This window comes from Elephas maximus, chromosome X (assembly GCF_024166365.1).
Source record: "Elephas maximus indicus isolate mEleMax1 chromosome X, mEleMax1 primary haplotype, whole genome shotgun sequence".
NCBI classification, from domain to species: domain Eukaryota; kingdom Metazoa; phylum Chordata; class Mammalia; order Proboscidea; family Elephantidae; genus Elephas; species Elephas maximus.
Genome location: NC_064846.1, coordinates 165,882,637 through 166,002,090, shown reverse-complemented (window position 1 = coordinate 166,002,090; position 119,454 = coordinate 165,882,637). Strand labels below are relative to the sequence as shown.

General features: G+C 42.6%; 5 protein-coding genes across 14 annotated transcripts; 3 read left to right on the top strand and 2 right to left on the bottom strand.

Annotated features, from left to right (window-relative positions):
• The first annotated feature begins 9,961 nt into the window (after positions 1 to 9,961).
• TCEANC (transcription elongation factor A N-terminal and central domain containing) lies at positions 9,962 to 24,526 on the top strand. 3 transcript variants are annotated; one of them, XM_049872436.1, is made up of 3 exons: positions 10,041 to 10,102; positions 10,263 to 10,406; positions 23,356 to 24,526. In XM_049872436.1, the coding sequence occupies exon 3, from the start codon at positions 23,364 to 23,366 to the stop codon at positions 24,423 to 24,425; it is 1,062 nt and encodes a 353-aa protein (XP_049728393.1). In that variant the 5' UTR covers positions 10,041 to 10,102; positions 10,263 to 10,406; positions 23,356 to 23,363; the 3' UTR covers positions 24,426 to 24,526. The 3 variants fall into 3 exon arrangements, with proteins under 3 accessions (XP_049728394.1, XP_049728393.1, XP_049728391.1); XM_049872437.1 differs by lacking the exon at positions 10,263 to 10,406 and having other exon boundaries at positions 9,962 to 10,102; XM_049872434.1 differs by lacking the exon at positions 10,041 to 10,102 and having other exon boundaries at positions 10,190 to 10,406.
• A 14,653-nt stretch (positions 24,527 to 39,179) lies between these two features.
• On the bottom strand, positions 39,180 to 39,948 carry LOC126069041 (60S ribosomal protein L7-like). Its single transcript, XM_049871948.1, has one exon. The coding sequence runs from the start codon at positions 39,941 to 39,943 to the stop codon at positions 39,197 to 39,199; it is 747 nt and encodes a 248-aa protein (XP_049727905.1). The 5' UTR covers positions 39,944 to 39,948; the 3' UTR covers positions 39,180 to 39,196.
• A 1,919-nt stretch (positions 39,949 to 41,867) lies between these two features.
• RAB9A (RAB9A, member RAS oncogene family) lies at positions 41,868 to 61,270 on the top strand. 4 transcript variants are annotated; one of them, XM_049872141.1, is made up of 6 exons: positions 41,868 to 42,038; positions 42,307 to 42,562; positions 55,735 to 55,830; positions 56,273 to 56,361; positions 56,856 to 56,885; positions 60,150 to 61,270. In XM_049872141.1, the coding sequence occupies exon 6, from the start codon at positions 60,181 to 60,183 to the stop codon at positions 60,784 to 60,786; it is 606 nt and encodes a 201-aa protein (XP_049728098.1). In that variant the 5' UTR covers positions 41,868 to 42,038; positions 42,307 to 42,562; positions 55,735 to 55,830; positions 56,273 to 56,361; positions 56,856 to 56,885; positions 60,150 to 60,180; the 3' UTR covers positions 60,787 to 61,270. The 4 variants fall into 4 exon arrangements, with proteins under 4 accessions (XP_049728098.1, XP_049728096.1, XP_049728097.1 ...); XM_049872139.1 differs by having other exon boundaries at positions 42,281 to 42,562; XM_049872140.1 differs by lacking the exon at positions 42,307 to 42,562.
• Positions 61,271 to 64,667: 3,397 nt separating this feature from the next.
• On the bottom strand, positions 64,668 to 81,824 carry TRAPPC2 (trafficking protein particle complex subunit 2). 2 transcript variants are annotated; one of them, XM_049872491.1, is made up of 6 exons: positions 81,724 to 81,824; positions 71,105 to 71,157; positions 70,058 to 70,169; positions 67,767 to 67,910; positions 67,260 to 67,346; positions 64,668 to 65,804 (listed from the first exon to the last, which is right to left on the bottom strand). In XM_049872491.1, exons 3-6 carry the CDS (start codon positions 70,148 to 70,150, stop codon positions 65,706 to 65,708), a joined length of 423 nt encoding a protein of 140 aa, XP_049728448.1. In that variant the 5' UTR covers positions 70,151 to 70,169; positions 71,105 to 71,157; positions 81,724 to 81,824; the 3' UTR covers positions 64,668 to 65,705. The 2 variants fall into 2 exon arrangements, with proteins under 2 accessions (XP_049728448.1, XP_049728449.1); XM_049872492.1 differs by lacking the exon at positions 71,105 to 71,157 and having other exon boundaries at positions 81,724 to 81,822.
• A 39-nt stretch (positions 81,825 to 81,863) lies between these two features.
• Positions 81,864 to 118,726, top strand: OFD1 (OFD1 centriole and centriolar satellite protein). Of its 4 annotated transcripts, XM_049873338.1 has the most exons (23): positions 81,887 to 82,290; positions 82,464 to 82,562; positions 83,373 to 83,573; positions 85,696 to 85,764; positions 85,851 to 85,881; positions 90,233 to 90,340; positions 93,506 to 93,642; positions 93,967 to 94,140; positions 96,509 to 96,615; positions 99,870 to 99,989; positions 102,611 to 102,684; positions 103,882 to 103,973; positions 104,931 to 105,120; positions 105,915 to 106,045; positions 106,566 to 106,677; positions 109,225 to 109,833; positions 110,291 to 110,417; positions 111,570 to 111,670; positions 113,249 to 113,368; positions 116,492 to 116,649; positions 117,529 to 117,681; positions 118,220 to 118,290; positions 118,583 to 118,726. In XM_049873338.1, the coding sequence occupies exons 1-23, from the start codon at positions 82,165 to 82,167 to the stop codon at positions 118,623 to 118,625; spliced, it is 3,153 nt and encodes a 1,050-aa protein (XP_049729295.1). In that variant the 5' UTR covers positions 81,887 to 82,164; the 3' UTR covers positions 118,626 to 118,726. The 4 variants fall into 4 exon arrangements, with proteins under 4 accessions (XP_049729296.1, XP_049729297.1, XP_049729294.1 ...); XM_049873339.1 differs by lacking the exon at positions 118,583 to 118,726 and having other exon boundaries at positions 81,864 to 81,957; positions 118,220 to 118,570; XM_049873340.1 differs by lacking the exon at positions 118,583 to 118,726 and having other exon boundaries at positions 81,881 to 81,950; positions 118,220 to 118,570.
• Positions 118,727 to 119,454: the final 728 nt, after the last annotated feature.

The following is a 119,454-nucleotide window of genomic DNA, read 5'->3' as shown; positions in this document are numbered from 1 at the left end:
GGGGGACACAATTTAATCCATAACAGAACCATAACATAAGTTGTTTTCCATTTCTAAGTTGTTCTGTTAGTTTGTTTGCTTGTTATGGTTTCCCCCATCCTGTAGCTGCTTTTCAGAGTGTAAAGAGTGCTGGAATAAAGGTAAGTAGGCAAGGCTTAATTATACTTTCCTGCTCAGTAATTTCTTTGAGAGCCTATATACATACTTCATTGACAATGTTACTCAAAACACAATTGGAATTGGTTTTTCCAGGTACAAAAAAAATCACACGAGAAAATTGGAATCATCAATGCATCATTTATGACCAAAACCATTACTACCATCCGTGAATTCCACTCAGAGTAGAACTGCCCCATAGGGTTTCCAAGGAGCAGCTGATGGAATCAAACCGTCGACCTATTGGTTAGCAACCAAGCTCTTAACCACTGCACCACCAGGGCTCCAATGGAAATGCATAGCAGCACTATTTCTAACAGTCCCAATCGAACAATCCAACTCTTCATTGGAAGTAGAATGGATAAATTGTGGTACATTCCTTCAATGAAATACTATAAAGAAATGAGAAGGAACACACTAATGCTATTCATGACAACAGATAAATTTCAAGAACATCATTAAGCAAAAGAAGCCAGAAAGTATACTGTGGGGTTCCCTTTATATAAGGTTCAAAATCAGGCAAAATTAACCTATGGTGTAGAAGTCAGGATTGTGTTTACTCTGAGCGAGTGGGTGCTGAAGGGAGCCCAAAGGGGGCTTCTGGGGGTGCTGGCGATGTTATTTCTTGATCTGGATGCTTTTTGAATGGGCCTGTTCACTTTGTGAAAATCATCGAGCTGTACACTTATGGTTATGCACTTACTTTTCTATATTTGTTATGCTCCAATAAAAATTTACTTTAAGAAGTATTATCCACCTTTAGGATGAATTGCATCTATGTGACAGTGGGCCAACTGACTTGGGACACCTAGAGTGTATTCAACTCTCAGTGCTAGGCAGGTTGTGACTGAAGTCACACAAGAATCACATATAATCCAGCCACCAATTGACTCCTTTATGTCGAGGATGTCCCCTGGTCTGCCACCCAGGCTACCGATAGCCCCTAGATGTCAGCAGGCTCCTGGGGGTGAATGGTACTGGAGTCTTGGCAGGTACGGAGGCCTGAGAAATAGTCTTCCTGTCTGGAACCTCACCATCCCCACATCTACAGATCTTTCTGGACACTGACAAATTTTTTCTATAACCTTTTCTATTCCTATCACTGTCCTTTTTAAAACCTTTATTTTTCTAAGACATGTCCAAGCTACAGTCACGCAGCTCTCCTGACGAACAGGAGAGACACTTTCCTAACTAGCCTCTTTCATGTTTTATAACCTCTCTACCCTGGTGGTGTAGTGGTTAAGTGCTACAGCTGCCAACCAAAAGGTCAGCAGTTGGAATCCACCAGGTGCTCCTTAGAAACTCTATGGGGCAGTTCTACTCTGTCTTATAGGGTAGCTATGAGTCAGAATCGACTCCATGGCAATGGGTTTGGTTTTGGGGGTTTTTTTGGGGGGCAGTTCTAGCAGCGCCCCCTTGTGGCAGCCAATGCACATGTGTATGGCTGCCTCCAAGCAAACAGCAAAGATGACCGTCTTCAGGATCGCCTGCTCCCTCTTCACTCCTTTTCCCCTCCCCAGAGTCTTGTGCATTCCTATTTCTCAGCACCCAGCACTTTCCAATTCAGCCACCCCTCACACCTTGAAGACTAGAGTTCCAGCCTTAGAATGGACTGGAGGGCTAGAGGCAGAACTATGGGAAAGGATCCATTGCAGGAATGGGCTATTATAAATGAGCCAAAGGTGGCTTCTGTATACTGATTTCAGCCCCATGTTGTTTACCTCTTCACAGCAGGCTGGGATCTGTTAGCTCAACGCCTGCTGCAGATGCCAAACTCAAATTTTTACACATTCAATTACTTTAAAAAATACCCCCAAATAAGTGGTTTTAGCCATTTAGAGCTTGCCTGGAGTCCCTGGGTGGTACAAACTCCTGAAAAGGTTGGAGGTTTGAGAGGCACCATGGAAGAAAGGCCTGGCAATCTACTTCTATTGAAAAATCTATGGAGCACAGTTCTACTCTGACACACATGGGGTAGCCATAAGTTGGAATGGACTCGATGGCAACTGTTTTTTTTTTTTAATGGCACACGTCAAGAAGTGATCAAGCCAGACTTGTTGGTCCTTCATCGTTTCTCTGTTAATCTGTGGCCATAAGCCTATGGTAAAATAAGTCACACTCTAGAGAAACCAGCAAAATAGACAAATGGTGTGGAAAAGGAGAACAAGAGGCACGGAAATGACTGAAAAATTACCACAGGAACAAAAGGATGTTAAAGGACTTTTCCTGACTCAGAGCTTCTTCCATGGCCCCAAAGCTGGGCACGGTATTAACTGCCCACTGGTTCTAAAGACAAGCCAGACTATCTGTGCAAGGCTTACTAAGTGGTGAGTACCAAACTGCTTTGCCACCCATGGCCCCTCACCTGTCTTCAGCAAGAAGAAGCAAGAGTGATCCAAGAAGAGAATCATAAGAGTCCTTGAAGCTTCCTTTCCTCCACTCAACGCAAGTGGGCAGGGATTTTGAGAGAACCACTCAGAGACATTGGCAGGTGTTTCCTGTCGTGAAAGGGCACAGGGAATGGTGTCTGACTCTCCCAAAAATCTCAATAGGCAAGGAGCCTGCTAGAGCTGCCGGTGACGGCAAAGAGAGGGGCTGCTGAGGGAGCGGCCTCTGCTTCTGAGCCTTGCTGGAAAGCAGACTGCTGGCTTGTTCCCATGGGCCAAGAGCACATCAAGCCAGTGGCTGGCCTTGGGTTGTCCTGGAGGGATCCTGTCCAAGAGGCCTGCCTGCAGGTGAGGTGACCCAACAGAAAAAGGCTGTATGAGACATGCCACCAGAAGCAGGTGCTGTGGGGTCAACCAGACAGTGTATCATGCGCACCAGGAAATGGGTGAGTAAGGAGCCCCCACAAAGGAGTCTCCAGGAAAAAAAAGTGGATCCACAAAAAGAACAAGAGAGGCAGCATTTGGACTTTAAGACACGGAAGGCTCCAATATCAGGTAACAACAGTACTAGCCAAATAAGACCTTCTGACCACTCCTTCCTCCTCCTGCCTTGACCCTGCAGAGACCAGAAATAGTAGAGGCAAGGGTCCCACCCCTTCTACTGAACACAAAGAGAGAAGAAAGTGATCCACTTGTCTTTCTCCTTGCCGGTCCCTAGACCAGGGATCACACATGAGCAGAGGGAGGGTCACAGCCTTGCATTAGATGAGTAGTTGACATTTTGATGTTATATTAGACCGGCTTTTTTAACAACCTAACAATAAAATTGTTTCTTTATACCTGAGATGGACTGGAAAAGCCATGGAGTTTGATCAAGTCTCGAACTCCAGTCCAGGAACAGACAAGGGGAGGGGGGAAAAGATCCAACAGAGCTTGTTTCAAGGAAATAGGGAGAAAAAATCAAGTTTCTTCCTGCTGACACCCTACAGAGCCCTGTCAGTTCAACGAACTAAATTTAAAGGTGTCTCTCTTTGTTCTTGTGATAGAAATGATCTTACAGCTAAAGCCTTTTGAGACAAAAATCTATTAGATTCTATTTACATTATATTATAGATCATATCCAATACTATGTGCAATATTCCAACAGTTTTTAAAAACAAGTGAACAAGAAAAGGGAAGGGCACTCCTTGGCCTCATTGGTCTTAACACTGAGGTCTTGGTCCAGAATCAATGAGCCCAAACTGTATCCTTCAATAAATTAAGTTTTGGGCAAAGGATCTGAAAAAACAATTGTCTAAAGAAGATATACAAATGGCCAATAAATACATAAAAAGATGCTCAACACCATCAGTCATCAGAGAAATGCAAATCAAAACCACAATGAGATACCAACTTCATACCCACTGGGATGGCTAGAATGCAAAAGACAGACAATAACAAGTGTTGACAAAGATGTGGAGCAATCAGAGCCTCCATACGCTGCTGGTGGAAATGTAAATTGGTGCAGCCACTGTGGAACACAGTCTGGCAGTTCCTCAAAAAGTTAAACGTAGAGTTACCATCTGTCCCAGCAATTCCACTCTTAGGTCTATACCCAAAAGAACTAAAAACAGGCATTCAAACAAAAATGTGATGTGACATAACGTGAGAAGGCATGGCCACACACACCACTAACAAGGTAGGTTAGGTAATGTTTGCTGGGTAACTTATAGGCAGGGAAGCAACAACACACATGCAATCCTCAGATCTGTCATCATTATCCCAGAGAGGCCCACTTGCACCATGAGCTGGACTCACAAAAGTTCTCCAGCAGAAGACACCTGGCCTGTTCCACCTCATCTATATTTATACATGAGTTGGAAAGGGAGCTTCTGGTTGAGGAAATGGCCTTAGTGGACAGAAGGAGCTTCCAGAGCTCAGTTAGGGGAAGTGGCATAACAAGATCGCTGAGATTGGCGTGCTTTTCCATAGGGCTAATTCAGACCTGCTAAGCCAGCTTCTTGCTAAGGTTCCAAAAGGAGGGGTGGGCATAAGCATCCAGGGCCTTCTGGGTCTGGCTTTCCTCATGTGTCACTGACAGAAACAGAGTTGTTATATAAGAATATGTACCTCATTTTCATTCCCTAAAGAACTTAATGCATTTAATTTACACTGCTAAGGATATGTTAAATCGGTGATTCTCAAAAAAAAAAAAAGTTTGGGGTGAAGTTAAGGATAGTGCCAGATAACATAACACAGTGGCTTTCAGTCTTGGCTGCCCATTGGAAGCACTCAAGGAGCTTTCAAATGTGCTGATACCTGGATCCCAACCCAAGATTCTAATTTAATTGGTCTGGGGCACAGCCTGACCACTAAGAGTTTTGAAAGTTTTCTCATGTGCAGCCAAGGTTGAGACCACTGACCTAGACAGGTCCTCTTAGAATGGCTAAAACCAAAAGGACTGACAACCCACATGCTGGCAAAGGCCTGGGGCAACTGATATCATTCGTTGCTGTTGGGGGCATCAATTAGAACAAACACCTTGGAAAATGGTTTGGAGGTGTCTACTAAAGCTAAACATACACTTACCTGATGGCATACCAATTCCACTCCTGGGTTTATTTTCAAGAGAAATTAGTGCTAAGATAATGTGTACCAAAAGACCTGGGTAAGAATGTTCACAGCAGCTTTGTTCATAATAGCCCCCAAGTGAAAACAACCCAAAGATCCATCAACGGTAAAATGGATAAATCATGGTAGAGGCATACAATGTAATACTACACAGAATGGAAACCCACAACATGGGTGACTTCCACAGACATAAAGTTAAGTGAAGGAAGCTAGGTACAAACGAGTACATATTGTGTTAGTCCATTTTGATGAAATTCAAAAACAGATAAAACTAATCTACAGTGACTGATTTCAAAATAGAGGTTACTCATGGTAGTGGGAGGGGCAGAAGAAAGCCTGCTAAGGGCTGGAAATATTTTATATCTTGTGGTTAAGTGCTCAGCTGCTAATCGAAAGGTCAGAGGTTCAAACCCATCAGCTGCTCCTCAGAAGAAAGATGTGGCAGTCTGCTTCGGTAAAGATTACAGCCTTGGAAACCCTGTGGGGCAGTTCACTTTGTCCTATTGGGTTGATGTGAGTCGAAATCAACTCAAAGGCAATGTTGTTGGTTTTTTTTTTTTAATATCAATGAAGGAAGTCCTTAAGATTTTTTTTTTTTTAAATGACGAATGTCTGGGCTAGGGAAACTTCTTTTTTTTGCAACCAGGAGTCCTGTCTCCCTCTCCACCCTACCCCTATGCTGGCCTGCACGGCTTGGACAAAGGCTGGCTGATTTGTTTGACAAAACTATCCCCTGGCCCTTCTGATACTTCCCCCACTGCCACCCCTGGTTTAATCAACCTGTGCCCCACCAGCCAGACATTGTCTGACATGAACAGGAACCTTCTGGTAGCCCCCAGGGATTTTCAGCTGAGATACTATGTTCACGCCTTCCCTGTCATTTCACCTATGCAAGTGTGAAGTTATGTGGCTCGCAGAACTTAAACACAATGTTTCTGTTTCTGTAACCTGTGCCTTGTTATACACTTCCTGACATTCCTTAACTCCTGAGAGTTGAAGGGAACAGTTCACTGCTTGTACCCCCTGCATTACGTTCTGTGACTTATACAACCAGCCCCAGATCAGCCCTGTGTCTGGCCCTGGTGTTTTATCAGGAAATGAGCATCTGTCAGCACCTCAGAGCCCATGGAAAACAGCCATAAGTGTTGCCTCAGCTGTGTAACATTAACCTTTGGGAAAGAACCATAAAGGACTGTGCTGTTCCTGGGGAATGTGCAGAAAAGGGCTGTGTGTATGAGCTCACCAAAACCAAAGCCAAACCCAGTGCTGTCAAGTCGATTCCAACTCATAGCGACCCTATAGGACAGAGTAGAACTGCCCATAGAGTTTCCAAGGAGCACCTGGTAGATTTGAACTGCTGACCCTTTGGTTAGCAGCCGTAGCACTTAACCACTACGCCACCAGGGTTTCCACAGAGTAAAACTGCCCCCTAGAGTTTCCAAGGAGTGCCTGGTAGGTTCGAACTGCCAACCCTTTGGTTAGCAGCCGTAGCACTTAACCACTACACCACCAGGGTTTTTTGTATGCGCTCAGAATATCTGTATTGCCATTCAGAGACTTCATGAGGATTGAAAAGGGGTTTCCACAGCACTAAAGAAAATTTTATCAAAGAGAATTCCGGAACCTCAAAACAGCTGAAAGATGATTTTTTAAACAAAGGCCTGAAAACTACGTATGATAAATTATCGTAGATAGGAGTACTTCTAGAGATCTTCTATTTAAAAATTGGCCAAAAGAATGAACTTCTTAGCAAGTCTTTCAGTATCCATTGCTATTGTTGTTGCTGTTAGGTGCAGCTGAATTGCCTCCGACTCATGGCAACCCCATGTGACAGAGCAGAACTGCCTCACAGGGTTTTCTATGGGAGGAGATCACCAGATCCTTCTCCCGTCGAGCTGCTGAGTAGGTTTGAACCACCAACCTTTAGGTTAGCCACCAAGTGGGGCTCCTATTGCTATGGTAGGTTAATTCAAATCGAACTCAGCCAGCACTGCCCAATGGAACTTGGACACGTCTGATGGAATACAGCTGCACTGCCCAACACAGGATCCGCTAGCCACACGCGGCTATCGAGAACTTAACATTTGGCTACTGTGACTGAGGAACTGATTTTCAATTATAACTAAATGTCGATAGTCACATGTGATTACAGGCAGTGCCCGGGTTACGAACAAGATCTGTTCCGAAGTCTGTCTTTACGCTGAATTTGTAGGTTAGTCAGAACTGGTACATACAGTTCTTACTTTGCGTCAGTTAGTCAAATGTTTGTCTTAGTATATAGTATGTATTTTATCTTTCTATGCATATAGAACACTTTAAAAACTCTTCCAAACCGCACAATGTTTTCATGAGCATCACAAAGTAGTGGGTACATTCATTATTATGAACCACTGTACATATTTAACTCAAATTTTTAATATAATAGGCTTTATGGCAGTCCACTCTTAGGAGTTGTCCGTAAATCAGATGTTCGTAACCCAAGGATTCCCTGTACTGTGGTAGACAGAGCAGGACTGTACAATAATTACAGTCTGCCTCTTAAATGATTTTTTTTTCCTCCTCACCAGAGGAAAATCTGTTTTTATTTTTTACACTTTTGACTAATTTCTATTTTTTTCATTCAGTGCACAGTCCATGAAAAATAGGTTAAAACACCCCCTCCCCAAGTCTTTAATAAATGGTGTTGGAACAACTGGATTTTCACATAAGAATGAAGCTGGACTCATATACACAAAAATTAACTCAAAATGGATTAAGGACCTAAATGTGAGAAAACCATAAAATCTTAGAAGAAAACATAGGGGTAATGCTTTGGGACCTAGTTTTTAACAATGGATTCTTGCATGACACCAAAAGCATGGGCAGCAAAAGACAAAGTAGGAAAATTGGACAACATACTTTGGGTGCAATTGTTTTGACAAACTTCAGTTATTTTAATAATTAAGTGTTCTAAATTTTATAACCAAGAAAGTATTCCTCCTGGGCCACTGTTTAAAACTAGGGATTGTTGCTATAGACACCTGCAGTACTTCATATTTTTAAGTGGGTGTTCCCAAGAGGGGGCAAGAGTACTCAAAAAAGGAACCACAAAAGTAACAATGGGAAAAGAAGAGAAATACCAGTAAGTGAAAATTACACTGACGTTTACAGTAGCAAACATTTTAACCCTGCAGGATTTTCAAGGATGGGGAGAAAGAGAAAAACAGCCCTGACAGCTATGTGCTGGCTGGGTACTCACAGGACCTTGGCATTGCTACGAACTGGCTGGGTGCTCATAGTTGGGCCTTTGTGTTCTCCTGTTGAAAATAAATAATTTCACAGAACACAAACATCAGAAAAATCCACTCTCTGACTGTGATGGATCAAGACAAAAACAAGACTCTTCTGTAATTGTGCGTGAATACAGAACTAGCATGAACATTGTTCAAATCACAAAAATGACCAAACATCCTCCTATCCTGCCCAATATGACCACTGCTGCTGCTTTACTAGTTACAGTTTTAGTCTTGGTCTACTCTTCCTACTTCTAGTTAAGATTATGTTACTCTTTTTGATATAGGACCCAATAGATGGGTCCTGTTCAAAAGGAAGAAAAGCACAGAACTTCAAACTCAGATGGAAACCAGACTTACTGGATCCATTGAGACTGGAGGATCCCCCAAATCTGCCTGGAAATAATCTTTAAAACTTGATGCAACACTATCCCATGAAGCCATCGTTACAGTGAACAGTTTAGCCCGATTAGTAAAAAGTTTTGCCTCGAGCATAGCACTCTTGTAAAGAATTATCTGAGTGTAAACTGACAAGAGTTAACCTAAAGCACAGATGAGAACTTTAAGGGGCAGAGTCTAAATTAATGGTGATGAAACAATATGAGTAGAGATAGTGAGAATGGTGACACAATGTGAAGTATGTAACCACTAATGCCCTGTTCCTGTAGAAACTGTGAATGTTTGGTTGTGTATGTTGCCACCAAAAATAATTTTTTTTAAATCATTACTCATAGAATCACCCTGCTTCCTGACAGCATCCAATCCAGAGAAAAGCCCTACTTCCTGGAATCTTTCCCCAAATTACCTTATAGGAGGGGATCAGCAGAGGAGGCTGCCGCATTCCCTGCTTCAACCATCACTTTGGTTTTACTCTCCCCTTGCAGGGCAAAAAATCTGCACAGGTGAGGAGTCTGGGATGCACATGGCTACTTAATAAATGTCTACTATTTTCACATTGACTTTTCATGCTGCTGTTCTTGTTAGTTGTCATCGAGTTGGCTCCGACTCAACAGAATGAAAAAGTTGCCTGGTCCTGTACCATCTTCATGGTCATAAGTTTTGCTATCCGTAAGGTTTTCTTTGGCTAATTTTCAAGTCGATTGCCAGGCCTTTCTTCCTAGTCTTAGTCTGGAAGCGCCACTGAAACCAGTCCACCATGGAGACCCTGGTGGTATTTGGAATACCAGTGGCATAGCCTCCAGCATCACAGCAACACACAAGCCACCACAGTACAACAAACTCACAGACGGGTGGTGGCATTCATGCTGGGGTGCAATAAATTCTAGTTGAATTAACCACTGCGTTAAATAAAAAGGTAATTCACAATTATGTCCAAAGTTATACCAACGGCTGAGCACTGTCTTGACTGGAAGGACAAAGGGTAAGTTTTAGGCTACATCAACACATTTGCTGCTAAAAAAAAAAAAAAAATCAGCGTGGCTATTTTCTTAAAATTCGCTGAGCGATGGAACGCCAGCCAGCTGCCGAGAGGCGGCCCCTCTACCTCCCATCCCTCTGCGCAGGCGCCATTTCCTAGCACGCACGCGCGTGTTCCCCGCTCCGCGAGCTTGGAATGGTTGACCCTTTGTTGGTCCCGCCCCGCCCGTAGTGGAGAACGGAAGTTGTTTCGGGACGCCGTGATCTCTGAGTGCCCCCGGGCTTCACCTGCACTTTTTGGTGAGCTGCGCCCCAGGTCCTTGGGGCCTCTTCTCCGCAAAACGGCGAGCCCTGGTTTCCCGTGGAAGCCCACCCTCCCTCCCCGTTCGGGGCGGCTCTTCGGGGCGCCCTGGGTCGGGTAGGCCCAAAGGTGCCCCCTCTCTTGTCCTCTCTCCTCCAGCGGAAGTCGCCGAAGTGGGCAGAACCTTCGAGGCCGCTGCTGCTTGTGCGCCAGTTGCTTGCTGCGAGCGTTCCCTTCGGGCCGCAAGTGTTTAAACGCCACCCACCGGAACCCAAACCGGCGCTTGACCAGGCTCTTGGGCTGGTCAGTTTCCCTCGTTTTGCCTAACTAGTGATCAGCATAAGGTGAAAGGGCCCTAGTGCAGTGTTGAGCGGCTATTCAGAAAGTGCAACGATCCTACCAACAGTTGGCATCATTTCTGTCCTAAGAGGGAGGGGCTTCCTCTACCCCGACTCCCCCAAACCTGAAGAGGTGTGTGGGATAGGGCTAGAAACTTAAAATTGTCTTTAGATCTCAAATTAGGTTACTGCTGATTTTTTCACCAGCTTCTGGAAATGTCTTTCCATTTCATCTTTCCCCCGCTTCTCAGGGTTAGGCAGTTTTAGTGTAGATCTGTGCACCTTGCCCATACAATGTTAGTTGAAATTCGCCAACTTTTTTATGTATTCCTTCAACAAGGGCCTGCTTTTGCTGGCACTATATAAACTTTTTGATATGGAGAAGCTAGGAGTATAGTTGTGTGTCTAATCATCTGTATTAGTATTTGCTCTAGAGCTGTACTGTTCAAAAAGGTAGCCGCTAACAACCATATTGAGCGCTTGAACTGTGGCTAGTCTGAATTGAGATGTGCTGTAAGCAGCGAATTTTAGAGAATTAGTAAGAAAAAAAGAATGCAAAATATCTCAGTAACTTGTTTCTGTTGGTTGCATGTTGAAAGGGCAGTATTTTGGTACAGTTAAGTAAAATGAATTGATTTCACCTGTTTGCTTTTCTTTTTGAATGTGGCTGCTATAAATTTTAAATTCTATACGTGGTTTACGTTATATTGTTTGGGCAGCACTGCTCTAGAAAAGAGTCAGCAAACTATGACTTGTGGGCCTAATCCAGCCTGCCTGTTTTTATAAGTGAAATTTTATTGGAACACAGCCACAGCCATTCCTTTAAGTGTTGTCTGTGGCTGCTGTTCCTGCTACAAGAACAGAGTTGAAGAGTCCCTACAGAGATTGTATGGCCCGCAAAGCCTAAAATTATTCACCAACTGGCCTTATACAAAAAAAATTTGCTGATCCCCTGCTCTAGGACAATGCCTGCTATGTTAGATACTTTTCAACATTATCATCGTAGACCAGTGTACTTGTTAGAAGGAGCCCTGGTCGCGCAGCAGTGAAGTGCTTGGCTGCTAACCGGAAGGCTGGCGGTTCGAATCCACCAGCTACTCTGAGAGAGAAAGATGTGGCAGCCTGCTCCTATAAAGTTTATAACCTTGGAAACCCTACGGGGCAGTTCTGCTCTGTCCTGTAGGGTCGCTATGACTTGGAATTGACTCGACGGCAACAGGGTATGTAGGTTTATAATGTTGTACTTGTCAGTCAGGCTTACTGTGTGACAGGCATAGTTCTAAGCACTTTATAAGGATTTTTTAATTCTCATATTTATCCTAGGACATTGGATTTTTCCCCGTTTTGTAGATAAGGAAATTGAAGTACAGGGTGGCCAAGAAACGTCCCCAAGAAGTGAGGTTGCTCAACACCCCTCACTTCCGAGAACTGTACTTCCCTGACCATCTTTATCCCCAAAGGACTCGACTCCTCTGAGAGCCCACTTGGTCAGCCCTCAATAGGCTGCGTTACTCCATGATCTTTTGCAGTAGAACTGAGATGGAGTCGGTCTCCCATGAAAGAAACGGGTACAGAGCTCAGGTGCAATGAGAACAAGCAAGCTGGCCTGTAGTGAAAGGGAATGAAGCTGGCAAGCAGAGGGGAGAACATCCCAGATGCTTTTTACTCATTTACCAAAAAATATTTGTTGAGGAATAGAAAGCACTGACCAGCTATCTGCCAGGTGTGTATTGGTGATTAAAACAGAGGTGATTTCTTCTCTTATGGTTCCAGCCTTGTGGGGAGGACAGACGCTAAATAATTAAACATGATTAAAGAAAAAAAAAAGTGGCCGTTGAGTCAACTCCGACTCATGGTGACTCCATGTGTATCAGAGTAGAACTGTGCTCCATAGGCTTTTCAATGACTGATTTTTCAGAAGTAGATCACCAGGCCGTTCTGAGGCGCCTCCAGCCTTTCAGTTAGCAGCCAGGCGCATTAACTGAAACAGTGTATCTGTCTTGGAGAGTTATTGTCAGGATTGAGATGACATTATATGAGTGTGTGTGGCACATGGAGTTGCTCAAGAAATGTACATTGCCTTTCATTGTTACCAAAAACCAAACCCGTTGCTGTCAAGTCGATTCCAACTCATCATGACCCTATATAGGACACAATAGAACTACCCCGTAGGGTTTCCAACACTGTAATCTTTACGGGAGCAGACTCCTGCAGAGTAGCTGGTGAGCTCAAACCACCAGCCTTTTGGTTAGCAGCTGAACACTTAACCACTGTGCTACTGTTAAGAGGTAAATTTCTTAAAAGAATGAGTATTGGAAATCGAGTGTACCATTATACTTCAAACAGTTACAATCACCTGTTGTAATTTGTAGAGACAGTTCTGAGGTGAGTTGTACACAGTGGGTGTTGTTCATATTTTCTGAAATCAGAGACTCTCGGTTCAGTCCAGGACCAGGAATGGAGATGTCTTTGGGACTGATGGTGGCCTCATTGGGAGAGGCTTGCTGCAGGAGGGGAGGGGAGGGCTGTGTGTGTGTATGCATGCAGCAATGGTGTCCACTCTGGTTGAAGTTGGAATCACCTAGAGAGCTTGAACACTTGAGTGTTGAACACTCGAGAGCTTGAATATGCAGCCAGGGTTGAGAACCACTGATGGTCAGAGATAGGCCAGGCTCAGGGATCTCCTGGAACTGAGGCACTGAGCTCTGAAATGGATGGCGGCCATCGGGCTCAGAATATCGGGGGAGGCCTTCCATCACACGCCAAGGAGCTTATACTCTAACCTGAGAGTGAGGGGAACCTCCCAAAGGCTTCCAGCAGAGAAATGAGGGAGTATCTTGCTGAGAGTTCTACTAGAGTATGACCCCTCTAACCAAGTGTCATGAATCGGAGTAAAGGCAGCTGGCCAGATGATGGAGAGCCATGATTTAGGGTTCTATGGCCTATGTGTTTACCCTAGCAACCAGGGGTTATCCTTGTGGGAACACCACCTGTGTTGTTGTTGGCCAGTTACTTTTCAGGATTCCTTCCACTAGGCTGTTGGCTCCTGTCTCTGTGCTCAGCCTGTACCCAGTGCCGTCCAGTCGATTCCAACTCATAGCGACCCTAGAGGACAGAGTAGAACTACCCCATAGAGTTTCCAAGGAGCGCCTGGCCAATTCGAACTGCCAACCTTTTGGTTAGCAGCCGTAGCACTTAACCACTACGCCACCAGGGTTTCCGCTCAGCCTGTAGCACATGGTATTGTCCGTTGCTGTGGAGTTGGCTCAAACTCATGGCGACCCCATGTACAACAGATTGAAACATTGCTCAGCCCTGTGTCATCTTCACAATCAGTATGCTCAAGTCCATTGTTGTGGCCGCTGTGCGTTCTGGGTGCCTGCAACCTAGGAGGCCCCATCTTCCTGCACTGTATCACACACTGTTCTGTTGTGATCCATAGGGTTTTCATTGGCTGATTTTTAGAAGTAGATCGCCAAGCCTTTCTTCCTAGTCTTAGTCTGGAAGCTCCCCCTGAAACCTGTCCGCTGTGAGTGACCCTGCTGGTCTCTGAGATACCTGTGGCATAGCTTCCAGCATCATAGCAACATGCAAGCCGCCACAGTACGACACACTGACAGACGGGTGGTGGCCTCTAGCACATACTAAACCAAAACCAAACCAAACCCAGTGCCGTCGAGTTGATTCCGACTCATAGCGACCCTATAGGACAGAGTAGAACCGCCCCATGGAGTTTCCGAGGAGCTCCTGGTGGATTCAAACTGCCGACCCTTTAGTTAGCAGCCGTAGCTGTTAACCATTACACCACCAGGGTTTCCAGCACATACTAGATACATAGTATTTGTTGAATGTACTATTTAGAACTCTAAACTGTATACACAGCTTACATTGTCTTTATGGTCTTTCTCAAAATTTTGCATCCAAGTTGATTATACATCCTACCACCAGGGCTATAAAAAGCTTTATATCCACATCATAATCCCCCAGGGGGAATGGAACATTTGACAGGATTTAAATGCTGTTAAAAATTTGGAGGCGAGAGGAATCAAAGGACATAGGAAGAGCCCAGTGCCTTTTAGTTTCTCCCACATGAATACGTTAACTTCTGTAGATTTATATGAGTAAAGAAAAAGGTTGGCTGGTGCTAGCTTTCACCACATTGAAACCTTGAAGCTACAGTTAAAACAGTTCCCCTTCAGAATCCCCTCGAAATTCTGAGCTGGGTTGAGAAATTCTGACCTGAGTTAAATATTGCTTAACGTCCTAGTGGGCACACTATACCTGTCTTTTATTAACCACCTCTCTAACAGCCAGAAATCCCAATCCTGATGGTAATGTATGTAGAATGAATATAAAATGCAGACAGAATGGATATATATTAATGAGCACGAGCTCAAGGGTTTTGAGCAACTTGAAACGTTACCATTGTGACACAATGGCTCGCCTTCCAACACATCGCAAGCTGACAGTTCTGAGATCAAGGTTGAGCAATTGAGGGTGCTTGTTTACTATTGTTTTTTATTTTCTTCTGTGCTATCTTGCCTGTCCTCTATTTACTGAGCCTTTGATTCTTAGGAAGACCTCTTCTGCTGTTTTCACTCTTTAAAGGTGGATCTTTAAAAAGGGGGAAAGAATCACCTTTAAGTGCTGATTCTGGATAATTAGAAAAACAGCCGCTTAAGATCCTGAATTGATGGGCCCACTGAGTGATTGTTGAACTGACTTAAAAACCCGACTGCCCAGGTTTTCTGCATTCCAGCTCCCCCTGGTGGTCAAAATGCCAGACTCGGAATGGAGAAGGCGCGTACTAGTCTTTCAGCAGGGAAATGCCAATCTGCACCATGCTGTTGTCTTCAGGGCTCCTGAGCTCTGTGTATCTTGAGACAGGGTTTGAGGGGAGATTCCACTGTTTTAGATTCAGCTATAGATTTTTGAGAAAAATGTGAATGCTAATCTCAATGCAAAGCCACAGGTGATGTAGCACCTTGAAGAGACAATCTGCTGATTCCAGACGGAAGATAAAAGATTGATCCTTTTACTGTACCATTTTTCAGTAGGCAAATATTTTAAGTATATGTTTTTTATCATGAAATTATATTAGACTAATAACTTCTGATTCTGCAAATAATATATGCTCGTTGTAGAAAATACAGAAAAGAATAAAAGAGCAAATAAAAATCACCTAACATCTTACCATTCAGAAAATACTACTGTTTATAAAATTCGTGTGTCTCTTTTTAGCCTTATCTCTTTACGTGTAATTTTATATAAAATTCAGATCAGACTTTATATGGTTTTCTTTTAAATAACAGCTTTATTGAGATAATTCACATACAATTCAATTCATCTATTTAAAGTATACAATTCATTTTTTTTTTTTTTTTGGTATTTTCAGATTTTTACCAACCTCCCTCCCCAAAAAAACTTACACACATTAGCAGCCATTCCCTTTTTCTCCCACTTCACTGTCTCCCTCCTCCCCCCAGCATCACTAATCTACTTTCTGTATTAATACCTATTCTAGATGTTTTATGTAACTATGAATGAATAATTTCTTTTATAAGGATCAGCACAAAGCTGGTTCTTTTGAGGCGGAGGTTAAAGATGTCCCAAATGTCTAACTTCTCCAAGCTGCTGTCCCACTCCATCATCTCTAACACCAGCTACTCCCCCTCCCCTCAGTACTCTTCTTGCCTTCTTTGGGTTCCATAATTCGCTGCAACATCTTACAGGACTCACAAACTGTACTAATGATTATGGAGTTTATTAGGGAAGTAACAGGTTACAATTCAGGATCAGGATCAGCTTGCCCTGCTGCCACCGGGCCCTGGTCCTTGCCGCTCCTGCCACTGCCGCTCTCATCACACCTTGTCTCATCATCTTCACTGTTGCAATCCCTTTTTCTCTCTCCATGTCTCTGTCTCAACCCTCTGGGGAGCTGGTTATATAGCAAGCTCCTTATCAATTTCAAGGCATTCCCAGCCCCCTCGCCCAGCAAAACCACAAACTGACCAATCCCCTACAAGGGCTCCATGTACCCTATTTGCATAGTCCCACCCTTGCAAAAAGTTCCATGCACCTTATTAGCATTAGCAAAAACTGCCCAATGCACTTGGTGGGCCACAAGTACCTTATTTGCAGAGTCCCACCCAGTCATTTTCTGGAAGTTACATGACCATGGCTAGACGGGTGATATAAAAGCAATCCATCACACCGCAAAATGGAATCATGCAATATGTGTTCTTGTGTGACTGGCTTCTTTAATTTAGCATCATGTTTTCAGAGTTCACCTATGTTGTAACATGTATCAGTACTTCATTTTTTTATGGGTAAATATTTCATTGCATGGAGAGACCACATTTTGTTTACCCATTCATCCACTGATAGACATCTGGGTGTTTCCATTTTTTGGCTATAATCAATAATGCTGCTGTGAACATTCATGTGGAAGTTTTTTTGTGGACATGTGTTTCCAGTTCTTCTGGGTGTATACTCAGGAGTAGAATTGCTGGGTCATATGGCATCTCTGTGTTAGCCTTTTGTCGATATTGTTTTCCATCCTGCTGCTTTTCACTTAATGTTATGTTCTGACCATTTTCCCATGTTATTAACTATTCTTAAAAAACTTGATTTTAAATGGTTGTATTATTATATCATCCTAAAAGAAGATGGAAGGAATACAGAGTCATTATACCAAAAAACATTAGTCGATATTCAACCATTTCAACAGGTGGCATATGATCAGGAACTGACGGTACTGAAGGAAGAAGTCCAAGCTGCTCTGAAGGCACTGGCGAAAAACAAGGCTCCAGGTATTGATGGAATATCAATTGAGATGTTTCAACAAACAGATTCAGCGCTGGAGGTGCTCGCTCGTCTATGTCAACAAATATGGAAGACAGCTTCCTGGCCAACTGATTGGAAGAGATCCATATTTATGTCCATTCCCAAGAAAGGTGATCCAACCAAATGTGGAAATTATAGAACAATATGATTAATATCACACCCAAGCAAAATTTTGCTGAAGATCATTCAAAAATGGCCGCAGCAGTATATCGACAGGGAACTGCCAGAAATTCAGGCCGATTTCAGAAGAGGACATGGAACCAGGGATATCATTGCTGATGTCAGATGGATCCTGGCTGAAAGCAGAGAATACCACAGGGACGTTTACCTGTGTTTTATTGATTACGCAAAGGCATTTGACTGTGTGGATCATAACAAACTATGGATAACACTGAGAAGAATGGGAATTCCAGAACACTTAATTGTGCTCATGAGGAACCTTTACATAGATCAAGAGGCAGTTGTTCAGACAGAACAAGGGGATACTGATTGGTTTAAAGTCAGGAAAGGTGTGCGTCAGGGTTGTATTCTTTCACCATACCTATTTAATCTGTATGCTGAACAAATAATAAGAGAAGCTGGACTATATGAAAAAGAACAGGGCATCAAGATTGGAGGAAGACTTACTAACAACCTGCATTATGCAGATGACACAACCTTGCTTGCTGAAAGTGAAGAGGACTTGAAGCACTTACTAATGAAGATCAAAGACCACACCCTTGAGTGTGGATTACAGCTCAACATAAAGAAAACAATGAGCAACATCATGATAAATGGAGAAAAGATTGAAGTTGTCAAGGATTTCATTTGACTTGGATCCACAATCAACAGCCATGGAAGCAGCAGTCAAGAAATCAAAAGACACATTGCATTGGGCAAATCTGCTGCAAAGGACCTCTTCAAAGTACTGAAGAGCAAAGATGTCACCCTGAAGACTAAGGGGCGCCTGACCCAAGCCATGGTATTTTCCATCACATCATATGCATGCGAAAGCTGGACAATGATTAAGGAAGACTGAAGAAGAGTTGACGCCTTTGAATTGTGGTGTTGGTGAAGAATATTGAATATACCATGGAGTGCCAAAAGAAGGAATAAATCTGTCTTGGAAGAAGTGCGGCCAGAATGCTCCTTAGAGGCAAGGATGGTGATACTGTGTCTTACATACTTTGGACATGTTGTCAGGAGGGATCAGTCCCTGGAGAAGGACATCATGCTTGGCAGAGCACAGGGTCAGCGGAAAAGAGGAAGACCCTTAACGAGGTGGATCAACACAGTGGCTGTAACAATGAGCTCAAGCATAATAACGATTGTAAGGATGGCATGGGACCGGGCGGTGTTTCATTGTGTTGTGCATAGGGTTGCTATGAGTTGAAACCGACTCGATGGCACCTAACAACAACAACAACAGGAGTGTGCCACAGTTTTTTAATCATTCTCCTGTTTGGGAAACTTTCTATTGTTTCTCAGTTTAAAGAAAATTCTTACATATACAGCTTCTATATCTCTAATCTCTTTAAAGTAAATTCACAGATGTCAGATTACTGTCATAGTTATCTAGAACTGCTATAACAAATACCACAAGTGGGTGGCTTTAACAAACAAAAATTTATTTTCTCACAGTTTAGGAGACTGGAGGTCTGCATTCAGGGTACTGGCTCTAGGTGAAAGTCTCTCTGTTGGCTCTGGAGGAAGGCCCTTGTCTCTTTGAACTTCTGCTCCTGGGCAGTCTCCATGGGGCTTGGCATCTCTCTTCCCCCATCTCTGCTGCTTTCACTTTCTTGCTTAATCTCTTATATGTCAAAATAGATTGATTTAAGACACACCCTACACTAATACCACCTCATTAACATAACAAAGACAACCCATTCCTAAGTGGGATTATAACCATAAGCATGGAGCTTAGGATTTACAACACATATTTTGGGGGGGACACAATTCAACCCATAACATTCCACCCTTCGGCCCCCCCAAATTCATGTCCTTGCCACATGCAAAACACATTCACTCCATCACATTGTGCAAAAGCCAGACACATGGCCGTCGAGTTGATTCCGACTCAGTGATCAACTCCAAGTCCAAATTCCATCCTCGGGCAAAATTCCTCTTCAGCTGTGAACATATAAAATCTAGAATGCAAGTTATCTGCTTCCAAAGTACAGTGATGGAACAGTCACAAGGATTTTCCCTCCAGGGATTTGGACGGAAAAATAGATTGGTTCGAAAAAGTAAATATTTGTCTGCCCAGGGTAAGATTCACACAGATGTAGCCACCCAGCAAATTTTGACAGTTAAGAGTTAATGACACCCTGGATGGTGCCTGGCTACCACTACTGAACATTTTGATCAAAGATTCTAAAGAAGAATCCTAATCAAAGGGGGGGAAATACAGAATAATTTCAAATTCTCCTGGAATCCAGACTTTCTGGAGCCATGGGGGCTGGATAAATTCCTGAAACTATTACCCTGAGATAATCTTTAAACCTTAAACCAAAAATATCCCCTGAAGTATTCTTAGTACCAAACAATAGCTTACGTAGAGCATTGTGCTCTTTTAAAGAAAGAACTATGTATATGGGATCAAATTGACAAGAGCAGCTGGAAAGATTAAATAGGAAACTTAGGGGGCAGTGAGTTTATGTTATTGGGGGAAGAGCAACTCAGAAAAGGAGGGTGAGAATGGTTGCACAGCTCAATGTAATCAATGTCACTGAAATACATGTAGAAATTGTTGAATTTGTGTGTGTTCTGTGTATATCCTCAACAACAACAACAAAAATAAAATTATTATTTTTTAAGTTAATGACACCAAACTCTGGCTTAAGGACCTGTTAGTCCAAAGTTGTAACCTTTTACCATGTGCTTAAAAAAAATTTTTTTTTTTCAGAAGACTGATGTCATCATGCGCTGGCCTGTTGACTTTGGGGCTCAGCACTGTGGATATCATGATACCAGGCTCCACAGATTCTTTTCCAGACTTGGTTCCGGCTGACCCCCAGCCTTGAACCTTCATGCTCCTTGAGACTTTAGTGTCCCCTTTTTGCTCTGTTCCTCATTCTTTCATATTAAGAAAAATACTAGGTAAAGATGATAAAATCAGCAAGTAGTTCAGTTAAGTAGCTGAATGTGGGAAAAATCTGCCCAGCATTGCTCAGCATCACCACATTGATGCTGACACGGCATGACTGTATCCCCATCACGGTCACTAACATCTGTCCACATTAACTGACTCATCTTGATCTAGAAGGATCACTGCTTGGTAACGTTGGAGATGGGAAGCTTATAACCCATCATCCAACAAGCCTCTTCTAAGCCAATGGGAGTACAGAAGCTCTTTGTGGTGCTGCTTTTTGTGTTTTTATTGTGGTAAAAATACATATAACCAAACAGATGGCAATTCCACAATCTTTACATGAACACTTCAGTGACATTGACTCCTTTCGTCATGTTGTGCCGCCACTGCCACTATCCTATTCCAAATTATTCCAGGACCATTAACAAAAACTCAATGCCCCCTAAGCAGTGACTCACCTTTCCCCTTTCCTTCCACCCCTGGTAACCACTAATAAACTTTGGTCTCTATGCCTTTGCCTATTTAGATATTTCTTGTAAGTAGGATGATATAGTATTTGTCCATTTGTGCCTGGCTTATTTCACTCAGCATAATTTTTTTTACTAACTTTTATTGAGCTTCAAGTGAACGTTTACAAATCAAGTCAAACTGTCACATATAAGTTTATATACACCTTACTCTGTACTCCCACTTGCTCTCCCCCTAATGAGCCAGCCCTTCCAGTCTCTCCTTTCATGACAATTTTGCCAGCTTCCAACTCTCTTTATCCTCCCATCCCCCCTTCAGACAGGAGATGCCAACACAGTCTCAAGTGTCCACCTGATACAGATAGCTCACTCTTCATCAGCACCTCTCTGCTACCCACTGTCCAGTCCCTTTCATGTCTGATGAGTTGTCTTCGGGAATGGTTCCTGTCCTGGGCCAACAGAAGGTTTGGGGACCATGACCGCCGGGGTTCCTCTAGTCTCAGTCAGACCATTAAGTCTGGTCTTTTTGTGAGAATTTGGGGTCTGCATCCCACTGATCTCCTGCTCCCTCAGGGGTTCTCTGTTGTGCTCCCTGTCAGGGCAGTCATCGGTTGTGGCCAGGCACCAACTAGTTCTTCTGGTCTCAGGAGGATGTAGGTCTCTGGTTCATGTGGCCCTTTCTGTCTCTTGGGCTCTTAGTTATCGTGTGACCTTGGTGTTCTTCATTCTCCTTTGATCCAGGTGGGTTGAGACCAATTGATGCATCTTAGATGGCCACTTGTTAGCATTTAAGACCCCAGACGCCACATTTCGAAGTGGGATGCAGAATGTTTTCGTAATAGAATTATTTTGCCAATTGACTTAGAAGTCCCCTTAAACCATAGTCCCCAAACCCCCGCCCTTGCTCCGCTGACCTTTGAAGCCTTCAGTTTATCCCAGAAACTTCTTTGCTTTTGGTCCAGTCCAGTTGAGCTGACCTTCCATGTATTGAGTGTTGTCCTTCCCTTCACCTAAAGCAGTTCTTATCTACTAACTAATCAGTAAAAAACCCTCTCTCACCCTCCCTCCCCTCCTCGTAACCACAAAAGTATGTGTTCTCATCCCCGAAGACAACTCATCAGACATGAAAGGGACTGGACAGTGGGTAGGAGAGAGATGCTGATGAAGAGTGAGCTAATTATATCAGGTGGACACTTGAGACTGTGTTGGCATCTCCTGTCAGGAGGGGGGATGGGAGGATAGAGAGAGTTGGAAGCTGGCAAAATTGTCACGAAAGGAGAGACTGGAAGGGCTGACTCATTAGGGGGAGAGCAAGTGGGAGTACGGAGTAAGATGTATATAAACTTATATGTGACAATCTGACTTGATTTGTAAACGTTCACTTGAAGCTCAATAAAAGTTAATTAAAAAAAAAGTATGTGTTCTTCTCAGTTTATACTATTTCTCAAGATCTCGTAATAGTGGTCTTACACAATATTTGTCCTTTTGCCTCTGACTAATTTCACTCAGCATAATGCCTTCCAGGTTCCTCCATGTTATGAAATGTTTCACAGATTCGTCACTGTTCTTTATCGATGCGTAGTATTCCATTGTGTGAATATACCACAATTTATTTATCCATTCATCCGTTGATGGACACCTTGGTTCCTTCCAGCTTTTTGCTATTGTAAACAGAGACTCAACATAATGTTTTAAAGGTTCATCCGTGTTATCACATATATCAGGACTTTTATATATTTTTATGGCTGAGTAATTGCTTTTTTCATTTTTTTACTACCGTTGTAACCGAACTCCACTCGGGTTCTTGTCCTATGTAATTAGCCAGTTGCAATAAGATGGACACTAATTGCAAGGGAAACAAAGTGGCAAGTTTATTGTCTGTGCATACAAGGAGCACATGGGGTCTGGTGACCTTAAGGCCATGTGCTTGCCAGTCTAAGGGACTGGGGAGCTTTTTGTGTCCAGTGGCCTTGGGGGTTGGGCTTGGTACCCGGAACTTTCTGCCTTTAGCCCTCCCATGCCCATATTTGGGGGTCTGGATATTAAATCATCTTCTGTCGGATGTGCGTGTAGTGGGACCCCTCGCTTCAAAAATGGAATCGGGTGAAATCATGGGCTGAGAAGTATCGTTCCTTCCGGTGACAATCGGGTCCGGGGGTCGGTTGAAGGACGTGATCTCTTCAATCTGCGCATGCTTCAAGGTGTAGCTCAGGCTAGTTCAGTGGATGGAGCCACTACCTGCTGCGACTTCCTGAAAAATGTTTCTCAAAATAAGCTTGTGGTTAGCAAGACAAAGAAAGGGCCAGGGGAAGGGGTGTTGATCGGGGTTTTCACTGTGACTGGAACTTTTGCAACTAGGAGCACACCACATTTCAGATTCCATTTTCTAACATGCTGGAACCTTTTATATTATACAACTTTCAGAAAACACTGTGGAGGTAGCAGGCAGAAAGTGCTGTTTTGTTATCAGGAAGCTGGCTGGCCAAAGCAAGCCTCAGAAAACTGAAACTTCTTTTCCCTTTTCTTTGCAGCTGTAAGGATGTCTGCCAAGAACCAGATAGCTGCCAGAGCTGCACTTATTGAGCAACTCATAGCTAAGAGGAATTTTGAGGATATTGGCAACCACCTGACTGAACTAGAAATGATTCATGTGACTAAGGAGCATCTCCAGGAAACAGATGTGGTCAGAGTTGTGTACAGAGTCCTCAAACACTGCCCCACGGTGACTTTGAAGAAGAAAGCCAAGTGTCTGCTGTCAAAGTGGAGAGCACTTTATAGGATGACTCACTGCAAGCCAATAGACAACCCTCAGTTAACTCCCATGAGTGGTAATAAGGAAGAGAACTCAGGACATTCTCATGACCCAAGTCAAGATGAGATCATGGACGTCTCTAGTTCTAATCCTTGGCCATCATTCCAAGATGTTGCGGAAGCCATTGAAATGATCGTGCCAGCAAATAGTGCTGTTCACGTGGTACCTAAGGAAGGGCACTGCAGTGGTTGTGACCTTACACCCACTGGCAAGGAATCCAGTGAGTCGCTGGTTGGTCCCACAACGCCTTTGAGAACCAAAAGCATAGAACTTCTTTACAAAGCTTTAACTAGTTCTTCCACAGATCTGCCAAAAGCTGATTTGTGGCAAAAATTTGCAAGAGAAATTGAAGAGCACATTTTTGCCCTTTATTCGGGAAATCTCAAGAAATATAAAACTTGTATCAGAAGCAAAGTTTCCAATTTGAAGAACCCCAGAAATTCTCATTTGCAACAAAACTTGCTGTCTGGGACCATGTCTCCCAGAGAATTTGCTGCAATGACCGTCCTGGAAATGGCCAACCAGGAGCTGAAGGACCTGAGAGCTGCCTACACAGAATCTTCTATACAGGAACATCGTCTTCCCCAAGAACTCGATGGCACACCAACAAATAAAATCAAATGCAGACGATGTGAGAAATACAACTGCAAGGTCACTGTAATTGCCCGAGGAGCACTTTTCCTTCCAAGTTGGGTGAGGAATTCCAACCCTGATGAACAAATGATGACCTACGTTATTTGTAATGAATGCGGAGAGCAGTGGTACCACAGCAAGTGGGTGTGCTTATAATTGTCAATAAATGTTCTCTTAGCAACACATAACCCAAGTGATGCCTTTTATTTATACAACTCTTTCATGCTTGTTTTTAAAATCTTATACACTAGTCTTAAAACGATCCTAAGAAGAAAGAAAGTAGTTGGCTGATGCTCATACCGCTATTGCCAAAAGTTGATAGTTTGGGGGAAGTGTATGGCAATTTAATTTCCATTGTGTCTTGCAGCCATTTGTTGTTAGCTGCCCTGACCCTTGACTCATGGCATCCCCACGCACAGTGAAACAAAATCCCAACCCATGATGGATTGGGGATTGGATCGTTAGCATCCGTAGGGTTGCAAAGGAAGTGCATTGGCTGGGAATTGAAACCAGGTCTCTGGCTTCTACATGAGAATTCTACCACTGAACCACCAGTGCCCCCAATTTGCAGGCATTTAGTGTCTTTCTATTCAGAGTATGGTGGGGGACCAACAGCTCAACACAGGAGCCTGTTAGAAATGCAGGTTCTCAGCCTGCACACTATTGAATCAAAATCTGCATTTTGGCAGGATCTCCCCCTCCTTCCCCCGCCCCCAGGACCCTGTTCATTCTAGTCGGAGAAGCTCTGCTTGAGCAAGAGGCCTATTGTTTACAGCAATGGCTGCTTATTAGAATCACCTGGGAGCGGCAACAATCCGCAGGCTGATTCCAAGGCCCCACCCTAGAGCAATTATCTGAATCTTCCAGATGGGGCCTAGGTGTCAACTTTTTTTTTTTTAATTCCTTGAGTTATTTTAAGATGCAGCCAGGGTTGAGAAGTACTGATAAATAGGCTCTCACCAGATGCGTTTTACAGCTCTGGAAGGAGGGTGTTATTCTGTACACTTTACAGGTGAGGAAATAAGTCCACAGAGGTGCTGTGACTTGAGCAAGCTAAAAAAAAAAAAAAAACCCAAACCCACACGACCTTAAATAGCCCTCCTCAAACTAATCCCAGAACCTCTTTACAAAGAAGTTTTTTACAAAGCTTTAATGAGTTCTTCCACAGATCTGCCAAAAACTGATTTGTGGCAAAAATTTATGTAGTGAAATGAGTTCCTTTATGTGGCCTTTTGCTTTGGTTCTTTGGAAAAACAGCTTGAGAGGTTTTTCCTCTAAGCCCTGAGGAGTTACCTTTGCCCTAGTTTTCTACCCTAGGTGGTTTGTCACTTTTGTCCTGGTCCATCACAATTTCCTGGGTAAGTTGTAAACAACTTGGTTTGATGCTTTCTGCCTGGCCCTGGGGTGAAGCCTGTCCTATGATTGGTTGGTACCTTGCAGGGATTGGTCAGTAACAATGCAAATGAGGTGAGTTGCAGCCTAGTCCAGCCTACTATGCAAATGAAGTATCTGTGGCCTAGCAAGAGGGGATTGGTCAGTTTGTAGCCCTGGTGGGAGGGCCATGCCTTGAAATTTATGAGGAGGCGTTTGTATATATATACAGCCAACCCCACGGAGGTTTTGTAGACAGAGGCAAGAAGAGAAGCAGAGGGAAGAAAGAAGCAAAGAGAGAGGAGGCAAGGCTCCTCCTAAGAAGAGATGTACTACTGATCAAGGGCTGTAACACTGAAGACAGTGAGAGGCCCAAGAAGGGGCCCAGTGGCAGAGCTGGTGAAGGGGCTCAGAAGGGGCCCAGTGGCAGAGCCAATGGTGACAGAGGGCAGGGCTGAGAGGAGCCTATCTTCAGTGGGCCTAGAAGAACTGGGAGGGCTGTCCTGCACTGAAGAAGGGAGACCCTGCCTACATGCTTCCTGATCCTGATCCTGAGTTGTACCCTGTTCCTTAATAAACCACTTAACTGTAAGTACGGTTCGTGACTTCTATGAGACGTTGCCCTGAATTGCCAAACCCATATGGGGGAGGGAAGAGTCCTGAGGGGAGGGAGAGTGGCCAGTGTCAGAAACGGATGGTACAGCAGCTCGAAGAATGTGGAATTCTGAGGTATATTTGACCTTTGCCTCATAGAAATTGGCTCCGTGCCGATTCTTACATTTGAAGTTACTTGTACAATTTGGGAGATAAATTGAAGAGCACGTTTTTGCCCATTACTCAAGAAATCTCAAAAAATACAAAACTTATAACAGAAACAAAGTTTCCAATTTGAAGAACCCCAGAAATTCTCATTTGCAACAAAACTTGCTCTCTGGGACCATGTCTCCAAGAGAATTTGCTACAGTGACCGTCCTGGAAATGGCCAACCAGGAGCTGAAGAAAGTTAAAGCTGCCTACACAGAATCTTGTATACAGATTGTGTATTTTTCATATTGTATGTTTTCTTCCTCTAAATTCACTGGGATTGCGTCGATATTGACTTCTGAGATCTGTGAGCCTAAATGAAGAGTGTCTTTGAGCGCTAACATCTGGTGACTAGTGTGTCATTCTTTTCCCTTCTCTTTTCTTACGTCACAAGTCTCCCTAGGACCAAGAATGTCACTCCAATACTCATCCCACAGTTAGAATTATGTTTCAAGTCCTTCTTGCTTAGCTCAAGGAGTTGAGTTGGTTTTTTTTTTTGTTGTTGTTGTTGTTGATATTGTTTGTTTTTCTTTGCACATATCGTGCAGGGCATATAAACTCTTTTGACTATGACATTTGGTTTCTCTTCGGATTCTTCATGTCCTAAAGGGCATGTGTGTTTGGCCTGAAGCGCAAAGCCTGCTCATCAAAATGGGTGTCCGTCTCTCAGAAGAGGCCTACCACTGCAGCCTTTGAGACCACGCACATTCATGGAATGAATGGATTGAAGAGAAATGGCTTGTTTAAGGCCTTTGCAAACAGTGTTTCACCAATTTGTATAATTGCTTAAACATAACCCACCTCTGTGATTACAGCTGAGTTTTTCCTTTAAAAAAAATCCTACAATGTTCATGGTTTTTACAATTTTGAAAAATTTACTTTCACGTTATCTAGAAACCTACTCGTTTTCACCAGTTCTTTTCTCCATTTCTCCTAACTTGTTAGGGCTTTGAAGGCCTATCTCTATGTACACTCTACCTGCTCCATGACAGAATTTCCCCAAAGGTGCAGAACACTGAAATATGTTTTTGTTTTCAAATGATTTTGAAGAAATAGGCTTGTGGCGATCAAGTATAAATACTCTTTTGATATTTTTTCTCAGTGTGGTCTTTCAGTGGCTATGCTGCTTATTGTGATACAACACATTGGTTGTTGTTAGTTGCCATCCACTTGACTCCAACTCATGGTGACCTTATGTATAACAGAATGGAATGTTGCCCAGTCCTGCATCATCTTCATGATCGCTGGTGTGTTTGAGTCCATTGTCATGGCTATTGTGCCAGTGTATCTCATGGAGGGTGTCTTAGTTATCTAGTGTTGCTATAACACAAATACCACAAGTGGATGGCTTTAACAAGCAGAAGTTTATTCTCTCACAGTCTGAGAGACTAGAAGTCCAAATTCAGGACACCAGCTCCAGGGAAGGATTTCTCTCTCTGTTGGCTCTCAGGGAAGGCCCTTGCCATCAATCTTCCCCTAGGTCTAGGATTTTCTCAGCATAAGGACCCCAGGTCCAAAAGACATGCTCTGCTCCTGGCACTACTTTTTTGGTGGTATGAGGTCCTTCTGTCTCTCTGCTCACTTCTCTTTTTTATATTTCAAAAGAGATTGACTCAAGATACAACCTAATATTACAGATTGAGTCCTGCCTCATTAACATAACTGCCTGTAATCCTGCCTCGTTAACATTCTAGAGGTAGGATTTACAGCACAGGAAAATCACGTCAGATGACAAAATGGTGGACAATCACACAATACTGGAAATCATGGCTTAGCCAAGTTGACACACATTTTGGGGGGACACAATTCAATCCATAACAGAGGGTTGCCCTCATTTTCACTGACCCTCTACTTCACCAACCATGATGTCCTTTTCTAGCGATTGGTTTTTCCCGATGATGTGTCCAAAGTAAGTGAGGCGAAGTCTTGCCATCCTTGCTTCTAAGGAACATTTTGGTTGTATTTCTTCAAAGACTGATTTATTCGTTGTTCTGACAGCCCACAGTGTTTTCAATATTCTTTGACAACACTACAATTCAAATGCATCAATTCTTTCTCTGTCTTCCTTTTTCATTGTCCAGCTTCCCCACGCCTGTGAGTCAACATGTTAGTCCTTTAAAATACAGGCAGTCCGCAGGTTAGGAACATTGGACTTAATGGACAACTCCAGCTTGCCCTTTAATGTTATGTAAGTTTGTCCTCACTTTGAAAGGATCAAACCAACCCCCGACTCCAACAAATTCTTCCTCACAATCACCTTCACTTGCTTTTAAGTCACTGAGAAGGCTTTGAGCCTTTTCTTGCACTAAGCCAAACCCTTTACCTGTCAAGTCAATTCCAACTCATAGCAACCCTATAAGACAGAGTAAAACTCTCCCATACGGTTTCCAAGGCTGTAATCTTGAAGGAAGTAGATTGCCACATCTTTTTTCCCCGGAGCAGCTGGTGAGTTTGAACCATCAACCTTTCGATTAGCAGCTGAGCACTTAAACACTGTGACACCAGGGCTTTCACTAAAGTAAGTCTACATAAGAACCGTATTAACTTATGTACACATTCTTAAAGACACGTTTGGAAACATATCTTGTCATAACCCAGGGACTGCCTGTAATTCAGAGAATCTTGCAAAGTCATCTACAACCCTCAAGTTTCACAAAGTGTGGTTTCCTATGACTTGGAATGATCTTCAAAACTATTCAATGGTCATGTAAGAACATAGCACATGAAAACCAAATTCAATTAGTTCATGTCAGTATTTGCTGGGTTTTTCTTTTTTGGTAGAAGTTTTTATTTTTACTTGAGTTTTGCAGATGAATAAAAGCACTTGAAATGGAAATTGCTTCTCTCCCCAAATTTTGGAAGTCTGGGTGGTCTTCCTCATTTTGTATCAATTTTGGTGGTGAATTTTGCAACTAGAGTTAGGAAAATAGTAATCTGGGTTTTTTTCATTCAGTGATGAGACAGCACTATACTTTAAAAGTACCCATAACCATTTTTTCACATCCTACCTTTGGTCCCCCAAAAAGAAAGGGTTTTTCTTTAAAATTACACATGGGGCGAGTAACCTTGAAAATATTATATGGAGTGAAATAGGTCAGTCACAAAAGAGCAAATATCGTATGATCCCACCTATGTGAAGTATCAGAATAGGCAAATGTATAGAGATCAAAGTTTATTGATGGTTACCAGAGGTAAGTTCGAGGGAGTGGGGAGAAAGACACAATGCTTAAGGAGCACTAAGAAGGGTCATGGAAAAAATCAGAAACAGTTAATGGTCGAACAATGTAATGAATATAATTTAATGTCACTGAACTGTACGTATGAAGAGTATAGAAATGACAAATGTTTTGTTACCTATGTATTTACCACAATAAAAAGAATTACATGTGGGGTAAAAATTCACTCCTTAAATACTTAATTTAAAACCACTTTTATAGAAACAGCAAGTGCAAAGGCCCTGAGACAGGAAGGTGCTTGATACAGTCAAGGCAGGGCAAGCGCTCACCAGAGCTAAGGTGCATTGAGCAGGAGGAAGGAGGAGAATGAAGTCAGAAGGGCTGTCGGGTCCACGAGAGGCCTTGTTGGTCATGGTAAGGACTTTAGATTTTTTTCTAAGTATGTCGGGAAGCCACTGAAACTAGGGATTGGTAGTGATTTGGTTGCTATGATATGAATGACATTTAGGAAGGTTCACTCTGGCTGTCATGTTGAGCTAGATGGGGTGGGGGAACAAAGATGGATGCAAGGACACCAGCTAGGTGGCCATTGCAATGGTCCAAATATATAACAGACTTCAAACAAGAGTACACAAAGACTGGTCTCCTTGCATCCATATAGTTGACAAAGTGCTTGTTGATTTTGCACATGGATGTTCCTTAAAATACACCCATCCAAAATTTCCTACCCATGCCACATAATAAAGAATAACAAACAGCACAGAATTTGGCCCAAGTGTAGCCTGGATCCTGGTTGCCATGGTGACCAGAAGTCAGTCTGCAGGGGGTATAACCATTAGTTGTTATGCGTGGAGGTAGAAGGGCTCTTGATGGGTTTTCCCACATCACTCTCTTTTTGCCCATGCTGCTTTTTTTAGATAAAATGTTGAAGACAATCACAGCCCTGTCTCTTCCCTGAGCACTTCCTGTGATGAAAGGCTCCTTTCAGTCCCTATGACCATCTCTAAATACCAGTCAGGAAGCCTGCAGCTGGCCTGCTCCACTGCCTTTGCAGGGGCTGGGCCTCGGAGTTTTTTGGGACAGATTGCTTTGTTATTTATAATGTCCCAGGAAATGCAAATTATTTCACTGAAATATGTCTTTATGTCTCTCAGAGGCACTTACCGTAAGTACCTAGGTTATAGAAGGTGACTTCTTGATTTCAAAAGAGAGCTCCACAATGCAAAGGGAGACCAATGACAATTTTGTATCATGGCATTTGCGTTATTGTTTAAAATTCGGTTTGCAGAGATGTTACCGAGCGTTGTCAGAAAGATCATGCAGTAACGACTGCACCTCGCTTCACACTTTGCCAGGTACTGGGGACGAAGACAGGATCAAGACATGGTCCCAGGCCTAAAGCTCCACAAAATGCCAGGGAAGGGACAGATGAGGTAGCCAACAGTCATTTGACATTATAAGAACTGTGAGAGAGGCACCAACCCAAGTGGCAGGGTGCAGAGGACCCAGGAGGGATCCACTAGCCCAGCCTGGGAGGAGCAGGGGAAGGCTTCACAGAGGCTGCGATCCCAGGGTAAGACTTGAGATGGAGTTAGCTAGGCAGAGGAAGGGAGAAAGGATGTTCCATCATCGTTTTCTAGATTCCTGGCACTTTAGGTGTATTGTATCGTTTAATCATCACAACTACTGTCGTAGTCTCCTAGTGCTGCTGTAACACAAATACCACAAGTGGGTGGCTTTAAAGAACAGAAATTTACTTTCTCACGGTTCTGAAGGCTGTTGATTCCTTCCTTGTGAGTAGCCCTGGGTGTTTCTTGGTGCTTTGCTGATCCTCATGTAACATCTGACTTCCCACCATGTGTGCGTTTTTTGAAATAATTTAATAATCTTTTTTTATCATCTACAACATAATTTATAATCCACTCTTTTTATAATTTTGAAGTGATTAGATTTAGAACTGACCCTTCCCGCACTCGGGTATGGTCTAATTAACATACCAAAGAAAACCCTGGTAGATTCCAACACAGATTTTTGGGGGGGGTGGGGGGTGGGGGGTGGTGGCGTAGTGGTTAAGAGCTACAGCTGCTAACCAAAAGGTCGGCAGCTCAAATCCACCAGGCGCTCCTTGGAAACTGTATGGGGAAGTTCTACTCTGTCCTATAGGGTCACTATGAGTCAGATTTGACTCAACGGCAATGGGTTTGGTTTTTTGTTTTTGAGGGGGGGAAACACAATTCAATCCATAACAACTACACTGCCCTGCAGGTACTGTCACCATTTCAGAGTTTAGGAAACTGAGGCTAGGAAAGATTAAGTAACTTGCCCAAGGGCACACAGGGACAAAGCCAGGACTATGGCATAGGAAAGCAGGGTTTTTTTGGCAGATCAGCTTGCTCCCAGAAACGTTAGGCTCCCCATTATTTCCACAGAAGGTGTGGCTGGTTTTTGATGCAGTTTGGTGTTTCAGCAACAGGAGCATGAAGCGCCTGCACTCCACCTGGGCCAGGTGCTCTGCACTCCTCCCTCCAGTGGGGAGTGCTTCCTGAACCTTTCTGGTGGCATCCATGTGGTTCCTCTTGTTTTTGAAAAAGTGATTACTTTTAGAAATCCTTTAATTTAAAACACTACAAAAAACATGTAGCTTTCTTGAGGACATTTACACTTTCATATTCCTTTATGAATTTGAAGGCTTATGAATATATAAATGCAGTTTCAAAGACCATTTCTTATCAAATACAGTGGCCTTTATAGCTTCATTCTCTATATGAGTTACACAACAGAGATAATGATCAGTTATGATGAAATTGCCAAGCAAGTTTGCATTCTTTGTTAAGTTATTCTAAGTGCCCTACAGGACAATAAAAAAAATTAAAATTTTTCTTTTAAAATCTGAACAAGGTACAAATAAAAGTAGTCATTAATCTTTTTCAAATGACACCTATTTTTAAAAACTCTAACAACCTTCAAAAAGTTACAGTTGCTAATTCATAAGCAAGTTAAAATATTACATACTCAAAAACATCTTTACTTTTTATTTTTGGACTATATTCTCTTTCGAGATGTGTATAAACATAGCTAGCTCCCCAGCTGCTGCTTTCAAATCATCAAAATGGTATCAAAACTTACTAACTGTACGTTTGTAGACTGAAGCAAAATATTAAGAAATTTCCAAGTGATCCCCTGAGTCACCAGGCTAGATGTCACTTAACGTGCCTCTCTGCAAACAACTTCAGACCTCAAGCTACAAAACCAGTTTCAATTGTCTTTTCCAAATCACGTCTCAGCCAGGCGCTTGTCCACTAATGTCTTCTTAGCTCGTACTCACTGCCGGTGAAACCACCCGCACCTGTCTCAGAAACGCGAAGTCACTGTGCACCGGTGTCTAACAGGAAAGACCCTAAAGGTTTAGGTTGACTGTTGGGCGCTTCAGAAGTCCACCAGGCTGGCTTGTTTGTTCTTGTCTTGAGTGCATTTGCAGACCAAGGACTTCTACTTCTGCAGTTTTATTTTCATTCATCAGATGGACTTTTATACCCTCAGCTTTGAGAAATCTCACAAATTGCTGAGCAGAAAGTTGCCAGACATTTTAGTGGACTGACTTATTTTAAATGATTTTTTAAGATCATTTTAAAATGAGACCAACTTAGTGGTGATGGTTACACAACATGATGAATGTACTTAGTGTCACTGAATTATACATGTAAGAAGTGTTGAATCGACAACTGTTTTGTTTTATATATATGTATTTGTCACACACATATACACACACACACACACACACAAAGACCAGCTGAGGGAGGGACTGCAGACAGGGTCTCTATTGTATCCCGTGAGTCATCCTGAGCCTTTTTGTTGCTGTTACTGTTTGCATGTATGAGGCCCCGGGTTCAATCCCCAGCATTTCCAGAGTAGAATTCTGGGAGCCCTAGTGGTGCAATGGTTAAGCGCTTGGCTGCTAATTGAAAGGTGGGCGATTTGAACCTACCAGCTGCTCCATGGGAGAAAGATGTGGTAGCCTGCTTCCATAAAGATGACAGCCTTGGAAACTCTGTGGGGCATTTCTACTCTGTCCTATAGGGTCACTATGAGTTGGAGTCAACTCGACAGCAATGGGTAATCTTTATGGATGTCAGGTCTTTCTCTGGCTGAGCCACTGGGTGGATTCAAACCACCAACTTTTCCATTAAGCAGTCAATCCCAAACTGCTTGTGCCACCTAGGGTCCTAGTTTGCTCATACATAAAATGGAAGGATAATGGCACACTTCCTCAAAAAGAGCTTTCAGGAGGCACCCCTGAAGTTCGCTGACAGGATAAAGAGAGTCATTGAGTGGCCCCTGAGGCTGTCAGGGCAGTTGGCTAGGCCATCCATCTCCATGAGACAAAGTCCTTACAGTGGCCTTTCAAGTCTTATCTTTGTGGCACTCAGGTTACCCTTTTGAACTCTTCACTTACTACTTCCCTCCTTGCTGGTCCTTGGCTATGCCAGGTACACTCCTGCCACAGGGCCTTTGCTTCTGGCTAGAGTACTCTTGCCCCCGATTCCTAATGTTTCCCCTCACCTCTCTCAAGCCCTAGCCAAAGGTCACCTTGGGCAGTGAGTGAGGCCTTCCCTGGCCATGTGCTACATTCTCTTGAGCACCCTTTCTCATTTCTTTTTTCCGTAAAACCTCACCATTTAAATACAATGCCTTGCTTATATATTTTGTTGTCTGTCTCCTCTCAGTAAATGGTAAACTCATGGGGTCAGGGATTTTTGTCTCTTTGGTTCACAGTCTCTTCCCAGCCCCAAGAACAGTTCCTGGCACATAGAAGGCCCTCAGCAAATATTTGCCAAGCCAGAAGAGCCAGGAATACGACATATCACTACCTACATATACTTATGTAAAGGATGAAAAACAACTTTAGAGAGAGAGCAATTGCAGTCGATGACAGGCAAAATGACGTGAGGGTGGAAAGAATGGAGAATGGGAAAAGAGAATATTGTTTTCCTCGGAATAATTTGGCACCTTTGTTCCCCATCTAGTATCTTAAGGAGGCCTGATAGCTCAGTGGTTAAGCTTCTGGCTGCTAACAGAAAGGTAGGTGGTTCAAACCTACCAGTGGCTCCGCGGAGAAAAGACCTGATGATCTGCTTCTGTAAAGATTAAACCAGAAACCAAACCCGTTGCCATCAAGTCGATTTCCAGCTCATAGCTACGCTGTAGGACAGAGCAGAACTGCCCCATAGGGTTTCCGAGGCTGTAATCTTTATGGAAGCAGACTGCCACATCTCTTTCCTGCAGAGCAGCTGATGGGTTCAAACCACTGACCTTTTATTAGCCAATGAGCGCTGAACCACTGTGCCACCAGGGCTTCTCCCAAAATATATATATTTGTAGATGAAACATATATGTATATAAAACATATATAAACACTATTTGCACTATTAAAGTTGTTTTTATTAAGCTCGTGTGCATTTTTTTGTTAAGTTGTGCCACTGCCACCACTAATCCCCAAGCATTTTCATTAGCCCAGAAAGAAAACCTGTACCTGCCAGCAGGCACTTGCCATTCCCTCCGTCAGCCCCTGGCAACCACTCATCTAATTTCTGTCACTATGAATTTGCCTATTCGGGAGATTTCACATAAATGGATTCATACAGTATGTGGCCTTTTGTGTCTGATTTCTTTCAGATGGTTTTTTTTTTTAACTCAAAAGTAGGCCATATCTTACTAACCAAAGGAACCCATGCTGACCTTTATTTAAAGTGCATCTTTAACTGAATTCACATGAATAATTTAACATTTACATGTCACAATTACAGTTCAAAGCTTTGTGTCAATAATTACTTTTGATTAACCCGTGCACAATTTGACATTTTGAATGCAAAAAACCCCCCAGCCTTATCTACAAGACATTCAAAGGTCATGTTTTTTTCTTTTAGAAAAAGGAAGGATGGATGTTTTCCCCTAGTTTCTTGATTTAGTTGGCAAAGAAGAGTTTAATTAATCAGATTTTTATCACCATAACCATTGTGTTGGGAGCCCTGGTGGTGCAATGGTTAAAGCACTTGGCTGCTAACCCGGAGGTAGGTGGTTTGAACCCAACCAGCTGCTCTGCAGGAGAAAGATGTGGCAGTCTGCTTCCCTAAAGATTTACAGCCTTAGAAACCCTATGGAGCAGTTCGACTCTGTCCTATAGGGCCACTGTGAGTCGAAATCGACTCCATGGCGACGGGTTTGGCTTTGTGTTGTTGTTAAAGTTAAGGAATTCTTAGCAGCAAGTTGGGTCAACTTCCCTTCCTTTGCATCTCCTCTCCTGTCTTGGTCACTTAGTTCTGCTGCAACAGAAATACCACAAATGGATGGCTTTAACAAAGAGAAGGTTATTCTCTCACAGTCTAGGAGGCTACAAGTCCAAATTCTGGGTGTCAGCTCCAGGGGAAGGCTTTCTCTCTCTGTTGGCTCTGGAGGAAGGTCTTTGTCATAAGAGCTGGTCCTCGCAGGAACCACTGGTCCTAAGGGTGTGCTCTGCTCCTGACGCTGCTTTCCTGGTGGTATGAAGTCCCCATGTCTCTCTGCTCCCTTCTGTCTCTTATATCTCAAAAGAGATTGGTTTAAAACACAATCTCATCTTGTAGATGGAGTCCTGCCTCATTAACATAACTGCCACTAATCCCATCTCATTAACATCATAGAGACAGGATTTACAACACATAGGAAAACTGGTCAGATGGCAAGATGGTGGACAATCACACAATACTGGGAATCATGGCCTAGCCAAATTGATACACGTAATTTTGAGGGACGCAATTCAATCCGTGACACCTCCCAAACAGACATATCCTCCGGCATAAAATTACTATGCAGTTGAATTGTTTGGCCCGTTGAAAGTAGCTCTTCCCTTACAGTTCCATAATATCACGTGCTGCTGGAGTCAGTTGCTGTCGAGTCGGCTCTGACTCATGGCAACCTCACTTACAACAGAATGAAAAGTTGCCAGGTATGTGTCATCTTCACAATCGTCGGGATGCTCGAAGTCCATTGTTGCGGCCACTGTGTATTTTTAGTGCCTTCCAACCAAGGGGACTCATCTTCCAGCACTATATCAGGCAATGCTCAGTTGTGATCCATCAGTTAATTTTCAGAAGTAGACTGCCATGCCTTTATTCCTAGTCTTTCTTAGTCTGGAAGCTTCATTGAAACCTTTCCACCGTGGGTGATCCTACCTATTTGAAATACCAGCGGCATAGCCTCCAGCATCACAGCAACACACATGCTACCACAGAACGACAGACTGACAGACAGGGGTAGGGGGATGGGAGTGCGGTAGATTATATCCATAGGCTAGGGAATTTCACACTTAGCCGAACCTATGAACTTTCTCTATTTTATCGCTGCCTTACGTTATTTGTGGGCACATTTGTTTCCTTTAATTGCCCATCAAGTCCCCTATGCAGTTCTTAGTTATGTTTATATCCCTAGAAGCCCCAAGGTGTAACTTGGGAAATGGAGGATGCTTAATACACTTTTGTAAAATAGATTTTTTTTAAGCTAGAGTGGAATTTCAATATGAGTTCATACATGTTTTTGTTCTGTATAGCTCATGCCACTATTTGCAAACCCTGCATCTAACTTTAATAAATGAGATCTGTACTTCTACAGTATCGTTAATGTTTCAAACCCAATCTCCTGAAAAAATCATTTATTCACAATCAATTCCTTGAACTCATGGAATTGGAAACTTACCAAATTAAATAAAACAAAGCCATAAGTCAGAAGAATTGTGCTAGATTGTATTACTGTTCAAAATACTTGATGATTCTCCCAGTGGGAGGGTTCTAGATCACTGCACCATGGAGGTAAAGCTTTACCACATGACTTGCAATGCCCTTCCCTTTAGGAGGATTATACCTACTAAGCGATTTGCCTTAAGTCTGGTGGCGTAATGGTTAAGAGCTACAACCAGAAGGTTGACAGTTCGAATCTACTAGGCACTCCTTGGAAACCCTATGGGTCAGTTCTACTCTGTCCTATGGGTTGTTATGAGTCAGAATCAACTCAGCGGCAAGGGGTTTTGGTTGTTTTTTTGCCTTGTCCAATGACGTACGGGTGGAAATGAATGTCACTTCTGGGTGGATGCTCTAAGAGCTAGGTGGGGTTTTATTTCGGTTTCTTTTCTCTTAAACAATGAGACTCACAATGTATCAGGCATAGGCTGCTCCATTAGCTCGGGTTCATCAGATGACATGAAACAGAACCACAGCTGACCCATAATGGATGTTACAGAGAGTGAGAAAGAAATCTTTGTTTTTGTAAGCCACTGAGATTTTCGTGTGTCATTTGTTACCATAGCATGGCTTAGCCTAAACTGACTGATAGAAAAGTGTTAAGAGAAATGTAATCCCATTTACCTGCATTTATATTATGAATCACAGTAAGCTTGGACTATATAATCTATAGGAAACATTCTAACCTTGTACCATTCAGGGTTTGTGGTTGCAGCTAAAGACATCAACTCCTTCTAACTTAGAAAAGGAATTTTTTTAGAGGCATTGAGAGGAATTTTTCTTAGAGGCAAGGCTGGAGTATTGAGTTGGGAAGTAGGCAGAAACCAAGGGAATCCAAGCTTGGTCTGATTAAGATGCTAGGTACTGGATACTGCCACTAGCATCCCCGTCTCTGGCACTATCCGTGGTCACTGGATACTAGAGGCCACCAGTAGTAGTGGTGCCAGAATGAACTGTGAGTGGTTCCAGCATCCCTGTGTTGCTTGCCCAAGACTCAGATCTTCAAAGAGAATATCTGACTGGCCAGGTTTGGTGCTCGTGTCTGTATCCTTGTTGCTTGGGTTCTGGAAGAGCAAGTAATTGGTCTTTGAGGCTAGATACTTAGTTGGTTCCCTAAATGCAAGAAGGGCCTTCAGATGACAAATAAAACCCATCCTTCTTTCTCCCCCACAAAGGCAAATATCCCTTACAAACTCTTAGAAGAAAACTTTAAAGCTCCTGATCTGTATTTCTTATTAAGTCATGCTTCCCTTTATGGGGTATAACACAAGGAGTGTAATATAAATGATTGCATTCTAATTGAAAATTTGTGATATGGATAGACATATTCTAGGTCACCACCGTCCAACAGAATTTTCTTTGATGAGGGAAATAGTCTATATCTACACTGTCCAATGAGGTAGCCACTAGCCACATGTGGCTGTTGAAATGAGGCTAATATAACTAAGGAACTGAATTTTGAATACTATTTAATTTTAATTGGTTTACATTTAAATAGTCACATGTGGCTAGTGGCTACCATATTGGACACACAGTTCTAGTCCCTTCAGGCGTTGTACCTAATTTTCACAACAAAGGGCTTCCCATCTTTTTGTTAGATTTACTCCTAAGTATAAGTTTGTTATTGAAATTGGTATCTTTTTAAAATGTATATTTTCTGTGTTTTGTTGGTTGTATAAATGGAATTCATTTTTGTTAATCATTTCTTATGTAGCTACCTTGTTAAACTCGTTTTTTTTTCTCAATTTGAAAGCAGTTACAGTTTTATTAACTGACCAGATTACAAAAATAATCACGGTAGACACCTTTAGTTCATCCTTCTAATAAGCCTGTTGATCTGGTCTTCCCTGTTGCCAGCATCTCCACCTTCTACAAAATGGGTGGTCTTTTTCTTCATTCCACCTCGTGGAGAAGATAATTTGAAGGGCCACAGGAAGTCGTTTGCTTCTTTGAAGCGTTTCCCAACAGTATAGATCTCATGAATCAGATCCTCCATGCAGATGATGCCATATTTACCAAGAGATCGTGCCATCAAAGTGTTATCCGTCAGGGCAATTCGCTTCTTATTGATCTCGCCATAACCATGCTTATAGGTCAGTTCATTCACTGACTTCAGGTTTGGGAATGCCCACGCAATATATGGTTCCACAGTTCTCAGCATGTTAATTGAAGCCTTGTTGAGCTTAACAGAAGTGCCATTGAAGATCTGGCGAAGGCGAAGAAGCTGCAACACCTTTCGAACCTTTGGGCTCACACCATTGATACCTCTGATCCTGATAACAAATGCCAACTTGGGTTCTGCAGGTACACAGAAGTTGCCAGCTTTTCTTGCCATCCTAGCCATTCGAATTTCAGTCCTGTACATCTGCCTATACTCCTTGTGATAGTGCTTAGCTTTTTCATAGATAAGCTTCCTCCTTGCCTTTCGAAGCATCTTTTGGGCAAACTTCTTTCTCAGGCGCTTGATCTTTAGTTCTGCGAAATTCCTTTGCTTTTTTTTAAGGGTTTCTGGCACATCAGGAACCTTCTTTTTCTTCTCTTCGACACCCTCCATGGTTCCAGCCGGAAAAAGAGCTGTTAAACTCTTTTAATGATTAGTTTTCTATAGAGTCATTGGGATTTTCTAATCATGTCTGTGTTTAATACAGTTTTGCTTTTCCCTTTGCGATCCTCAAACTTCTTCTTTTGTTTCCTCACTATGCTAGGACCTCCAGTGCAAAGTTGAATAGAGTGTTACTTGAGCGTAAGAACTGTGTGTTTTAGTCAACATATATTTTGAATTGTAGTAAATAGAAACCGACTTCAAGATTAATTTAACTTGAAAATTGAATTTATTAGAAGGCTAGCAGGATGTCTGTGAGGACCCCAAAATGATCCAATCATTTTTACTGTACCTGAATCTGGGGCTCACTTATTATGTGTCTCATTTTCAAAATTGTTCTAAAATTGTTATTTTATGTGTCAGAAACTTTCTCAAATATAACCTTCCTAGTGCTGAATGAAGAGACTACATTAGATTACCTGAAAATAACTCTCCTAATAGCCAGAGATTATTTAAATAATTGTGGGCCCAGCAAATCATAAAAGTGAGAGCCTTCTCTTAGAAAATAAACAGCCTAAATCTACCCACAAAATATATTGAGAGTTCACTAAGAACCCCTCTGGCCTCCAGGGGCCTGTATCTGGACCCATGTCCCAAACCTCATATATAAAGCATGAAATTCTGAAGAGCTTTTTTAATACCGCCTTTCCCCCTACTGCTTTATATTTAAATTTATATTTAAAGATGACACAAGCAGTATTTTAACAAGATTAAAGGAAAAAATTCAAAGCTTAATTTTAAAAACTTGTTGTCGTTGTTAGGTGCCGTCCAGTCGGTTCCGACTCATAACAACCCCATGCACAACAGAACAAAACGCTGCCCGGTCCTGCGCCCTCACAATAGTTGTTATGCTTGAGCCCATTGTTGCAGCCACTGTGTCAGTTCACCTCGTTGATGGTCTTCCTCTTTTCCACTGACCCTGTACTCTGCCAAGCATGATGTCCTTCTCCAGGGACTGATCCCTCCTGACAACATGTCCAAAGTATGTAAGATGCAGTCTCTCCATCCTTGCCTCTAAGGAGCATTCTGGCCGCACTTCTTCCAAGACAGATTTGTTTGTTCTTTTGGCAGTTCATGGTATATTCAATATTCTTCGCCAACACCACAATTCAAAGGCGTCACTTCTTCGGTCTTGGTCTTCCTTATTCACTGTCCAGCTTTTGCATGCATATGAAGTAATCGAAAATACATGGCTTGGGTCAGGCGCACCTTAGTCTTCAAGGTGACATCTTTGCTCTTCAACACTTTAAAGAGGTCCTTTGCAGCAGATTTGCCCAATGCAATGTGTCTTTTGATTTCTTGACTGCTGCATCCATGGCTGTTGACTGTGGATCCAAGTCAAATGAAATCCTTGACAACTTCAATCTTTTCTCCGTTTATGATGATGTTGCTTATTGGTCCAGTTGTGAGGATTTTTGTTTTCTTTATGCTGAAGTGTAATCCATACTGAAGGCTGTGGTCTTTGATCTTCATTAGTAAGTGCTTCAGGCCCTCTTCACTTTCAGCAAGCAAGGTTGTGTCATCTGCATTACGCAGGTTGTTAATGAGTCTTCCTCCACAATATCACAACTGTTTTTTATTTTTCATCTATTCTGTTATTCTTTGCCATTTGCACATTGGTTTATTGTAATCACAGCATCCTGTGATTGTGCTCACGGGATCCGCTTATTTCCACTTCTCTTAAACTTTTTACGAGAACAATGTTGTTTTGTACCCGCTCTGGTCGGAGCGCAAGAGGGAAGGTATGAGAGGCAGCCCACCCAGAGGAAAACCGATATCCAGCAAGGACAGCCGGTCAGGGGTGGGCGAGGGCGGTGCGGGCCCGCGACCTCGAGGCCCCGCCTCCCAGGCCCCGCCTCCTCCGGGCCCCGCCCCGGCCCGTCGCCATGTTGTTCCCTCCGAGCTGGCTGGGAGCAGCTGGAGCCGGAGCCCGAGCCGGCGACCCCGCCGCTGCCTCGTGCCCGCCCCTGCCAGGACCCTGTCTTTCCCCAGCACACCCGGACAGGCGGGCGCAGCGCTCCCGGCGAGTCCTCCGTGTGGTTGCCACGTGAGCTGGGTGCAGGACTCCCCTGGGGTCGGGCGGGGTCCGGGGTGCCCCAGCGCCCGGGTCTGAGTGGCGGCCCGCAGGCCAGAGCGCGGCCTGGGTCGGTGGGAACTGGGGCGGGCGCGCTGGCGGGAGGGGGGCGCGGGGCCAGCGCCTGTCACCGCCGGTCACCGTCCGGCCCCTGGAGGGGAGGGAGGGGGGGAGGGATCGGCTTGTTCTCCCCCCACCCTTACGGACTGACGCAGGAGGAAAGACGGGTTTACATACCCAGGGAGCGGGACACACACCTATGCACCCGGGGACGCGCAGAGACGCCCGCACGCACCAGGTGACACACACACCCAAACACTGGGGAAGAGAGACGGGCACACACACCCAGACTCCCGGGACACACGCGCAGCCGCCAGCCCACACCACAGCCTCCCGAGGGAAGAAAAGGCGCCCACCCTTCCCGCGCACGACGTGGCTCTGGTGACCTCTGACATTCTGCCTAGCCGAGAGTTCGCAAATGTTTTGTGACCCCTCAGGTGAGGCATGTAAATACCATTCCAAGGGCCAGCAGGCGCTTCGGGCCATTATCTGATTTAGACAGCAGCTCGGGTTTCAGAATGGTGTTCCTTTCTGTCTTCCAATTTAGTAAGTCAAAAGGCAAGTCGAGAATTCGAAGTGCTGACCAAATAGTTGGTGGAGGTATTCAGTTTGCTTTTTAGGGGGTTTTGTTTTTAAAGCAGTGACACATCCCGTGACCGCGGTTCTCTTGAGGAATAACTTTTCTGCTAGTTTCCCAGTTGGCACGTGACCCCAATCTTTTTATAGGATTTCAGCGTCCTGATAAAATGAATAGACAGAATCTGACTGCCTTTTTAAAACAAACAAAACAAAAAAAAACTGTCTTTCAGTTTCTGGCACCATTGTAATGGAAAATCCCTAAATTGCCTGTAATCTCAGCAGCGGTTCAGTGGAGCGAAACTGGAGAGAGGGAGGAAACCCAGAACGATTCAGTTAGGGACTTTTTAAGAAGCCCGTTTGGAGACTCTTTTAGAGGTGTATCTGAAGTTATTAATACGTACTTTCCTAGAACTCTCAGTATCTTGTTTAGATTCCCAAATCTAAGACAATGCTGTTTCACTCTGATACTTTCAGTATTGTTGTGTAGACATTAAATTCTTCTTGCTTATACTAAAAAGTTCCTGGTTTGGTGATTTATTTATTTTGGACAAAATTCTGTGATTTGGAGCTATTTTTGATTTATTATCTAGGTGATTAGAGTAGACTGGCAGAAACTAAATAGAACATTGTTGGCCTTATCTCCAAGCCAGGTTCTTGGACACTAGGGAAGTATGTAGTGCCATTTCCTCTTTTCCAACCACTTTCTTCTCTTTTCTTTCCTTTCCGTCTGTTTCAACCACCTTTTCTGTCCAGACTACAGTGCTCTAAAAAAAAAAAAAAACTCCCTTTGCTGTTGAGTGGATTCTGACTCAATAGCTACCTTATAGGACAGGGTAGAACTGCCCCATAGGGTTTCCTAGGCTGTAATCTTTACGGAAGCAGATCACCAGGTCTTTCTCCCGTGGATCCACTGGGTGGGTTCCAACTGCTGACCTTTGGTTTGCAGCCGACCGCTTAACCACTGTGCCACTATGGCTCTAAGGCCTGAAAATAAGTTCCTTTGGTTTCAGAAATTGTTTTCACTGCCCCTCATTTCTCACCACGCAGGTTCTGGGTGTTCTGGGTGTATAAGTCCTGAACATACATCTTTCATTGAATGCTCACAGCACGGCTGAGCTATTGGCCCCCTTTTACAGATGAGGAACTTGCTGGGGCTTAGGAAGGTTAGGTCTCTTTCTCAAGGTCACACACACAGTGAGGAGCAGAGCCAGGATTCAAGGCAAGCCTGTGTGATTTGAGGGCAGTGGTTCTCAACTGGGAGCGATTTTGGTACCTCCCCCCCCCCCCCACCCACACACACACAGAGAAGACATTTGGCAATATCTGGAGACAAGTTTGTCACACCTGGGGAGGAGTGCTAGTGGCATTTACTGGGTGGAGGCTGACGACGTTCAGGACAGCCCCCACAGCAAAGAATTTCTGGCCCAAAGTGTCACTGGTGCCGAGGCAGAGAAATCCTGCTTTAGAGCAGTCTGCGGAACGCCAGGACTCACTTGTCTCCTCCGCTTGCAGTGTTGTTTTCTTGTTTAGGATACCTTCTCAGCGTTTCAAGAAAAAGCAGGGTAAAATTTGAGAACCTAAAAGAGACTTCTCTTGATTGAGAGGCATATTCATTCATTTAAAAGACTAAGTAAATAGTTTTTGAGGACAGAATTCAGTATTTATTTTTAGGCGAAAATGTCAAAAAGAACTTGAGAGCTAGCTATGTGGGAGCCATCCTAGTGGACTGAGCGAGTTTAGTTCCGGCATTACTCCAGGCATTATTCCAGCCGTCAACAAACATTTTTCTGAGCGGCCTGTCAGGCCCACAGAGGTGCTGGTGATTTGAAGAGCTATCGAGAGCCTTGTCTTCCTGCAGCTTACAGTCTACTAACAATCCTGGGGGTCCTAGACAGGGTCAGGCATTCATTACAGAACAAAACCAGAAGCAAAACAGCTCCCCACGTGGCAGGAAGTACCTGCATCGTTGTTTTCTGTGAGCACACTTAGATGAAATGAGGGGAAAGCTGCTGTGTTCTTTATAGCTCTGTTCAGTTAAGCGCATGTGAACACTTAAAAGAATCAAACTGAGAAGCCATTCTCATTGAGAATAAAATTCTGCCTTAAATTTAGCTGCAGCAGACAAGGGCATGTGGTTTGTCATTGAAATCAAGAACTAAGTGAGGAGATAAAAAAATGACGTTGGCATCATCTTTTTCTTTCTGGCGTTTTCCAGCCTACTTTTGCCATGCCTGGCTATGCACAGGCCTTTCAAACTATGTACTTTCATTCTGGTGGCAAATGTGAATGTAACTATTAGATGAGCTTGGGGAGTGATTAATTGAGAGAAGAAGAAGAGTTGGGTCTCTTTTTCGGAGTCACTGTGAAGTTACGCAGTCATTGAAGCATCTTTTTGTGGGTAGCTTTGCTTTTTGACTCGGCTTTTTTTTAATGGACAGGCTACTGCTCTAATGAAAGCTTTCTCTGCACTTACAGGAGTTGTCTGCTGTGGGGTGGGGGGGATGCTAAAGTATATGCCTGAAATGGTTGCTGTCCCATGGGGTCTAACAAAGCCCTGTATGTTCTTTCCTCACTGGAGTTTTATCCTGGAAGGGCTTAGAGGAATTGGGGTGGGGAAGAACTCACTGGCTTGGGTGGAGTCTTGCTCTGTCATTAGTTGGCTTGCTGCTCTGGCCAAGTTAGGTCACCAGATTTCTTTCTTCGTAAAATGAGATGCTTGTACTTTATGATCTCTGTGAGATTATATGATACCCAGTACAGACAGCACATTATTAGGTTCCATGTTGTTCTGCCCCAGGCAAATTGTTGGCTAAGCAGCAGGAGGAAATAAACCAAATAGAAGTGTGCATATGTGTTGAGGCAACATATCTAACTTGAGAGCTATCTCAGTAATAAATTGGCTTGTCAAAACCAAGGGTTTGTGACTAAGTAGACCATCAACAGAGGACATTTATTAACGTTTTTGTTTTTTTTTGGTCTTGGTAGTACTCACAAAATGCCACAGGGAGTTTGATCGAAAACTGTGACACAAATGAAAGTTCCAGATACCTGAGGAGGGAGGCTGTGAGTGATGTGGAGTGATCCAGGTGTGTGGAAGAGGGGAAGCCTGGCTGCCTGGTGATGAGGGGCTGGTGAGGCCCGAGGCAGCCCCAGCTGGCCCTGGCTGGGGAGACTGGAGGTTCAAGTTGATGACTCGGCTGGCTAGTTGGGTAACTTGGAGGAGAAATCACTGTTTCCCAATGTGACTCTTGATACTATAAATGTGTGAAGTTGTGTTCAGGTATTTCCACATTCTGGATTTTTCCATTATGTACTTTTTATGAATTGTTGACCGTGGCAAGTACAGGGTTTAGAACGATGTTTCTGATCATGAACATAGAGAGGCTGGCTATACTCACCAAAAAACCAACAAACAAACCTGTTGCTGTCTAGTAGAGTCAATTCTGATTCGCAGTGACCCCATAGGACAGAGTGGAACTGCCCCATAGGGTTTCCAAGGAGTTACTGGTGGATTTGAACTGCTGACCTTTTGGCTAGCAGCCAAGCTCTTAATCACTACGCTGCCAGGACTCCGGCTAGATGTCAATGAATATAAATAAATAAGGTAAGAGCTAGATCAGCGAGGGTGGAGGGAGATGGGCCTGTGTTTGGGAAACAATACAGAAGTGAATTCAGTAGGGGTTGAGGCTTCGCGTCCTGGCCCGCCCTGAACCCAGCTCCTTTCATGGAGGGCTGTCTGTGGACAGAGTGCACCTTTGTCTTCTGCCTGATGTTCTACAAATGCGTGCTGTTGTTTGTCAGCAGCGGAGAACCAGTATAGAACGACTGCACACATTCATTTCATTGCCATGTTCATTAGCCAGGTGTGAAGAACAGCTGGACGGTGTTAAAGAGCTGAACTAATTTATCATTATTCCGTGTTGTTCTGAATTGGATTAGGATTTTTTTATAGAGAAGCTAAAAGGTAGTTAGTGGAAACCCCGGTGGCATAGTGGTTAAGAGCTACAGCTGCTAACCAAAAGGTCGGCAGTTCGAATTTACCAGGTGCTCCTTGGAAACTCTGTGGGGTAGTTCTGCTCTGTCCTATAGGGTCCCTATGAGTTGGAATTGACTCGACGGCAGTGGGTTTTTTTGGTAAGGTAGTTAGTTACCAGAAGATTAGTTCTCAGAAGGGTGGCTGTGTTATCAGTGTTAGAGAAGCCTGAAAAATTCTTAAACAGAATTCTGTTTCTAGAACTTGCTATGAAGAACTCTAACCAATAAAAAAAATAGGAGTGTTTAAATGAGTCTAACAGGTTCAAAAAGTTAGAAATCTTATTAGTCTGTGCAGTTTGACACTGTGTATTTGATCAGAGCAGGGAGTAGGTGAGCACTTCTGAAAAAACATATGTCTTTGAGTTGGACGTCTGAATGGAATAACAACACTGAGGACCAAAAGAAAACCAAACCTGTTGCCATCAAGTTGATTCTGACTCATAGCAACCCTATAAGACAGCAGAACTGCCCATAGGGTTTCCAAGGCTGTAATCTTTAAGGAAGCGGACTGCCATATCTTTCTCCTGCGGAGCCGCTGGTAGGTTCAAACTAGTGACCTCTCAGTTAGCAGCTGAGCACTTAACCACTGTGCCACCAGGGCTCCTTAAGTAGCTCTGAGTTTCCCTCAGAAATTCAACATATGCTGCCCTGCCCCAGTGAATTTGTGGTGTTGCCTTGGGGCACCTCCACACACAGTTTGGAAACCGCAGGATTAGAAACTTGGTGGTTTGGGTTATAGCATAAACGAATAAGGCATCAAAGTTGTTTTTTTAACCCCCCACCTCCACTCCGTGTTGATATTTGTAGCATTTTCCCTTGGGCCCTTCATTCCCCCCAGATAATCTTAACAGTTTGGGATGCTAACATTTGGGGGGCTAAGCTGCAGGGTGGGCAACAGGTGGGGAACCACAATTCAAGTTTAGTTTGCAGACCCTATCCCCCGTTTTTCGGAGTGTTTTAGCCACATTTTCTGCAGTACAAATGTCTCTAGGAAGTAGACCTTCTGCTGAGGTGGAGAAAGCCTAGGGGGTGAGGAGGTGGTCATGGGGTTGCCAGCCTTGCAGACACCTCACCCTGCCATGAGAAGTGCCAGGGCTTGTCCTCCAGGGCCTGTGCCTGTTCAGTTCTGCACCGGAGTTGGCTTTCTCAGCCTTGGCTGCCTCTCCCTGCTTCAGGTTTCCTATCTTCTGTCACTGCTGGACCGTTTGCATCCCATCTGCTCAATTTTGTACATGACCCTGATCTACAATTGTTTTCTTTTTGTCCTTTTGGGTCTGTATGTTTTCGAGTCCTTTTCTGTCACTTGGGGGGTAGTGAAGATAACACATGTGATCTGGCCTGTTTAATCAGACCTGGGAAGTTATTTGTTTTTTGTGAACTTCCGTTTATTGATCTATAAAACGTGGGTGATAGTGTCCAACTTGCTGGAAATTTTAAGGTGTTATATGCCAGGAAGGGAGCCCTGGTGCATGGCGGTTAATTTGCTCCACTACTAACTAAAAGGTCGGTGGTTCAAACCCACCAGCTGCTCAGTGGGAGAAAGCTGTGGCAGTCTGCTTTCTGTAAAAATTAAAGCCTTGGAAACCCTATGGGGCAGTTCTACTCTGTCCTACAGGGCTACTGTGAGTCGGAATTAACTTGATGGCAACAGGTTTTTTTGTTTTTTCAACAAGTTTTTTTTGTTTGTTTTGTGGTATGTACCAGGTACATAGTAGATATTCACTAAATCATCGTAATTAATGTTCATAGTACTTGTTATTTGAGCAAACCAGACACTGGCCATAGGGAGGGAGGGAAGTGGACACATTTCTTGCAAGGATGAATGAAGTGGGTAAGACAGAAGAAGAAAGATGTTTGGAAATGGGGAAAATGATGAGGTTCATTTTAGATATGTTGAATTTGAACTGCCATCACCAGATGAACATACTGTAGAAGGGGTTGGAAATTGTTGTCTGGTCCCAGGGAGGGGGGTTAGTGGGAGGGGAGGTGGGAGAGGAAGGGACGAACCTAAAGTCTGGGAATCCCTGGCTTTTATGTCCCAGAAAGATACCATCTGGAAAGAGGTAGGGGCTTCAGCCTTGGGAAATACCTTCATTAAGAGCTTGTTAGAAAAGGGAGCCATCTGGGTTGAAGAAAGTTAAGGGAGGGAGGGGGAGAGAAAGGGGAGCCTGTTGTCAGAGTAGTTTGTATGGATGATTAAGTAGGAAACATTTTCAAAGTCAGCGCCAGGCTGTTTAGACATAAAACACTGTGTTAATGTGCAGTGGTCCTGTTCTGGTCCAGACCAGAAAATCCCATCTTTGCCTCTAGCTAGATGTGTGATACTATGCAGGACATTTTACCAGGTGGGCCTTCATTTCCTTATTTGTCTTTTTTAACAAAGACTTAATACCCTTCCAAGATTTTGTGTCATGTACGTCCAGGCAAATGACTACACCTGAAAGAATTCACTGTCAACTACAGGGGCTGCAGGTGGGAGACTGCTCAAACATGAGGGTGTTTTCTAGAAATGTACACAATGTTGCTCTAAGAGAAACTCTTTGTTCACTTTAGTTTCAGTTACATGCAGTAAACAACCTTATGAAAAGCTCCCTGCAGAGCTCTGAGGTTCCTGCTCCTTCCCAGCCAGTGGCAGCTTCCCTGCAGACTGGTATGTGGGAGCCTCTGACCTAGATCTCACCTAGATGCTGGATATATAGCTGCTGGTTGCCCTCTTTAAATGTATCTTGGGCAATCCCCAGCCCCTGCCTTTTACTTAACTTTTCTCGCAGTCAAGAAGTTCTACTTGCTGTGGTTTCATTCCTTGTGGGAATGTTTGCTATCCAACCCTTGCCCTGAATTTACATAGAAGTTCTCCAGCTACTTACGCTTGCCTGCTCTGAGTTAGCGACATCTGGATTCTTATCTAACTTGAAGCGCAGAATAAGACCCAGTTTTTCCTTAAGTTCCAACATTATTTTGCAGACCGTCTTTAGTTTGTGTTTTGCTGCTTCAGTATCTTTTTCTTTCTTTTTTATTGTGCTTTAGGTGAAAGTTTACAGCTCAAGTTAATTTCTCATACAAAAATTTATATGCATATTGTTATGTGACCCTAGTTGCTAGCCCTATAATGTGACAGCACCCTCCCTCTTTCTACCTCCGGTTTTTCAAGTCCATTCAACCAGCTCCTGTCGCTTTCTGCCTTCTCATCTCACCTCCAGACAGGACACTCCTCACCAGTAGTATTTTATGTTTTATTGTCTGGTCTAATCTTTGTCTAAAGAGTTGGCTTCGGGAATGGTTTCAGAATTCATTTTTCTTCCTGAAATAACCAGCCACAATCCCCAGTATTTCTATCTTGTGACCTTTATCCTTTTGTTTGCATTTTGATTTTGTCCTCAAGTACACCCTTAAACCAGCTTCACTCCTTTCTTTATTGTCAGGAAGCATTTTAAGTGCCTTTTACGGGTAAGTGCTTTATTACAGGTAGATATATGCTTGGTCCTTAAACATTAAACAAAACTAAGGACAAAATGTTGTCCTCACTGTAGGATTAGCAGCTTCCCATGAGTAAGGCTGTTGTTCACTGGACTCTTATAGTTTATGGTCAAAGGGTAATAATATCAATAAAGTCTCATGGGTGAGGGAGAGGAGGGGGAAATAGTGATGCCAGTAAAGGTGAAAAGTCTGCAGGGTGTTTTGAGCTACACAGATGGACACACATAATATACAGATGATGCAGACATATACTGATCCTTTCTTGAGGTCCACACCCCTTTAAGAATCTGAGGAAACCTTTTTGACTCTCTCCTGCAGAAAGTTCCAGCACATATGCTTCCATCCATCCACTCATCTTTAGTTCCATCCACTCATCTTTAGTTCTGTCCACTCATCCTTAGTCACATCTAATTCCAGGGGGTGGGTTCTCCCTGGAGCTCATTCATGGACTCCCAATTAAGCTTGCTCTGTACCCTGGTGGGAAACCCTGGTGGCTTAGTGGTTAAGAGCTATGGCTGCTAACCAAAAGGTCCACAGTTCGAATCCACCAGGCGCTCCTTGGAAAGTCTATGGGGCAGTTCTGCTCTGTCCTATAGGGTCACTATGAGTCAGAATCGACTTGATGGCAACCGGTTTTTATACCTGCACTGTTGAGTACAGTAGCCACTAGTCTCATGTGGCAGTTTAAAGTGAAACACATTAAAATGAAATAAAATTAAGAATTCAGTTTCTCAGTTGCACCGGCCACATTTCAGGTGCTCAGCACACACATGTGGCTGGTGGCTACCATACTGGACAGTGAAGCTATAGACCATTGCCAGCATCGAAGAAAGTCCTATTGGACCATGCTGTTGTATGCTTTCACCATAGTTTAGGACAGGCTTCAAACCGGTTCGTTCTGGTTTGCCCCCCTGCTGAGGATTTTCCTTTCCACCCCAGACATGCTGCATAGAATCTAAATTTTAACAAAATCTCCAGGTAATTCTTATAATAAATTTTGAGAACCATATACTTAGGAATTACCTGGGGGTCTTGTTAAAATGTAGATTCTTATTCAGAATATCTGGGGTGGAAAGGGAAATTGTCAGCAGAGGAGTCGAATCCGAATGAACTGGTTTGAAACCCTGGCTTTAGAAGATTTTGTTCCTTAACCAAGTCTGTTTTTTCCCTTCCCGCTCCCTCTGCTACTGTTAATGGTTAATTAGCATACCTAACTACAGAGGTGCCTTGCTTTAAGCAAAATTGTTAATACTGTAGAGTGTTAAAAGGTTAAGATGAATCAACTTCAAAAAACGATTATTTATGAAACAAGTTCTTTAAATAGGATGAGCTGCTGTGTATACTTACGGTGTCCTGTGGTTTGATATTTACAGTGTTTCCCTTCTCTAGCTGCCTCTGGCTATGAGGTAATGCCTTAGTGGTTGACTAGATAATTTATTTCATCTGGCAAGGCTTGCTTCCAAGTTTGTCTATTCCTATGGTATTTTGCTTAGTTTGTTCTTTTTTTTGGGGGGGAGTGATCTCTTGCTGTGGAGATAGCTCCCATTAGACTTAGATATAATGACTTCCTTGACTTGCCTCTTGCTCATACATGCAAGCAAGATAACCAGGAAGACTTGAGAAACAAACCGTCGGACTAATGAGGCTGTTCGGTAGGACACGCCTCAATTACAATATAAGGAAATAAATACAGCTCAAATGAAAACAAGGAAAGCATCTCCAGATTATGCATGCTTTTGTTTCCTGGGTAATTTCTCTGAAGCTCTGTTTCTCAAGTTATGAAATGAAATAATAAATGGTATACCTTTAAGTAGGACGTTGAGGGGGAATGCTAAAAGGAACTTGTGATTTCAAAAAAAAAATTTTTTTTAATATGTTGCTAAATTTAAGCCAGGAGTGATGATCTTATAAATTTTTGGACGTGAGTGCTAGTGAAGGGGTTATAGAATATATTTCAGAACATGAAATTTTGAGAAAGGCAATTTACAAACCCAGCCTGCTCTCATCTTGGCAGCTTATTAGAGCAATGTAGCAGTTTCTCAGTGTATGCCAGCTCCGGGTTGCAGTCAGTACTTAATTGACAGTAAGGCTTGCAAGTAAGAATCAATTTTTTGTCCCTTCCCACACATTTTAGTAGACTTCAGAAATAGAATGGGGAAGAACTGATATCATAAGTACGGAAAGTACAAATAGAAGATAGTGCTGAGTGGGAAGGAAGGAGGAAGTCATTTACTATTTGCTCTCAATGTAGCATTCATCTGGCACCTCACCATATGTTAAGCGTGTACAAGATGTTACAGAACAAAAAGGTACAGGTGCATGGCTGGCATTAGGTGTCGTGTGTCCTTCGCAGCGAGCTTACACTCTAATTGGAAACAGACGCACATACGACTGAGAGTTGTAATGGAGGTGGAGATTATTAGAGCAAAGAAAAGAGAATGATTAGGTTGTGGAAGTGATCAGAGAAGGCTTCTTGGATGAGGTGCGCCTGAACTAGGCCTTGGATGACTAGGATTGTTGTAGCTGCCGGGGTCAGGTGGGGGCATCGCAGGCCAAGGTAACCACCTGAGCAAAGATGCTGAAGGGTAAATAAATGGAGGTGGTAGGTTTGGGGATGGTGAGTTGTAGGGAAGGGATCGGAACAGGCTTGGAAGCGAGGTTTGCTAGCTCATTGAATGCCACGCTCAAAGTCATAGATAATACAAATAATGAAGAAATGGTTTTAATTATCTGTAATAATAGAGGCAATTAGATCCACTTGTCCTACCCCAAATTCTAACCTTAAGCCATATAAACGTTCCTGTTTAGAGGCTTCTATTCTCTGCTTGGATCTGACTCCCTCTTGGTTTATTGTAATATATGACTTTTGGAAGCCCGCAAGGGGTTGAGGAAGGCCAGAGGGGGGGAAAAAAAAAAACTATTGAAATGATAGCTCAAGATGAAAGTACACAGTAGAAAAGTAGGAAAAGTGGTGTAATAAAAAGGAAAGGGGTGGCATACACTGCTCTTTGTTTGTCTTTAGTTTTGTGGTATCTACTTAAAACATGGTTAATTTTCTTTCCTGTCAGCGATGTACTTATCCAACTGCCCATTCATGTTAGCGTGTACCGTAGGTGGCAGAGCTGTTGGTACCAACACATCGAATTATAGTGCTATGGTAGTGATCTATATACTTTTATCTGGTTTATTTAAAAGGATACCGTTAAATGGACAGTGTGGCTCTGTGTAAATCTAATTCTAGGGCCTCATTTCTAATTCTTAGGTTTCTTTTTTTAGAAAGATAAAATTCACATACCATAAAATTCACCCTTTTAAAGTATACAATTCAGTGATTTTTAGTGATTTCTGGAGTCCCTGGTGATGCACCTAGGAGCGGAATTACTGCGTCATATGGTATTCTGTGTTTAACCTAGAGGAGCTGCCAGACTGTTTGCCGAGGCACTTGTTTATATTCCCATCAGCAATGTATTTCAGTGTGTTCCAGTTTCTCCACATCCTGCCAACACTTGTTAGTTTCTGTGTGAAGCGGGATTGCACGTGCACTTGATTTTGTATCTCCCTGATGACTGAGGTAGCCCTGGTGGCTCAGTGGTTAAGCACTCGGCTCCTAACCAAAAGGTCTGGGGTTCGAACCCACCAGCTGCTACTCCGCAGGAGAAAGATGTAGCAGTTTGTTTCCGTAAAGGTTCCAGCCTTGGAAACCCTAAGGGGCGGTTCTCCTCTGTCCTGTAGGGTCATTTTGAGTTGGAATCAACTTGATGGCAGTGAGTTTGGGTTTTTTTTTTTTTTTTAAATGATGTTGAGCATCTTTTCATGTGCTTGTTGGCCATTTGTATATCACCTTTGCAGAAATGTCTATTCAAGTCCTTCGCCCACTTCTTAATTTGTCTTTTTGTTGTTAGGTTGTAAGAGTTCTTCATATATTTTAGATATATGATTTGCATATTTTCTCCCATTCTATGGGTTGTCTTCCCACTTGCTTGATAGTGTCCATTGAAGCACAAAAGTTTTTATCTTGATGAAGTCCAGTTTACCTACTTTTTCTTTTGTGGCTTATGCTTTTGTTGTCATATTGAGTCTCTTTTTTTAACATGTTCTGAGTTACAGAAAAAATTTAGGAAAGGATTGTTTTTGAGGTTTGATATATGGCTGCATTTGAAGAAAATTTAAAAGAAAATGATTTCCATCTCATTTTAATTGTGGCATTCAGTCAAGCTAGGTTTTAAAGTGAAAATGAAGCTTTAAAAAATTATTTTAATGTTGAAAAAAAAATACAGCTTTGCAACCATATCAGAACTGTGAAGACTTTTCTTCCACACTTTGATATAAACATGTAAGGCTCTACGTGGGGTGCTGACTGGTGTGTGTTTTCACTTAGTTTATTTCTACAGCGCCATGTTTCCATATCCTCTCGAGCCATGGCAGAACATGCCCCAGTTAGCCATTTAGATCATTTCTTTCTGTACCACTTGGACCGTTTTTGGTAAAGTTTTGTTTTCTTTTTTGGGGAGGAGTGGTTTCAGGGTAAGATGGGGATATAGTTTTGGGCATAGTCTAAAAAATGACAAGGCATTTTTATAATGGTGTAATGACATTACCCGGTAACTGGAATCTTTTGGGAGAGCACGTTTCGTTTTTACTAGACACGAGTAGGCATGTCCATTACAGTGTTGCATCAGGGTTAACGATAGAGACATGGGTCAGATGGGCTAGGAGCACAGCAGGGGGCCCAGATGGAGGTGCCTGGTAGGTGTTGAGTAGGAGATGAGGCCTAGCTGCATCTTCGGGGGTGATTAGGGAGCAAGAGGAGGGACCCAGAGGGGAGCAAGGTGAAGCATGAAGTCTCAGCGTGGATGTTTTACTGGAGGAATAAAGTACAAGGCACCGCGACCTCCATTTTCAATTCTATACCCAGCTGAGACTATTGGTACTTGAGGGATCATAACAACATCGTTCCGGTTCTGCTGGAGGCCTTCCTCCTGTCCTCACTTGCAGCTGCTTTTCCTCTGCAGCCAGTTAACCTTGCTGAACCCCACATCTGGCCAGGTCACCCCAGCACTGAAAGGATTTCTGTGGCTCCCCATCATTCCTAGGGTGTAGGCAGGAATCCATCCCGTGGTTTCTAAGGTGCTGCCCTCTACAGGGCCTCCCTGTTGGGTCCCATCTCCTCAGCTCACTGCTCACCCCCAGGCCTGTGGCGGCCTTCCTTCCCTGGCAGGGTGGTGGCCTGGGCTGCTCCTCCTTCCTGGCGTTTCCTCCTCCTCCGGCTGAGTTTTAGCTAATCCTTACTGCCACACACAAGCCTGGGGTCACATCCCCTCCTTGGGGTCAAATCCTCCGGTAGTACTGGAGGCAGACCTTTGGGAGGCTGGGTTGAAAGGACCCATATGGCTAAAATGATCATTGAGATGGGTCTTGGGAACAAGCCATGCTGGAAGTTGGTGAACAGTTTCTCAGTAAGTTGACACCAGCCCAGTTTTCCTCCGGTGTTGGAAGTTGTACTTTTTCTTTAACTCAGTGGCAGGTGATGTAGCTGGCTGTGTCCTGGGGCCATGCTCGAGGAAAATGAAGTACCTTGAATACTAGAATCACGGAGCAAATACACTGTAGCACAGTAAGTAGCATACAGGGCTCAATTAGTGTTGGCTGCTATTATTATAATTATTATTATTAACATTGTTTTATCCCTAACTCCCAGAGTCAGGATTTTGAACAGTCTCATTTTTTTTCATTGATTGAATTTATAAGTTAAAGACTACGATATGTAAGCCCCACAGAAATGCCCTTTGATTTTTTTTTTAATTTAAAGTTTGAAAGGATTGATTTAGACTGAGAGAGGCTAGTACTTTCGCCCAGTTCCACATAGTCGTCGCTGGGAAGCCTGAGTTGAGTTCACTCACCAGGACCAGGATCCTTGCGCTTGCTAATGTACACCTGCACAGTCCTCTCATTTGCCCTGCCTAAGTCTCACTCAAATTTGACCTAAGAAAGGGCTACAAAAAGGACCTTTCCGTGTAACTGCCAGGTAAAGACTGATTCCTTTATTCATTCCACAGAAACTTCTGCACTCCAGTCATGAGCCCAGGATTGTGATGACAAACTTCTCACCCATCGTCTGAGTGAGTCCTTCTAAGAAGCCCGGGAGGTAGGTCCTGTTGTCCCCGTGCTTCCCAGGCGACTGCAGGGTGTGAGGATGTGGAGTAGTTCATCCCCAGGCCTGCACTCCTGGCCTTTGGTGCCAGGAATAGGTTCTCGTTTCTGAGCGGGCACTTTTTTTATTCAGTCCTAAAAGGGTTTTCATTTTTGCCTTGGCTTATGTATTAATATATTTTTTTTAATTGACATAATTTGGTCTGTGAGTGTGAAATTTAGAAAAGGGTGGGCAGACAAAAAGCTGTTTTTGAAAAAAACAGAGATTAAAGTCTAATATTTGATTCTAGGACCTTTTAGGCTGAGAAAGGTTGCATACAGCTTTCTGATGTGGTTTTCTTTTTAGCTAAGAATCTAGCACATTTTAAGGTAGCTGCTAATACAAGTCAGATTTCTTTCACCTTTTAATTATTGTTTTTACTCTTAAAATGATGAAAACAGATCAAATATACATTGCTAAGGTGAGCTTTCCAATTTTTTTCTTTGCAGGTGATAATGACGCTTGAACTGAATAATTAGGTAAGCTTTTAGACCTATGTAATATGCTATTCTTATTTGAATTTTTATATTTATAGAATTTAGCTGAATTGCTAATGTAATGTTTAACCTTGGTGAAGATTATTGACTTTAGGCAGTCATTCCAAACTCTGGGATACAAGAGACTTCATTTTAAGGTAAATTTTGAAAATAACATAGTAGGATAACTTTATTCATTCAACTTAAGCTAAAGAAGTTTCGAATGATTTTTCTGTTTTTTTGAGAAGAAAGCATTTTTAATGTCCATAAGCTGATTATGGTTATGTTAATGTATAGATTGAATGAAGGTAGCTTTTGTTAGATGTCAATTAGAAATAAGAGGATTTGTGTAATTCTTTCCCTGTGTATTTTTATATACAACTCTGCACTTAGATGAAGAGAGATGTTCCTGTGTATATTGTTTTCACACATGCCAGCATATTCCCAGATACTCCTATCTGGAAGGCCCCAAACTATACGTGAGAAATGTCAAAATTGTACCCCATTTCCTGCTGTGTGAATCGAGCATACCATAAATTTGTTTGCTCAAAATAATGGCATAAACTATGAGGAACATTATTATGAAAAAAGAAAAGAACTGTCAAAGTGGCCTGATAAAATTACAAATTACAAATCTCCAGGAATTTCAAAGACTTAATTGGGTACATGTATGTATGCAACTAGTAACCTGGGTGGGGTTTGTTAGAGTGTGTGACCTGGCTTACAGTTGTATTTAAAGATTCTCGAAATTCAGTACTGTATAGTAAAGCTTTTTGTCTGGTAAGGCAGTGAGACCATTGGAGACTTCAAATACTGGAGTAAATGATGGGCTGGAATTAGGCACATTGTTCCACCTTCAGAACACACAATGTGATTTTTCCGTGTTGAGTTTAAAAATTGTGTGAAAGGAACCCCTGAGGGCAGTTGGGGAGTGGTCTCAGAAGAGGCGGTGATCCTGCCAACAGTTCTGAAGGAACAGCGGTTAGTTAGGTGAAGTGGCCATGGGCTTACAAGCCGAGGGAGCGGCAGATGCCAGGCCTGAAGGCAAGGGGGAATATGGAGGCGAGCTAGTGAAATGGAACTCCAGTTCCCTTCGACAGTGCATTTCAGAATGGGGGGAGGTAAGGGGGCAGCTCAGTGAGCAGGGGCCAGATGTCTTGACTTAGAAGGTAGACTTGGTCCTGGAGAACCGTTGAAGACCTTTACAAAGGGGGTATTATATAGGATGCTTTCCCTACGTTGAAACAGTTGGTTCTCTTTTTTAGTTTTGTTCACCTTTTTTCTATAAGTTGAAGTTGTTTAAGCAGGATTCAAAAGAAATAAAACAACTGATTTAATGCATTGTTACCTATGTTAGGAAATTTGGGGGTTTTGAGGTCGTTTTGACTTCCTCTCTAGCATCGATTTAGTCTGGGTGTTGAGCAGAGAGACACATTTGAATAGAAAGTCTCCAAGAGGTATGCACCTTGATTGTCTCACACTTTTGTTGGACAATTTAAAGTCTCTTAATTACTGTAGTAATTACTGTAGCAGTCATTTAAAAGGACTGGTAAGAATTGGACTGTGTCCCATCACTTTAAAGTCATATTTTCCCCATTAACTTGACTTCTCTATATACAATGAATTGCTACAGGTTTTTACCAGAAGAGTGTAGCATGTAGTCGGAAACGCGTAATTATTTTACATTACAGGAAGTGTTCAATTACACTATACTGGGTTACATTTGCATAGAACTAGGGGATAGCCATATAATGCTTACTGCAGTGGTTTTGCAAACTCATCTTCATCAGTATAACAATTACAGTGTCTTTATTACCTTCCCGCTCAAGGATTCACCATTTTTTGCTCCAGAGCTGTGTTATTCAATACACCTATTGGCTCTTTAAATGTGACTATTTATAAATTAATTAAAATTAAATAAAACTCAATTCAGTTCGTCACTTCTACCGGCCACATGCCAAGTGCTCAATAGCTACATGTAGCAAGTGGCTTCCATATTGTACCGCACAGATGTAGGACATTTCCATCGTTACAGAAAGCTCTGTTGGACAGTACTGCTCAAAAGGTTGTTTTCTTTGACAAATTTTAGTGTACGTAAAAGCCACTTACTACTGAGATGTGTACAGATTAAATGACATAATTTGATTCAAAATAACCGGGGAGAAGAGAGAATAGGGGGTTATGGAGGAAACAGGATTTGTCGTAAGTTGATAATTGGTGAAGCTGGGTTTAGGGTTCGTGGGAATTTCTTATATTGTCATTATTTGAAAATTTCATGTAAGTTTGAAGCTTCCCATAATTAGAAGTTAAAACACAAGCACTAAATAGAAACAGTGCTCGCACCAGCAGTTAGAAGTTGCTTCCTGTAAACAGACAGATGAAGTCTCACCGACACAGGCTGGTTCCTGTTGTGTGGGAAAGTTGTTCATCCTGCCCAGGGCCTCTCCTAAAGGATGGGTGTAGTATCACATTTTCACTTCAGGCTTATTTCATTCCACCTCAGAACACAAAAGTAACAGCACAGGCTCAAATCTGCTGAGAGATGGAACTGCTCAAATGGATCTTGTGGACAGAATGTTCTAGATTATATTAAAAATTATATTGCTGCTGAAATGAACTTTAGCAAACTCAAAATGGTGTTCCTAATGAACACCCATTTACTCAGCGGCTGGCTTTTTTTCATAGCCAGATCAGTCAGCTACTATCTGGCTTTCCTGTTTAACAGCTCCTAATTTTACAAGAGAAAGTAAACGCTTGGCAAGAGAGGAAAACCATCAGTGAACAGTTCGCTGTGACAGTAAAGGGCTGTTTGAAAATTTTACAGAAAGTTACGTGCTTCATGCTCTTACTGAATCTTAACAAATGGTGACAGGGCTTATTGCGAGTAGAGGGTGATTATTGTGTAGAGTGATGGTTGAGAGCAAGGTCTTTTGGGGTCAGAGTTGGGCTTTTGAGTGCCAGCTTCACAGCAAGCTATGATCTGCAAAAGGGGAGGAGTAAGCCTAGTTGTTTTAGGGGATTATGGTAGGATAGCAACCCTATAGGGCATAGTAGAACTGCCCCATAGGGTTTCCAAGGAGTGGCTGGTGGGTTCAAACTGCCCACCTTTTGGTTATTAGTAGCCAAGCTCGTGCCCAGTAAATACAGTGCTTGCTCTTGGCTATTCCTTTTGCACCAAGCAATCAGGGCTGTATATGTTACCTCATTAGGACACTGATATTCATAGACTCATGTAGAGGAATGTAATGGTACCTTTTTATCTTACAGGGTTTTGAAGTCAAAGATCTGGTAATTAACAATGGCAGGAAAATCATCACTTTTTAAAGTAATTCTCCTTGGAGATGGTGGAGTTGGGAAGAGTTCTCTTATGAACAGATATGTAACCAATAAATTTGATGCCCAGCTGTTCCATACGATAGGTGTGGAATTTTTAAATAAAGATCTGGAGGTGGATGGACATTTCGTTACCATGCAGATTTGGGACACAGCTGGTCAGGAGCGATTCAGGAGCCTGAGGACGCCGTTTTACAGAGGGTCTGACTGTTGCCTGCTTACCTTCAGTGTCGATGATTCTCAAAGCTTCCAGAACCTGAGTAATTGGAAGAAAGAATTCATATATTACGCAGATGTGAAAGAGCCGGAAAGCTTTCCTTTTGTGATTTTGGGTAACAAGGTCGACATAAGTGAACGACAGGTATCTGCTGAAGAAGCCCAAGCCTGGTGCAGGGACAACGGCGACTATCCTTACTTTGAAACAAGTGCAAAAGATGCCACTAATGTCGCAGCAGCCTTTGAGGAGGCAGTTCGAAGGGTTCTTGCTACAGAGGATAGGTCGGATCACTTGATTCAGACAGACACAGTCAGTCTGCACCGGAAACCCAAGCCTAGCCCATCTTGCTGTTGACCATTAAAGAGGTGGCCGGGGCATTCTAACCAACTCACACACGCACACACACAAGTACGAGTGTGGATCAATTAGGGTTTGCAACAAGGTATCGTCTACTAATAAAATGAAACTAAGGGAGATCGCTGCTTCTATTGGTAGGTGGGAGAAGGGGCACGTCCGCTCACGGAGAAGTCCATTTCCTGAATAATGGCGCCTTACATTTCTGAATTGTAATGGCTGTCTAATAATGTTTCTTTAATGTAAATATGTTACAGAGCTAATAAGAGAGATGACCAAGACTTTAATTATAATTGAAACAGAAAACTTGAATATTGTAGAAGTTATCCTTGGGTTATTTTTTCCAGGAAAATGGAGAACTACTTTTTATATGTGTGTATTTTTATGTAATTAGTGTCCCATTCTTGGTTGGGGGAAAAACTTTTCCAAAAGCAATAATGTTAGGTATTAAAGATTAAAATCTAATGCAGTACAATGCGTTGTTCTTTGATTTATTTCTTCATTTTACTCAAAGTGATTTAACTGTTCCCATCTTCATTCTGCATATCAGTAGAACTGATGGGTAGTAGCCCTCGTGGCACAGTAGTTAAGCGCTTGGCTGCTAACTGAAAGGTCAGTTGTTTGAACCCACCAGCTGCTCTGCCGGAGAAAGGAGTGGCAGTCTGCTCCTGTAAAGATTCCAGTCTTGAAAACCTTATGGTGGGGCAGTTCTGCTGTGTCGATAGGGTCATTATGAGTTGGCAATGGGTTTGGTATCCATGGAATTACCTAGCAGTTTTGCCCTACGTGCCCCTCCCCCACCTGAACCTAGAGGCTAACTTCATCAGGTTTGAAGGAAAAACAAAGGAGCATATTTTGCTTGAGGGTAAATGAAGACATCTTTACTTGGTCATGTATTTATTTAGTGTCTTTATCACTGAACACCACGCATTCTGAATATAACCACGCATTCTGAATATAACCACGCATTCTGAATATAATATAACCTGCTTAAAAAATCTCCATTCTTTAGAAGGGGCAAACTCTGGCCAGTGACCCATATCCAGCTTATGACTATTTTGTTGTGACAAGCAAACAAGAAAACGCTAGTGATTTGCTCCCAGGAAGATGAGTTGTTCTTTAGGGACTTGCTGCTATGGCCAGACTTGATAAAGCAAATTGCAGCCTTTCGTGATGACAGTTCGTGTGTGTGCCGTTGACAATGACCCTACAAATGCAAACTAAAGCCTAGGTCACAGTCTGTGTGGACAGTGCTCCTCAACTGTGGACAGGTGATGTTAACCAAAGGACATGCTGGGGGATGGGGGCGGATAGAGTGTGCAAACCTAGACTGATTCATTCCTCTTCCCTAGCCTCACCCTGTGGGAACTGCTCAAAGATTATCATTACAGTAACTTCATGGGCAAATTTGCCGTAAGGAAGCATTTTAAATTGGGGGAACTTAGTCTCTTCATATTATTCCCATGACAGAGAGCTGTGGTTTTTATTATTTATAATCATCCTCCCCCCGCCAAAAAAAAATCATCCAATAAAAAACAAAATAGGAATCCTTTTCTTTAGCAGACTTGCTGTAAGGGCTTTTTTTTTTTTTTTTTTTTAAATCAAAAGTATCACCATTATTGTCTTAATACCTCTGGACATACTTCCATTATGGAAGACGGACCTCATTTATTAGCTGTGTGAATGTGTAACAATTTACTCAAACTGGTCTCTTACCGAGAGACATTGGGATGGAGAATGTTAATCACTATTGCAAAGTTCCCCTCACAGAAGACAGTGCCAGTTGACATTTCCCCTAGCTGTAGTATGTGAAAGTGCCAGTGCCACACCTTGGTCAACAATGGGTATTATAAGTAATTTTTTTAAGTTAATTTTTTTTAATAGTCACATGGTTCAAAATCATAAGGCACAGACCTACCCCTGCACTCAGTTCCTGTCCCTGGAAGCAGCTGTCAGTTTCTTGGGTATCCATCTATTTAGTACATAAGGAAAGCATATATACGTGTGTGTAGGTACCTTACTGCTTTTTCATAACATCTTTCAGTGAAGTTTTTCAGCTAAATACTCAGGGATTAGATTAGGTGGCTTTCAAAAGCACTAGAGCTGAGCAGCAAAAATTTATTGGGAACAGATCTTCAGGTATTAGAGAAAGGTTGTACAAAGGGAAAGTACTCCAGTCTTCCAGGGGGGGTCTTAAATGGATATTAGAGGAGGAACAAAACCTACTGAATGGCTTCAGCCTTCAAAGAAACTGCAACTAACTGATGGAAAACCTCTTCAACCAACAGCAAAAGATAGCTGAAAACCTGATGATTCTTTTGTTTGAAGAAAATAAAAGGTGCTTTCATTAGCTGGTGTCACCTGTACAGTGTTAAGAAATATGAGTAAAACTTAATAGAAGGTGGGAAAAAAAGCAGGTGGTGACAGCATAGCAGGAGTGATGAGAAGAAACTGCAGAGCCTCCAAGGAAGGGAAGTCTATGGGAAGAACTAGATCATGCTCCACGGTTTAGGGGATGAGAGGGGGTCCTCAATACTACTGTTGCTCACCATACGGGTCTGACCGTCTTTCTAACAGTCATACATCCGGCTAGCCCTATGCCGTCCATGAATGTAGACAGAGTTCAGTTTTAAGAAAGGGAAAATTCCAGACTTGGAGAATGGACAAATGCACATCCAACAACTGATGTAGCAATTCCGGTGTGCTGTGTGTAAGATGGAAAACTACCAGCCCATCCATGGATTACTCTTCACCCCGAATGTTTTGTCACTTTCATCCCAAATGTCCCTTTGTCATAAATCATTGCTTTTAAAAATGCACCAGGGTGTGTCCAGCCAAGGGTGGAGTCTGTAGGGTCAGTGGTTTCTGAGAAGTTTACACTGTGGACGTCAGCCAGGAAGCCCTGACGTGACTGAAAAGGCACAGAACACAGGTGTAGACTGGGCACAGCAAAGATGGACAGGCTGTATACACATGTCTAATATAGACACCGAGTGAAGCATCTTAGGAAATGTTTCCGGCTGTAGAAAGTGGACAAAGCCCGATTTGTGCATTTTATTTCCATCACTTTTGGGGGCTAACGTGGGTTGCAAACTCAGTGCCAACATATGTGTGCTCAGAAGTGCCTGACTACGAGGTCGCTACTGATCTCAAAACTGATTTCTCCCCATTGTTCTTGTCTTCAGAAACCACATCTAAGCTCTGCCTGAGTTTTCTGGCTCTTCAGCCTTCCTACGAATGGCTACAGGTTTTCCCCTTACACCCAGTCCTGGTTCTGTCCTACAGCTGTAGGTCATAGCCTCATGCCCCAGTGATTCTCTTTTCCACACCTTGCTGGCTGCCCACCTCTGAGGTCCCATCCCCCTCACACTCATTGCTAGACTTGCCTTTTGAACTCCTCCAAAGACTGAGTCACACATGAAATTCAGTACTTAATGATTGCAATATACTTACACAATGCCTAACGTTATTGTCCTACCTCACCCTCACGGGCCTGGAGAAAAGGGCTGCTCTGTGTGGTACCACTGTTGGGTGGCTGAGTCGGGACCTGAAGCAGTCTTCCTGCCTGAAGATCGTGCTGCTGCTCCTGGCTGGTTTACATTACAGCCCTCTGGGTTGCAAAGTCATTGAGGGCAGAGCAAAGTACATACAATAAATACATGTCAGGGTCTCTCCAACTAACAATGGTTGAAATTACTCCTAGATTTCTAGATGAGGACTTTACCACTTCAAAAGCTCTGGCATTGGTTTGAGGTAATCTGAGCTCTGTGTAATAGGTTAGGATATATTAGTTTGTAAATGTTCAATAGGGGGAAAGAGGGCTAAAATCGTGTGTGTGAGGGAGTCATCACTTTAAAATCGGGCATTAAAGTACCACAATCTTGGACAAACATCTTTATTTCAGAATCAAATAAATACACTGGGTAGAATTATGGTAGCAACTTCACACAAGGATATAGTACCAAGCTTACAATTACTTGTTCCAAAGTTATTCAGAATGCAATAAATTTTTTTAAATGCTTGTAATTAGCGCAGAAAACACCTGGCTATATTACTTGCTGTTCAATGGGCACTGGCCATTTTACAGTAAGATCCCATGATTATTACAATACAAAAGAAACCACTCCCACTGACCTCCCAGTAGAGCCTAGAAGGCTAACAGTGCAAATGTTAATGTAATCCAGTCTTTTCCTTAATTGCATTTCTAAAATAGCCTTATATCTTAACTAGTACAGATATTTACCAGTTCATTTAACCCTTGGTTTACTGTCTGAGGGAAGGGGAATATAAGAACATAAGGTTATTACAGTCCAAGGTGATAGAAGTGTCACAAGCATGGATCCAGGATTCTAGAATTATAGCAGGATGGCTACTCTTAACACAGGCAGGCATGTGACATTTAGCATGACAAAAGCCCTTGACCTTAGCTTCTTGGGTACTGCTTTGCTCACTGCCTATACACTTTTACAGCATTATCACTAAATAAAACAATGTGTGTACCAGCTGCGGACTTCCTTCTCCAAGGCAGAAGCTTTTGTTTTAAATTTGTACCAAATCTTGATTAAGACTTTTGTTTTTGGTTTGTTAAATCAAGATAAAGCTTTCTGCATTAGGAAAGTGGAAAGCTTCCTTTCAAGTGTTAAAAAGCTTACTTGCAATTTTTAAAAATTATTTCAAGATGATTGATAAAAATCTCTTTACAAATAACATCATTGACAAGCAAATACTGATCTGTTGATAACTGACAAGAAACTGAACGTACTGTTTTTAAATAGAAAACTGATTTCATGAGGTTTAGATAAACAGAGACTACAACAAAGGAAAGTTTTCCAGGGGATTTAATCAAGTTACCTACAACGCACACATTCCTGAGTACACCTCGTTGTGGTGACACTGCTTATTTCAGAGCTGTTCCATGTTCAGCTTAACAGGTGTTTCTTCCCAAGAAACTGCACTTTTCTGTCAAATGCACTTGATCGAATAGGAGAATTGGGTTCATAAAACGGATTCATTGCAAACTAGGAAAGAAGAAGGTATTAGTGACCCTGTCAAGTTCAAAAGGCCGACAAATCAAAAGGAAATTAAAGCTTTAAATTAAAAGAAGTCATCAAAGACATTCAAAACAAAAGTCTGGAGACTATGTCTTAAAATTTCATCTCAAATGCTCTGTCCGTTGTTAAATCCTAATGTCCCTTAAGGGAATGTTTGTTTTGACAAGCACCTGTGGAAAACTGGTAGTATGACAAGTGTTGCCTGTGTAAGTTAAATTAACTTTCAGGAGCCACCCTAAGTGGGAAATACTCATCTACTGCTATTCATTATAAATACATGGACTAATCTTATAAAGCCCTTTGGCTACATAAATATAAATAAAATCTGCAGTATGCTCAGAAGTATGAAAAAGATATGCCTCACTGCTATTAAAATCACTCTTTTGTGGTAGCTTCTTGAAATTAGGTTTTTAATACTCTAACACAAGGCTAAATAAATGGTCAGTTTCTCAGATAAAGTAACAAGCATATCCTAACACGTGGGAGAAAAATACTAATACTAAATGGAATTAAAAAAAAGAATTACTAATGAGAAAAGGAGTAACTGATTTCTACACCTTAATTACTTGGTATTATCCATTTTTAAAAAAGGGCTGGGTTGTGTGGCATTGATTTCGACTCACAGCGACCCCAGGTGACAGAAAACTGCCCCACAGGGTTTCCTAGGCCGTAATCTATATGGGGGCAGATTGCCAGGTCTTGTCTTTTCTCGGGTGGAGCTGCTGGTGGGTTCAAACTGCTGACCTTTTGGTTAGCAGCTGAGCACTTAACCGTTGTGCCACCAGGACTCGATAGTCTTATTTGCTACCTCTGAATATTGACTGTTAAAATTTTATTCCTGTACTGATAGGCAAGAAATCCTGTCCAAATACAGAACACAAACTATTAGGAACATACTTCTGTTAGCACTGCAAGTTCACCACTGACATCCTATTGCTATTCTATTTTTTCAGTAAAATATCAAGAAATGTAGATGGTGCCATTCCCCTGGAGTGACTATCTGATAATGTTAAGAATCACTTCCTGGCATTTTAGGGATCTATATTTATTTAAAAAAAAATTTTTTTTTTATTTATTACATTGTAACCTACAAATAAAACAGACCGAAAACATTTTAGACTAAAATTATAAAGCCAGTTTCCCTTGCCTCTTTAGGTTTCCCTAATAAAAACAGTTCTGTGCACTAAAAGGCAGAGAAGGAAGCATATTTACCTTCCAAGTTGTTTTCCTAAATACATGGCCACCTGGCGAGGAAGACGTGCTTGTTGAAGCAGCAGTAAGGGGTGGTTCTGACCATGGAGGGAAAGCTAGTCTGGGACAAAAACTGCAGCATAATGGGGGTAACTCCAACAGGTCAGCTTCCTGTCAAAGGAAGACTCCCTTTTTATGATCAGATTTAGAAAATTCTAGAACATACCATACCTTTATGTACAAATCGTAGACATCGGTAAAGAAGTTCTTTATTCCATCTTCTTGCCTTACGTCATGAAGCATGATAAATCTCATATGTGAAATAGTTAAGGTAAATCTTTCTTAGAAATGAAAAATGAAAAGCAACCAGTCAGTATAATATTCTTCAAATAATCATGTGTAGCGTATTTTGTGACGGTAAAGTTTTTGTGATGGGTTTAAAGTTAGGTTAGTTTTATCTCAAAGAGAACTTAATGGTTTTTTAAGTTAGAAGAAAAACCACAAAATAAATTTCTCTTGATGTGCTTCAGATAAACCTTAGTTTTATATATGAAACTTAGTTTTAAAATCAATCCTTAAATAAAATGTTCTTTTGTTTGAAGCACGGTCAATGGCGACGTTTACATATTTACCTGACTCTCTGAAGCCCATGGACTGAAAGCCTGGCACCTGTGGTCCATGTTCTTCTGATTCTGTAACCCAACATTCAGTTACATGTATTTAAAAGATAAGGATATGACCAGCAGTAACGAATGCTGAGACAAACCACTCGTTGAACTTGTCCACAGTTTTCAAGTACATGTTGTTAGACAGCCACATGTTCTCATCTACAAGGTCGAGTGCGGCATGAGCGATGAACTGGTTCAGGTGACGGTGATCATCCTGGATGACAATGGCAGCAGCAACAGATTAACACCCCCGTGCCGCACCAAGAAGGCCAACATCCTGTCAATTGCTATCCATGGTTTTCTCCCGGGGAAAAATATTTTCTGCTTTTACTGTCTTTATTACTGTCATGATACAACCTGTGTTTTCACATAATACTCTTTTTGAATGTGATATCGAAAACTCAGCAAAAAGAGAACCATAGTCAATTAACTTAAATGGAATGTGTTCAAGAAACAATAGGAAATGTTTCTTTTAATGTTGCAAGACAGAAGTTATTCTGTAACCATTTCAAGCACGTGGAAAAAAAATACTGTTAAAAAACTAAGTCAGTCCTGCTTTCAAAAAGCTCACATCTTACTAGAGGCAAAGGACACATGAAAGAATGCATCAGGGGTGTGGATAAAGGGCTATGGGGGCGGTGAGGGAGAGCTGCAGACAAGTGTTCTTTGCACTGGGCCCCGAGGGTCAGGGTCGGGAGGAAGTGGGGGCGGGGGCTTCCTAGGTAGTGGTACCAGGTGAGCGGCAGAGACAGTGGAGGAGGTGGCGTTCATTAATGACATAGGTCTCTTTCAGGCGAATGAAGCTGACATAGCAAGGTGACATGCTCAGCCTCAGCTGTGAGCAGACAAGTCTTGTCAGAAATAAGAGTGTCCCTTTCATTGGCTGAAATGGCTTCATCGGAGAAGGTGACGCTGTCCCACCACAATGTGGGGAGAGAAAGCACAGCCTGGACTACACTCTCACTCCTGGGCAATGCTCTTTTTCAAATGCATTTGTCAAAGGCTCCCTCCTGGCTGAGGAGGCTGCTCCCATGGCTAGGCTGGGGGCAGGCTGCTGGGTTGCCCTGGAGTCCCTTGCCCAGCTGAAGGATGTTGACTTGACTCAGCTAAAGCATGTTGACGTCACTCATGTTTCCATGACAAAGCTAATGAAATCCTTAGAGAAATGGATGTAGTGTGTGACTGGCTCAAAGCAGCATTTTCCATTATTTTACACTGATGATCAATCTCGAGAGGTTAGGAGAACACTGTCAAAATGCTTTAAGAAGGTGAGTGGTAGCAGGAGAACGAACTGAGATCAAGTCAGGTGACAAAATATTTCTCTATGCGCTGCCTTGCCCACCACAAGGCAGTCTGAGGGCACAGAAACGTTCTATTAAGTAGCTGTGTGCCACAAAGCAGCCACTGCTACAGGGATACCTCCAAGCCAACATTTAATGAGCAGTGTTCTCATGTGAATCTGAGGAAATAATCTAGCAACACCACCTGGTAGATGTACTTGAAACAAATGTCTATCCTATTTTCAAGGCAAGATCCGAATATCTGAAAAGCATCATACATTGGAAATTATTCGTTAAAATTAATTTTAAAAAGTCAATCCTTATCTCAAAGCACATTACAGCCTATCTTTGGAGGATGGGAGAAAGCATAACTTTTCAGCAGTTTATTAGGAACATGGACTAATACAAAAAGATGGAAAGGACCTGGTTATTCTCATCCCAAGACTCTATGGCTTCTGTTTACACTGGATGGCAGCGTGTTCTTGAACCAATCTTATCTTTCTGGAACCACTCTCGACAACAAGAAGGTGGGAGGCATCACCTCCAGTGCTATTTTCCTGTTTCTGGTGCACGACCTGGGTGACATGGGGGGCAAGCCCCAAGCCAATAAGCGCTGTGGCAGTCTCCTGATCACTGGGTGCTGGAGACTCAGTGTCAGCAGGAGGACAGTAAGTAAGGGCCTCTTTTAACCTTCCCAGGCATAGACTGAGCACAGTCCATCCTGACAAAAAGTAGGACCCACTGGGACAGCATGGGCTTGCATGGTGTCTCAAGGCCTGCTCTTCCAGACCCACTAGTGGTGAACTGTTTCTCTGTGCTTAAGCAGCAGCGATTCAGAGTAAGTGACCCGGTGAACTGAAGAGCAGGGACAAGAGACCTTGAGCATCATGCTAGTATGTGCTCAGTAAGTGTGTGTTGAATAAACAACTCAGAGAACATTTCCTGGCAAGCCTCAGTTGATTCTGCTGGATTTCCACAAACTCATCTGTCTAGGTCTGATCCAGTTCTAAAATCCTATTACACCATTATCATTATTACATCATAACAACACTTATGAAATTTTTAAAGGTTCTGTACGCACTTTGGATTCTGATTTTCCAGGTGGTAAAAACTCCATTTCAAAAACTGGATTATCATGGTGGCCAACAATTACAAAGTAGAAGCTTCCAGACATTGTCTTCAATATATGGCCCCTAATTAAATGAAAAAATAATATGCATTTTTAGTATTCAATACTGAAAATCAAAAAATAGTTAACAGGAAGCCTAGAATTCAACATTTTACTTAAAACCTTATCTTGTAGGGAAGAATGTCATTAAACTTAGCATGCTTTCCAGAATATGAACAGAGATATATGACTTTTAGACTATTGAAATTATATATCCATGAGATGTCCTGTAGTATCCCATGTACTAAATTTTCATAGAGAAATTGGAAGACCTCCTAAAACAAAATCATAACATTCTCATGAAGCCTGAGAGAAAAAGAGTCAAAAGTCTGGAACATTGGGCTCAAAGGTCCCTGTGTGACTGGTAGAGTAAGCTGGGCTGAACTTGGACTAGCCCGTTAACACTGGCACTAACATCTGGGGAGATTAATAAAGGGTGGCCATTAGGTAGGTACAAGAGAGCGACAAGAGGGCCAAAAAAAAAATTAGCGCGCCTTACAATTTTTCAGGAATGAGTTTTCTGAGGAAGCTCAAGACAACTTTACTTCATTCCATTTGCACAGAAAGGAGAGACACTGTACCATTTATCTCGACTGAGTACCATATTTGTCTTCTTCCTATCTGAAGGCTGTATGCTACAAATACAAGTTTCAGCAAATGCAAAGCTTATGATATGCCTTTTCAGGCACCAATTTATAAGGAAGAAATATTTTTATATTCTAGAAAAGATGGAAGACATAATCCAAGAAGGAAGACTTTCTGAGGCATTAAGAGATCTTGAAACTAGTGTTGACAAGTTGGTTAAAGAAATAAAAATGAAAGTGAGTTGGAGGGGTTAAAATCTGTGATTCCAAGGCTGCTGCCATAGATAAGAGGCAGATGAGTTGGTAGAGGAATACACAGAGATGGATTGAGGTATGTATTTTTAGCACAAGGTTCCAGTCTAGCTCTGCCACTTACTAGTGATGTGACCATAGGCAAGGTCCTTGATCTCCCAATGTCCGATTCCTCATCTGTAAAACAGAGAGATTAATCGTAGTGACCTTACGGTGTGCTTTTGAGGATTACACACTCAACTGCATGAAAAGCACCCAGCACAGTGTCTGGCTTACAGTGAGTGCTCAATAAATGTTATCTAGAATACCATGGAACAGCACTTGCACCCAGGGGATGTGGTGATGAGTAATTCCTCAACGTGGGACACAAATCCAGCCACCTGGGAATGGGCAGTCTCCAGGCCCCTTCTGCTGATTCACATGGAACATGCTATAAAGTCAGAAGAAACTGGAAATTTAGTCCCTAAGGAATTAAACACTTTCAAACAGCCAGCAGGGCACAGCTGGCACTTTTACCTTTAGAATTGGAAGGCTATGACTTTAGAGGAACAAGGCAGATCTGAGAACCTTGTGGCATAATAAAACAGGATTTACAATGTCATTTGGGGGCGGGAACATGCTCCAGCCTGCAAGCCAAACTTGGCCTCGCCCATCCTGTCACTGTTGTCTTTGGCTGCTTTCCCGCTCCCACAGTGGAGCTGAGCAGCTGTAAGAGACCATCTGGCCCACAAAGTCTAAAATACTCTCCGGCCCTTTACAGAAAAAGTTTGCCAACCTCTGTTTTAGAGAAAAGATTACAAAAAGGCCCAAACAGAAAAACTGAATAATAAAGACAAACAGGAATGATACAAAAGCCATACAAAACTAGGAGCATTGGCAAGGATTCTCAGGAGCAAGTGAAGGGAAGGGGGCTGGGAAATCTTAACAAAGTCCACAATGATAGCATTCATTCTTGCTGGAGTAGGTCTCAGAGCTGGAGTCTGCCAAGGGAAGGGCTTGCTTTCTTCAGCACAAGCATTTAAAAAGCAGCAGCAGAAAGAAAAAAATACAAGGAAGATATAATTCCCCACCCCCTTCACCCCCCACCCCCTGCCACACAAACATTTAAAAAAAGTGGGAAATACAGGCAGTCCCCGGGTTACCATCTAGATCCGTTCCTATCTGTGTCTTTAAGTCAAATATGTAGGTATGTTGAAATAGGTGCATATGATTCTTATTTAGCCTTACTTTAGTGGAAGCCCTGGTGGTATAGTGGTTAAGAGCTCGGGCTGCTAACCAAAAGGTCGGCAGCTCGAATCCACCAGGCACTCCCTGAAAACCCTATGGGGCAGTTCTATCCTGTCCTATAGGGTCGCTATGAGTTGGACTCCACGACGGCAATGGGCCTTTTTTTTAGTGCAAGAAAAGGCTCAAAGCCTTCTCAATGATTTAAAAGCTGCAGGTGCAGCAAGCGAAGGTGATTGTGAGGAAGAATCTGTTGCAGTAGGGGTTGGTTCAATCCTTTCAAAGTGAGGACAAATTTACATAACATTACAGGGCTACTGAGAGTTGTCTGTTAAGTCAGATGTTTGTAACCCAGGGACTGCCTGCCTGTGTACATATAAGGAAGATAACCCTTATCTCCCCTCCTGACAATACACACACGTACAGGGAAATGCATATGGGAGAAGTGCAGTGCCAAGTACCAAAAACAAAAAAAGTTGCTGCCAAGCGCATTCGACTTGTGGCAACCCCACATGTGTCAAAGTAGAACTGCTCCATAGGGTTTTCAATGGCTGATTTTTTCAGAAGTAGACTGCCAGGCCTTTCTTCCGAGGCACCCCTGGCTAGACTCGAACATCTAGCCTTTCAGTTAGCAGCTGAGCTTTAACTGTTTCACCACCTAGGGACTCTAGGAACTGAAATACTTTATAAGGGTTCTACTACAAACTACCCAGCTGGGTATGACACTGCTTTCTTCAGAGACCTTTCTCTATATACATTCAATCCCTGACTTGAGCTGCCAAGAATTTGATTCTGCGATGAGCTGAAGAAGCGAGAAGGATGTTATTCTCTATTCAATTCTGACAAGGAAGAACTGACAGGTGAAGTGGAAGAAATGGAAACCTTGGGAGAAAACAACCATATTGTCCCAGGAAGGGAATGCCTACAACCATTTAACAAACATTTGTGGGCTTATTAGGCGCCAGGTACGGGGCAAGGGTGAGGCATACTCTAGAATTCCGTGTTGTCCAATATATTGACCTTTCCGCAATGATGGAAGCGTTCGATAGCTGCGCTGCCCAATAAGGTAGCTAATAGGCACTTAAAATGTGGCTAGTCTGACTGTGGAACTGAATTTTTATTTCATTTTAATGTATCCATTTAAATTGCCACGTGAGGCTAGTGGCTACTGTATTGGATACTTAAGTTAAATTTAAATTGCCACACATGCCTAGTAGCTACTGTATTCAACAGTGTACCTCTAGATCAATGATTCAAAACTTCTTTTAAAAGTTCTATGCCCTCCCTCACCCTCCCTCCACCTAGCAAGCAAGTATCACTTAGAATTCCAATATGTAGTACAAATACAAAGGACTGCTGGAGTTGAAGCACCTACGTTTGCATGTGTGGGAGCACGTATGTGTTTGCTGACTTTTTCTATTGCCTTAAACAGGGGCTCTTAAAGCATCTCCAAAGACTAGGTCCAGAGGTATACAGGAGGCAGTGACACAGAACTTGACAATAGGTTAAACTGGGGAACTGAGGAAGAGGGAAGAACCTACAATGGCTTCCAAATGTCCGGCCAAGGTGATCAGGCAGCATATCAAGATGATGATGTTATTCACAAGATGAAGTAAGAAAGGGAAGGAAGAGGGATGAAAATGAACATGCCAATTTTGAATATGTTGTGGGAGGCAGAATAATGGTCCCTCGAAAATGTCCACATCCTAATCTCAGGAACCTGTACATGCTACCTTACATGGCAAAGGGGAATTAAGATCGCAAGTAAAATTACCATTGCTAGAAATCAGCTGTCCTTAAAACAGGGAGATGATTGTTGATGTTCTGGGTGGGCCCAATGTCATCACAAAAGTCCTTAAAAGTGGAAAAGGGAAGCAGAAGAGAAGTTAGAGGGAGATGTGACTATGGAAGGATGGTCTGAAGACGCAACACTGCTGGCTTTGGAGAGGGAGGATGTGGCCACGAGCCAAGGAATGTGGATGGCTTCTAGAAGCTAGAAACGACTAAGAATTTCCCCCTAGAAAAATGTGGAACAGAACTTCAAATTCTTAAAGAATCCACACCTACTGGACCCACTGAGACTGGAGGAATCCCCGAGACTGTTACCCTGAGATACTCTTTAAACCTTGAAGTGAAACTATCCCCCGAAGTCACCTTTTTTTTTTCCATTATATCCCTGAAGTACCTTTTAACTAAATAGCAGGTTAGCTGAAAAAGAATGCCACCTTTGAGTGTTGTGATCTTTTAAAAAATCATCTATTTGAGATCAAATTGACAACAGTTACTCTACAGCATAGATGAGAAGGTTGGGGGCAGTGAGACTAAGTTAACCAGAGAGAGACAACTAGGACAGAAACAATGAGAATGGTGACACAATGTGAAGAATGGAACCACTGCCACTGAACATAATGTGTAGAAATTGTTGAAAAGAAGTGGGTTCTGCTGTGTATATTTTCACCAAAATACAATATTAAAAAGAAGAAAAAAGAATTCTCCCCTCGAACCTCCAAAAAGCAACACAGCCCTGCTGACACCTTGATTTTAGCCCAGGGACACCCATGTTGGACTTCTATGCCGCAGAACTATAAAGTAATAAAATCGAGTTGTTTTAAGCCACTAAATTTGTGATAATTTTTTACAGCAACAGTAGGAAACTAATACGTCAAAGCTGAAAAACCTGTGAGTATGACTAAAAAGGAAGGAAATACTCAAGGAAGTGTCATCCAACAGATTGTTGTTTTGTGCCATTAAGTTGGTTACGATTCATAGCAACCCTCATACAGCAGAATGAAACACTGCCCGGTCCTGCACCATCCTCACAATCATTGTTATGTTTGAGCCCATTGTTGCAGCCACTGTGTCAATCCATTTCATTGAGGGTCTTCCTCTTTTTCACTGACCCTCTACTTTACCGAGCATGATGTCCTTCTCCAGGGACTGATCCCTCCTGATAACATGTCCAAAGTATGTGAGATGTAGTCTCGCCATCCTTGCTTCTAAGGAGCATCCTGGTTGTACTTCTTCCAAAACAGATTTGTTCGTTCTTTTGGCAGTCCATGGTATATTCAATATTCTTGGCCAACATCATAATTCAAAGACATCAATTCTTCGGTCTTCTTTATTCACTGTCCAGCTTTCACATGCATGTGAAGTGATTGAAAATACCACTGCTTGGGTCAGGCACGCCTTAGTCTTCAAGATGACATCTGCTTTTGAACACTTCAAAGAGGTCTTTTGGAGCAGATTTGCCCAATGCAATACATCATTTGATTTCCTGACTGCTGCTTCCGTGGACCTTGATTATGGATCCAAGTAAAATGAAGTCCTTGACAACCTCAATCTTTTCTCCGTTTATCATGATGTTGCTTATTGATCCAGTTGTGAGGATTTTTGTTTCCTTTATGCTGAAGTGTAATTCAAACTGAAGGCTGTAGTCTTTGATCGTCATGAGTAAGTACTTCAAGTCTTCTTTGCTTTCAGCAAGCAAAGTTGTGTCATCTGCGTATTGCAGGTTGTTAATGAATCTTCCTCCAATCCTGATTCCCCGTCTTCATATAGTCCAGCTTCTCGGGTTATTTGCGCAGCACACAGATTGAATAAGTATGGTGAAAGGATAAAATCCCCATGCACATCTTTCTGATTTTAAACCACAGCCTATCCCCTTGTTCTGTTTGAATGACTGCCTCTTGGTCTATCTATAGGTCCCGCATGAGCACAATTAAGTATTCTAGAATTCCCATTTTTCACAATGTTATCCATAATTTGTTACGATCCACACAGTCGAATGCCTTTGCGTAGTCAATAATACACAGATAAACATCTTTCTGGTATTCTCTGCTTTCAGCCAAGATCCATCTGATATCAGCAATGATATCCCACGTTCCACATCGTCTTCTGAATCTGGCCTGAATTTCTGGCAGTTCCCTGTTGATGTACTGCTGCAACCATTTTTGAATGATCTTTAGCAAAACTTTACTTGTGTGTGATATTAATGATATTGTTCGATAATTCTGCATTCTGTTGGATCACCTTTCTTTAGGATGGATACAAATATGGTTGGCCAGGTAGCTATATTCCAAATTTCTTGGCACAGATGAGTGAGCGCCACTCGCACCGCATCCATTTGTTGAAACATCTTAATTGGTATTCTGTCAATTCCTGAAGCCTTGTTTTTAGCCAATGCCTTCAGTGCAGCTTGGACTTCTTCCTTCAATACCATCGGTTCTTGATCATATGCTACCCCCTGAAATGGTTGAACATCGACCAATTCTTCTTGGTACGGTGGCTGTGTGTATTCCTTCCATCTTCCCTTGATGATTCCCGCATCGTTCAATATCTTGTCCACAGAATCCTTCAACATTGCAACTTGAATTTTTTCTTCATTTCTTTCAGCTTGAGAAATGCAGGGTGTGTTCTTCTCTTCCGATTTTCTAACTCTAGGTCTTTGCACATTTCATTATAATACTGTCTTCTGGAGCCGCCCTTTGAAATCTTCTGTTCAGCTCTTTACCTTCATCATTTTTTCCATTCTCTTTATCTACTGTACGTTCAAGAGCAAGTTTCAGAGTCTCCTCTGACATTCACTTTGGTCTTTTCTTTCTTTCCTGTCTTTTTAACGACCTCTTATTTTCTTCATGTATGATGTCCTTGATGTCATCCCGCAACTCACCTGGTCTTCAGTCATTAGTGTTTAATGCGTCAGATCTATTCTTGAGATGGTTTCTAAATTGAGGTGGGATATACTCAAGGTCGTACTCTGGCTCTCGATCATCCCAAGTTGGCCCCTGGCCTTGTTTTAACTGATGATATTGAGCTTCTCCATCGTCTCTTTCCACAGATGTAGTCGATTTGATTCTGTGTATTCCATCAGGTGGGGTCTATGTGTACAGTCACCATTTATATTGTTGAAAAAAGATATTTGCAATGACTAAACCAACAAGTAGAAACATCTTATGAAGAGACTGGGACCAAAAGGAAATTCATTTACCCTAAGATATGGGTTCCAAAGCACCATGGAAAAGGTGGCTGGTGGGGAGGGGTAAGTCAAGGTGAAGACATCTGGAGCAATATGGGGACCACAATATGAAAAAGTATGGAAAAAGAACAGAGGCCATGATTGTTTCAGTATGTATCCCTAACACCCAACACAGAGCCTGGTAGATCATAGGTCGAGGCTTGCAGAATGGATCTGGGGTCGGGAGCTTGCAGTTTGGACAGTGTCAAGATGATGCTTGAATGCAGGAATGAGAGGCACAGTGGGATTGAACAGCCTCAGCACTGAAAAAGAACCTTCTGGAAGCTCCAGTGCTGAGGCCATCAGGGTCTCTGAAGTCTGCCAAGGTTGGACATTTGTAGTGTGTATTCAGAGGGTCTACAGCCCCTTGATGAGAAGTTGCTGGTGTTCTTAAGGTACCTATGAAGAAACTCTCCATCACCAGAGTTAAGTCAGGGCTCTCACTTATGGTGCAGACAGCAGCTGACCCTGGTGGATGGGGAGACCTGGGCTTCTCTTAGAGGCAGACAACTAAAGAAATCCAGTTGGTGATATAAGGAGTGCTCTGACTACCTTCAACGTAAGAGAACAGGTACATGATTCAAGAAGTAGGACATTAACTGGTAATGAACAGAAAAATGGGACCACATATCTATGAGGCTACCATCAGAAAGGCAAAGGCCCAACATGAGCTAAAGTACGGGAAACATATTAAGAAAAACAAAAGGCCTTTTTAGGCTACAATCAGTAAAAAGCAAGGGGAAAAGATCAACTGCTTCAAGCACTTGGTATACGTGTAGATAAGAGAGAATGCAGAACTGCTATGTTCAATTTTCTCTGTTAAAGGGAAGGTTTTCAAACAGCAAGTGTCAAAGAAACAAGGTTTGGCAGGCTGTGAACCTCAAGACAGGTATTCACTAATCCAAGTCTTCAGGTCCCAACAAAATACATACCTTGGATTAACAAATGGGATTGTGTAACTACAAGCAGTGACATCTGAGAAACCATGGGACAAGAGGTACGTAAATGTGATTCCTATTTTCCAAAACAGGAAAAAGGCTTATCTCTGAGTCTGTAATTGGGTACATTTGAAGAGATTAAAGAACCAACAGATACAGGTATTAAAAGCCTACATGGGGTTAGACATCATGCTTTCTTTGGTCCATTAGCTCATTTAATGTGACTCCCTAGACAAAAATTAAGTGGATTATTAATCATTCATTCATGTATTCATCGTTTCACTGAGTACAAGTCATGCCAAGCTTACATTTTCTTTTTTGGAAGAGAAACACGGTAGACAGTAAGTCACTTTACAAAGTATTTTGGGATTTACTTAAGAACAAAGTGGAGACCTGTCGCCTGGGTGATAACATGCTTACAGAGTTCTGGTAAAACAGACCCGTCTTGTTCGCTAGGGTAGCCCCAGAGCTATGACAGTGCCAGGGTCACAGTGAACACTCTTTATCTGTTGAATGAGGGATCACTCATAGCTGATTTGACTGTCAATACCCAAAGACCACTAACTAAGTGCTCCCTGTCATTTTATGGCATGGGGTTTCTGGTGATGCTTTCAGGTTGACCTTAACCTAGTCCTGCTCAACATGTAAATCAACAACGTGAAGACAATTTATCAAATTCAGAGATAACATTATAGGAAGGGCAGCTAATTTATTAGAAGACAAAAGTCAGGATTCAGAAAGATGTCCATAGCTAGAAGAATTAGGTGAATTAACAAGATAGAATTTAAGAGGATGAAAAATAAAGTACTGTACCTGAGCTTAAAAAAAGTCAGCAGCAGAACAACAGGATAAGCAAAATCTAGTTTAATCTAGTTTAAGAGCAGTTCATCTATAAGAATCGAAAGCTTTAATTTTTGCAAGCTCAATAAGAGGCAGTAGTTTGATACGGTGGTCAAAAGAGCTAATGCAATTCTAGGCTGCATTAAGACAAAGTTGATGTCCAAGCAAGGGAGAAAGTGCCAATGTTCTCTTCACTGATATCATCTTTGGGAAAGGTACTCAGTTCTGGGCATCACATTTTAAAAGGATCAATAACTCTGAACTGTGTGTTGGGGGAAGGGCAGAATCTAGGCTAGGGAATGCTCTAGAAGCAAGATGAAAAACTGAAAGAATTGAGGATGTTTAACAGGAAAAAAAAGATCTTGTCTGGGGTAGAGAGGGAGCAGGGTACAGCACAATCTATCTTTAAAGATGATATGCTGTCTAATGGAAAAGGGATCTGACTAGGAAATGGATCTCCTCTCTTGAACTAATTCTACTCAATTGATAGTGACTGCCAGGAGCCAGTGCTGAGGGGGATTCTGAGACTAAGTGCAGTCAGCAGGAAAGATTGCTGTGATCAATTATCCATGTCTATTAGGGGTTTGGGAAGGGCAGTGCCTATATGAGTGCCAAGTATTTGCTATCTCCGGATTAGACAGCCTTATTCCAACTCAGGCCTATGGCTTATGAAGTTACAAGGAAAGACATTTGGCTCATTGTAATTTAAAACTGTCTAACAAAGAACTATCAGGCTGCCTTGTCAGATGGTTAACTCCAGCCAACACCCCCCCACAACACTAGAAGTATTTTAAGGGGAGGCTGAAAGACCACTAGTGACAGAGTAGGATAAACTCAATGAACTCAGAGGGTCTTTCCAACTCTTAAGAATTTTAAGTTGCAGACAAATGCAAAACAGAACTCACGGACTTGTTTCCAAAGTCATCCATTTTTATAGCAAACCTCTTCACATCCTCTAGAGGAACGGCCAGAAAACTGCTTTGTGCTCCTGACAGTAGTGTTTCATTTGTTCCAGAGACCTGGGGCTGCAATACTAAGTATAGAACATGTCTACTGCAATGATGAGGAGCAATCGGAATACTACTAATGTTTCTCTAATGTAAAAAACAGAGCCCTGGTAGTGTACTGGTTAAGAGCTCGGCTGCTAACCAAAAAGTTGGCAGTTTGAATCCACCAGCCGATCCTTGGAAATGCCTATGGGGCAGTCTACTCTGGTTTTGGTTTTAATGTAAAACATGTCCATTCATATTATAAACAACTCCCCCACCCCCAAGTGAGGTTATAGTAGCTTTGGAGAACATTTCATCTAATTCTATTTAACTTTGGGGCCAAAGGTTGATCAGTGGGCAGATGCTTTTTAAGAGTGGGCAAGTGAGTCTACTTTTTAACAGTATCTACAACATATTAACATCTTTATAGAACACAGTTTTCATCATTTCACTGTTCTGCTCCAAAGCCTTAATGCTTCTCATCTACAGGATTATGTACCAGTGCGCCAAACGTATTCCTCTGGCACGCCACGCTTTTTTTCTCAACATTGTTGTTCCACCGCTGCTAGAGTTGACTGGAGTCCTTGTTTTTTTCCTCCCAAACTTACCTTGTCTCTACTACAGAGTTATTGTTCTTATTTCTCTTTTCATGCCTGGAATATTCATCCTGACTCTGTATATGCAAACCTTACCCATCCTTCAAAGTCTCAAGTCCCTCCTCCTCCTTGTATTTCCTAAACCAACCTACAGTGTTCTCCACCTTCTATGAACTACTGTCACTCTAGCTGCCTCTTCAAGACTTTAAGCTTTTTATGGCAAGGGACCAAAGTTCATCGTACAGGGCTGTGCACAAAGCAGACACTGACCCGAATCTGTCATCTAGGGCTTAGATACCTTATACCCACAGCACACCACTCCGAGCTCACTGCCCCCAAGAGGGCCCTGCATTTCTTACCCCTTTGCTCACTTTTCCCCTTCCTGTCATGCTCTCCTTTCTGCCCACCATGCCAATGCTACCCATCGAGGTCGTGATGAAGTCACACTTTTTCCATAAAGATGTCTCTGATCACTTTCATCTTCAACCACTTCTTTTTTTTTTTTTTTTTTTCAAATTCTTTACTCAGTCTACAATGCTTCTTAGTTCTTATCTGGTTCTCTGACTGTAGTGTAATAACGTTACTTCTCATGAGATTAGTTCCTTTTCTAATTAGATTTAAGCATCTTGGGGATCGGTCTCAGCTTTATCCTCCTCAGAGCACTGACAACGGTGGGTACGCAATAAAGCGTAGCTCAGTGGTTCTCAACCAGCGGGTGATTTTACCCTCTACGGGATATTTGACAATGTCTGGAGACATTTGTGGTTGTCACAACTGGGGATACAACTGTCATCTAGAGGGTAGAGGCGAGGAATGCTGCTAAACATCGTACAACGCACAGGACAGCCCCCCAGAACAAAGAGTCGTCCGACCCCAGGTGGCAACAGTGGCGCGATTGAGAAACCCTGGGTTAGCTGCATGACCTGGTGCGCGTTTGCAGTTTGAAACGCGGGGCAGATCGGCTGAGTGATCTGGGACGGGGTCAGCCCGCCCGGGCTGGGTGGGTCCTGCCTGGCTGCCCCAAGCCGCGACGGGGCGGAGGGACAAGTCCACCACCTCCATCAGGCTAGGTTCTAGGACATCTCCCAGGGCCCCGAACGCCCGCCCCCCCCCCCCCCCCCCCCCCCCCGCTCCAGCCCTACCTGCAGCAATACCGGGACAGCAGAGGAGCCCTGCTAGAGCCCGCGGCGGAGACTCGGAATCCCCAGCCTTAGCTAGGACTCTCGGAATAGCCCTCGCGAGATTCGGTGGTTACAGTCTCGCGAGATGTGGGCCTCCCGGTCAGAGCCTTCCAGCCGGGCGCTTGCGCCGTAGCGCTCTAAGTGCGGGCGGTCGCTGTGGCGGGCTTTCGGGAGGGGTAGGATGCGGTGTGAGTGGTGAGAACGCTCGGTGCTGACTCCCCTGCTTCTGCGTCTTCTCTCCCCGTCCGCCCTCCAGCTGCTTTTGAGGGTCGCGCCTAGACCACCACCCCGCCCACCCACGAGAACCACGGAGAAAGGAAATGCGCACCTTTGTCCGAGTTCTTAATTCGAAGCGCGGGGCAGAGCGTTCTGCTCCCTCGTTCCTTCCAAGCCCCCGGGACAATGGAGGGCTCTGAGGGCCGAAATGCCCCCCGCGACCCGGGCCTGCAGCTGGGGCTGGGCCTCGAACTCGGGCTGCGGCGGGCGGGCGGGGCGGGCGCGGGAGGAACCACACACCTGATGGCTCAGGTAGATACCGCGCCCCTCCTCGGGACACGGGCGGAAGTGAAGCCTTTTGTTTAGTTCGTTAAACTCCTTTCCCTGCTGGGACGCCTCTAGTTTCCTTGGAGGCCACGGCCTGCGATCAGAAATTGCCGGCCCCTCGGCCCGCCAGATAACCCGCGCCGCGTTTTCTCTTCCAGTCCCCCATGCCTCCCAAGCCTGAAGGGTTGAGTCAAGATGAACTGCGTAAAAGGCTGTACCAGACGTTTAAGGATCGGGGTATACTGGACACTCTCAAGGTATCAGCTTTAGGTATATGTGTTGTATAACTTTTACAAGCATAATCCGCACCAGGTAGTCTCCATTTGAGGTTATCCAGGTCTTGGATATTTAAAACAGTATGATATGCAGCTTGTCCGGGTGAATTACACTTTTATGATCCTGTATAACTCTCCTGAAATAATAAAGTTTCTTGAAAACAGTTTAAAGAGATCGAGTCTTTTTAAAAGACCATATTCAAATAACAGATTTATTGAGCTGACATGAAGATAGGAGAGTGTAACATGTAGTAAGGTTAGATTTGTTTTATTAATTTAATTTATAGGTTCCTGCAACAATAGGTATTTTGTAAAGTGCATCTCCATAAGCCTTCTTTGGGTTTGCTAATTTGCTGTCTTGCGAGTGTTATTTCTCTTTTGGGGACCCAACTTTATTTTGATCAGTATGCCCAGTAAACTGATTTGACCCAGTGTATTTTCATAACATCCGACAAACCACAGAGATGTGATGAAGTGATAGATTCCTCTCCTATACTTGATATCCTGATCTTAAGTTACTGAAATGGGCGCATAGGAAAGTGAAGTACACAAGGGTTCTGGTAACCACCGGCTCACTTGGAGGCTGGTGAAAGTTTTGTCTGGAGCCCACAGGGCCGCTGGTCTCACAGGGTAAGACAGTGTGCAGGGAAAGATTCCTAACTTTTGACCGTGGTTCTAGATCCATCCTGGAAATAAAAGGAAGGGTTTTAATTAATGTGACCGATCTGTGTATCTAGTGAAACAATCCTGCTGAATAATTTTTCCCTCCTTTCATTTTTTTTTCTGAGCTAGACACAGCTGAGAAACCAGCTAATTCATGAATTGATGCACCCTGTTTTGAGTGGAGAACTGAAGCCTCAGTCCATTCCAGTGGAAGGGAGCGCCCTCTTAATAGGCGCTTCCAACTCTCTCGTTGCAGATCACTTACAAAGATGTGGCTATGAGTATTCACTTTCTGTTTTCTTTCCAGAAAGCGGTTTGGCAAAAGAAAAGGTAAAGTCTGCCCTTTTCTATTTTTGAATTTTCTCTTAACAGCTTTTTCCTCTGATAATAGTAAAGTGCTACATAATAACTAAGTGCTCCTTGACTGGCTAGGTCCATTTCTGATTTATCTGAATTTACATCCTACCTGCACATACCATATTTGTTATGTACTGTAACAAATATGTAATACATTTGATTATTATTAGTTCCCTGCTATCTCAGTTGGTCTTTTGTAAAATAGTGATGTATAGAATCACTGAATGTTTGGGGCTAGAATTGACCTTGCATTCTGTGTAGTCGAACGTGAATCATAGCTGCCATTTATACCAAGTGTCTACCGTGTGCTTGGCACTGTGCTAACACGCTGCAGGTGTTCTGTGTATTATCCATGAGGAACCAGACTCAGGAGGTGAAATGACTTGCCCAAGGTCACACAACTTTAAGTGGCGGAACAGGCAGTAAATGTAGATCTGTGGAGCCCTAGTGGTGTAGTGGTTAAGAGCTCGGCTGCTAACCAAAAGGTCAGCAGTTCAAACCCACCAGCTGCTCCTTGGATAACCCTATGGGCAGTTCTGCTCTATCTTACAGGGTTGCTATGAGTCTGAACCAACTCAGACAGCACCTAACTGCAACAACAAAAGTATACCCTTTTTACTGTGTTACAGTATCTTCAGATGTTTCCTTCTTTGCAGTTACATAAAAGAAGTGAAGGATATGTAATTTTTAAAAATCTGTCTAGTTCTCAAGTATTAAAACAGATGTTTTATGTTTTACTACTTTTCTAATTATTTTAGTTATATTTATCCACCATTACTCTTTCAATGTATCAAAAACCCAAAATGAAACCAATTGCTATCAAATTGATGCTGACTTATGGCGACCCTGTGTGTGTCAGAGTAGAACTGTGCTCCACAGGGCTTTCATTGGCTGATTTTTCAGAAGTACATCACCAGGCCTTTCTTCTGAGGCCCTTCTGGGTAGACTGAAATCTCCAACCTTTGATTAGCAGCCGAGCACATTAACCCTTTGCACCACCCAGGGACTTGAACATATTAGTCACATTTTACTATTTTAAAGGCAGATATAGTAAATTTTCCATACTCTCTTTACTTCATCCGTAACTGTCCAAAACAACAACAGTATTTGAATGAAAACTGAAGATTTAAATATCCTTTGTTTCTTCATTAACAACCAAATTTTATTCGTCAGTGTTAGAAATTCTTTTTTTGGTCCATCATTCTCTTAAGTTTCTAATTTCATTTCAGAATTTTACTTGATGTATGAGTACTAATCAATTATATAATTATTATAGCAATACTCAATTCAATTCATATATTTAAGGTTTTTGCTAATATAAAATACCATATAGAGCTTTTTCTTTAAAGGAAGCCAGCAGAAAACAAATTATATCAGCGTTCTCAGGGTAGACATAGTAAGCGATACACGCTGTAGGAGAAATATGTATTAAGAATCAAACCAAAACCCAAACCCACTGCCGTCGAGTCAATTCCGACTCATAACTACCCTATAGGACAGAGTAGAACTGCCCGATAGAGTTTCCAAGGAGCGCCTGGCGGATTCGAACTGCCAGCCTCTTGCTTAGCAGTCGTAACACTTAACCACTATGCCACCAGGGTTTCTGTATTAAGAATAGCCACCCAAAATGCCTTGTTTAAAAATATTTTAGGATTGATAATTGTAAAGACAGTAAACATTTACTTTATTTGCATTTCAAAACGGTAAGTACTTCAAAAAATTTATCGTAATTTAAAGACCTCAGAAATCACTCATATATTCATTGGTTCATCAGCTATTTAAGTGTTTGTCATCCGTAAGGCATTAACCATTTCTGTCATTTCTGTTGGGCATATAATCTTTGTGAAATATTTGGAGGTTAATTATGTGCCCAAGAAAAATATTTTATCTTTTTAATCTCAATGTGCTTATTGTAATTTATCTAGCAGTATCAGAAAAGAGCTTCAATTTTGCATTATTAGCATTGTTATAATCTTATTTTTTCTTTAATCTGAAGCATGATTTCTAATCTCATATTAGAAAAATGTCCTAATTTATCCTTTAAACATCCATGTAAAAATATGTCTACTTATTTAACTCCTTTTTTTGTCTTAAGATGTTTACTATGCAGGATCTATTACAACTCATTAAGATCAACCCTGCATCCAGTCTCTACAAATCACTGGTAGGACTGTTTAGTTTTTGTAATCTACTTGATTTGTTAATTATAACAAAATAGTTGAATAAAGATGAAATATTTTCTTTTAACAGATTTCAGGATTTGAACAAGAAAACCAAAAAGGTAGGAGCCTTCACCTTTGTAGAGAATAGCAACATTTTTGTCATGGTCATGTACTTGTTCCTATAAAAGTATGAAACTAATGATTTTTAGGGAGAAGAGTAGGGAATTTAATTTGAATTAAATCATTTGATTTTCCTTCTGATAATACCTTACCTTTTAAATAAAACAATCCATTCTTCTGTTGTTCTGACAAATTTAGATCCAAAGCAAAAAACCAAACCCACTGCCGTCGAGTCAATTCCAACTCATAACGACCCTACAGGACAGAGTAGAACTGCCCCATAGAGTTTCCAAGGAGCGCCTTGCGGATTCAAACTGCTGACCTCTTGGTTAGCAGCAGTAGCATTTAACCACTACGCCACCAGGGTTTCCAAATGTAAATCACTTCCCCCAAATTTCCAAAGAGAGTCTTTCAGTCTATTTGTGCGGATCTTTATGCTGTCTGCAGTTTTATTTGTGTATCTAACAGTTATTAAAAAGATGGAAAAATGTAGATCATTTCCCCCAAATTTCCATCTTCTTAATAACCCTTAGATACACAAATAAAACTGCAGACAGCATAAAGATCCCCACAAATAGATTGAAAGATAACTCTTTGTAAAAATATCCACTGTTTGGAACATTTCCCCCCCAAAAATCACTCAGTTAATATATAGAGTATTAATTGTATTAATATTTCTGCTGAAAGATTGAAATACCTGTTCAGTTATAAGTGCTATTATTATTGTTTTTATTCTTAAATATTTATATAAAACCCATTGCCGGCAGGTCAATTCTGACTCATAGCAACCCTACAGGACAGAGTAGAATTACCCCACAGGGTTTCTGAGGAACGCCTGGTGGATTCAAACTTCCGACCTTTTGATTAGCAGCCTTAGCACTTAACCACTATGCCACCAGGGTTTCCTAAGTATTTATATAATTTATATAATATATAGGTCTGATAAATTCCTTAATTTTGGTCTTGGTGATAAGCTTTCAAGAGTCCATAACTACTGTGGGTGCCACACTGTAGGTTAGACTTGACAATGGGCAGAAATTGTAAGCAAACAAGATGCCCCTCAGTAGGTGAATGGATAAACTGTGGTACATCCATACAATGGAATATTATTTGACAATGAAAAGGGATACACTATCACGGGGTTGGCAAACAATGTCACAAAACAGTTTGTATGTTGTTTAAGGAGAGACTGATTTGCTATGTAAACTTCTACCTAAAACACAATTTAAAGAAAAAAAAAAGGGATGCCCTATCAAAACAAATTAAAAAAACCAAACCCATTGCCATCGAGTTGATTCCAGCTCATATCAAGGCATGCACAAATACAAATGAATCTTAAATGCATATTGTTAAGTGAAAAAGGTCAGTCTGAACTGGATATATACTGTTATGATTCCATTTGTATGATATTCTGGAAAAGGCAAAACTATAGAGACAGCAAATCAGTGGTTGCCAGGGATTTGGGTGGGGGGAGGGGTTGGAGAATTAAATAGAGAAGCCCAGGGGAGTTATTTAAGGTGGTGAAAGAACTCTGCATGATACTGTGACGGTGGGATACATGACACTATACATTTGTCAAAACCCATAGAGCTTCCCAGCACAAAAAGTGAACCTTACTGTATGCAAATTTAGGAGGTCAGGTGATTCCAGGGTGGAATGCAGACTGTGACAAAACAATCCAACTTTATTACAGATGTATGAAATGACCTCATTGGAGAAGTGGGGGAAAAGGTACTCAACAACCTAACTTTGGAAATGAGTAGAAACTGTTACAATTAAAGGCAAAAGGAACTGTATATAAGCACTGTACTCTAGTTAAGAAAGTTGTTTCACATGGGATATTGCTTAACAATTCTGAAACCACTGTACATGTGTACTGGAATTGAACAATTAAGTAAATAGATGGCGGATGATGGGAGCCATGTTTCTCACTGTCGGAGTCGGAGATTTCAGATGAGCAAGGAGAGGAAGGTAGAATGATCCATGTAGTAATGAATTAGAGTTGGAGACATCAGTATGAAATTATGTTTAGTGTAACATAGATACAGACAGCTACATATAGAAATATTTATAGATACGTGTATATGCACAGGTTAATATACACACATATATTTCCTTGCTCTGTCAGCTGAGAAAAATAATGTGAGAGAAGATAAAGGATACAGAGACAAAGATCTAACTTATGGGTAATTGTTGCTAAAGGCAAACCAGTACAATTAGAGCAGATAAATCAATGTTTTCTTTTTAATGGAAGAAAAGTTTCCCATGCTGAAGATTTATATTTATAGATTAGAAGGGGGATCGTTTGGTTCTAGGCAAAAATCAGTGAAGATAGACACATTCTTTAACTTAGGTATTACAAGAATCGAAAGTTTTGGAATTTCTACACATGTTATAGAAAGAAAAAATTATCTCCAAAGAAGCATTTATCAGACTGGCCTTGAACTTCTGAGGGGAAATAGTTGTGATTAAGAAATTTATTCTGAGGCAAATTGGCTTTTGCATGCAGTGGTTTCTGATACATCAGCAGTTGGCTCATATGTGGTTGTTAAATCGGGGAACGATGTCTGTATAAGGGGGAAGTTGTGTAGTTTGTATGCGATCCTGTGTTTGCAAAGGAAGCTAAAATAATGGGAGTCCCTGGAGAAGGACATCCTGCTTGGTCAAGTACAAGGTCAACGAAAAAGAAGAAGACCCTCAACAAGATGGACTGACACAGCAGCGGCAACAATGGGTTCAGACATAGCAACAATTGCGAGGATGGCGCAGGACCAGGAAGTGTTTCGTTCTGTTTCTAGGATCGCTATGAGTTGGAACTGACTCGACAGCATCTGATGACAACAGAATTTTTAAGTCCTCAGCAGAAAAGAAAAAAGGCCCTTAGCTTGGCTTATGCAAAAGTAGAAGTCCTTTCAACTTTGTTTTTAAGAAAACTAAAAATTTTAAAATAATTTATGCTTATGGTTTTTATTAAAAAGTTTCAGACAACTCAGAAGGGTTTAAAGTGAAAGAAAAATAGAAAATTCTGCCCGTGTCCTCTAATCTCGCTTTCTACTGATAACCAGCAGTAATAGTTTCTTGTTTATCCTTTCAGAGTTTTGTTATGAATATAAAACTCAAAAAAGCATAAAAAAAAGCATACACACTGAGAAATGGGGTCTTAACCATAGATGCTGTTTTGCAATTTGCTTTTTTTTAATCTTTCTGTAGCAGTGTACTTAGACTGTCTAATCCTTTTTAAAGAATGTATTTAATTAGCCCTCTATTGATGGGGATCTGGTTATTTTATTGTTTATTTTTTGCCATTCGAAGCAACGTGCAATGTACACACCCTTGTGCCCTTGTGGAAGTGTACCAGAACCAAACCAAACTCAGCCCAACCCGTTGCCATCAAGTCAATTCCGACTCATAGTGACCCTACAGGACAGAGTAGAACTGCCCCCGTAGGGTTTCCAAGGACTGGCTGGTAGATTTGAACGGCTGACCTTTTGGGTAGCAGCCATAGCTCTTAACCACTGCGCCACCAGGGGTCCTGTCAAAGTATAGCTGTATAAATTCATAGAAGTGCAATTACTAGATTAAAGAACATACGTATTTTAAATATACATATAAACTGATGAATCTCCCTCCCAAGTGAATGAGAGTGCCAGTTTCCCTACTCCCTTGCCAACACTTAGTAGTTCCAAAGTTTTAATCTTAGCAATCTTATAGGGAAAATATGGTCTCTTCTTTGTAGTATTAATTTGCATTTATTTGTGATTTTGTTTGTTTATTCAACATTATACATTTTTTCCTGCAAATTGCTTGTCTCTTTCTTTCTATTTTTCTGTTTTCTCAACTGATTTGCAAGAGCTCTTTGATATTAATTCTCTGTCACCATATTGGAGCCCTGGTGGTGTAGTGGTTAAGCACTACGGCTGCTAACCAAAACGCAGTTTGAATCCACCAGCCGCTCTTTGGAAACTCTGTGGGGCTGTTCTATTCTGTCCTGTTGAGTCACTATGAGTCGGAATCAACTTGAAGGCAGCGGGTTTCGTTTTTTTTTTTTTTTTTTTTGCTTTGATCTCCATATTATTGTGTATGTTTTTTCCAGTTTATTGTTTGTCTTTTGACTCTGTGCATGTTACATCATGCTGTATATAAGGTTTTAATTTTTATGTAGGTAGATTGATAAATATTTCTCACTGCTTCTAGGTTTCATGTTACCATATTTGGAAAGGCCTTCCCCCAGGAGTTATTTAAAAAATAATGTAAAAATGGATAATGTTATAAAACTGTGATTATATAAACAGTGAGCAATGTCTGAGTGATACTATTCTGAAACAGAATTGTATACATTGTGTTTTTTAGGTTTTCTTATGCAGTTTTTAAAAGAGTTGGCCGAGTATCATCAGGCTAAAGAGAGTTGTGATGTGGAAACTCAAACAAGCCCAGCATTTTCAAGCAAAGACTCTCTTGGTAATTATAGCCTTCTTTCATAATTTCAGTTCTTCTGTTTTCTCTTTAAAAGAATTTACCTGACTTTCTATTATGTGGAAACCCTGGTGGTGTAGTGGTTAAGAGCTACGACTGCTACCCAAAAGGTTGGCAGTTCAAATCCACCAGGTGCTCCCTAGAAACTCTGTGGGGCAGTTCTACTCTGTCCTGTAGGGTCGCTATGAGTCAGAATCGACTCGACGGCAGTGGGTTTGGTTTTTTTTTTTTTTTTTTTTCCTGTTCCGTGGCTGTTCCTTGAACTGGAGGGACGCATCCAGCAGGTTGCCAGGGAATTCTTTTCTTTCTGAATTGTACCTCTGGAAGGAACCAGGAATTGCTATAAAATGGTAGTAGGAGTGGTAACAGTATTGTCATCAGAACATATCCAGCTTTATGGGGGATAATGAGACTCACTGTAAGCACAAAGCTCCATGAGGTGGAGGTCAGACATACCTCCACTCTCCAGCCTTTACCAATTCTGATACCAGCTGTCCCTCCCACGGCACTCTCTACTTTTCTGCTGGGTTCGGTAATCTGTTGAAGTGGCCACATAGAACTCACAGACCGTACTAACAATTCAGTGGTTTATTAAGGAACAGGGTACAACTCAGGATTAGGAGGCATGTAGGCAGAGTCTCCCTTCAGTATAGTACAGCTCTCTCAGCTCCTCTAGGCTTCCTCAGGGAAGGCTCTTCTTAGCCCTGCTGTCTGTCATTGCTGGCTCTGCTGCTGGGTCCCTTGCAGGCCTGCCACCACGGGCTCTGCTGCTAGCCCCTTCCAGGCCTGTTGCTGCTGGCTCTGCTCCTGGGCTTCTTCCGGGCCTCTCACTGTGATCTGTGTTATAGCTCTTGACCAGTGTACAGCTCTTTTAAGAGGCTTCTTGCCTCCTCTCTCTGCTTCTTCCTGCTGCTTCTCTTCTTTCTCTCTCTCAAAAACCTGTATCAGGCTGGCTGCTTAAATACACAACCTGTTGTGAATTTCAAGGCATGGCCCTCCTACCAGGGCTACAAACTGACCAATCCCCTCTTGGTAGGCCACCAAGCTCGGCTGGGCAAAAACTCACCTCATTTGCATAGTCTACTGACCAGTCCCTGCATGATGCGTACCAATCACAGGGCAAGCTGCAGCCCGGGACCAGACAAAAAGTGTCAAAACCAAGTTGTTTATAGCCTACCCAAGAAATGTCAATCAACCTGGGCAAAAATGACAAATCCCCTGGGGTAGAAAACTAGGGCAAAGGTAATTAGGGGGAAAAATCTCTCAAGCTGTTTTTCCTAAGAACCAAGGCAAAAGGCCACATAAAGGGGAACTCATTTCACCACAATTGCTCGCCAGTGTTGCTTTCTATCATTACGGGTGCCAGGGCTACATTTTCCAAATCAAACAAGGATCCAAAGATCCACATTCTTCCTTGTTGGTTGTGTTTAACCTCTCTTAACTGGGCATTTCTTCCTTATGTCTTGTTGAAATTTATTTTACAACAACTAAGAAAATCATAGACTGTTTTCATTGCAGAGAACTAGAGATGTCACTGGCCCATCACTTCATTTTATAGTTGAGGAAACCGAGGTCCCAGGGGAAGAGCAACTTCGAAATACCCCATCTGTGTCAGAACTAATACTAGACTCCAGATTTTCTGGTCCATGACCCAGAGCTTTTTCCACTGTACAGCCTTTTTACAGTACCGTCCTTCCCTTTAGCATTGTGCCTAGTAGAGATGGGAAGCAGCTGGTTAAAATGATCCTTTATGTGATTATTGGATGTCATGGCCCTACCTTACTAACGAATAGCAATAGTGCCTTTACCTTTGAAGAAAATAAGGAGTACAGAATTTGTGAAAGCCTTGTTGTGTGACTTGGCCTTTAATTGAGGCAAGTATAGGTTCTGTTCCATTAAAAACATAGTACATGCATATTATGGGGTATTGTCCCATAATGTGAGCCGTATATGTAATTTTAAATTTCTTGGTAGCCAGATTAGAAAAAATAAACAACAAAACAGGTGAAAATTAGTTTTAGTAATATATCTTATATGTCCCAATATATCCAAAATATTATTTCAACATGTAACCCATTGCCATCAAGTTGGTTTCAACTCGTAGCAGCCCTATAGGACAAAGTAGAATGGCCCCATAGAGTTTCCAAGACTGTAATCTTTATGGAAGCCGACTGCTACATCTTTGTACCGCGGAGTAAAAATGCAGTCTTTTACATTTGTTTTTTGTGCTAAGTCTTTGAAATCAGATGTGTCTTTTGCCCTTAGAGCACGTCTCAGTTCCAACAGGCCACATTTCAAGTGCTCACTAGCCACGTGTGCCTGGAGACTGCTGTATTGGTCAGCACAGTTATAAAGCATGGAAACTTCAGAAAAGTAGATGGAAAAGCACACCTAAAGTTATGCCAACCAGAGACACACATGTCAATATTTTGATCTACTTCCGCCAGCCTTTTTGTTCTGTGCATACTTTTTTGGTGGGAATTGGTGTTACTCGTGGTTGATATGGCACTCTAGCTCCAAGTTTACATTCTGCTACATGGTTACTTCTGATCCACAGTTTGTTTGCGGGCAACTGGACTGGTGGAGAAAACGCTGGAATGCGAGACAGCAGACCTTGTTTTATTCCCAGTTTTGCCATTATGTAGTTGCTTAACCCTCTGGAAGTCACCTAAGGTATATGGGCATTTGTTTCCCCATTTGTAAAGTGAAGGAGTTCATTTTTAATATCAGCATTTTGAACGTGTAAGTCAGTTTTCATTGAAGTCTAATCAAAGAGCTCTCTGCCCTGGCACTGAGAGACTGGGAAGAGACTTCAGTGTTTTTTCCACTTACCTTTTTTTTGTACTCTTTGCTTTCTTTTTCCCCCAACACTTTGTTATGAAAATTTTCCAACATACAGAAAAGTTGAAAGAATTTTATAGTGAGCACTTAGATACCCACCACCTAGATTCGACCAGTCAGTTTTTATTGCTTCGTGGCTTACCTGCCCAGCCATTAATCCATCTTATTTTTTGATGCATTTCAAAGTAAATGGCAGCCATCCCTGCAGTTTCCCCTAAATATACTGGCTCTTTAGCAGAGGCTTGGCCCTTGTGCAGCTGACCATGTTTATGTACCCTAATTTGATATGTCGTTTTTTTTTTTTTATAGCTGAGAAGCTTCGGCTTATTGATGATCAGTTTGCAGATGCTTATTCTCAGCGTCCCAAATCAGAATCTCTGGAAAGAAAGTTAAATGCATATAAGAGAGAAATAGAACAGCAACTTCGGGCAGAGATGGTTCAAAAAGTAAGCTTTATCTTGTTAAGCAAGAACAATAGTTTTACTTGTCTTTTAATGTCTTAGTCTTAAGTCTATGAGAAAATACCTAGAACCTTTTTTAATGAATGGGCTACTATACTGTTGTGCATATTATTTTCATTTCCAGTTGCTGCCATTTCTTTATGCCTTTTGAATCAATCCTACAGATACAGTGAGTGAGCTGAAACTAACGGTGAATTAAAACTGAATATATTTGGATGGAGCATTAATATTAAACCAAAAAATGGTGAAAGAATTTGTTACTATTTCTTTAGTAATTGGTACTTACCATTGTTTGTAATCATTTGGCAGTTGAAGTATTTTAAGGATACTGAAATAGCAAAAATTAAAATGGAAGAGAAAAGAAAATATGAAAAGGAATTAGCTGAGTTCCAGAATGAATTTGACAGAGTTTGTCAAGCAAAATCTGAAGCCCTCATTTCTCGGGAAAAGAATACCCTTGAGCGAATTCAAAAGCATCAGGAGGTAATATTTTAAAGTAATTTAATGGGTGGATATTCCCTGCAGCTGGAGTACAGGAGGTGCAGGAGGAAGATGGGCTAATTGATGGAACAAGGCCCCAGGGAAGCAGTAGGGGACTGGTCAAGAGGGCAAATAGAAGGGTCAGCCTAGAAAGGGATACAAGGATGTCCTTCCTCCCAGACCAGTGGAAAGGAAAGGATGGCGGACATAAATGTCGGGGTTGGGGTTATGAGAAGTTCATACTCAGTGAACTCCATCTTAGGCAGATTGGAGGGTTTGGCAGAGGGTTTGAGGAGAGAGAGGGAGGATGTGAGGTTTAGAAAAGCTGCTTGTGGGCAAGGGAAGAGCAGCTCTCGAAAGCAGAGAGGCCTGATCCAGCTGTGCTAAGGGCCTTACTGAGATGAGGAGCCTGGAATTGGCAATTAGCCAAACCAAGTGCTTTCAGGTGGTTTTTCCATTATAGCTCTTGGGGTGGGGGGCATTGTAAGGCCAGCGGGTAGAAACATAGGTGTGCTTGGGGAGTGGACCTTTATACAGCTTAATTTCTTTTCATGGAGAAAGTCAGTCTGTTTCATTGAAGACACTGGGGTTCAGGTGGGTGGCAAAGGGAGCCAGAGGAGATGGTGAGTGGCTGATAAACTAGGGGAAAGGGAGGGATACAGGGCAGTCTCAAGGAGACCAAAGAATAGGTCTAGGGAGACTGACGGATGGAAGAAGGTGGATCAAGGGTGCAGAGTTGCAGGCTGAGGTTTCCAGAGAAGACAGGAAACAAAATGCAGCATCTGCCATTGGAGGGCGCTGTGGAAGTGGAGCTAAGGTGGAGGCCCCTGGAGCAGAGTCCAGAGCCGGGGGGTGGGGGCGGGGGGGTCAACGATGTGGCCGTGTGATCTAGTCACCCAGGAGAGTGACGGGACAGATGGAGGAATGGCAGGGAGTGTGTGGCAGCAGCCAGGATTGGATCACTCTTTTAGAAAACCATGTTCCTTTCCCAAGGGCCATGTCTTAGCCCAGACTGGCTTTGTGGCACTGTTCCCAATGTACATCTCAAACTACGGATGGCAGGAGATGCTGAATGTAGGGGGGCTTTCCCCAAATGTCCCCCCTTCCTTGGGTCTTCTCAATAAGACCTTGTTTAATGATAATTGCACTACCTCTACAATTTCATGTGACATTTCTGACAATCGGGCTGGGCACCTTTCAGCCATAAAAATAAACATATGAAGCACATGTCTTTGAGATGATAGTATATTGTTTAGATTATCAGTTTCATCTTCAAGGTGGGTGACTGACTAGGTCAGACCTACCAGTGGACAGACCTGAATCCCCCTCTAGTGACCGAATTATCTGAAGGTTTTAGAGAAGAGCCCATGATATTACTATTGTCACCCTCATAAAAAGCACCTTGCCTTTATTTCTGCACCTGGAATGCCTTCCCCTTCTCTCCCTGAGAAAACTGTACTGTCCTTCCAGATCCAGCTTAAATGTCACCTCTTTGGTGACACCTTCTCTGACTCCCACTGGCTGACTTATTCAGGCCTACTTCCTAGCACATGGAGCCCTGGTGGCACAGTGGTTAAGAGCTAGGGCTGCTAACCAAAAAAGGTCAGCAGTTTGAATCCACCAGCTGCTTCTTGGAAACCCTATGGGAAAAGTTCTACTCTGTCCTACAGGGTCATTATGAGTCGTAATTGACTTGACGGCAGTGGACTTGGTTGGTCCTACCACATGGTTATTAAAGTGTTTCCGTTATTAAATGATCAAATCGGAGCGTAGCTACGTGTTTTGTTTCTCTCTTCCTGACTGAATCACAGGCTCTTTAAAGGCGGGCTATATCTGCTGGCCTTTTCATATCCAGCTCCCAGGGAGCTGCTTGCCACATGATAGGCGTTCAGTCAGCCCTGGCTCCCTGAACACACTTAATGGAAGTGTGTCTCATTCATCCTGAGTTCATGTTAGCCTGCTGCCCCTGAGCCAGAAGGACTTATGAACTGCACCATTCAGATACCACCCCCAAGAGGACCCTGAGGATTTTATTCTGTTGGTGTTTTCTTACTGAAAGCACGTTTTGTTTAAATTTGTTCTTACTGAAGAACTTATCGAAATGTTGAGTGTCTGAGAGATGCTAACTAAGTAAAATAATTAGACAGAGGATGTTAGGAATATAGGGTAATGGAACGTAACAGTGACTGGGGGAGGGGGAAACTTAGGACAGGCCAAAAATGTACCTTGAATTGGAACCTTTTGAAAGTGAAATTGATACCCGGAATACCTATACTTTGTTTTTTTAGAATTTAGGAGGTGTAGGATATTAGTTCAAATTTGTTGTATTTTCCATAGCCTGCTTGCTAAAAGTTAATGCTTTCCTGTACAGATTGAAACCAAAGAAATTTATGCCCAAAGGCAGGTTCTACTAAAGGATATAGATCTGCTAAGAGGCAGAGAAGCAGAACTGAAGCAAAGAATTGAAGCTTTTGAATTGTAAGTAATATGTATCCATTTTAGATATTCAGAACGAATGAGATACAAAAGCGTTACTGAATATATGTCTGAGTATCCTAATGTTAATTATCAACTAGAGGCCTTGGTTATAAAGGGCGGTATCACCTCGTTTAGAGGAGCCCTGGTGGCGCAGTGGTTGAGTGCTCGGCTGCTAACTGAAAGGTCAGCAGATGGAACCCAGCAGCTGCTCCTCAGAAGAAAGATGTGGCAGTCTGCTTCTGTAAAGATTACAGCCTTGTGGGGCAGTTCACTCTGTCCTGTAGGATTGCTGTGAGTCGGAATCAGCGCGCTGGCAGTGGGTTTAGTTTTTTTTTTTTTTTTGGTCGATCACCTGGCTTTAGAAGGTACAGGAAAGAAAGACCAGGGTTTTTGCTTTGAAAGTGTTAGACATTAAGATGAAAAGCGGAACGAGAAGCCAACAGCAGGCTACAATAAGACCAAACAAATAATTTGAAGACTAATAATGTGTTAACACGTCACAATTCCGGCCAGTCATTCCAATCACACAGTTGGCTGTGTGTACAGGAAATGGATTCCAGAGACCCAGACCTGCCACGTTGATCTGCTCTGCTCTCAAAAAGGGAAATGCGGTGACTCACTTGACTTGGACTGGGTGGAACTGTGTCTCGTGATGTGTGTTAACTTAGTTTCTGAGTCCTCACGAATGTTTCCTCCTTCAGATTTTACTCCGGATTCATCAAGCTCTCCAGCCTGTAGTTTGTGGAATAAACCGTCTTTCTCATTTTGAATCTGCTTTTAATTGATATCAGTTCCAATCCGGGAATCTTATTTAATTCCTGTCCAGGAATCTTTATTCATTTCATTCCCATTCGGGAATCTTCTTTCATCTTCCTTCATTTGTTTTCTTGTTTACATAGACTTAGTTGGCTTGATTTCTTCACTCTGTCTACCTTACTCTCTTTTTGGCAATCCCGAAGAGGTAAATTGATCAAGGGAGAGTAAAGAAAAGGAACAAAGTTTGGGTATTGACACTTGATGATTATATGATCACTTCTTTGCCTCCACTTCCCCATCTCCTCCTTCCTAAGCATCTAAACCAGGGCTTTGAATCAGTGCGTTCCAGTTCAAACCCCTGCTGAGAATGTGCATTTCTACCCCAGATACACTGAATCAGAACCTGCATTTTTAACGACATCTCCAGGTCATTCTTATGCTCTACTAGTAAGGAGCCCTGGTGGCGCAGTAGTTAAGTGCTTCACTGCTAACTGGAAGGTCAGCGATTGGAACCCACCAGCTGTTCCACAGGAGAAAGATGTGGCAGTCTGCTTCTGTAAAGGTTTACAGCCTTGGAAACACTATGGGGCAGTTCTACCCTGACCTACAGGGTGGCTATGAATCAGAATCATGATGGCAGTGGGTTTGGTTTGGTTGGGCTATGCTGGTGGTTGTCAGAATTGGTCCCTAACCAGCAGCATTAGCCTCACCTGGGAACTTGTTGGAGCACTGGTGGCAGAATGGTTAAGAGCTCGGCTACTAACCAAAAAGATCAGCAATTCGAATCCACCAGCTGCTCCTTGGAAGCCCTATGGGTAGTTCTCCTGTGTCCTGTAGGGTTGCTATAAGTCAGAATTGACTCCACAGCAACAGATTTGCGTTTTTTGGCGGGGGAGGTAGGGAGGAACTTGTTAGAAATGCAGATTCTCAGCAGGGGTTCGAACCATTTCAAAGCCCTGTTCTAAGCTAAATAAATGTAGTATATTGCTCTGCTGCTTTACAGATTAGCCAGCAGAGGGAGCTTGTATATAGGGCCTTTATCCTCTTCTCAGAATAGTCAGTGTTCCGTAGTATTTACCATTATGCTTTGATCTAGGCACCTGTTAACACAGTTCCCCAGCTTCGAACTTGGTTTTATGGTTAAAGGCTCACTATGGTGATCATTTCATTCTTTGGTATTTGGAAGTCGTGATCGATCCATCTAGTTTTTGCTCTCTTTCCACGCTCTTTTCAATTTTCCATTAGTAGATTATGAAATGACAAAAATGAATCTTCTACTTTAATATCTATGTGCTAATCAATTAAATTCCACACTTTGAAACAATAATATAGAATAAACAAGCATATCATTACACTAACTTAAGTTTTCTTTGTAACTGCTAACCAAAAGGTTGGCAGTTCGAATCCACCAGCCACTCCTTAGAAACCCTATGGGGCGGTTCTACTCTGTCCTATAGGGTTGCTATGAATTGGAATTGACTCGATGGCAATGGGTTTATGACCTTTTTTTAATTTTTTTTATTGTACTTTAGATGGATGTTTACAGAGCGAATTAGTTTCTAATTAAACAATTTATATACATATTGTTTTGTGATATTGGTTGTCAACCCCACGACATGTCAACACTCCCCTTCTCAACCTAGGGTTCCCGTTACCAGCTATTCCACCCCCTCCTGCCTTCTCATCCTTGCCCCTGAACTGGTGTGCCCATTTAGTCTCATTTTGTTTTAAGGGCCTGTCTAATCTTTGGCTGAAGAGTGAACCTCAGGAGCAACTTCAGTACTCAGTTAAAAGGGTGTCCAGGGGCCATGCTCTTGGAGTTTCTCCAGTGTGTCAGATCAGTAAGTCTGGTCTTTTTTTGTGAGTTAGAATTTTGCTTTACATTTTCCTCCAACTCTGTCTGGGACCCTCTGTTGTGATCCATGTCAGAGCAGTCAGTGGTGGTAGCCGGGTACTATCTCGTTGTGCTGGACTCAGTCTGGTGAAGGCTGTGGTAGTTGTGGTCCATTCATCCTTGGGACCAGTCTTTCCCCTGTGTCTTTGATTTGCTTCATTCTCCCTTGCTCCAGACAGGGCAGGACCAGTGGAGTATCTTAGATGGCCGCTCACAAGCATTTAAGACCCCAGATGCTACTTGCCAAAGTAGGATGTAGAACATTTTCTTTATAAACCATGTTATGCCAGTTGAGCTAGTTGCGTGACCATTTTTTAAGTGTTAATTATCTTTCCTCAGAAACCACTTTGGGTCTTGACTTGCACACTCCCCCCAGCCAGGTGTCATGGAACAGTTACAACTGCTAGTGCAGAACCACCGTAACTGGGCACTTCATAAAACATAGGGAGGACTCCCGGTTCTTTCCTTTTTTTTCTCAGCAGTGACAGTGAAATCACAGTTGATCGTTGATCTGTTGAGCTAAAAACAAATGTTATTTTTTTTCTGAGTTAGTTACCTCAGATGTTGTGTTTTTATTTGTTCTCTCTCTTTTTGCTCATTTCAGGTCCCAGAGGCTACAAGAAGAAAAAAACAGAACTGTGGATGATGTGCTTAGGAGACGGGAGCTGAATGTAAAGACTCTTGAGGAGACCTATGATCAAAAGCTCAAGACTGAACTTCTAAGGTAATTGTTGGGAGTTTTTAAAGAAGGATAGTAATGTATTTGAATTAAGGGACAGAACCATGACGAAAGCTGATAAAGTAGATAAAAATTAACATTTTATAGCAAAATTTAGTGTTTAAAAAATATGTGTATATATGTATTTTTTTTTTCATTGTCACTCAAGCCTTTCCTATGAGTGTTTGAGTTAGGGTAGTTTTAAAACGGTGCAGCATAGAGAATAACATCCTCTGCTCACTCTTAAGCATAGCTTCTCTAACATTTATTGAGGACCTGTGATTGCTGTAGTTTTTTTTTTTTTTTTTGCTTTAAGTGAAAGTATACAAATCAAGTTAGTCTCTCACATAAAAACTTATATACACCTTGCTACATACTCCCAATTACTCTCCCCCTTATGAGACAACCCCTTCCCTCCCTCCACTCTCTCTTTTCGTGTCCATTTCGCCAGCTTCAACCCCCTCTACCTTCTCATCTCCCCTCCAGGCAGGAGATGCCAACATAGTCTTAAGTGTCCACCTGATCCAAGAAGCTCACTCCTCACCAGCATCCCTCTCCAACCCATTGTCCAGTCCAATCCATGTCTGACGAGTTGGCTTTGGGAATGGTTCCTATCCTGGGCCAACAGAAGGTCTGGGGGCCATGACCACCAGGGTCCTTCTAGTTTCAGTCAGACCATTAAGTCTGGCCTTATGAGAATTTGGGATCTGCATCCCACTGCTCTCCTGCTCCCTCAGGGGTTCTCTGTTGTGTTCCCTGTCAGGGCAGTCATCGGTTGTAGCTGGGCACCATCTAGTTCTTCTGGCCTCAGGCTGATATAGTCTTTGGTTTATATGGCCTTTTCTGTCTCTTGGGCTTGTAATTGCCTTGTGTCCTTGGTGTTCTTCATTCTCCTTTGAACCAGGTGGGTTGAGACTCATTGATGCATCTTAGATGGCCGCTTGCTAGATTTGCTGTAATTTTTAGAGCACCTTGTGACTTGCTCAGCTTGCACAGCTGGCAAGCTGTAAAATTTGGAATTGTCAAGTTTAGTTACCTTCTCAACCCTACCCATACTGCCACTAGGGTAGGCATATCTAACAGTTTATAAATTAATCTACTTGTAGCTGTAGTGCAGCCACCGCCTGTCTTCTCAGTGGAGGCTTGTGTGCTGCTGTGGTTTCAGTGCTGCTTCCAGACTAAGATGGACTAGGAAGAAAGGCCTGGCAATCTGCTTCTGGACATCAGCCTGTGCAAACCCTCTGATCTCAGCAGTCCAATCCCGTTGTGTATGGGGTTGCCGTGAGTCTGATGTTGTCGGGCAGCTAACACCAACAACAACATGGCTGTAGTTTTTGTCAGTGAACATGTGCTTTGTATTCCTTCAAGATTCTGCAAAGCCAGAATCCAAAGAAAATAAAATTAACTTAATGACGCAAAAAAAAAAATAATAATAGAGGAAAGGAAAGTATGGACACCTCTAGTGGAGCATTCCTCTAGTCTGAGCTTTGTGCTCCAGCAAATAATATATCAGTACAAAGATATTATGCCCAAATGGCAGCCTTTCTCTCTAGTGCCCGCCGTAGCATCTGGCCCATAGTAAGGGCTCAGGTAATACTGAATAAATGAAGGCACAGAGATGGGCTGACTCAGCTCAGCTGCTCTGCTCTTTCCTAATACGAATCAGCAGCTTTTTTTTCCTGCCTTGCCCATAATTTTTCAGGGATATCACCTTACTGAGTACTTGCAAAGGTTTCTTGAGGTCATAAGTCTTTAAAAGTACTCTGTTTAAAAAAGAATATGACAATTTTGAAATGATGGCTTTTATTCACATATTTTAAGTCAGTCATTGTAATAGCAAGCACTGAAAGATCTGTTGTTAAATACCTAGGAGTAAACGAACAGAAGTGTGCATGTTACTTTTACATAGCCGGGTAGCTAGGGCACTGTTTGGCACCATTTCGACATTCTCTGTGGCATGGAAGATGCCTGGTTTTGGGTATCCTCATATAACTTGGGCAAGTGTTGCGATTTGGAGGCTGTTCACCACAGGAATGCATCTTTTTCCTTCCTCCCATTTCTGAACCAGAAAGTTGGTAACAGCTGTTGAAGAGACAGTAAAACTCCTGAAGATATACCTTTTGGTATCACAAATCTGGACATAATGCTGCTGGCAGTTGGCTCTCGGTACTGAGGGCAAAAGCTCTCGTCCTGGTTGGGGGACGAGGTGGGGTGGGACAGGTGGATTAGAAACAACTGACTTGTTTTCTTTTGGGATTTTCTCAGATCGTTGGCGAGTCTGCTGTGGACAGTGTAGGTTTAACTTTTGAACTTCTCTGCCTTTTGTGTTAGCCGAGACCAACTGAACAATAATTGCTTTCAGTAACCTCACAATAACACAGCCCTTCATTTTGCGTGATTGGGTTTTTGGGACCCAGTTTACAGAATTTGGGCAGGGTTTCACTGGACCTTTTATGTTCAGAATTCAGATCCCTGGCCTTATTGTGTATTACTGAGAGACCTTGAAGCTCATGCCTTCTCCTGTTAAGTGTCCTTAGGTGCCTCCGTGCCTTTAATAAGCTCACGTATTGCTAGGAGCCTTCCAGGAAAATGACAGAGAAACTCATTCTTGTCATTCTGACCCTCAGGTATCAACTTGAACTAAAGGACGAATACATCACTAGAACTAATAGACTGATTGAAGATGAAAGGAAAAATAAAGGTGATTCTTGGCAGGGGGGCTGTTGTTTACAGTTCTGATGTGAGTGGGTCTGTCTGTATTCTGAAAAATATATAGCTTATACTTCACTGTTAATAGTCTTATTTTACAAAATTGGAAAATGATCATCGTTTTTCACTACCTTTTGGCAAACCTTCATATGTATTCACATGGGTCAGTGATTTATTGTCAGCATTTTATCCAACTTTCTTTCAGTATAGTTTAATAAGAAAGGCTCTGGCTGTCAAGGTGGCAGCAGCTTACTGCCATCCAGTAAACATCCTTTCGACCGGCAGAGACTTGATGTTTTACTTAGGGAAGGTTGTGTTTTAACTTCTGTGTCCCATATGCACTAGTTTCTTATTGCCTTTACTTCTAATATATTTTCATGCTTCATAATATTTTGACTTGACAGATAACCTTCTAAACTCTTTTATATATTAGCCTGAGACTAGGGAAGTTGAATAATTTTTCACTCTTCAAGTATTTTGCATTTCAGTATATTTCAAGGAAATTGCCTGGGACAAGAAGTTGGACTTTTGGCAGAAATTTCAAAGGATTCTTGGGCATAAACCAGGGCCAGATACTTAATATTGGTGTTCCTTTTACGACTATCTTGTGGAAACCAGTGCTTCTTTAGGAGTTAATACCATTGTGTATTCAGCACATTATTTTTTGATGATATATCTTCATAATCTTGTGTTAGTTTAACAGAAAAATTTTTGTCTTGAAGGAAATTAAGGACTGTTGCCTTAAGGCCCTGTGCTCTGAGCAGATGGTATAACTGATTAACATATGTAGCGGAGAGATTTCACCACATACATGACTGCTATAACTTCCCATCACCTTTTGGGTAACAGGCTTTATTTCCTCCTTGCCCACTGAATTTTTGACCCCTGGCAGCGCAGTGCCTAAGGCACTTGGCTGCCAACTGAAAAAAGGTCGGCAGTCTGAACCCACCAGCTGCCCTGTGGGAGAAAAATGAGTTAGTCTGCTTCCATAAAGATTACAGCCTGCTCTGTCGTATGGGGTCACTGTGAGTCAAGATTGATTCAACAGCAGTGGGATTTTTGGCCATCTGCTATTTAGATTATGAAAGATAGGTAGTTAGGCCTGACATATTGGCCATAACTTATTAAATGGCATTTGTATTCCCTCTGAAAGTATCATAATCTTTAATTGGTTGGCTTTTTCTTTCAGAAAAAGCTGTGCATTTGCAAGAAGAGCTCACAGTTATTAATTCCAAAAAGCAAGAACTCAGTCAGTCCGTAAACCGTGTGAAAGAACTTGAGGTAATTGTTCAGCCTGTGGTTTTTTCTAAATCTGTGTTAGGAAGTGTATGAAACTTTTTAGTCATCCATAATTTATCTGCAGCTATCTCCTGGGACACTGGGATTGTTTATTATATGTCTATGAAGTTACGTTCATAAAATAGTTCTTAGTTTGAATCTAAGTCACAGAGGGATGGATGCCTGGAAAGAACATGTGCTTTGGAGACCTAGAGTCCTGCTTGAATCTTGCTTCTCTCCCTTTCTACTTGTGTGCCTTTGGGCAGGTTCTGTGACCTCAGATTCCTTATCCCTAAAATTTGGAACACTACCCATACCACATGGTGGTTGAGGGAATTCAGTGGGCTAATGGATGTGGGTGGTCAGTACAGGTCAGTTTCTACCTCAGCCTCTTCCTCTTTCCCATCAGCAACAGGTTAACATTCCTGTCATCCCATGGATGTCTTATAGGTGAGAACAAAGTGAGATGCACTTCCACGTGCCACTCATTCTTTATTTCTGCTCATTAGCGTGCTGTCTGAGGGGTAGAGCTGGAACGTTAGGTACTCCAAGTATAATCCATATATGCAATTTATTTTTGCCCTTGTGATGACTTACGCATCTGTAGGATTCCATATCCATCTAGCAGATATGTTATGCTAAGAAAAGGAAAGCTGCTCACGGTAGATTAGTCAGCATTTCTTTCTCACCTTTTTGTATTTAAATCAGGGTATTATGACAATCTGGTTGTTCAGGTCCTTAGTTGCGTCTGGAAAATGGGGTGATAATCTTAATCAGAAGCATTTGCCTCATAGGACAGAGTTCCATATGATTCAAGTTCGGTGAACTTCCCCCTACTCTGTGTCTGTTGAGTGACCTGAATTAAATTGTGGTGCCCAGTTGAAAGCATCCTGCCAACTTAGACTTAAGCAGTGCTGTAGGGTCTTTGTACAAATGTGATGTGTCCTTTTTTGATTTCAGCTTGAGTTAGAGTCTCTCAAAGCCCAGTCTTTGGCAACAGCAAAACAAAACCACTTGCTGAGTGAAAAGGTTAAAGGGATGAGTGATTATTCACCACTAAAAGAAGAGAAACTGGAGCTGCAGGCACAAAATAAATTGCTGAAACAGCAGCTGGAAGAGAGTAGAAGTGAAAACTTGCTTCTCCTAAACCGTATGTCTTTTTCTGGGTTTGCCCATTTTTATAGTTCATATTAAGTCAGTGCCTGTAAGGTAGACTTACATTGGGAAGATTTTATAAAGTTAACGATTCTTGGATGGAAATGACTTCCTTTTTGCTTGCTATTGGATAATTAATAGTGCCACTGTAAGAAGTAGCAGTAATCTGCCTGTATGGCTCCCACACCCTCTGACTCCTGGTTGGGTTTGGCCAGTGGGGACACTGGCAAGCACTTGGAGGCTGGGAGAAGGGTGAGGTTGAGGTAGGTACTGCTTGCTTCCTCCAGGATGGTGGCCCCGGGGTGGTAGCTGCGTGACACGTTACTGCCCCAGGGAATGACACCATCCTTTGTAGTTACCCTCCAGAAGTCACCCTTGAAAAAACAGTTCACAGGTGGCCTGATGTGTGAGTGCCATCTGCCTTCTGCCTGGGCCCCGACTGTCCCAGATAGATGCACGGATGAGACTGGACAGTTGTTGATAGAACGCTCCTTCTCTCCCTTCTGTGCGTAGTGGAGGGGAGAGACAGGCTGTCAAGTTCGTTGGAGGATTTGAAAGCATTCTGTTACTAGGAGTAGGACTCTATAGGGCAATTAATAAATTTTGCATTAACATGTAATTTTGTGAATCATGATTGCCTTTTTGCCCATATAATAGAATTAATGTAATATTAATTGCATTGAATGCAAAGAAAAGGAAGAACCATTTAAAACCTCCGTAGCCAGTTTTGTTAAGTAAAATAAGAAAACACAAGATTGGAAATGACTAGGATTTTTTTTCCCTTCTTAGGCCTAGCTCAACCATCTCTTGAGCTTGCAGTTTTTCAGAAAGAATTAAAGAAAGCAGAAAATGCTATAGTGCTTAAGCATAAGGAGTTTGAAACTCACAAGAAAGCTCTGGAAAAACGGCTGCAGAATGAAGTAAGTATTGCTCTTCGCTTGTTCAGGTATTGTGGCAGGCCACTTGGTGGACATCGGAACTTGGTGTAAGTCACACCCAGCGTAAACCAGACTTACTTATTTTAACATTAGAAATCACTGCCCCAGCTATGCTAAAGGTCTCCTCTCTCATCTGAGAACATTCTCTAGCGATTATATGACTTCCTATTACTTACATGCCTGTGGTGCCCACCTATAAAGTGTCTCTTGATTCTCACCCTGCCGGGACGCAGTTTGGCTTACAAATACTGACCAGCTTTTTCTGATTTCTCCCTGCCTGCCCTGGAGGCGCTCTTCTTTGATAGGAATGAAAAGCGTGGTGAAAAGCTTCTTTGTGTGTTCGGCTTGTTTTTCTTTCATAGAGGCCCTGTTGATTACTGGTGTAAACCTTCTCAGAATTGGGAAAACAAAAATAAAACAAGCACCATGAGAGAATTCTTCCTTTCAAAGTGAGCTGTGATTTGTCTTACCTTGATTTCTTTTCCTTTTCACATCTTTTCAGATTGAACATTCGGCACAGCTGAAGGCCCAGATAATAGATTATGATGCCTCTGTGAAGAGGTTAACTACGCAGATTGCCGACTTAAAATTGCAACTGAAGCAAACCCAGACAGGTTAGAGATGTTTGCAACCCGTGAATATTTGTGTTTGTGTAAAGCTTTTAACATTTGAGGATGTGTCGTGATTTTTATGGAATTTTTAGTGATTCTCGTATTAGAGGAAAAGGCATAGAAATACATGTTTTCTTTGAAGTAAAACTGCCCATCCATTTCGGAATACCAGCTGGCAACTGCCAACGTTGATTTGCCTTCCGAAGTGCCCCCTGGCTTGGGAGTGCCTCACATCACAACCACAAATGGTGTGGTGGCTGCTCTGTGTGACACAGGAGTCCCAAAAGTCTCCCTGGACCTAGGCTTTCCTTTATTTGTTACCCCAAAAGTAGGACTCGATTGATCGTTGGGTGGCTTTGTCTTTTCTTGACAGACAGATATCCAGGTACGTGCACGTATGCACACATACATAATAATACATACATGCATACATGCCTATACATACATGCATACACATATATGAGCCAGGTGGCCTAGTGGAAAGAGCACCGGTGTTGGAATCAGAGAACCATCTTTGGTTTTGGACCCCAATTGTAAAGTTAGTCATTTGGCCTCTGGCACATTTCTTTACCTTCTTCCAGTGTTGTGCTGAATGAAGATTAAATCAGGTGGGCTCCAGTATAGTGCCTGGGACATATAAGACACTCCAGAAGTGGTCACTGCTGTCGCTGTGTTACTGTCTTTACTATGGATGCAGTCATATCTCCCCCTGCCTCCTTCATAAGAACTATATTGCAGCTTAGATGCTTTTTCTTAGCTGCTTTTAAGCTCAAGGTTCTGTGTGTTAAACCTGTTCAGCCAGCTTCTCACACTTCCTTGTTCTGAGCCTTCCTTATGTCCCACCTGCACTCTTTCCTTGTCAGTCCCTTGTTCCCTTCTGTCCAAACTATTTTTATTTGTATCTCTACTCATTTCTATTCTTTCCTCTTCCTCTTTTTCTCTCAGCAATTCTATGTTGGCCAGGCTGCCTGTAGCTGAAATCATAGCAACCTTGTATCAAAAAACAGTTCAGTGCGGATGGAACCTTTTCAGAAGCATGTGTTGCCCATTGCAAGTGTGTGGTTTGCAGCACCGTGTCTGGCCCCATAGGGAGCATTGCAGGAGAGGAGCAGGCACGTGCAGTGGCTCTGCGTTAGGAAATCTCAGCAGCACCTACCCCTTGCTAACGGTGTGACCCAGCCTCAGTAAGCCTCAGTCCCCTTCGTACAACGGGGGCAGCAACAGTGCCAAGTCCTAGGCTTGCTGGGATTGCAGGTCCTCATTCCCTTATCTGAAACTCTGGCCATGTACCATGTATTTATTTCGCAACAGCCCACGGGCCTGGGGCAGCTTCCTGTAGCTGGGCAGGTTGTCATGGATTGAATTGTGTCCCCAGAAATATCTGTCAACTTGGTTAGGCCATGATTCCCAGTATTCTGTGGTTGTCCTCCATTTTGTGATTGGTATAATTTTCCTGTGTGTTGTAAATCCTAGTCTCTGCCTGTGATTAATGAAGCAAGATTAGATTATGTTAAAGAGGATTAGGGTGGTATGTAACACCCTTGCTCAGGTCACATCCCTGATCCAGTGTAAAGGGAGTTTCCGTGGGGTGTGGCCTGCATCACCTTTTATCTTACAAGAGATGAAAGAGAAGTGAGCAGAGAGACGGGGCCTTATACCACCAAGATAGCAGTGCCAGGAGCAGAGCGCATCCTTCAGACCCAGGGTTCCTGTGTGGAGAAGCTCCTAGTCCAGGGGAAGATTGATAACAAGGACTTTCCCCCAGAGCCAACACAGAAAGAAAGCCTTCCCCTGGAGCAGACACCCTGAATTTGGACTTCTAGCCTACTAGACTGTGAGAGAATAAACTTCTCTTTGTTAAAGCCATCCATTGTGGTATTTCTGTTATAGCAGCACTAGGGGACCAAGACACAGATTAATTACTTTACAATCAGATGCATGAATATTCATGCTAGGTGGGAATAAGTAGAGCTTATAAATGAGTTTACATCAGTTCAGATCAAGTTTTTCAGCCAAATGAGTTTAGGTCTGGTTAGTCTTTGTCACCAAATAAATCATGACTACGTCTTTAGTGCTCAGGACTTTTTGGATTTTAAAATTGTGCATGAAGGATTGTGAATTTATATCATGCATTACGGAAGAAGGCATATAAAGCCGTACAAAGCTCTCAATCCAAACCAAAAAACCAAACCCATCGCTGTCAGATCAATTCTGACTCATAGCAACCCTATAGGACAGGGTAGATCTGCCCCATTGGGTTTCCAAGGCTGTAATCTTTACGGAAGCAGAGTGCCACATCTTTCTGTTGAGGAGAGGTGACCTTTAGTTAGCAGCCAAGTGCTTAAGCACTGTGCCACCAAGGCTCATTTCAAGCTCTCAGTAAACATTGATAATCTTGCAGTTATCCCTGCTTAAGGAACAGTTTAACGTGCAAGCTTGTCCTTTTATTACTTACTTTGATTTTTCCAAAAATTGTTATTTCGAGTATATTTGAATTGTATTCTCTACCTTTCCCGCCGAGGTCTGAAGTTCTCTTTTTGTAATTTGCAGCTCTACAGAATGAAGTGTACCGCAACCCAAAGCCATCTCTGACGGACCGCTCCATCACTGGATTCATAGGTGGCAGGATGGCACCTCACGATGGTGACAAAAGTGGGGATTTCTTGAAGAATCCTCTGGAACTGGACAAGGCTCAGGCAGTTGCGGTTGCACCAAGGGTCACAAGTCCCCCAGATGCAGGGCTAGAGAGCAGTTCCCCCGATTCTGACCTTGAATTTGTAGCCAATACTAAAGCCAGGGTAAAGGAGCTAGAGCAAGAGGCCGAACGCTTAGAAAAAGCTTTCAGAAATTACCATCGAAGAGTCGTTCAAAACCCAGCTACAAGCCCACCATCAGCAAAGAGTCCACTGCCCCTGTACTTGCTGGGAACTCTACAAAACGTCACTTCATGTTCCCCAGAAAGAGGCCTTTTTGCAGAGGACAGAATTGTCTCTGAGCAGCCTCAGGTGGGCATTCTGAGAGAGGAAAAGAACGACGCATTGGAAGTGCTGACAGGTAGCGCAGCTTCACGGCAAAGGAGGGGCTCCTCCCCAAGACGCCTCTCCTCTACTCCTCTTCCAAAAGCAATGAGGAGCCTTGACAGTGAAATGTACCTGGAAGGTAAGCTGCTACAGAAGGGGTTTCCAGAACACTCTTGCTTTGGATAGACTCTGTTCTCATTGGTCGTATCATGAAGGACTCAGGCCTTTGCCTGGAGCGGTTGGGTCCTCTCTCTGAACCTGCGTTTCCTGGTCAACCTTGGCGTCTCCCAGCTCCACAGGGTTGGTGTGGGAGTCAGCAGAAGAAAGAGCATCCAGTCCTGGCATTTTGCTTGGCAGGTAGAGGTGTTCAGGGAGGGGCAGTGTCCTATGCTTGACTGCTGGTTGGTTTTATCTTACATTTTATTATTACCACTGCTGTTCATTGAGGTGGTTGAGCGGTTCGTATGAAGCGCGTTTATCTTGCCAGGATCACAGATGGAATTTCTTTTCAAACCAGTAAAGCTCTTTAGAAACCACATTGGTATGTGCTCCACGCAGTTTGCCATCTTCTCACCTTGGTTCCTTCTGCTTCTTAGGTCTGGCCAGATCCCATGTTGTTTCCCCGAGTGCTTGTCCTGACAGAACACCGCAGCCCTCGCCTGCTGAGTCTAGGCACACCTCCTCCAGCACGTCCCCCTCCAGCCTTCCAGAGCAGAAGGCGAGGTAAACACCACGTTCGCATCGGCGTCAGCTGAGTCACGTTAACTGCGGCTTAGCTTTTACTTGGTGCGTGTATTGTAGGCAATAGGAAAGATCATGTGGCCACGTATGGTTTGCAGTGAGATTGTAAAATGAAGCGTGATCTTTGAGAATCATCGGAATTACTGGGGGCGGAGGGAGAGATTCCTTTTTAACATAATTTCTACTTATTTCCTCAACCTGATGGATAGAATATGTGATATAGTTTAATAAGCATCTTCAGAGTTCCATGACTGTACCTGGTTTATAAAGATAAAAATGAATATAGAAAATCCGAGAAAGTAAATACATTCCGTTTGGTTTTAAACTTGTAACAATTGTGCACATCATTAAAAAGTATTTTGGCGTATAAATATAAACAGATAAGGTTCCTGTTTTTATAGCATTGACATAAATCCTGAAGTGGCCATGGGCTCTGGGGTATGATTGTTGAAGCGGGAAGAAGTTCATTCTAGAAACGAGGCCCACAGGTCAGCCTAGGCTGTGATTGGAGTCACGTCGGGGCTTCTCCCCAGACCTGGCCCCAACTGCAGCATCTTCTGGCTCGCTCAGCCCTGGCTCGAGCCTGGGTATTTGTGTGTCTGAGCAGTCCCACTTACAAAGTTGAGAACTGCAGTATGGGCCTGTAATGGTCCTGCAAGCATCTCACACTTGTGTTGCGCTTTGTGGTCACAGCCATGAGGACAGATGGAACTCACCCACGCGCTGAGGTGCACACTGGGTCGAGCTCCTCATATCGCAGCACTGGCTAGTTCGTGATGATGCTGTACAGAATTTGTTTCTTTCAAAAATGTTTTGTGGTTATTGAGAAAATAAACTCCTCTTAGGGAATAGCACTGAGAGTGCTGTATTTTTCTTTACTAAGGATAGTCATACCTACCTCCCCGCATGAGGTGGTTCTGAGGAGTAAGCGTGTTAGCGTGTATTAATCACTTAGAACCATGCCTGGTGCATGGCGAGCTTGCAGTGCGTCCCAGCTGCGGTTCTTTATAAGCTGAAGAGAAAGGAATTTTGCAAAGCGTTTTCTTGATTTACAAATGGCTTTTCATCACACTGTGGTCTTGGGTTTGAGGTGATTAAAATGTCACACTCACGAATTTTATTCTTCCAATCCAGTCTTTATCAAAATCAAGCCGAACTTCAAGACAGAACTGAATTTTCAAATCTGGACAAGGTAACATCTAAGGATAATGAGGAACTTGATTCATCTTTTGAATGTAAGTTCAAATATAAGTACTGATTTTTATGAGTTGGAAATGTAGAAAGCATGATATTGTTATTTTGTGATGAAACCACGAATACAGAGATCTCACCTCCATTTTATATCATGAAGATTTTCAGGCGTGTGTCTGAGTTCCAGTTTTTAAAAATTAAAAAAAAAATTTTTTAGGATAACTAATCATTTCAAAGTTAGAGCTAAGCCCATAAATGAATCCTTAAAGCAACTATAAAAAGGACAAAAGACTTAATTTACCAACTTTTGGATTATCCCATATTCCTTTTTTATGAGATCGTCATGATTTTTCTTTAAGTTATACTGATTCTGTTGATTTCCTCAGACTTAGAAACCCCTGCTCTTAGTGCAAGAAGGGAGCTGAAAGACTGTCAGCATAGGAGTCCAGAAACTGGTGTCCTGGCCATGGCCCTGACTGTTCAGCTTGGCCCACCTCAACACCCATATCTTAAATGTAAAACAAAGATGTAGAGCCGATCCTCTCAGAGGTCCTTTCCAGCTTGAGAAGTCTTTATATTTGCATATAACCAGTCCGTTAGCCCTGGAAACTTTATTGTTAAATCTGAGATGGTAATGTTTTGAACACTTAAATAGAGGGCTTAGTAAATTTAACAAATTATTTTTAACTTGCCACTTAAAGGACGACTTTGATAAATCATTTCTATTGAAATACAATTCAAATGTTTGTCAGCAATCCAAGTTAATTTTTCTCTGTCATTGGCTTGATTTCCTGTTGGGTAACAAATCTAATACAGCCATGGATCGCATAACGTCCCTTTGGACAATGTCCAACTGCGTATGCTTTTTTTTTTTTAAGAGCAGCTTTCCTTAGCCATTAGGTAGCTGTGCAGCATCACTGATGGACGTGGTGTGGGTGGGGATGGCGCAGCTCCGGCTGGGCTGGTGGCCGCTGCTGGCCAATGAGCTGGGCTGGGCACCGGCTCTTGGGCTTTGTCCAGAGGGCAGGTGGCGGGGGCTGCAGGGCCCAGGCTGTTCCTGCTCCTTAGCTGGGCGCAATCATGGGTGGGACTCCTCCTTTGCTTCCTCACTCTGCTCCTGCTGCTGCCCTGTCAGCCGCCACCCGTTTCTCTGGCCTCTGCCAGCAGCTCCAGCAGCAGCAGTAGCAGAAACAAGGACCACGAGAAGCAGGCTCCCATAAGGTTTTAATATAATAGGCTTTATGGGGGTTTGTTCTTTAACTATGGGTAGTATGTAAGTCAGATGTTCGAAACCTGGGGACTGCCTGTGTACAACCTGGTGTTTGCACAACATCCAAATCACACAACGTCCTATTTCACAGAACTATCATGGACATTAAGCAATACATGATTGTATTGTAAACAGATCTAATTCTTTTGAGTCTGAAAACATTTCGAAGAAGTAAATACACTGACAAGTGTCTATGTTGGAAACTTCTGAGACCCCTCTAAGGAAAGGGCTCGCCCAGTTGCTTTGGTAGAAGTGTAAGTGCTGGGCGGTTAGTTACTCCACTCTCTGCGGTACCGCCTTCTCTGGCTGTCGTTATTAAGGACTCATGGGACAATTGTTTGCCCCTGTGTAGATGCAAGGGACATACCAAGGTCATTTGAAGTGGATGAGCTACTCCCCACGGGTGATATGCCTCACATGGACACCGTCTCAGCTGCTATGCCTGCCAGGCCTGTCTCGTATCAGTGCCCAGGTAAGCTGGGATTGTTTGAACATTAGTAGATGTGCTCTGTAAATGACTGCAGGTACCATCGAAAGACTTTTTGTAAGCATAGATTATTCAAAGCCTTGGGGTTAGGGTGTTATCATTGTTAATTGCTTTTCTTAGGTAACTCTCAATTTGAGCATGTGAAGACAGTGCTGAGAAAAACACTCTGTGTGCAGGAAAAGCTTCTCATTTAGTCCTTCAAGGTCAGATGCTTTTTAAGATATCTTAAACCATCCATCCAAACACAGCAGTTACACTTTTCCTGAACACTAGGTAAGATACATTCCATGGGAACCTCAGCGTCTTGGGAAATCACGGTGGAAAAATGGAAATAATGAGTTCTCCTTAGGGTTAACTCCCGCTACATATCTTTAAAGTGATTTAATGTGATTTTAACATTCTTCTATGATTTCTTTTTCTATGTGTTTGCTTTCTTCATGTTTTAAATTAGGGCAGGGTGAAAAAACCCAAAACTTTTAATCATTGAGAAAGCTGATGATTGCCGGAGGAAAACTGGTCGTCAGTTGTCTGGCCCACTTTCTCCTTCGTCTTATTCCCACCAGCTTACCCCCTTCCTCACTGGTGGGGCACGGGGGAGGAAAGGGAAGTTGAAGGTAGAAATGAGAGCTTTTTTCTAGCCAGGCCCTTTTCTCCATGGACCAAGGTGTTTTAGCCTTACACTTGAAAGGAAATCCCTCCAGGAAAGCCACCTTGGAGTCACTTCCAAACACTGGAGAGACATCATCTCCAAAGCAGGGCCAAAGCCTCTTTTGGTTGAAGTCATAGTGTTCAGGAAGATGAGGAATTACTGAAAGAGACTAGAGATGCTGGCATATAGCAGTGAACCCAGCCAAGCCCCTTACTTCCTGGAACTTCAGATCATTTCCTTTGTTTAGCGGGATAGGAGCAGTGGCCAAGGGGAGTGCCTATCTGATAGGCAGCCATCTAGCAGAGATGTGAGAGAGGTGAGGGAATAAAAATAACATAAAGGGAATCTTCTGAGTCAGTAGGTGTCGTGCCTCTGAAATGTAATGGAGATTATACTAATGACCTTTATGCTAATTATTAAGTGGCATGGTTACTTTTTGATAATTGAGAAATTCTTTTATATTCGTCATTTCACCTTTCATCATGGGTGCAAAGGAAATGAAAAAGGCCGAAACTTGGTATCTGTGAGGTGCCCAGTGGAAATGCTTCTTGTCTTTGCTCTTATATCCAAGGAGATTTCTGTATGCCACTCGTTGCTACAAAATATACCCCAGCCCAGAGAAGTTGCCCGTTGCTCTTTTTTTTTTTTAAATAATATTTTATTGTGTTTTTGGTGAAGGTTTATACAGCAGTTTAGGTTCTCATTCAACATTGGTTGCATTCTTCACATTGCATGAACATTCTCATTATTTCCGTTTTTTTAATTGGCACCAAAACAACACAGCCATTTGGAAATCGCCCTCGCATGTAAGCGTGCAGTGCCGTTTTCGGAGGGCCCCTTCTTCCACCAGCCAGGAGCCCACGGCTCTGCCAGTGAGGAAGGCTGGTATTTTCATTTCAGGGCAAGGATTGAGAGAGAGGACACTGTTGCCTTTCTCCTGTCAGTAAAACCAGCTCAGTTCCTGCTGATGACTCTAGAACAAGGCACAGCAAAAAGCCTCAAAGCCCACTCGCAAGCCTATGAATTGTGCTTATTAGCCTTGCTCGGGTGAAAAAGTTTAGGTCATAGACTGGAGCCAGAGGTGAGCAGTCAGAACAAGCATCTCTGGGATTGAGATTTACTGAATCCTTTGAGGCAGAGGAACGTGGGTGAAGGGCTCTAGGAATGGACAGATAATTAAGACCTGGGCCTTGCCCGTAAGGAATAAGAGTGGGAGAAGCAAGTGTGTGTGGTTTTTGACAAGCAAGTTCAAGATACTGTGTGAGTATGGTGCTGGAGGGGTCGTCACTTTAGGAATCAGGAGGACTTCTCAGAGGAGGCGGCATCTCAGTTCGGTCTTGAAGAGTAGCTGGGGCTTTGTAGGGAAAGGGGGAGGAGGGGACCACGCCAGGCTCGGGTGACAGGGAGAACCAAGGCCCAGAGCAAGGACACGGCAAGCCATAGGCAGGGAACAAGGAAGATGGGATAGAGGTCAATTCGTTCAAGTGCAAAGGTAGTGGCAACGTAGGAAATAAATCTGGAAAGAAAAGTTACAGGCAGATGGTCAGAGCCTAGGCTGCCTTGGTTCGGACTCTAGCAGAGCCAAGAAGCTACACAGCAAACCCACGTCCTCCCTTCAGGCAATGACGCTGGTGCTGATGGAGGTAGAGTGCTTAGTGTCAGGGGACTCTTGAGTGGGTTCTCTCAGCAGTCCAGGTCCACAGTGAGAAGGACCCTAGTTACAGCTGGAGGAGGCAGAAGTGCACCTTGGTGGCTGTGTGGACAGAGAGTAGAAAGAGTATAATGAGAGGGACAGTAATGATAGCTTCAGGTACAGAGCCAGTGCCTGGGGAAGTGTATGTGCTCACGGTGGGGGACCCACTAGACACATGGGTCCGAGGCTCAGGATAGATCAGGACTAGAGAAAAAGATGTGGGAATGACCACTGCGGAGTGATGGCTGGAGCCCCAGAAGGACACGTGCAATGGATGGCAGGATGGCGGGGTTGGTTTGGAGGAGGAGCGACCTGAGCACCTTTGTAGGAATAAGGGGAAAGAGCTGATAGAACTGTTATGTAAATGAATAGGGACTACTGGTTAAGTCAGGGTCCTAAAGCTAGGAGAGGAATCATAATCAGATGCAGAGGCCGACATCCAGGGTTTGCCCTGGAAAGGAGGGAGGAGATGGTTGAAGAGGTTGAAAGCATGTGATGTGGCCAGGAGGACTGTTGAAGTAGTTCCTGCTAAGGATGACAGTATTCATCTTGGTAAAGGAAAAGCCAGGTGCAGGGTTACGAGTGGGTCTGGGGGCCTGGAGGCAACGAAAAGGGAACAGCAGTTTGAAGGAGGTCAACAGAGCCAGCTGAGAATAAAGAAAAGGGAATTCCTGAGTCTTGGCACGGGCTCATACAAACTCATCCCTCATTCGTTGGAGAAATCTGATGCTAAAAGCTACTCATTCTTTCTTTTCTATCCTATTAGATATAGATCAGAAACAAATTGGAGAACCCAAGGAAGAAGAAAACATATGGGAACAGCACATGAAAGATCAAAGACAGAAAGAAGAAAGAAGGCAGAGTGAACGACAGGAAGCTTTAGAAAAGGAGCGGAGAGAACTAGAAAAGCTGGATCAAGAAAGGGTAATTTGTATGGCTTAACTCTCCTTACTGTTGTTAGGTGTTGTCGAGTCAGTTCCCACTCATAGCGACCCTGTGTACAACAGAATGAAACACTCCCCATTCCTGCAGCATCCTCACAATCGTTATGTTTGAGCCTGTTGTTGCGGCCACTGTGTCATTTCCATCTCACTGAGGGTCGGCTTTGTCGCTGACCTTCTATGTACTAGTTTCTACCTTATACACCTTCAGTACCTTAGTCTCAGTCATAGCATGTCCTGAGTTATTGGAGTGGCAGACAACTTTTGGAAAGCCTGCCTATAGCCTTATGAGTTTATAGTGTAGTTTTTGAAAGCTCTTTTGCACTTGATCTTAAAAGAAGCCTGCAAAGAACTCTGCTTCGCTATGGTTCTTGGCTTTATAAGTGGAGTTTAAGGAGACTTCGTCAAAGTCAGCTAGCGGGGACTAGAGCTAGCACGAGAACCACCTGGAGGTGACTGCCAGGCCATGGCGGCTTCCAGGGGTGCACACTGCCTTTCCCTGTTCTCTTCTTGCTTTCTGTGTCCTGGTACTGGATCCAGACAGATAGATTACTCTGGCCACTTTAACACACCTGCTGAGTCTTACTTAAACTGTCTTCTCTGTGAATGTTCCTTTGACTACTGGTTAATTTGGGCTCAAAGCACAGGCCACTTTAGGAAAGTTAATCCCTTCCTTCAGTTAGATAGCTTGTTTGTTTCCTTCGAAAGGTAGCAGTGACTTGAATTAAAAATTTATCTACAGTTCTCTGGTATGCAGGTTGTACTTAGAGGATCAGGATTTATTACTGTGTGCTTTTAAACACTTAAAAGTTCCTAAAATTTCCTTGTTTATTTCCTGTTTTTGCACCCATGTGTTTTATAGAGGATGATTGAAGAATCATTGAAGATTGAAATGGAAAAAGAATTAGAAATGAGTGTTCAAGAAATTAAAGACAAATCTGCTTGTGATGAAAATCCGTTAGAGAAGTACATGAAAATCATTCAGGAAGGGAGAGATGAGGACTCGGCAGACAAGGTGAGGGTGCTGTGGAAGGGGCAGGCTGGGCTGGGGACACTGAGGCATCTTGTGGGTTATTTTAAACCTCGGGAAAGGAATCTGCCTACTCCGTTGGGAGACAAAAAGGTAAAATCATAGAAAATTCCAAGGTCAGATGGAGCCTTCTGTCTTTGAAGTGTTACACTCTTTTGACAGAATTTTGTAGCTTTTACTCAGGTAAAAGATTTAATGATTTTGATTTGTAAAATTTTATAAAAGTTGGGATGTCTCTTACTGTTTAAAGAACAAGCACAAAATAATGGATGATCTCTCTGCGAACAAAGAATGCAGTAGTACTGCCTGAGAGATCAGTGGTTTATAGAAGCTAGAGTACTGTGGATGTTTAGAATGCATACGGATAACTTATTCTAATCTGCTTGTTAGAAAGTCATCTCTTTTTTTAAACTCTTAAATTACATATATATTTCAAAAAATAGTTTTAAAAGAAATCCTAAAGTGCTTTATAAAATTAATGTTTATCTAATTTCAAATTTTTCCTTTCCCTTCTATGGCTCAGAGCTCCAAAAAGATAGTCATCAGAGAAGGCTCACTGTTGGATACACTGCCATCTAGTGACAAAGACGAAAGGTATGGTTTTCCCCAGACACGCTGCACCTCGCGCAAACCGTTACCATATTGCTGGTTTTGTTAGCCAAGGGGAGCTTTCACATATTGGAGGTTGCCTGTAAGAGATTACTGAATCATTCAAAATGACTGACTTGAAAACAAAATCAGTTGTGTTTTTTTAACTTGTGAAATTGGTCCTGATACAGATTGTAAGCTAGGCCAGAAACCCCTCAGGAAAGGAAGGAGAACATCATGAAGCGCCCTGAATAAATTTGACAAGAATACTTTTCATTTTTGTCTCTCCGTAATTTAGTTTCACAGGCTTGTCTCATGAGGAACCAGATGACTTTTGGTGATGTTTGCTGCCCAGCTTCTTACATCTAACAATGAGAAGTTATGTAACGTTCAGGCCTGTGCTTTGTGATAAGACAGTTATCAATAAAGATCGTATCTGTAATGCCATCTCATTTTTTTTTCCATAATTCTGGGTGGAACTATACTGTATAAACCAAGAATAGTCAAGTTGTACTTCTCCTCCAGCCAGACCATTTCTCATTCTTAGGCCTTTCTTAAACACTAGAATGAACTGCCTTGGGTTGGTTTGGTTGTTTTTTACGTTTTTGTCTCAGGGTACACATACTTGAAAATATATCTTGTTGGTCAAACTCCGGGCCTACATTTTGGAACTTTTACCTGTGTTTCTTCCTCTCCAGAGTTGAGCTACCACCTGTAAGACATCCTTCTTCCCCAGTAATCTCTTCCTTGTCCCTTAACAGAAAGACAGGTTCATCCATTCTAGGCTGTAGAAATAGTACAGTGTCGCCTGTGGTCTTTACTTTTGCTATCTTTTTCTTGAGAGTCAACACAAACTCTTTTTAGATGGTAATAAAAATCAAAACAGTACTATGTATTGAGCACTTACTCTGTGCCAGGTCCAATTTTAAAGCTCTGCATGTAGTAACTCATTTAATGCATCAGCCACATGAGGTGTAGGTCCTGTTTTCCACACTTTACAGATGTAGACAGTACAAGGCACAGAGAGGCTGGTGACTTGACCAAGGTCTCATAGCCTTGGAGTCACAGAGCCAGGACGTTACCCAGGCATCCACAGACCAGAACTGCCACAACCTATTCGGGAAGACCCAGGTGAGACATCCCGGGACTTGTAAGGGACTTGCAGTGGGT

Bases quoted from the DNA above. Each gene is read 5' to 3' on its own strand.
- TCEANC (XM_049872437.1), top strand. From the start codon at position 23,364: ATGTCTGCCAAGAACCAGATAGCTGCCAGAGCTGCACTTATTGAGCAA.
- LOC126069041 (XM_049871948.1), bottom strand. From the start codon at position 39,943: ATGGAGGGTGTCGAAGAGAAGAAAAAGAAGGTTCCTGATGTGCCAGAA.
- RAB9A (XM_049872142.1), top strand. From the start codon at position 60,181: ATGGCAGGAAAATCATCACTTTTTAAAGTAATTCTCCTTGGAGATGGT.
- TRAPPC2 (XM_049872491.1), bottom strand. From the start codon at position 70,150: ATGTCTGGAAGCTTCTACTTTGTAATTGTTGGCCACCATGATAATCCA. The intron at 67,911-70,057 runs GTGCGTACAGAA...ATTGTCATCCAG, and splicing joins CTGGAAAATCAGAATCCAAA to GATGATCACCGTCACCTGAA. The intron at 67,347-67,766 runs CATATCCTTATC...TTAACTATTTCA, and splicing joins CAGCATTCGTTACTGCTGGT to CATATGAGATTTATCATGCT.
- OFD1 (XM_049873337.1), top strand. From the start codon at position 82,165: ATGGAGGGCTCTGAGGGCCGAAATGCCCCCCGCGACCCGGGCCTGCAG. The intron at 82,563-83,372 runs GTATCAGCTTTA...TTTCTGAGCTAG, and splicing joins GTATACTGGACACTCTCAAG to ACACAGCTGAGAAACCAGCT. The intron at 117,682-118,219 runs GTGAGGGTGCTG...TCTATGGCTCAG, and splicing joins ATGAGGACTCGGCAGACAAG to AGCTCCAAAAAGATAGTCAT.